The sequence below is a fragment of the Sander lucioperca genome, chromosome 12 (genome assembly GCF_008315115.2).
Source record: "Sander lucioperca isolate FBNREF2018 chromosome 12, SLUC_FBN_1.2, whole genome shotgun sequence".
Taxonomy (NCBI): domain Eukaryota; kingdom Metazoa; phylum Chordata; class Actinopteri; order Perciformes; family Percidae; genus Sander; species Sander lucioperca.
Window position 1 is genome coordinate 20,062,963 of NC_050184.1, and position 110,223 is coordinate 20,173,185.

A 110,223-nucleotide genomic window follows, 5' to 3' on the forward strand; every position below is an offset into this window, starting at 1 on the left:
TGCGTGTGACTTAAGTGCGACTCGAGTCCGAGTCTCAAGCTCGAGTCCCCATCTCTGGAAATCGATTAATCAAGAAAATATCTACAGGTGAATCGACAATAAAAACAATCGTTAGTTGCAGCCCTAGTATTTTGCAAGAAAGGTGGGGCCATTTCCAAAAGAGTTGATTAGTGAACAGGTGGCTCCTTTTTATAGCCAATTTCAATCCGAAACTCTGAACATAACCTCCTCCAGAGCCAGTTGGGTGTGCAGCATAAGTTACCATGGTGATCTAGCCAGGTTAAAAGAGAAAAAACTCGGACTTTAGGCTCAACATACCCTGCTAAGCCACTCATCTTACTTCGTGGTACACCCCTCTGGAGCATAAAACATCTGAATGATCCGTTTCGAGTAATGACATTAGATTTTGACAAGGTGGGAAACATCGTTCTTCATCCATGTTTTGTACTGGCTGGTTTGTCACGCCAGATGAATTTGTAAAAGTCAGCACAGTGCAAAAGAAGCCTGTCCAAGTGTATGGAGAGCAGCGTTAGTGTTTGTGTCTGTTGTTTGCCAACTGTGCTTTGTAAGAACAACTGCAGCTACACGACTCTGTGTGTATGCTGGGTTTGTTGGGACCTGCTGCACTGAATCCTGACCAGCTCACAGTATCAAATTAGCAACACTCAACACAGACTTACTGTAACTTAACACCCACCAACTCTCTCACTTTTTTCCATCTCCATATCTCTCTCACACACACACAGACACACACACACACACTCTTCTTCCTCAAATTCAGCGTCTCACCATCTCACAGTTCTCCATCATCTTTCTCTCTCTTGCTGACTTTCGCAGCCAACTTCTCTCGAATGTTGTGTTGCTAGGTTACAAACTAGTTGAAGGAGTGGGCGTAGTGTGGTACCACACCCCTGTTAGAACATACAAGTGGGCGCATGCATGTAGGCCTACACACTCTATAACACAGAAACACAAATTATACCCTCAGCAGTTACTACAAATCTTTGATTGGCATAATTATATCAACTTGTTCTTTTAGTGTGTGTGTGTGTGTGTGTGTGTGTGTGTGTGTGTGTGTGTGTGTGTGTGTGTGTGTGTGTGTGTGTGTGTGTGGGCGTGCGTGCGTGAGTGCGTGCGTGAGTGCGTGTGAGAGAGAGAGTGTGTGTTTAAGTTTGTAAGTGAAAGGTACTATTAGATAGTTTACAGTCAACTCATTTATTAAGTAAATATACCATTTAGTAAGCAATTTCAAGATACGCTTCGGGGGGGTCCAACTAACGATTATTTCCATTATAGATTCATCTATTGATTATTTTTTTTACAATTAATGGTCAGAATGTTTGCCATTTTTCAGTCGATTGATTAATTGATCAATCATTTCAGTTATAGTTATTATTCCTTATTTGTCCTTTAAAGTACACTAATACACTACATTTTTCAAGCAGAAATTTGCTGGTTCCTGGTTGTCAAATGTGAGGATTTACAGCTTTATACGTTTGGCAGCTAAATCAACAATGAGAATAATCATAAATTGCAGTCCTAACATAATTCATTGATTAATTGAAAGAATAATGAAAATAGTTGCAGTGCTATACATGAATCCATAGTTACAGACACTGTGTCTGCAATATTTGAGATCCTCGTCAATCCTTGCATACTTTTACTCCATTCATCCATCCATCCATTTATGGATTTAAAATGTATTTATCATCGTTCCTTCATCCATTAGAGACCCATCATCCATTCACCAATCAATTTATCCAGGAATCCATCCCAGCCAGGATTACACTCCATGAATAAAATCAGTTTTTACTGTTTGATGTAAGTGCTTTCATTTCATTCTGTATCCTTCTGTCTGAAATGTGTTGTACTGCGGTGAAATTGATGCATTTTTTTAAATTCAGTCTACGTGCGTAGTGATAATGCATGAGGAAAATAAAATGAATGTTGTCTTGGTCAGTTTCTGTCATCAAAACATGCTGGTGATGCAACAAAGTTTGATCTTGTTATAGAATGATTGATGCCATTAATCTGTTTAAGCCAAATGATGATGGCGTAGAAATCAGACAGATGATTAGGACAGTTTGCAGCACCACCACTCATGCAGTTGTGTTAATGAGCTACCCCACCCAAGACTCAATATCATCTATCCTTCTACTTCTTCTTTTAATTCATCTCAGTGTACCAAATTCATCTCACTGTTAACCCATCTCCATTTCATCCACTCTACAAATTCTAGTGAAATCTCAATCATTCCCAATCTTGCAGAGACGGAGAGCGTAGGTATATGTAAGGAGATAACATGGACACAGGCTAATTATTGATCACTAAAATGCTAGTTAACATTAGTAATTAAACTTAAACAGCTAATGTGAGTCGAAACTGCCTGCACGCTTCTCCTGTACTATACGGTAATTTCTCTACTGTGCGACAGAAAGTCCCGTGGTTATGACACAATCGTTAGCCTATTTTTACAAAAACGTCTGCTACGGAGCCATAACGTGAGGTACAAGGTAATGGAGCCTTTTATACATTGTCATGTTTCTTTAGAAATAAACAATGGACAAATAGAGTCTTTAAACGCTTCAGATGTAAAGTTATTCGCTGTCAAAGTGACGTCAAAATGAATGGCAGTCAATGGGATGCTAACGGGAGGTGATGGCTTATTAGCATCAAAATGGCGCCATAGGAGGTTCGGGTTGTGAGGAGACGCTTACCCCCGCAGTTTTGGCAATTTCTTCACTGTTTTCTCTCTTTTTGCTGGCAGGTTTCTCTATAGAGCTCCCCCTACAGCTTCGGAATAGATATTTGGCAGCTCCTATGTTTACTTGTGTCTGAGTCCTCACTCGGTCAGTCTGCCGTTTCCTCTTTCTCTGTTCCTCCGACAATGCTTTCCTAGCTTTCTGCTTCTTTTTTGCCGGCTCAGCCATGACGATAGTGTGAAAAACTCCGTCGCTACCTTGTTCTTATAGCTAGCCGGTTCCTGTTATGTGTGCAGTGCCGTGAAGCAATTTGATACATCGCGAGACCTGATATCACGCAATACTTCCTGACACTGAGGCCGCCGGGTCGCCAGCCGAAAGTTGCAAGGGTGGTTTTTCCGCTCACAGGCGCTAGGGGGAAGCGAGGTGACCACCATTCAACCCAAAAAAAGTCATATAACCATTCCAATGACTCCGAAGCTGTTCAGTTAAGGTAAATTAAGCTAAAAAGAACTGCATAGTTCCCCTTTAAATGTGAATATTTTCTAGTTTCATCACTCCTCTGTGACAGTAAACTGAATATCTTTGAGTTGTGGACGAAACAAGACATTTGAGGACGTCATCTTTCTGTCATTTTATAGACTAAAACAACTAATCGATTAACCGAGAAAACTAATTAACAGATTAATCAACAAAGAAAATTATCAATACTAGCAGACATATTATTCACCCATTCATGTTCAGTACCAGTTCCAAGGTTTGGACACACTTTCCCAATCACTTAAATGAGAAAGTGTGTCCAAACTTGTGACTGGTACGTAGGGCTGCACGATATGGAGAAAATCAGATATCACGATAATCTTGACCAAATCATTGATACATCATCAAACATCGATATTGATATTGCGACGATATTGTAGGGTTGACAATTGGTGCTTTAGATAAGATAAGTGATAAGATTAGATTTTAGATAAATAATCATCAATAATGTTATAAACAGTTTCAAGTGAAATTATAGGAAAAAAAAAAAAAAAAAAGATCCAGCTATACACTGACTATGTTTACATGCTAGGCATGGGTTGGTATATACGATTCTGACGTTATGATAACCTTCAGCAAAAATATCACAGTTTCACGGTATTGCGGTATTACAATTACAGTTTTAAAATGTATTTTTTTTAAATGTCTGGGTAAAAAAAATTAAATTAATTTTTTTCCATTGAACACAATGTATACACTAGCAGGGAAACGGATTACTAAACTGCTGTTTCTGTCCTTGACCATTCATAAAAAACAGCTTATACCGCAGGAACGGCATGACACAAAATTTTAGTGGTTTTGAAACCTTTACTTTTTCAAACCGCGGTAAACCTGAAAACCGGTAACCGGCCCATGGCTATTACATGCATGCACAAAAAAAGTGTGATGGTAAAACAAATCTGCAATTCTTCAAATGATATTCCCTCAAAATGTTTCACAACAGATTTTCTGAGAAAATTGAGTTAGTATGTGCTTGTTATTATCAATTTAGACAACGTAATTCTATATCACAACATCTCGATATATGATTCCATTGAAAGACGATAAATGATCCTATTGAATTAATGCCCAGTCCTACTGGTACTGTATCTACTCAACCACCCAACCGTTCCTTTCATCAGTCTTTTCATACATGTGCTATCATCCATTCATCCATCTACTCCTCCATTATTCATATATCCACCACTCTACTTTTTCAACAGTTCAACCATTCGTCCACCCATGCCTGCTCACCATCACTCTTGCTGGTCTGTAGTCTCTGGCAGAGCCCATCTGCGTCTCCGTAGCTCTCCTGGATCTTCTGAATGGCATCGGCCCCTCGGAGCTCCATCAGCTCCGATAGCTCCGCCACCGTGACCCCAAAGTCTCCCCCTGCATGGCTACCGTCTGCCCTTCCTGCTCCGCCCACTCCTCTTGTCCCTTTGGGATAAAACTCCACCGCGCTGTTTGCCATTTCACCCATAGTGGCTGTTGTTGACATGTCAGTAAGGGTTTCTTTTCTGTTTTTTGGTCCTCCTTTCTCTCTGTAGTCTGTCCTCAACTCAGTTCCCCTTTCGCTTGGTTGGTGGAGGGTTGTTCATGTGCTCAGCAGCCAATATCTTGGTTCGGTCTTGATTTCTTTCTTAAAGAATCTGTAATTATAATGATACACCTAAACACTTTTTTTCATTTCATTTCAAAGACAATGAAGGGGCGATGGTTGATTATTTAGTTTTTCCTCCTCACTATCTTGGCCTAGCCTCCCACTGCTCCTTTAATTCTCCATAACAGGAGGAGGAGGAGGGTGAGGGGGATCAAGGACAGCAAGCCGGGGCACTTCAGAAGCTTGATGACTGAATGAATCCAGCTTTCTTTTCCTTCGTCTCCTCTGCGACTCCGCTCTTTCCTCTTTTCTGTCCCCCTCCCTCCAGGGTCACGGCCAGTCCATGGACAGATGGACGGACGGGCTGACAGACTTACAGAGACGGGGATGGGAGGATGATGGACGGATGGAGAGAGGGGCGAGCAAGGCAAAGGCGACTGATAAATCAGAGACGGGAAGTGGATCCAGTTCAGAGGTAGCTTCTACTGCACCACCAGGACCTGAGAAAGAGCAAGAAAGAGATACAACATTACCACTCTGTTCTATTGATCTCACTCACTATCATCATTATATTATTATTACACAAGAACGTGTGTCTTGAAGTGTACAGTCATGCTAGAAAATGGTTACAAATATGATACATGTGATTATCTAAAAAGGTAAGATCATTATTGGTCTAGCCCTGTAAGCAAACCTAAACCTTTGCTCAGTTTTTCCACACATTAAGCTTTGTAAAGCTAATGCTTTTATCCATTTGGGGGCAGCACAACAAGCTGTAAACACAACACTGACATGTTATTACTTTATAAAGTGGATATGGCTTATTTACACATCCAGCTGACACTGAGTAACATTAGGATTCATTTGGAGCTGCCTTTCTGGCCACATGACAAATGTAAGTCTAATATTCACTCCACCAACTCCTGAGAAAAATTATCTAGCTGCAAAATGCTCTACTATGTTCACCAGCTAGCCACTAACTTTGTCTGTCTGTTGTTTAGTGCTGTGTAGATAGCGTACATTTGTTTTTTAGATTTTTAGCTGGAAACAGCTGCCTCCTGAGTCTCATGAGAGCCATGAGACTGAACAAATACAGTGAAGTTGCATGCTAAAATGCTCCGAAGAGGTCAAAGCAGCTGCAGAGTTGGGTTCATCACTACGAGGGACACCTTACTTACTATACAACAGTAGTAGTCTAGTCATTTCATCCATTGTTCATATAAAAACACTTTAAATATTCTCAAAAAAGGAACAAATGGAGTGCAAACTTAAATCAGTGCAATAAAGCTGTAACATTTTTCATCCGATATTAACTGTAGGGGCTAAAGTGGGCCGGTACGATCCGGAATGGTGTTCCGGCACCTTCTATTAACAAGCAAATTAATCTAATTGGCAGATTCATCAGTGTTTTCCCGTTCTTTTGCAAGTGAATGTAGCATTGGTGTGTTTTTATGTGGACTGACTGCGTCTGACTCCGTTTAAAAATAGCTTTTGCAATGTGCTAACTTAGGAGTCAATTTGGCCTTGTATGCTCTGATTAATTTGGCATGCAGTTATCACACTAGTCATAATTATATTTTAAAGAAAACTCCACTCCTGGCTGTTTTGGAAGAAGGAAATAACGAGATTAACAGGTGAACTAGCTGTAAAAGTGAGTTTGCTTTAAGTGCTGTGTAGTGGATAGAGACTTTATTAAAGTAGTAGTATGTTAAATGCAAATTGAAAAATTGGAGAATGGAATTTTGGGGGCAATCGGAGGGTGAGTGAGTTTTGCTTCTGCGACGTTATCAGCGGTAACCTCTGCATGAGCGGCACTGCTCTTTCGCGTAGGTAGTGTGCCGTGCTGAGCGGCAGCAATTAAGGGAGGCAGGGGGAAGAAACAAGGAGTAGGGCTGCACAATATGAGGATTCAATATGACTCACAAAATTGGAGGGAAAGATCAATTTTGTATCATTATTCTCATTTTCATTGAAAAATATTCAAATTGAAACAATTCAAATGATTATAGTGTGATTTTTGCGAGGATCTATACCAAACTAAAAATGATTTAGACTGTAGAATACGATTTGTAGGCTGGGATGTCTCTGCAGTACCACAATACTTAATTTAGAATGGTTTGACACATATTTTGCCTTTTACAAATATTGCGCAATTTGGATGATGCACTAGTCTAAATTGCGATTTTGATAAAATTGCGATTAATTGGTTGGCCCTAACGGGGAGGGCCAACAGCTTCAAAGGGAGGCACTCAGATGCCTGCGCCGCCAGCCTGGCTTACCAAACCAGTAAAACAGAGAAGCTCAGATCCCAACACACACAGAGGGAGTTTGACTTCATTCTCTGCTCAGGACGCCATTATCTCACTACATCTTTACATAGCAAATAGTTGTTTGCTGCTATATTCGTGTTCTGAATATCATTTATAATTTAGTATTGTCGGTTTTGGTTTTTTCATGGGATTTCTTGATAATAATAACAAATAAAGATTTTTACCATCATGCTCCTTTATGTTAACCCAGGTACTGTAATGCTACCTCAAACCAGGTACATCCTTTGTCACAAATCATGCCATGCCTGGACACATCCACATCATGCCTTGCAGGTGCGATTACTTCACATTTAATTGGTTCAGTCTAATAAAAGGCTTGTGAGGCCCGAAAGAGGGAATTTTCCGGAAGTGAGCTGCTCTTGTTGAATCCCCTGAAAAAAACTATTTCCTAATCACTGATTTAACATTTCGGCCCATCGCTGGAACTGATTTAATTACAATAAATCTGACACCGATAGTGTTCAGTATCCGCCTAGTAGAACAGCAACTTCAACCACACTGAGTGAGACCAAGCAAGCTTCTTCCCACATGAGCAATTAGCGCTGCCTGTAACTAAATATTCTCAGCATCACACATGGCACATACTGTCAGGGTATTTTACATAAGGATAAGCATGAAAGAACTGAATCTCATCATTAATTCCTTTTCTCCTCCCTCCTGTCCACTCTTCACTCTCCCTTAGCTCTGTCTGCCTTTTGCATCTTCTCCCTCCCTTTATTTCCTCTCTGACCTACCATGCCTCTATCCTGACTGAGAGTGTTAGTTCATGACTGAGTCACCCTGCTCTGCCTTCCCCTGCTCTGCTTCCTCTTGCTCCATCTTTTCTTATTTACCTGGTCTCCCATCTATCTATCTATCTATCTTTTTTTTTTTTTTTACATGCCTTGGTTTGTGTTGTGTCATTGCTTGTTATTATTTTACGGTCTTCTTTTTCCTCTCTTCTGACTCCCTTATTTTGTCGCTATCCTTGTCTATCTGCTTCCTGCTACTGCAATCATTTATTTAATCAGCCAGCGTGCATTTTCTTCCCTGCCCGGTTTCTTACTCACAGATTCTGTCTGATTTTATAACGCTCATGCAGGAAAAAGCACTTCTGTTAAGCCTCCCAACTATTGCAACTAACTCTGACCGTGTCTTTCTGTTTGTCTTAGAGCTTTGATGTGCACAGTGCACATGTGTATGCGCACATGTGAGCCTGTGTTACATAATTGCACAAAAAACTTTGTTACTCAATTTGTTATGCCTTCCTAACTCACACACACACACACATGCACAGAAATACAGTCCCCTTTAGCCACAGCATACCATCATCATGAATGTATAGTACACAACACACTAACACTGATGCCCAGAGACATCACTGAAATAATCGCTGACATGACACACACAACATGAAAAGATTCAGACAAAAGGTCACCACAATCATCAGTGACCTGCCCAGTTATCCTGAATGCTAGCCCTGCTTCTCAGCACACCATCCCTCAGGGGGTCGATGCAATTTGATTGTTTTTTTGTTTAGTTTTTTTAAGAGAAAGTGCCCACTTTTTTCCCTCTGGGGTTTCCTCTTTATCGCAGAAGCAAGAAAGTTAACAAGGGTACAGAGAGAAGGTCCTCACGGGATTTGATTTTAGGCCAGCAGGGCCTCGTATGCTTTGTGACTGTGTGTGTGTGTGTGTGTGTGTGTGTGTGTGTGTGTGTGTGTGTGTGTGTGTGTGTGTGTAGTACATACATGCACACTTGAGCACATGTGACTTAACAAGTATGTGTGCATTCATGTGTTCCGGTCTGTACTTCTTGTGCACACAATTGTCATCATAGGTGAGTGTTCCTTTACTGCTCTGTGTGTGTGTGTGTGTGTGTGTGTGTGTGTGTGTGTGTGTGTGTGTGTGTGTGTGTGTGTGTGTGTGTGTGTGTGTGCATGTGTGCGTGCGTGTGTGCGTGCGTGCGTGTGTCAATAAGAGGGGGAAGAGTGTATAAATGTCTGTTTGTATACCATCATGTGTTTATTACCATGGACCAAAGGTGAACTCCGTTCTCCTCCCAGTAGTTTTATGGCTTAGTTGTGTCAGGTTCATTATACCTGTCCCTGTTGTCTACATGTTATCTAGTTAGCTTAACTTGTCAGTATTTCATCCCCCCGCCTACACTAGTTAGCCTGCGGTCCACCTGTGCACCTGCAGTCCTACTTTCGGCAGGCATCTGAAGGGTCACCTCTGGCAGGGCCCTTGTATCTGGGCTGCTGCCTGCCATCGCTGGCTTGGCGCCAGTAACACACTTCTGTAATGCCCAGCGGGAATAGCACACTTACAAGAGCCAACAGGGCACAGATATCTGCATTTACTGTGTAGAGCACATTAAAGCAACTGGATGATACTGAAGATGACGAGGATGATGATGGTTACAGTTTGGCAAAGGGAGGGGTATCAACTGGACTTAGAAACAAACAAACAAACAAACAAACAAACAAACAAAGAAAGAAAGAAAGAAAGAAAGAAAGGGAAAAAGTCAGAGTTAAGACTGACCACAGATATATCCATCTCTCTTCCATCTCACACACATGCACAGACACACACACACACTCTCACTATCACGGTGTCCCGTGTCTATCCCACATGAGCCACTATCCACCTCCACCCTAAGCAACACACACACACACACACACACACACACACACACACACACACACGCACGCACGCACGCACGCACGCACGCACGCGCACACACACACACACACACCCTTAATTCTTGCAATTGCCAGCAAGACTGTGCAGCACTTGTTTGCAGGAATGGCCCCATGAAACAGTGTTCTTCCCATACAAAACGACCTTTCCTGGTCACCTTCAGACGTGCCTGAGCTTCATCCCTCTGCTCATCCTCATCCTCATCACATATATGGCAACAACAGGAGGTCCTGATCAATGCCGAGAAACTACACTGTGGGCCACTAAAGATGCAAGGAGAAAGAGAGTGATGGTGCGCCACACATGCCTACCCTATGTCCCTCCGCAAGGTTACCGGCCCGACCACCGCCGGCCCGCTCTACCCAACTCAAACCGAGCCTGAACAGGACGACTTATGAAAGTCCCTCCGGCCATAGATCATTACCAGATCAAATCGACACCCCCGCAGCTCAGCGCTGCAGGTGCGACGTGCCGTAACCGAGACAAACAACGCAATTGATACCTAATACCTTATAGCCTGATACATAGCGCCCCGGCGCCCGGGAAAAGCAAGCGGTAAGCGGCACCGCATCATCAACTGACACAGGACACGAATAGATGGACGGACGGATGGATGGATATGTATCATTGGCTCAACGCAAGCACATCCACACGTACACGCGCGCACACGCATACACACATACACCTTCATAATGTCATAGCGCTGTTTGCCATGCAGGGAATTATGGTATGTCCTATACTGTATAGGCTCTTATTATAGCTGTGTAAGGCCTGTGATGAGAAATGCCACATTAGGGCCTGTGGTACATTCTGCAGTTAAACAAACATCAATGATACATGCTAGAAATGAATCACAGCGCATCTTCTCTAATAAAAACGACGCTCGGGCGCCCGGGGGTAAATAACAGTCACGCACGCGGGCACGCACGGACTCACCGACTCACCGTGCAGGCCGAGCTCAAGGACATCAGCATCAGCGCGCGAGCGGGGAGGCAGAATCCCCGTTAATCTGCGTGTGCGTGGAGCGGAGAATGTCCCAAACCGGATGAGAGCGTACAGGGGGGACCGGGGCTGCGGCAGCTCCGGTTGCCTGGAGTCTGAAAGGAGTGGAGGGATGAAAGACGACGACGGTGCTGATGAATATTCCGCTCCGCGCGGTCACCTGACGGTTTGTCGGCGAAGTTCTGCGGCGATTGAGGAGCGAGCGAGAGAGAGAGAGAGAGAGAGAGAGAGAGAGAGAGAGAGAGAGAGAGAGAGAGAGAGAGAGAGAGAGAGGATGCGCCGGGTAGAGGGTTTAAACACCTCCGTTGTAGGGAGGGGGTGCAGTCCGTGCGACTAGACGAGGGCTAGCTAGCTGCTCCCGGCGGCGAGAGTTGCTAATTTGACAGAATTAGGCTAACTGTTAAGGGCACTGGGAGAAAAAGAAAAGAAAAAAAGAAATGAGAAGCCGTGGTGAGAGGAGAAGCTCATGCGACATCTTTGGAGGAGGAGGAGGAGGGGTTGAGCCACTGCTGCGAGAGCCCGCGCGCACAGGAGCTCGGTCTCAGCATCCACGAGAAAAACCGAGTGAGGGAAGGGTGGGGGCGGTGGGGGCTGCTGTATAGCCTACGTCAACCCCCACCTACTCGGCAGCGTGATGACGACACCAGACACACCGCAGTGTACGATTTCTGTATGGAATTAGGCCTATCAGTTGGTGTTTTCGGTATTTTTAAAACACTAATAACACCGACATGCAAATGATCCCAAACAAGCCTTTTGTGCTGTAGCTCACTGTGATGTTATTTTAAATTGAAAAAAAAATGAATAGATAGATAGATAGATAGATAGATAGATAGATAGATAGATATAGACAAACAGACAGACAGACAGACAGACAGACAGACAGACAGATAGATAGATAGATAGATAGATAGATAGATAGATAGATATGAAAGAAATTCTTTCATATATATTCTTTCAAAGAATAAAAACGCATGGGAAAACTGCATTGTAAAACATCATAGAGGAATTTAGTGGAATCAACTAGGCCTAATCTTTTCCGATACACATGAGTTCACCTGACACCTGAGAAGACCTGACAGTCTTTTGACTTGAATGATGAGTTGAATGAATGTATCTTACTGCATTGAGTTCAATCATCTCACGAAATTAAGATTCGAAAGAAACATGATCAGCATATAGCAGACTTCCCAGCCTGCATTGTTTGAGAGTTTAAACTCCTTATTTTCTGCAGTTGAGATAAATGGCAAACACATCTGGAGAGACTGGGATTTTATAATGTAGATAGAGGAGGTGTGTTCGATAAGATCTGGAACTCTCTGAAACACTCTGGGTTGTTTCTGGTTTGTAAATCTTTACAATCATTCTATATATATATATATATATATATATACATACATTTTGGTACTTTTCTTTTCCTTTTAAGATGATTTTTTGGGCATTTTAGGCCTTTATTTGTATAGGGCAGCTGAAGACATGAAAGGAGAGAGAGAGGGGGAATGACATGCAGCAAAGGGCCGCAGGTTGGAGTCGAACCTGCAGCCGCTGAGTCGAGGAGTAAACCCTCTACAAATGGGTGCACGCTCTACCAGGTGAGCTACCCAGGGGCCCACTTTTGTACTTTTCCAAAAACAGTTGCTTTGTATTTAATTTAATTGTGATGACATATGATGGAAACGTGTGTCTTTAATGCATGTCATGGTTTTTTTGTTCTTCATAATAAAACATGGTGAATCATGATGACGGTTAGTATTGAATGTTGTCCCTAGCTCTGTATAATGAAACTTTCAAGCCCAGCTCCACAGGGTATTTAATAGGGGTGAGAGGCCTCACGATACAATATCATCACGATACTTATGTCACAATACAATATCATTGCGATTTAAAACAATTTGCAATATTCTGCGATAAATTGCAATTTATTACCTTTTTCTAACTTTAAAATTTTCATAGTTTCAGTTTATGTCCCCAAAAGGAATACATGTCATTTAGCTGACGCTTTCATCCAAAGCGACTTACAATTACCATACACAGTAGGTCAGAGGTCACACGCATCTGGAGCAACTAGAGGTTAAGTGTCTTGCTCAGGGACACATTGGTTGATGTATCGCAGTGGGAATCAAACCTGGGTCTCCCACACCAAAGGCATGTATCATATCCACTGCCCCATCTCACTTCTATTTTATTGCTGCAAAATGGGATTGTCAAGCAGACAAACTGACCAACACTTATATAATAAAAGATTGATACTTGCCGTCTGTATATCGATACAGTATTGCCACGGAAAATATCGCGATACTATGCTGTATCGATTTTTCCCCCACCCCTAGTATTTAGTATCAATGCCGGTACAAAGTAGCTCCCAAAAGAACAACTGACTCTTGAAACTGAGGAAACTTAATTAAGTTAAATTAACGCACATTTTTAAAGCAGTAAGGAAACAGCTTAGAGTAAAATGATTTAGAGTGTCCCACTGTTCAGTAGGTGGGTAATAAAATACTGTATAACCTCTAATTAAAACTTGTCATCTTTATAAACAAGGTGAAAGAACACCGAACATTTACTTAAAGGAGAAATCTGGCGCAAAATGAACCTAAGGGTTAATAACACGTGTACCGAGTTCGACCGTTCTCTGGGAGTTGTTTTCATGCTAATCGAATGTGACCAGTTTTAGCGCAAACTGCTAATTAGCTTATAATGCTAGTTGTCGGTAGCCTCGTGAGACCGTCCTGATTTCGCAAGCTCCAGTTTTCCACTAGCAGATCAGTCTGGCATCTTGAGATAGAGAAAATTTGGAGCCGTTCGCCAAACAATCTACCAATCAGCGTTGGTTTTGAGGCGGGTTTAGGTGTGACGCAACAAGAAGCGACTGTTCAGTCTAAACAACATGGCGGTTTCCACGGATGAGATGAGCATAACTATGGCGCAAGTTTGATCCGAATTAGAAAGTATTCCTTCATTGAAAGAAGAGCAAAAAACAGCACTGGAGGCTTTTCTCGGAGGAAAAGTTTTTGCTCTTCTCCCGACTGGTTTCGGCAAGAGTTTGATATATCAACTGGCTCCGCTAGTCGTGAAGAAGGTGGTGATAGACAGATGGTTTATCCAATCAGCTAACCAGTATTTTCGCCCCTTCCCAAAAGTTCTCCAACAGAAAGTTCCCAGATGGATATGCCGAGCAAATGCGAAGCAATCCATCTGGCGGAGTCAGGTTAAGTTGTCAGGGCACTGGTAAAGTAAAAAGAAATTGCTATTTCTATACCACTAACAAGGCTCAAAATAGCACCACACTTCAACGGTAGCATAATAAGGGTCCCTACATGTAAACAGAACCATTGAGAATTTTGTAAGTGTACAGACAGTTTATTAAAAAGATAGATTATAAAGACTGTACCGTTCATGTATACAGGCGGGCGCCATCTTGGGAAAACAGTCACGACCACAGGCTTGTATACAGGCCTGCCTGTATACACGAACGGTACAGTCTTTATAAACTATCTGTTTAATAAACAACCATGTAAAAATAATTATATGTTAAAGTCCCTCACCCAAAATCCTACTTGTAAAAAGTAGGCTATCAATGTATCAAAGGTACTGGTGATGCATTAAAGTGAAAGCAGCACGTGGAGAAGGAGGTGAAGTTAGTTTTTATTACTTTGTATACAGTTATGTAGCTCAGTATTTTCCAACCTGGGGGTTAAGCCCCCTTAAAGGGTCACAGAGTAAATCTAAGGGGTCTAGAGATGATTAATGTATGAATAAACAACCCGTTCTCACTCCGAACTCGTAAAATACGGACGTTTGGACAGTGGCTGTCAGCATCTCAAGCGACGAAAAAAGCGCCCTTCAGCGTGTTTGTAGAACGTACCGGGGAGAGCAGCATCTGCACGGGGTTTAGAGAGTAGTATGTAAGGGGGGAATTCCACGTAGGAAGGTTGGTCGGGGCGGTGGATGGGTCAAACACAGGACTTTCACCCAGGAGACCAGGGTTCGTGTCCCGCGTGTCTTTAACCGTCCCATTCTTTCCGCGAGTCACGGAAACGTAAGCCAACACACAAGCTTTTCCTTAACCTAACTGCATCAAAAGGGACGCCAATAGTCCCGACCAAGCGCGTTTAGTTAAAGCGCGTTATATGACGCTAAAGGAGACTTTTAGCGTCAATAACAGCGACAAAGGCACCTGACCAAGCGTCCGTATTTTACGAGATGGGAGTGAGAATGTGTTGGATTAAAAAACTTTATGTAATATATAAAAACTGCTACACAAATTTGCATTCATTATTTTAGGCTGTAGACTTTTTCTTAGACTTTTTTGTGAAATATTGAATAATTATATCTCTTTCGACCTCGACCAGTTGTTTCAATGAAACAATCTAAAAAGTTTAGAGGGGAAATGTTTCTTTGGTGAAACTGCTAACAACTCATAGACATCTGAAACTAGGACACTGATCTTCTATAAGGCCACTGGTTTAATCTTTCTTATCATATGTCTTTATGTAAAATGTTAAAAAGTAACTGAATGTATGAATTAAAAATTAAAATATTTCCCTCATAAATGTAGTAGAGTAGAAGTATAAAGAAGCACACATGAGTAAACTGTCCACCAATGTATGCCTTTGTGTTAACTTCTAGTAAGTCACAGTAAAATTCAAACCTGCAACATTTATATGTACATTATATATTGATTGAAGAACACATTTGTGATACAACATGTATCCAGTTAACAAAAGCTTTTCCATTTGTTGTTATGAGTTGTAGTTCTAGGAGAAGTCCTCTGGGGCACAAGAGGAGATGAGTTTTACATTTCTGGACACATTGTTTGGTTGACAAGTGAACTCTGTGAAGTGCAGTTCAAAAACGGCACATTTACTATACCTGGGGACCAGGGCCTGAAGTTTACTTTTTTTTTGGCCATCAGCCACTGTGGCAGGTGGGTTTTAAAATCCGCCTGCCACCGTGGCTTTTTACCAGCCAATTTTTTTTCCCCTCATAAAGGCTTTTTGATGACGTGGTCCTTAATTGCTCATCATTTTAAGTTTTCAGTCCCAATCATAAAAGGATTTAACTGTGCTTGCTCTGAGCTATACACATGACAGTCACTGCAGTACATTTGTTCTGTACTGCAGTTGTAAATCAGACACAAACCTTGTCGTTATCGCCAACTCAACTGTCCATTTGGTATTAAAACGTCTTCTTTTACTTTTCTTTGAATCATCCTCATCTTTTTGTTGGTTGCCAGTAATGTGCCGCCACATTTTTTTAGCTCAAATCCAAGGAAATGGCGGACTTGGTTGAAATGTGAAAGAACAACAGTGCCAAAAAATAACTAATGAATCATTCAATTCTCATTGGCTTCCCACCAACGTGGCAGGTAGATTGACAGTTTCACCTGCCAATGGCAAAATGTACTCGCATTGGCGCGTTCAGTTGTTAATTTCGGGTCCTGCTGGGGACACCGTGAAGCGTACTCAAGAGCACTGGAGGATTGGGTCCCCACTTTGGGAGGTAATTGTCTGCTCCACAGCTCATGGGTCTGGGGGAATTAGTCTCGCATTGCCAGATCTCCACAGCACTGTGGAGTAAGGTCTGGCTACACCACACATACATTCCAGCATATGAGAAAAAAAAACGCTCAGGGTTGTTTGCATTTCTTTAAACCAATCACAATCGTCTTGGGCGGCGCTGTGCTCCGGACGCGCCTGTGGCTCTGCAACATAGTCTCTGGAAGGAACTTGTTTTGGTGGAACATTTGCACCCTGCAAAAGAAAACGCCACATCCAATATTAAATGAAGTTAACTGTTGACGCAATACAGTCACATGAGTTATTTTAATTAGCTGGATACATGGTTAAACATAATTTGCTTCTAACATTGTATCACTGGGTGTATTTCGTCCACAGCAATCCCACCAATTGGTCAAAACATCCCAATAAGAGAGTAAATGCCGTAAACATATTCTTTGTAAATCTTTATAATCATTCCCTGAAAGAACCAAGCAGGCCTGCCTTGTTGCACGATCCAAATTTTCTTTAAAACTTGCCATTTTCAGCGTGTAGCTTGCTAGCTCGAAGTTTGTTGTTGTTTCCTGAAGCGAACAGGGATTGAGAACGACAACACACAGAGAGGGACGTCTGGCGTGTGAGCTACGCGCAGGATGTCAGGCAATAATTATCCTGGAAATGTACTTCCGTTGATGCAGACCAGGGAGAATAAACCCAGTGTTGACCAAAGTGTTTAGAAGCAGCAGACCCTTCCTTCTCTTCTCTGTACGACCAAACAAGCAGAGGCCCGAGGCGCTGTCCGCTGTGCTGAAAGCTAGCACACCCTAGTGCTTAAGAACAAATAATCATACGTTCATTTCTTGCAGGCCCCGCCAACGCACACACACACACACACACACACACACACACACACACACACACACACACACACACACCAGCCCCCCCGCCCCCCTCATCCGTATGCATGGCTTTACCCAACTCGCTACTGTCAAAGCTTGTTATGCAGTGAGCCAGTGTGAAGAGAGAGAGGAGAAATGTATTTAAAGATGAATCAGATGAACTTATTAATAGATATCCTCTACACGCAGGGAGATGGACCACAGACTTGCCTGTCCATGCAGGCACACACACACACACACACACACACACACACACACACACACATCTTGATCTTGATGAAAAGCTTTGTTGCTGATTTTATCTTTCCCTCCTCTTATCTTTACTTGTTTTACACCATCTCCCAGAGGAACATTAACGGAAAATCGTTCTTTGCAGATGAGCACTAATCTATTTTATTATTTCTACAAATATAGACAACAATGTCCTCCTTCTCCTTACAAACACCTCATCTGGAAAGAAGTAGAATCTTGAGTGTAGAAGTAGAGTGGCCAACTTATATATAAATGTGCTGAGTGAAGGGACATTACGTCTGTTTAAAACACTCTTAACTGGCATTTTAAACCAGTCTAACAAACTGAAACTGCTTTCACATTTCAAATCATTAACATCCATTCATATATATATATATATATATATATATATATATATATTTTTTTTTTTTTGCAGCTAAACATAACTACCACAAAACGAACGAAACATGATAAGAAACAGTCCGGTAATAACCTCATAACATAACCAGACTACATGACATGATCTATCCATTTTTTTTATTTTACCTTTATTTTACCAGGGAAAAGAATCACATTGAGATTACAATCTCTTTTACAAGTGAGCCCTGGCCAAGAAGGTAGCACATAAAGGATACACTTTAACAGACAACAAAAAACAGGCAAACAGGGATGGACTGCAAAAATAAATAAGAAATAAAAACAGAACACATTTTAAAAACAAGCGCAGACATGTTGATATATTTGATTTAAGTAGGACTTGAATTCAGTATGTGAAATAAAAACCTGCAGTATTTGCTGATTTTGCAAGTCATTCCATGAAGTTGGAGCACTGTAGCTAAAAGCATGCTAGATATCAAACACTAAAATAACTAAATAATTAATTACATTACTGTTTGGCATGTTAGCACGCTAAAATCTGCTAATTAGAGCTAAACATATCAACAAACAATACAGCTGAGGCTGATGGAAGTGTCATTAGTTTTGGTATTTGGTTATTTGGACAATTAATTGTATAGAACATTCTCTCTGAAGAAGCCAATCAGAGTGACTTTTTTTTTCATGGTTCCAATCCTACATTACTACCAACACCCTCACTGACATCACTGCAGTGTTCAGGGTGGAGGGAGCTCAGTGCTGGAGAAGTAATAATGGCAAAGGTTGATTTTGAGTCAATGACCCACCAGTCCTCTCATGCTACTACTGTATACCAGACTTCTAACTACAAGCAGTGGTGGAAGGAGTATTCAGATCCTTTACTTAAAGCGTAACTCTCGCCAAAATGCAACCTAGGGTCTTTTTGTGAATGTACCCAAGTCAAACTTTCGTTTAAAAGCATATTTAGGACGGAATCGCCACTTTTAAGATTTACCGTATTTTAGTTTTTCGGTCAAATGGCCTTTTGAATGGGAGTGCTAGGGGCACTTTTATGCTAGCCTCAAAATAGCTATTTTTAAAACACTAAGGAGGCTCGACACAACATGAAACTTTGCTTGAAGTATCACCAGGGGCTCTACACATGAACTCCAGCATTGAGAACATTGTTTGTTTACCCAGAGTTTACTAAAAAGAAAGGTTTTGAGCAACTCACGTTAGCAGTTGTTGTTTACGCTATCCGCCATTTTCTCAGTCAAAAATAGGCGATCTCCGAATGTGAATGAACGGACTCCATAGGAGGAAATGTCATTCTTATATGAGGCTCCTTTTTCAACTACAAGGTCAATATTGTGTTTCACCATCGACAAAACAACAAATTATCCGTGAATTTATATGGAACTAAGCTTTAGGAGCTTTCCATCTTTACTCTCCTCCCTCGACTATTTTTGACTGGCTCGATAGACGGTGACCAGAAGAACAACAGCTACAGTGAGTTGCTCAAAACCTTTCTTTTTAGTAAACTCTGTGTACACAAACAATGTTGTCAATGCTGGAGTTCATGTGTAGAGACCCTGGTCATACTTGGAGCAAAGTTTCATGTTGTGTCGAGCCTTCTTAGTGTTTTAAAAATAACTATTTTGAGGCTAGCATAAAAGTGCTATGTATGTATATGCAATGTTACTTAAGTAAAATTATGTAAGTATCATCAGAAAAATGTACTTAAAGTATAAAAAGTAAAAGTACTCAATGCAGAAATGTCCTCACATTTTAGAAACAGGAAACGAGCCAAACAGTTCTGTCAATCAAATCAGTGTTTAATCGGCTAATTATGTCAGCTGTACTTGTAGGCCGTTATATCGTTGGGTAGTTTAATTTATAATAAAACATCATATTTTAATAAACTACATGTGTTTTGTGTGCAAACATCTTAATTTGTAAAGTAACGAAAGCTGTCAGAGTAAAATAATGATAGTGGAGTAAAGAGTACAATATTTTGCTCTGAAATGTAGCGGAGTAGAATTAGAAAGTGGCATGAAAAGTACAAGTACCTCAAAATTGTAATTAAGTACAATACTTGAGTACATTTACTTAGTTACATTCTACCACTGACTACAAGCATGTGCTTTCAGTTCTTTACAACAGCATTCACTGTTAAAGACACTGACAGCAGCTGAGAGTCTTGTTTTTTGTCACCTTGCTGCAGTGGCGTAGCAGTGTACTTCAGAGTCTGTCAGTGCATTGTGACATCACTGCTGGGTGTGGTTACAGGACACTCCTGTATGAGGGGCCGTTAGGGACATTATTCAGAATTACCATGCATATACATGTACTTTTCCTCTCACACACACATAGGAAACCAAACTCATTCACATACTGTACTGAAAATCTCACACGCATACAAGTGAAATGCTTTTACATACACCACTGAAGTCTGGTTATTGGATATTTAGACAAACTTGTTTATGATGTTCATTTACAGTAGAGCTGATGTTACAGTTTTTTTTTCCAATATCTATGTATTGTCACAGCATAATCCACCTGTTGGTTTCTATTGGCCACCGGGCTGGGGTGGGTGTGGATTACCTGCATCATAGAGTCTGCAAAAGTGGAAATGAAGCAGATTCGAGAGCTCAGTGAGAGCAGTGTTGCCAACTCTTTTCCAATGAAAGTAGCTAGCACCAGCTCCAAAAGTCGCTAAAAGTAGCTAGATGATGTCATACACTCATTTGCATATTTATGACATCATTACGCAATCATTTGCATAAAGCTTAGTGGTTGTGTCAGCAAGGTACGTAGATAGAAAGAAATAGAAATCTTTAGCCAAATAATCACAAATTCAATACAGGAATTTATTTTACCTTATAATTATCATTTAGGTAGCCTATCTTTGAAGTAAAAAAAAGAGATTCTACAAACTAAGGGAGGGAAAAAGATTGATAAAGAATTCTCAAAGAAGGCTGGCTTGCCCAGGGCCAGGCCGCTGTCTCTCCTACCTACACCGGCCCCCGCACCCTGTCCCCCCTCCCCTTCTACCTGCCTGCACAGTGTGCGCAGTGCTGCTGCACATCAGGAGAGAGGGGAGGGGCTGCTCCTCTACTCCTCAGTCACAGAACAGAAGAGAGAGGAGAGTTTTGGCGGCCACAGGAGAGAAATACCTCGTGTGAATACTGGCGACTTTTCTACAGAAAGTCGCTGTCTTTTCTACAGAAAGTCGCCAGATTTGTCGCTAGTCGCTTTTGTGAAAAAAAAGTCGCTAAGGGGGTCTGAAAAGTCGCTAAATCTAGCAACAAAGTCGCAAAGTTGGCAACACTGAGTGAGATACTGCTCAAGAGGATGGTGTTTTCTGACTTGTTGTGACGTTTCCCCACGGAGTTTGAGTTAAGGTTATATTCGCATTTTGAATGTCAAACAAATGAACTGTCAACTGAACGTCAACGCTGTTTGACGTTGCGCCGAAGGACGGCAGGTAGGCCTCTGACCCTTACCTTCAGTTGGGCGGCTAAGCAGTTAGTTTTCCAGATTTCAAATACACCAGTAAAACCAAACTCTGATATAATCCTAGACGTAGTCTATATCCACGACGTTCCACTTCCGGGATTGCTCCGGTGCCGCAGGAAATTCCACCGGATTCATATCTTTTCACTGATGTCGTTTCCTTTCACCCGATTTATGAGGACTGTGGTTAACTGCTCCTCAGATCTCTGCAGGGTAAATCCAGACAGCTAGCTAGACTATCTGTCCAATCTGAGTTTTCTCTCGCACGACTAAAATAACTTTTAAAGTACACCTTCCACCAAAACAAGTTATTTCCCGAGGCTATTTTGAGATTAGCTCCGCCCATGACGACTGTGATTTGTTTAAAGAAATGTCAATAAACTAGAGGATGTTTTTCTCCCATCCCAGAATGCGGTGTGGTCTAGCCAGACCCTCCTCCGCAGCGCCTTGGAGGATGGTCTGGCAAAGCGAGACTATCTTAGACGTAACAAGAGTAATCAAGTTTAATTTCCATTTTTTATTTTAAGTAAATAATGCCTAATTTGATCCTATAGTGTGTTACTCTGCACTTGCTTTTTGATTATTACAAATAATAAAGCAACATTTTCATCTTAAAATATAAGATATACTGTCTCTCACATCATATAAATTATGAACAGATAAGTAAGTGGTCTTGTAGAGGATTCTGTTTTTTCTGTCTGGGTATTGACTGTCTCTCATTTGGACTTGGTCTTGACTTGGACTTGAACCTCTTTGGACTCGGTCTTGACTCAGTCTCGACTAGTTCTGGTCTTGGACTTGTCTTGGACTCAACAAAGGTGGACTTGACTACAGCCCTGCCGTGACAGTAGTTTTAAACATTTTAACAATATATATGAAATCGAGAACTCTCTATATTGTGTGAAACATAGTTTGTAATAATGATTGATGGTTTTTCTTACCCCAACGGTGATACATGATTACCTAATCATCATCAGATGTGACAAAGGTGTGGCCTATATAATGTCAGTGCATGAGTCCGTCCAGGCAGCGCTGCATGGAAGGCACTAGGTTTAGGCAAGGGTTAAGGTTAGGGTTAGGTGCCTTGAAGTCGACGGTCGCAGCGCTGCCTTTAAGTTGACGATGGGGGCTTAAAACACCATTGAGCTTAAATTGCATCCACGTTTCCTTCACTTGCTTCCCTACCTCGTATCCTAGGCCGTCACCGTCACCGAGGAAGCATGGGAGAGATGCAAGGAAATCATGGGAGAAGAGAGGAATCGAGGAAATGTGTTTTTAGAGGGATGAAATGTGCTTTCCTCTGAAGTGTCACGTGAATTTGTCAGCTTTATTGGCGGAGTTAACAACCGCATTCAGCTGCACAGCTTCCGTGAAGGTTGCTCTTGTGTATCCTCGCTCATAGCTCCTCGGAGATCCATCCTCAATGGTCGCTCCTTGGGGCAGGAATAAAGAGCTTTGAGACGGCCTTCGTGAAGGAGGGCCAGAACGACATCCGGTTCAAGCGAGGAAATATCAAATAAGAGACTTGGGAAACATCCTTAGTCTTGTTGAGTACGCTTCCTTTTGCGTGGTGATGGGATAAAAAGAAAATAGTTGCTACATTCAACTGCTAACAACCAGGTCTGGTCATTATCTTGAGTAAGCGGGTCATGATTTGGAAACAGGCATTGCTGTTGAATTCTTCAAATATATCTTTTTAGCTCTTTGAACACCACAAGATGAGTGCCATAGTTCCATTGTATTGGAGAGAAAGCAGACATATCTACGGCCGATATGTCCAACACTGGGCAACTCACACCAAAACAGTCTAGACTGTTTTGAGAGTTTGCCCAGTCTAGACTCTTGACTGATAAATAGCACTACAGGTAAGAGGATTTCTTTTTTGTTATTTTGGGGTGAACTGCCCCTTTAAGCTCTTAATTAATAATAACTAAATGTGTTTTTTTAACACCTCCAATGTAATCTCTAAAAGGAGATGTTTGTATTAATGTTGCCGGTTAAAAAAAAAGGTGCATTTTTAAAGATCTCAATAGACTTTTGACTGATGGTTTGATAGAGTTGTCTGTTGACCCATCCATCGATCCATCGCCCTGTTGACATGGAATATGAATGATGTAAACTGCTCTTTCTGCTCCATGCCTCTATACTAAAAGCACGCACACACACCCACAGACACACACACACGCTTTCCTAAATGTATTGTCTATGCATTAGCCATTTAGAGTGTTTAGGAGCGCTTGGTTGATATCTAATAGGTCTAAGGCTGAAGGCTGCAGAGCTTTTATCAGTTCAAGGGCACTCAGCTCCTAGACTGCAGGCATGATACAACATTAACATCCCAAACTGTCATTTTGATATAAACACATACGGAGACGTAAAAACACACACACACACACACACACACACACACACACACACATATACACACACACACACAGCTGGTCGTGTGTGTGACCTTCTGACTTCCCCTCAAGCCCAGAGTGAAGGCTGAAGTGATGCATAAGCAGACCAGAAGCAAACAGCGGAGAGGCGATCAGAGCAGTGCTGAAGTGTGATACAAAGATAAGCTCCCCTCCTTCACTTGCCATTTTTCCTCTTCACCAAATTGTTCTCCTCACCCCTGCGTCCATTCTCGCCTTACCCTCTCCACCTCTCATCCATCCATGTCACTCTCTTTTTGCCCCACTCCTTTCCTCCATACTCCTTCCCATCTGATTGTTAATTCATGAAGTCTGGCTGAACATGCACCTTCTCCATTATTAATATAACATTAGGGAGACAGAGGGAGGAGGAGAGAAAGGGAGAAGGGCGGAGACGAAGGAAGACAAGGAATTAGGGAGAGGGTGAGAAAGGGAGACAGGGAGATGGAAGGGAAAAGGAAATGCAGATGGAGACTGCAAGAAAAAAAAAAGGTGGCGAGAGGATGACAGGAATGGAGCCAATGAGCAGCGTAGAGGAAGACAGCCAGATTTTTCCCCAGCAGCTACATGAGGGAGAGAAAAAAAAAGAAAAAAAAAAACTGGAGTTAGAGGAGAGTGACAGATGAGATGGAGCGAATGTGTCAGGAAGAGGAATATTGTATGACACATGATGATATTGGGATGCACGCAATGTCTCTTGTCCCGTGAAGAGAGGCTGCATGAGGAGGAGAGAGGGAACGCAGAAAGAGACTCAGATGTGTCAGTGTTGATCATATGCGCACACGCACACGCACACACACACACGCACACGCACACGCACACACACACACACACACACACACACACACGAGATAGACTTGATTTTACAAGCTAAATAGAAACAGGTAACTGTACAGCAAAGAGAAGAAAATTAAAACAACCTTTTACAGTATTCTTCTTCGCAGGCAGACAAAAGTCAAACATTTTTTCATAAGCAGCAGGTATGGCTTTCACTACTCTGGCAGTGTTACATATCTTTGTTTCTTTACATTTCCCTAAAACATTCTATTAAAAAAAGCAGGACAAGGTGTACTATAACACTTTTGTTTTCACACTCCACTTCGACCAATTGTATTACAGTCGGGAATACCTCTCAGCTAACAGGGCTTTAAGCCCTCGGCTGTCACACTGTTACACACGGGTGTGTTCACAGACGGGCTAATCTTGAGTTGATTCTACATGTTTCTTATTGTCAACCCAAAACAAGACCACAACCAACAATGTGATTCTTTTTTTTTTTTTTTTTTACAACCATTGTATTCTGTTTTGTATCTATGTCAAAAACACGGTCAAAGGAGAAGAAAAAAAAAAAAAATGTATATATATATATATATATATATATATATATATATACAGTGGTGTGCATAAGTTTACACACCCATGCTAAAGTTGACTAAAAAGAGGAATACAAAAAAATCATCTTTTGGAAATTGATCTTAATGCCTTAATTAAAAAAATTAGGAAAAATCCGATCTTTAAGGACACCAATTTTCTTTGTGAATGAATAATGTATCGTAAATAAATAAATGTTCTTCCTTAAAATACAGGGGTCATAAGTATACATACCCCTATGTTAAATTCCCATAGAGGCAGGCAGATTTTTATTTTTAAAGGCCAGTTATTTCATGGATCCAGGATACTATCCATCCTGATAAAGTTCCCTTGGCCTTTGGAATTAAAATAGCCCCACATCATCACATCCCCTTCACCATACCTAGAGATTGGCATGGTTTTATTTCAGTTAGCCTAATAGCTGGTTTGATTTGCATTGAGAGATGATTTTATGGAAAGTACCCCATGCCAATCTCTAGGTATGGTGAAGGGTATGTGATGATGTGGGGCTATTTTAATTCCAAAGGCCAAGGGAACTTTATCAGGATGCATAGTATCCTGGATCCATGAAATAACTGGCCTTCCAAAATAAAAATCTGCCTGCCTCTATGGGAATTTAATATAGGGGTGTACTTACTTATGCCCCCTGTATTTTAAGGAAGAACATTTATTTATTTATTGATGATACATTATTCATTCACAAAGAAAATTGGTGTCCTTAAAGATTGGATTTTTTATGGGAAGTGAGGCTCTCCCGTGTGTGGAAAAGTACCGTAAGCGGCAGCTGCCGCTGACACAGTGATGCACATACTTTTCCATGGGTAGTGAATCTACAGTAGTCAGTGTTTTATGTTCGCTGCAAAGACAAACTAAATCACCTGATTAATGCAACATAATCACGACATATCCCGGCCATTTTTCACCGCAGAAAGCTGCTACCAGCCAGGCTAAAGCTAACATAGTTAGCCTAAAGAAACAAGGCGTCTGTCCCAACCATAGACTGTATATTATAGTCTAAGGTCCCAACTAACGTTATGGTTCGGAGCTGCGACGCTGGAAACGTAACACTAATCTACAACAGCAGTCTGTTTCTGATATAACGTCATTTACACTGATTTAAGTGCACTTGGATACACAGTTTGTTGCAAGAGTGTGACATGCAGGCTCTGCATGCACAGCAAACCAACAATCATGATCAATTTTAATCAGTTTATCAAACAACCAAAACAGGCCCCGCTAGTCGACCACAAGCTGAAATTTAGAGGAAGCAACATGCATGCATTATTAATATCATTCACTTTAGCCTGGATTGATATTATATGAATACAATGGTGTCATGTCAGTCAACCAGTGTATTTCTTCCTAATTTCCCTCTCCAAAATCACTTCAGAAGAGTAATCACAGCAATTAGTTGCTTTGGTTTTTGTAAAGCATTAAAGTTCAACAAAGACTGGTTCACATAAGAAAATTTCCTTTTTAATTTTTATTTTCTTTGTAGATGCACTCCCCTACAAAATCACCCCAGTAGATGAAAATTATTTAGTATTTCTAAATAGGGCTATTTATGTCCTCTTGTAAAAATTTGTCTTTTTTTTCATATTGCAATATATATCGCAGGGAAAAAAAATATCGCAATGTAAGTTTTTTCCAATATCGTGCAGGCCTAGTACATGTACAGTACAGTATGTTCATACATATGGAAAATTACAGAAAAAGAAGCACAAGCTAAATATAGAAAATTAGATACATGGTCATTAGGGCTGCACAATATATCGGGTTTTTTTAAATCATCATCGCAATATCAACTGGCGCAATAAACACATCACGAAAGGCTGCAACATATCGCGAAAGACACTCATTTTTTAAAGTTTTTTTATTTTTAAAGACAATTTTTTTTGAGCATTTTAGGCCTTTATTGACAGGACAGCTGAAGAAATGAAAGGGGAGAGAGAGGGGGGAACGACATGCAGCAAAGGGCCACAGGTCAGAGTCGAACCCGGGCCGCTGCGTAGAGGAGTAAACCTCTATATCCGGGCGCCCTCAGAGATTTTTTTTTTGTTAGTAGAAACAAAATATCAGCAGAAAACTGCACTTAAAATGAAACTGTCACTGTTTTTTTTTATTGGTGCCTTCTATATTCAATGTTTAATTTGTTAAATAAAAGAAAGCTGGAAATGATTTCCTTTTGTTTGTTTTAAATTCAACAGTTTGTTGTATTTAAACAGAATACTGAAAGCAGCAGAAATGCAGAACTGAGTACTTTAACATCGGTTTATTTAATTCAAGTAATATCGCTATTGTGATATTGAACAACGTTATCGCATATTTTCCTCATATTGTGCAGCCCTAATGGTCATTACTTTGTGCTTCAGAACAAAGAGTTCTTGTATTGAAGAATCCTCCTTCGGATTATTTTTCAGGAAGTCCATGAAAGATTCCCACACCGTTTAAAGACTTTGGACTTTCCCTTTATTGTCAATAATTTTTTTATCTCACTCCTTGAGTTACATACAATAGGAAATATACCAAGTAAACTTAAACTGTGACACAAAGGAAGACCATAGTCAACAATACAGGAACCACAAAATCATTTCTTACATACATCTTTGATAAAAACACAAACAATTAAAGTCTCTTTATCCTCTTCAAAGTCGTTGCACTGCTCTGGAGTGTTTGGATGAATTGATGTAACTTACATGGAGTAATACAGGTTCATTGGCCTCTAATAATATCATATCGTAAAACATTGAGCCTGGTTTAATGGCTAAAACTTGTGACCGTTTCCACGACAAATGTTTCCACTCTGCCTTATTATTTCTATTACTCCAAGCTCGAGTTCTACTGGACTGTGCGTTGACTTGTTGACGTGAGAAAGTAACAATGATTAAAGGACAGATATTTGGTGATTTCTAGGGGTGCACGATTCAGAAAATGTCACGATTCGATATAGATTTTTTAGGCTCAAGATTCGATTCAAAATCGATTTTCGATTCAAGAACGATTGTCGATTAAAAAAACGATTCACAGTATGTAAATATAGATACTTTTCCAATTTGACTGCAGTAGACATACAATTTAAAAGAAAAGAAACAACACATTAAATGTAGTTTTTTATTACTTTATATATGTCTTCAAACAAAAATAAAAACTTTTGCAGCTAAAAACTGCAAAATGCCAAGCTTTGGCTAGCCTTCAAATACATTTAATTCAAGTATAAAATAAAACTGTTAAATAAAAAGAGCTTTTCGTTCAGAGTTCGGTATAGACGACAATAGTATACACGCCATTACAAAACGAAAAAATATATGTATATATATATATATATATATATATATATACATACATACAGTGCTGCTCATAAGTATTCATACCCATGCTAAAGTTGACTAAAAAGAGGAATACAAAAAAATCATCTTTTGGAAATTGATCTTAATGCCTTAATTAAAAAAATTAGGAAAAATCCGACCTTTTAAGGACACCAATTTGTTTTGTAAATAAATAAATGTTCTTCCTTAAAATACAGGGGTCATAAGTATTCATACCACTATGTTAAATTCCCATAGAGGAAGGCAGATATTTATTTTTAAAGGCCAGTTATTTCATGGATCCAGGATACTATGCATCCTGATAAAGTTCCCTTGGCCTTTGGAATTAAAGTAGCCCCACATCATCACATACCCTTCATCATACCTAGAGATTGGCATGGTTTTATTTCAGTTAGCCTAATAGCTAACTGAGATAAGATCCATATCAATGCAAATCAAACCAGCTATTAGACTAAATGAAATAAAACCATGCCAATCTCTAGGTATGGTGAAGGGTATGTGATGATGTGGAGCTATTTTAATTCCAAAGGATCCATCCTGGATCCATGAAATAACTGGCCTTTAAAAATAAAAATCTGCCTTCCTCTATGGGAATTTAACATAGGGGTATGTATAATTATGGCCCCTGTATTTTAAGGAAGAACATTTATTTATTTACAATACATTATTAATTCACAAAAAAAATTGGTGTCCTTAAAAAGGTCGGATTTTTCCTCATTTTTTTAATTAAGGCATTAAGATCAATTTCCAAAAGATGATTTTTTTTATTCCTCTTTTTAGTCAACTTGACCATGGGTATGAATACTTATGAGCAGCACTGTATATATATGAATCGATTTTGAATCGGTAGAGCTTGAATCGCGATACGAATGTGAATCGATTTTTTTGCACACCCCTAGGGATTTCCATAAAATGGTCTTTCCTTTTTTTCCACAGGAGCGAGATGCTGTATTTTAGCTTGAACATTTCTTATGGGTTATTGTCTTCTTTAAAAGGTGCTCTAAGCGATGTTGGGTGACGTTAACTTCTTGTTGACGTTCAAAGTATTGTCAAACAAAACTGAGGCTAGCTCGCCCCTCCATCCTCCTCATCCCGTCCCCACCCCCACCCCCAAATCCTTCTTGTTGGTTATTGGCTGGAACGCTGGAACACTGTTTATGTTTGGTGGTGCAGGTTGGCGCAGTTTGTTTTTGTTGCTGTTTGTGGAGCCTGGGCTGTCTACAGAGACCGCGTTTTTTTACAGTGTATTCAGGGGACAGGCAGCTAGCGGATAGTGAGATGTTTGCTCTATGTGAGAAAAAATGTTGTAGCCTAAAAAACGCGGGACATCGCTTAGAGCACCTTTAAATATCTATCAACAGTGTGTTAGTCTTTCTCTCAATACTTACAAGATTTCCCCAGTCTTTCTGGAGCTTAACCAAGCCCATTGTTGTTGTTTTTGTTAATTTAAAACCAAGTCACAAGTATAGTTTCAAATTTTTTTTTTTTTAAAAAGCCTGAGTAATTTCGGAAAAAAAAACAATGGAACACTGGAGTTGTCTTTTCAGCAGCAGATTAATACACACTTCACTCTCTAAGATAAAATAGAACTTTATTAATCCTAGGGGATATTGTTGAAATTAGCGAGTATTTAGGGCAGCAGGACAGCGTTTTTGGAATTGAGTCCAAATAAACTACAGTGTATGTGTGTGTGTGTGTGTGTGTTAATGGCAATGAAGGAACATGTCAGCCAGAGCAACAGTGTGGCTCATTGATGTGTTTTTAACAACAACGGAGCTCTGTGACACAGAGGAAGAAAATACAACAGGCTTTCATACACAGACTATACTTCAATAAATATTGTCAATTCATTGTTGTTTTTATGGCAGTTATTGACAAGAAGATAATACAGAATATCACTGGGTATATCCTTGAAACAGGATAGCTCAGGGTGTTTAATTGTGAACAATACACAGTCCAAATTCATTGTAACCGCAGAAACATTATTCTAAAACAGGGATCAACAACCATTTATCATCAGAAGAGTCATTTTTGGCCTAAAAAATAACATAGGTCTATCTGGAGCCGCAACACATACAGTATGTGAGCCTTATAATGAAGGAAGCATAGTCTATCTAAATCTAAATTAGCCTAACAACATTACTAATGTATGGAAATGTCTATTACTTTTTTTGATGTTTGTCAATTTTGGGCTGCAGATCAAGCATGGCGGTAAGCAAATTAATCTTTCTACACACTATTCATTTCTTCATTTTCTTTTTTTTTGGGAGAATTTGTAATCCATAGCTAGTCTATGGAAACTCAAGACCTCCATTGAAGTTTGGCAAAATTTAGAGGATAAGGCACCAAAATGTTATGTAGCCTAAATGGAGAATGTAAGAATAACTTTAGGCATACAAAACAATAATAAATGAAAAAAAAACAAAAAAAAACATTATTCATTTTCATATCATTTTTGTCAGAGCCACAGGGAGCCACTGGAGAGGGGCTCCAGAGCCGCAGGTTGCAGACCCCTGATGTAAAACATACAGCAGATCACTTACCCACATATTCATCTGCTTGGTCCACCGCTAAAAAGTACAAACTGTCTCGTTACCTATTCATGAAAATATCTCTGGGAATGGCTGCTCTGTAAAAACACACAAGACAAGACTTAGTAAACCAAGAGGTGTCCCACTATAATCACCAGGAACACTTAAGATAAAGAGGTCATTTAGCCAATCAATGCATTCATGTGTGAATGCTTGAAATCTAGTACAGAGCAAGGTGGTCTGCATTCGTATCATACAATCAAGACTAAAACTGATCTAATTCTAGTATTCCGCTGACGCAGAAATGTGTTAGGACAACGCCACTCCATAATACATGTCTAATTGCAGTCCCCATTCGCACGCATGAGGAGTGTGAAGAGATTTCTGGTGTTGAGTGCTGGGATGTGTTTGTGCTGATGATATATCATAGAGCACATCAGTATTCTGCAGGGCTGGGTGATCAGAGACAAGACAGAGAGAAATATCTCCCCACGGTGGCAGGACTCGGTAGTGCAGGTTTTTTTTTTCTTGGTCACAGCTCGCAGACTAACTGGGCGATACAAAGTGTTCCTTTCTCTTACACAATCGCACCTGAACCCCCCCGACACTCGCATGCAGCGAATGACATACGCACAGGCGTATATATTCGTGCCGCACAAACACGTAAACACACACAGAGAGACAAAAACAACTCATGTGTCTCCCAATGTGCGGGCCTTGTAGGTGTGTCCTTCAGATGCACTTGGCCTCCATGTCGTAGAGTTGAAGAAGGTCAGAGATCACAGCGTCGATGTCCGCTTTGGTCACGTCCACACACAGCACCTAAACACGCACACACAGACACGCACACACGCACACACACACACACACACACACACACACACACACACACACACACACAGTTCAGCTCCACACCTGGCCTCAATAAACAGCAGACATCAAAGGTCCACACACCATTTCAAATGACCTAGATTTTATTGCCTGGAGGACTGAAGCAGAAAACCACAATAGATACTGACTTTTTTTCCATTAGCGTTTGGATATAGTGACTTCGATAAAATCAAAAATAAAATCAAAGCTGACACAAAAGAGTCCTCATTTGCAAAATTGTTTGACAATGGTAAAACTATAAATTGCCCCCACCCTTCAGCTAATATTTAACAATTACAAGAGCCACTTGTGCTTTGGAGACTGGCTGGAACTGGATGTTTGTCATGTCCTTGGTACAAAGCTGTACGGTTGCTGGAGCACCTGTGCAAAGCTACAGCTTCTGTTTGTGTTTGTCATACCGTGAAGTGCCCTTCTGGACCGATCTAAAACGCTGCACACGCGTTCACTTCCACTAAATGTGAGATAGGATTCCGACAGAATGGCGCATAGTGCATCCCAGAGGTTTCTTTAAGATGTCACAGGTGCCATTTCTTTTTACCAGTGGAAACTGTTTATTCGATTATCCAAAGTACAAACTACTTCTGTTTTTTTTTTCATACATTTTTTAAATAATTGCAAAAGGGTTCTCCAATGTTTTCTCAGGTAGCCTTTTAAAATGATATCAGATTAGTAAACAGAATGGGCCTTTGGAACATTGGATGAACGGTTGCTGATGATGGGTAATGTAGATATTGCATTAAAGATCAGACACTTCTTTCTACGACAGTCGAGAACCCTTTTGCAATTATGTAAACACATAATGTAATCTGAAAACTGCTGCCCTGATTAAAAAAACAATGCAACTGATCTCAGCTGGTATTCTGTCTATAATGGAGTGGAAAATTATAAGTGACCCCAAACTTTTGACCGGTAGTGTATATATCATTTTCAGTGCTTTGAGTAGCACAATTGAAGTTTTACTGGGGTGGAGGCAGAAATCTCTATCTATTAAAACTAAGAAAATAACTCACATATAAACATAAGTTGCTTTCACACCTGAGCTGTTTGGTCCGTTTAAAACGAGCTTGTTGGAACACAACCGAACTCTGGTCCGCTTAAAAAAATAAAAAAACGGGGTCTCAGTTCGCTTCCAAGCGCTCTAGAATTCAGTTCACGTTAGGTGAGAATGCGATCTGACCCGCATGTAGGAGGTGAACCCAAAAAACGGAGCATTTACTAGCCTGCAATTCAACCGTGCACACAATTTATGGACTTCTACATGATTTGAGGGATGATAACTTTCAAATCCATAACTCATTATGACCACATATCGCTGGCCGTCTGTGTGACAACACTCTCACTCTCTCTCTCTCTGTCTGTCAGCTGCTCAGATTGTTCTCCTTCTCCTAAAATACTACAAAACCAGAAAACCCCAAGATGCAATACATTTAGTGTTGCTCCATTATTTCTGAGACCAGAAGGGTCGGCGAGTTTCACTCAGATAATCTGTCCAATTAGTCTCGCATTGCCAGACCTTCCCCCACAGCGCTGTGGACGAGGGTCTGGCTAGTCCACACAATATTCTACGATGGGAGAAAAAGTGTGCTCTGGTTTATTGGCATTTCTTTAAAGAAATCCCAATCGTCTTGGGCGGTGCTAAGCACCGGACGGAGCAATGGTGCCTCAATAAAATAGCCTCGGGAAGGAACTTGTTTTGGTGGAACATGTGTACGTTCAAAAGTTGTTTTAGTCGTGCAACAGGAAACTCAGATTGGACAGATAGTCTAGCTAGCTGTCTGGATTTACCCTGCAGAGATCTGAGGAGCAGTTAACCATAGTCCTCAGAAATCCACCAGATCTTAAAATTACAACACAGAAAGCGGAAGGTAACGGACGTCCGGCCGAAAAGAGGGACATCTGGCGGAATTTCCGGCGACAGCGGAACAATCCCAGAAGTGGAACTTTGTGAATATAGACTACTGTATGACATTTGTTAACAATGTTTGGTGCGTTTGATAAAGTGCAGTGTGAACGCAAACTGAACCAAATGAAGAATGCAACAATTTTGCAACTCCATCCCCGAATTGCAGCGAGTCTACCGCACCACAGGTGTGAAAGCGACCATATAATAGCCTCTGTTGCTCACCCATATGCACACACACACACGTTTGACCACTTATCTCTCTTTAGTCTGTAATTATAAACACATTGCAGGGAACACGCACCTGCCACCACTCTTTCTCCCCGACAGGCAGCTCCACTCCGTAGCTGTTCAGAGCTAGGTGCAGCGTTGCTATGGCAATGTGTTGTGGTGTGTGGCGGATGCACATGGCTCCGTGGTAACAGTCCCTAAGCAACGCCCAGGAAGTCTCAGCGATAGGGGTTCGAGACCAAGCGTGGCGGTTCACGAGCGACTTCACAGACAGCAGGTAGTGGAGTAGATACTGGAGACAAGAAATACAACAGGATCCTGTACATTTAGCATTCTGTATTTAAGTTAAACAGCAATTACATTTGTTTGTTATCAGTGTTTCTCCTATAATTGTACAGCCCGCCAGGCTAACGGGAACCCCCCCCCCCGCCAGACCGGAAAAAGCAGGTTTTTTTTTTTTAATGGCAAAAATAACTTAAATATCCAATGTGTTTACCTGTATTCATTCGACAGGACGCACTGCCGTGAGTCCATGAACGAGACTGTGGTTAGTTCACGTTAGAGCTGGGCGATATGGAGAAAATCAAATATCCCGATTATTTTTGACCAAATACCTCGATAACGATATTGCGGCGATATTGTACAGTTCACAATTGGTGCTTTCACAAAATATGCACACAATGAGATTTTTGATAAATCATCATCAGTTATGTTGATATAATAACTATGTGGGTAAAGGCAAATAATGGAACAGCTACAACAGTCTGGAAAATTACATCACTCTACTGTAATGCAGCCTTTAAAACCAGGAAAAGACAACACTTGGGTCGTATCAGGATATTACGATATCCAAAATTTAAGACAATATCTAGCCTCATATGTCGATATCGACATAATATCGATATATTGCCCAGCCCTAGTTCACGTCTGCAACAGCAGGTAGTGAACGACATGCTAACGTGCTGACGGATTCTGTGTTTTTATGTTTTTAGCTGAGCTAGACCAGAGAATATTTGGCTAAAACAGTTGTTTTTAGCCCTCACTGTTCTCCATGAAGTTTGCTGCAGTCAACCTAGGGGGAACACTGGCTTTTTGATGATTTTTCTGTCATTTACACAAGACACCTGAGTGACTTACATTTACTTACAGTTTTGTACAGTACAAAAAAAAAACTAAATAAAGATATTACAGAAGCTTAAAATACATCAGATCAGCAGCTAATATTTGAGAACACTTCGTCGGCCCAGATGGTACAGCGACTGTACACGCAAACACATCTGGACAACCGTGACAACGTCAGACAGTAACAGAGACAGACAAGGAGGCTCAACACTAAATAGGGGGAGACAGGAATATAGTTGCACGTGCACAAACACACACATGCACGTACACCCACCTTGTGAGGGTGTTCAAAGGAGACGTGGAAGTTGAGCTGTCGGAGGATAAGGAGCTCACACTGCACCACGCTGTCCCTCAAATCCCAGAACTCCTTGTCACACTCTAGAGGAGCACTGCCACTGTTGAAATACCTGCGAGGGAGGAACGGAGGCAGAGAGGGAGGTGGAGAGTATTCAAGATGACCACTTCGAACAGTAATACAAAAAAAAAGTTTAGTTTTCTTCATTTATTGGCCAAATTTGACCTATTACGCTTACGTTAGTAATTGAGTAGTCTCGCATTGCCAGACCTTCCTCCACAGCGCTGCGGTGGAGGGTCTGGCTAGTCAACAACATTCTGGGATGGGAGAAAAACCTGCTCTGGTTTATTATTTATTATATTCATTTTTTTTTGGTAAACCAATCACAATCATCTTGGGCGGCGCTAAGCGCTGGACGGAGCAAAAATAGCCTCGGGGAGGAACTTGTTTTGGTGGAAAGTTCAAAAGTTGTTTTAGTCGTGCAACAGAAAACTCAGATTGGACAGATAGTCTAGCTAGCTGTCTGGATTTACCCTGCAGAGATCTGAGGAGCAGTTAACCATAGTCCTCAGAAATCCACCGGAGGTTAGAACGCCAACACAGAGAAAGAGGAAGGGGCAAATCAATAACGAAAATAATAATAATCCAAGGATTCTGCCTGTTAAAAGGAAGCGTTTCCTCGCCATTGTCGCACCAAATGCTTGGGGGGGGGGATAGTTGGGTCTTTGTAAATCATAGTGTGGTCTAGACCTACACTATCCGTTAAGGGTGCTGAGATAACTCGTTATGATTTGACACTATAAATAATATTGTATTGAAATTGAATTAATTAGCTAGTTCTATGTGATGAAAATTAATGATATTATTGGTTTTAATTAAATGTCCTCAGCGGTGACAACAGAGTTCAGAAAGTCAAGACAAAACTCTTTAGTTCTCAAGTCACATTCAACATCTAAAAGAGGACTTACTAGAGCTGGGCAATATATCGATGTTATATTGATATCGTAACATGAGACTAGATATCGTCTTAGATTTTGTGTGCTTTTCTGAACTTACCAGACTGTTCTAGCTGTTCTGTTATTTGCCTTTACCCACTTATGGCGTTTTTCCATTACATGGTACCTGCTCGACTCAGCTCGACTCTACTCGCCTTTTTTTGGTTTTCCATTATGAAAAAAATTCCCTGGTACCGGCTAACAGGTACGAACGAGCTGAGGAGATACCAAAAGGTGACATGAAAACCTGCAGACTACTGATTGGTCGGAGAGAATCGTCACTAATCACTGCATCATCACTGCTACCGACAGACGGGGGGGGGCATTTTTAAATAGTTTAGCCAGCTGTGCGTGTGTTTGCTGCCTCCAGCTTCTTTTGAAACAAAATATGTCTTCTGGCAAACAGCCACATGCCGAGAGTCAAAAACAACACACCTTCGACGTTCTGTGTGTGTGTCGCGGCAGTTTGCCGTGGCGTCGCTATGACGACCAGCCACGCTCGGAAAATGGAGGACGGGGTACCGCGGCCGAGTCGAGCCGAGTAGAGCTGGTACTAGCAGTGGGTAAGTGCCATTAGACATTATGTCCACATTACTGATGATTATTTATGTAAATTCTAAGTGGGAAAATATTTTGTTAAAGCACCAATTGTCAACCCTAGAATATCGCCGCAATATCGATATCGAGGTATTTGGTCAAGAATATCGTGATATCTGATTTGCTCCCTATCGCCCAGCCCTAGGACTAACTGTGTTTCCGTGTGAATTATGTGAAGTTAACAGTTTGAGTATTTTTGCTCAGAGCAGTAGGGTTTTAATGTGGCTGTACAGCAGTGTTTACTGCAGGCAGGACCGTGCATATTACCTATGGCTTACGTTGAGGATGTCACGGGTCCTGATGTGCTGCTCCTCCACTTTGCCAGCCAGGTACACACAGCTCATGGCCACCAGGTAGGGTTCATACGCATGCAGGCTGACACGTTCAAAGAAACGGTGGTACAACACACACGCCGTGGTCACAGGCACCGAGCGCATACCCAGCTTCACTCCTGAGCAAGGAAGGAGGAAGCAGCAGACAACTCTTTCAGGGTACACTCATTTCTAAATCAAATTTGGTGTTTCCATTGACTCTATTGTAATCTATTGCAGATATATACATTTATTTAGCAATTATAAGTCACATTAAATATGCCATGATAATTCTACAGAATTGCCATTTCATTTCACTTCACCTCACATTATTTATTTGAATCCCCAAAAACAAATCTGGGCAGCAGGCTAGTAAGATTCCTAACTTGCATAATATTATCACAAACAAACAAACAGTACTACACAATCAATTATGAATTTAACAGTAGACCTAAATGATTAAGAAAAGCCAGCATACATTAAATTGATACATTCTGTATTAGACAGAGAGGAATATTTCAGGGCTCGAACATTTTTTCTACATTGCTAGCAGAGCACCATGTATCTCACTGTTAAAGAAGTCCATTTCCTCCTGGACAAGAAAAAGCACATACGTCAACATTTTAATTTACTAAATTCAAATTATGAGATAGTAAGTCGTAATTTTGACAAAATAGGGTACGTCTGAATTACTTAAATAGCATTTTAGCATGATTGTTTTAAATTTTATTTTGTTATCATTCATCACTTTCAATGTTTCTTTCTTTTCCTGGCAGAAAAGCACTTCAACAGTAACGTTACACTATTTATTCTGAGGAAATGACTAACGTTACCTGTCTCCATAATGAAGCGACAGACACGAAAGTGCGTTTTTATGTCCCGGTCAGACTCTGCATCACCGCCAGACTCTCTCCTGCCAGCCAGCCACAGCGGTCGGTCCCGGGTGGCCGGAACACGAGAGGATGGACCCGCCATGGCTTATTTACCATCAGCAGGAGTATCTAACGTTGTAACGTTATAGTACAAAAAATACCTTCTGCGACGGTCGACAAAAAAGCTGCTAACGTTAGGCTAGTTAGCTAGTCAGTTATATGGCCTCAGAGTTTAACTGTAGCTAACTCAATGTAAACGTATCTACCAGCGACTGCAAAGTTATGCTACGATAATGTTGGTGTAGCTATGTTCATAATTTAGAAAACAACAATTTTGATGGACGTCTTAACTAGATTTGGTCTTGGTGTTGCTGTTGGTGCTGGCATCCATAGTAGAGAGGCACGTTAGTTAGCTACCGGAAGATAAATAAATGGACTTCCGGTAAACATTCCAAAATAAATTTAGATTGCGAAATGTATCTTTCCAGAAGAGAGGATACCGTTAGTTGAGAGGTTACTTCTTACGCAAAAACACATTCAAATGAAAGCTGTGTGTGTGTAAGAAAATTAAAGCATACTTAAATACAATATCTAAACACGATATTCTTTCTTTTGCAAAGTCGGTTCTTATCAAATTAACCTACCACAAAAAAAACTTCCGGTTACATCTTCCAAAGTAAAACTCTTATTAGAGGACGCTGGACCGTGCACTGGACAGGGAGCAAAACACGGCGGCAATGATAGCAATCGATCATTAATAATGGATGAAAAACACCAACTCAAATTGGCATTTAAATAAGCATGTAGCATGTAGCATACAAAGACACCACAACTCATTTATTACGTTAATTGTGTGTGTGTGTGTGTGTGTGTGTGTGTGTGTGTGTGTGTGTGTGTGTGTGTGTGTGTGTGTGTGTTTTTCAGGTCTCTTATACAGATTTTTTCGTGCGTATGCTATCCATCCACCCAGTTTCCCGCACATACTTGTTTTCCCAGTTACTACTACTTATTTCCAAGTTACTTCAGGAACAGAGTTACTTTTCCTGTCTAGCAAAAGTCTGTAAAGGAGAAGTCAGTTTGATGCGTTGCTACGCAACGACAAAAACAGACGCGGACCTGTAGTGTAGACGGATGCAGAAATGTTCAGTTATTCGGCAAACCAGGTAACCTAATGGGCCTTCTGGGGGATATAAATTGGGAACATTAGGCTACACATTCTGCTATACATGTTCTACTGTTTTACTCTGACATATTATTTTAACTCCCATCCGCAGTATGACAGTGCATTCAAGCCGCGTCGACTGCAGAACTGGTGTGAGACTAACGTTAAGCACTTTAAAGAGGTAGTTCGTCATATCAGCAGTATTTTGCTGTTGTATTATACTGGTTGTATTTCATATTGCCTGGTATTTTCAAGAGTAGTACTGGAAATTTGATTGAATTAGTCCAGCTCACAAGTGGATGTGTGTGTGTGTGTGTGTGTGTGTGTGTGTGTGTGTGTGTGTGTGTGTGTGTGTGTGTAGAGACCCACTGCACATGAGGGCCACACCACCTTTATTGCCGATGATAAAGGACATCTGCTCCCAGGAGTGGTAAAGGTTAGATCATATCAGACCTTTCTCTCTCTTTATCGCTGTTCTTGTGAATCATTGTTTGACTCCAACCTCCACCCCCCCCCCCCCCCCATATAGAAGGGCAGTGCATGGACAGACTTTAAGGGGACCTGGGATCTACCTGCTCGTATCCCAGCCCACCGCATAAACCCTACAGGCCGCTCTGTGGATGGTCTCAACATGCTGAAGTCCTGGGGCATTGACCCACAGCACACTGGCAAATCTCAGCCACGCAGAGGCAGCAAAGACACAGATCGGCTGCAGGCTGTTGGCCAGCAGGTGAGCTTTCTAACTACCTAGGAGGCAGCACACATAAACATAGCTACATTTTAGTCCTGATCTATCAAGATCTATTTCAAAAGCCCAATACTGTTTCCCACAGGGTGGCTGTTTCATGGCGGGCAGTCATCAAAGTTAAGGTGTAATGTTTGAGCAGACCTAGATTTTCTTTTTAAATTTTTTTAAAGTTTAATTTAGTCTATAATTTCTCTTGTATGATTTCTATTTTCACTTACTTTCACTATTCATATACTAGTTGTATTGTATAGACTTATTTTTTACTTCCCTATATCTGTACCTATTTATATCCTTGTGCTGCTGCCAACACCTGCATTTTCCCTCTGGGGATCAATAAAGGTTTATCTTGTCATTACTTTCAGACCAATGAGGATGTACAGCAGGACAGTGCTGCCCTGTGTTCTGCAGCTGAGCCAGTACTCGACAGCAGGCCCGATACTGGCAAGGTGAGACCAGCCAGCAATGTATCAGCAGAAGCAGCCAGCCAAGAAGGGCCGACGTCCTCTGAGCACGGGCACAAAGATGAACAGCAAGAGCAGTGAACTTCATTTCATTTGTGGTGGATGAAAAAAAAATACCTACAAAATTAAATGCCTGTTAACGGTCCTAGTTTTGAAAGTTTTTTTCTACTCCCTCCTCTTTGTGTGTGGCTTCTATGTGTTTTATGATTAAAATTTAACCAGTTATCCCTCTACAATATCAGCTGACCAGAGTAACCATAAGAGTTTCAGTGCCATTTAACAATGTAAAAGATTAAGCAATGGTTCTCTCCTCAGTAGAAGCAGGAGTTAACCGTAGATATCATGCATTTGTCAGTGGTTTGGCCTGGCGTCATCTCATACAGTACGCTGGGACAGGTTTAGCAACATTTTTGCAGCATGATGGCCCGTATATGAAAAAGAAACAAGTCTGAACCTTTATACTATCTGGCAGGAATAAAGGAGAACACATTGATTAAAACTGGGAAACTACAATTTTGTGTCTCTTCTCCAAGAACACACAGGCTATAACACAGGGGTGGCCAACCAGTTAGGTATAAAGAGCCACAAAAAAAAACGCACCATAGCAAAAAGCCACACAACACATACACGTCCACACTACAACAGCAACAGTGTCTTCCAGATCTAATGACAGTCATAATACATAGCAGGTTTCATAGTTTTTTTTCTCACTTAGATTGACTCAGTGGGAAACCTGACAGTCTTTGTTATCCACAATCCTTTTCAGGTCTTGCTTGAACTCGGTTGTGGCCACTCGAAGCAACTCTCTCACTCATTTGTCACTAAAGGGGCTTTCAAACAGTCGGATTCAGCAGTGAAAGGGTTAACGAGGAAGGTGATCTGTGGCTGCTGTTTTTCCTCAGGTTGCAGAATCTGTCCTCAAAACTCTGCTGCATTATTTTCCATTTTAAAATAATTGGCAAATGTATTGGCAGATGCATTCAAATGTGTTTTTTTTTACTTATCTGAAATATTGTATGTTTCAGAAAAGTTAAAAACAACAATCAACCAATGACACAGCCCCCAGCCACACAGTAAGAGCCTCACAGGAGCAGGCAAAGAGCCGCATACGGCTCAAGAGCCGCATACGGCTCAAGAGCCACATACGGCTCAAGAGCCACATACGGCTCAAGAGCCACATACGGCTCAAGAGCCACAGGTTCGCCACCCCTGCTATAACAAATTACAAATACTCGCGTTACTGTAATTGAGCAGTTTTTTTGGGGTACTTTTACTTTTAAGAGTAGTTTTTAAAATCTGTAAATTTTACTTTTACTTAAGTATGTTTTTTTTTTTTTAAGTATTGTATTTTGCTACATTTTAAATCAAATCTGTTACGGAGTTAAAAAAAAAAAAAAAGTATATCTGTCAACAAACTCATCAAAATGTTTTTTGTCACTTTTTTAAAACTTTTTTTGCCTCTGTGTCCTTAACAAATCAATAAAAGACTGTGATTTAATTAAATTAGTATTAATAAGATAAAATAGGCATAAATATAAAAAAGTATATCTCCACTTACTGTTAAAAGGTAACTAACATTTACTCTGAGTAGATTTTAAATGAACTACTTTTACTTGAGTAGATTTTTATACCGGTTAATTTCACTTGTACTTAAGTAAAAGTTCATCAAAGTAATCCTACTTTTACTTAAGTAAAATATTTTTGTACTCTTTCCATCTCTGACTTTAACATCAACATAAATTACCTAAATGTGCAGTTTTTAAAGAGCACATAATGCAATTGTAGTTTACCATCAAAGATAGGGCATGAACAAAGTCCTGAACACTGCAATGCTCTAGGCGTGGTCATAAGAACGGGTGTGTTCTGATGAGGGACATTTCGCCGTACAGTCCAACCCCTTCTTCCATACTTTGAGCAGCGTAATCTTTGGGAACACAGAATGGCCCTGACTCAATGACTTATGACTCACATGTTGTAAAACCACGAGTTCCAGTGAGTTAGCCTACTCACTCCTCTTCAAGTCAACATTTAAAAACAATGGACAATACGAACATCCTCCTCTAGTATGTGTGTTCATTGGCAATAAAAATCTCAGGCCTCAGGGGCCTTCAACAATGCTCATTAAATAACTAGAATAGAAAAATCACGCAATTAAAAGCAGAATCTGAATCTAAGACAACAAAAAACACAAAAGACATACATAATGCATTTTCTTAAATGTTTATGAATATATATCATTTACGCTTGGGATAAAGGAAGAACATAAGCTGGCGTAACCAGGCGTAGATGGCCATTTATTGTCAAAAGGACCACAGAAAACAAGCGACAAAATAGAAAACGAGTACAACATCACAGATCAATCAACTGAAGTTGGCACATAAGGAAAACAGCAGGGGATGGCGCTAGACCAGTAAACTAACACAACACTACGGAGTTAAATTCACAGTTGTTAAGCTGATGGAAAAACCCAAAGAAAATACAAGCCAAACAAATACCTGCCTATCTATATATTAACTAAAAAGGAGCACCGACGGTCGATTTAAGAACAAAAAAAAAGGAAAATGCAAACACACGAAAACAAACTAATCCCTGCCCAGTCCCAAAAACCACAAAACTAGTTCAAGCGAAAACACAAGGTTCAAGTACACAGCATCCCATTTAACAAAGTCTCTAAGAAGCACAGTGGTGAACGGTTCAATGAAAATCACAGCAGTCCCAGTTGGGAGTCCTGGATGTCATTTCAAATCTCCGTGATTGGACAAGACAGCCGCCGGATTGGTGGACTGGACCGGTGACGCCAGAGGTCGAAAATCGATTAGAGCCAGTCTGAAAACGCCCGACCAATCCGGACGGGGGAATCCTCCAGCGAAGGGAGTGGTTCTGCAGCTTGTTAGGACGGGAGAAGAACAGTGCAGCCCTGGCTAACGGCAGAGGCCGTAACACACAGGATGGACGTGACACAGCTTAACGTTGACTGAGATATTTCAGACCTGTCCGCCAGCTCCCTCTGAAATGTCCCCGTTGCAAGGAACCCCAGAGTTACCAAAACCTGAAGATTGATAGGAATTGCGTGGTTTCTCTGGGTCTGGCGTTCCAAAGCCGGACCCTTGAAGCCCTTGGATGCCTAAAGCAGAACGATCGCAAAATACTCGTTCTCATCTTATAGTCTCATTTGCAAGATCCTTCCCACGAAGCCAGAGCAGCTAGGGCTGGGCGATATGGAGAAAATCAAATATCCCGATATTTTTGACCAAATACCTCGATAACGATATTGCGGCGATATTGTAGTGTTGACAGTTGCCGCTTTCACAAAATATTTACACAATGAGATTTTTGATAAATAATCATGTTGATATAATAACTATGTGGGTAACATAGCAAATAACGGAACAGTCTGGTGTGTTCAGAAAATTACATCACTCTACTGTAATGCAGCTTTTAAAACCAGGAAACTGGTACAACACTTGTGTTGTATCAGGATATTATGATATCCAAAATTTAAGACAATAGCTAGCCTCATATGTCGATATAATATCGATATATTGCCCAGCCCTAAGGGCAGCCATCCTTACGCACAACCATTATGCACGGCTGCAGCTATTTATAGCACCCACAGTGTTGTTCACTATTCATCACCTATAAACTATCATCAGCAGTGATGTCTCAATTCTCACCAAAGGCCCATAAATAGCAATGATATAGCTAACAATGATTTAGGTTTACAGAATGTCTCACGATAGGTGATATAATTTAAAAAAAAAAAAAAAAAAAAAGGAAAAGTGTGTGTTGCTGCAAGCAAACAGGTAGGTGTGTGTGTGTTCTTTTTTTTTTTTACTTTCTATGTCTCACCTTATTTTTCATTTCCACTTCAACATATCCCACTTGGCTTGCTCTAAAAAAAATAAAATAAAAAAGAGTGTACACATGGTGGTATGGTACACAGGCAGTACACATATTTTTCCTTTATAAATATGTGTGGGAAAAGGAATGTGCGTGGTTTTGTGCGTACACGTCGTTATATCTGGCCCCCTGGAGCTGCTTGCCTATAGATGAATGAACTTTTATCATCGCAAATCCCCTCACGTTGAAAAGACATAACACGTTATCACACAGCTTAATCAGACATTTTCATCGACAGTAGCTCCACAGTGTCGCCAAGACCTGGATTGTTGTGTTGTCAATGAAACTGTTAAACAAGGCACTAAAGTCACGTGTTCAGCCTGCACGCAACGTCCCGCAGGGTTAGCTCAGTTGGTAGAGCAGGCGCACATTCAGTATATAGAGGTTTACTACTCGACGCAGTGGCCGCGGGTTTGACTCTGACCTGCGGCCTTTTGCTGCGTGTCATTCCCGCTCTCTCGCCCCTTTCATATCTTCAGCTGTCCTGTGAAAATAAAGGCCTAAAAATGCCCGAAAAAATAATAAAAAAAAAAAAAAAAAAAAAAAAGAAATTATTCATCGGCAGCAGGAAGAAAGATTTCACTCCTAGGCTTGGCGTGAAGGTGTACTCAGCTTTGTTGAGATCCTGATTTTCTTGATGATCACCCAATCCTTCTGTGCAGCTGTGACTTGTATCCTCAGACAGGAAGAGGCAGAGCCATACCGTTTGTCCACGTCCTGCATCTCAAACTTCCCATTCTCTAACGTCCCCACTGACTGGAACTCTTTACAACTCTTCTCCTCTTTCTCTGTGGTAATCACGTCGTGGCCTAGCTCCACCTGAGCCGACTCTAGGAGGTCTTTGCCCCCTGACCCCGTTTCTACATACACCCCCGTCACTACTGTCGGGTCTGTGAACACCACAGTCAGGTGATTTCCTTTTTCCGGGGAGCGCCCCCAGAAAAATCCCTCGCCAGGTTCCCAGGCCAGTTTGGGGAATTGGTTCTTGTAGGTCGACATATCAGAATAAACCTCAGCCAAAGGATTGGTATAGAGCCCCTCCTCAAAGTCCTTGTCCTTCAGCTTGTTGTACGTCCCTTGGAACGAGGAGAAAGTCCCCATGTGCTGGAACAGCGAGGGTTTGAAGATGATTGTCTCTTTCTGAGTCATCAACTCTCGGAAGCGCGTCATCAACCAGTCGCAGGGCATTTCCTGGTAGAAGAGGAAGAGAAAGCGGGCCAGGAGAGGAAGATGAGTTGATTTGTAGAGTTTGCCAATATAGCCGAGGGCCGAGAACTCCAGCATTGCCCAGGTGGTCTTCTTCGCCTCTTGCTCCTCAACGCGCCTCCTGATGGTGGAAAGGAAATTTTTTGCGGAGGAGACATCGTCCTCCAGCTGGAGGTAGTATCGACCAAGGCTGGCACTGTAGTGGATCAGGAAGGAGTAGTCCAGGTTCTGCTTGGAGCGGAACGATACCCTTTCTGGAGCATCGTTGTAGTTCCTCTTTAGACCTGCAGGAGAACCCGAGAGACGCGTATCAATATCACAGCATCGACAAAAAGCTCACGATGTGGACGTGAATGAATTTGCAATCTAGATGAAGCTAGGATTGGGTATGGCACCGGTTCCTAAATGGCCGATATCTATCGGACCGAATGACAACGCAGACTACGGCGCCTCATATCGGTTCAGACAGCGTTTAGGCACCAGCTCCGTTTTAGAAAGTAACGTTTTAGCACCTGTATCGAAAAAAAACCCAAACGATACCCAACCCTAGTATAAGCCTGTGTGCACTACACCTGTAACAGGAGGGTAAACATCCTGAGGAACGTGGAGGACCACCAGCTGGCCCTGTTCCAGCTCCGAGGCAAATGCAGTTTTGATCTCCCTCGCTGTAGTGACTCTCCAGCTGACATCGAAATCTGCTAGCAGCACTACCACCACCATGGAGGAGCGTTCTTCAGGAGAGGACTGGGAGAAGAGGGACTGCAAGGTGGGGATTAGATAGCTGCCCTTCTTCCTCTTCACCGAGGATAATCCAACTGATAAATACCCTGAAACATGTCAGGACAGAAAAGTAGAAATGTCATTCAACAACATCAATCTGTTAGATGACCATTCCTATGGAAGCCCAGTACTAATGTTAAAACATGTTCTGACCTTAAAGCTATAGTGCGTAGTTTCTGTCACCTCCATGAGGAATTCTAAGTAAGGACAACAAAACTGTCGCCGTCCAAATGATACAAGCCTTCCGCGATCGCGCACGCGTACCCACCCCTCCTCCACGCAGTTGCAAGGAGGACACGGAGGATTGACAGTGGAGGACTGACATTGATCAGTGACATTGGGATATATATATTGGAAAGTTTGGAGTTTGTAAGATATGCAATGTACAACCTGAAATTGAATCCAATACCGATTGAGCCTGGAGCAAGAAGTGCTATCATTTACTCGGACTAATGCATCTTTTTCATAAATCCCCATCTATGACTTTGCCGAGTTCGCTTTCCCAATCTCTTTTCATTTTAGCAAAAGTCAGTTATGCAAATTGGGCTAAGTAAGGAGTACACTTTTGAGAGGAGGCCTTTCTGATTCGTGGAAATGTCTGAAATTGATAAGTCAATAACTGAATTAGGAAGGGCATTGGGGAAGAACTGGTTTTTAAGTTCAGTTACGCACCTGGAAGTATGGAAATAGATGGGATTTTTGTAGGTTACATTTTTCACAAAGTTCACTAAAGCTGCAGAAGGCATTATTGTAAAGTACACTCAGTTTAACAAAAGGCCCGACCTCTGCCATAAGGAGAAGGCCATATCAGAGCTGGGGGGGAGAAAGAGATAAGTATTGTGGAGAGGGCTGTGGTGTCCAAAAAGCAAGTCTAAATTGAAACCAGATTCTTAAAGTTATAATCTGATCTATTTTAGGCCCTGCAGTGGGTACGAGTCATAAATCTATTGGGCCCTCTGACAGGTGACACCATTCTCTAACCCTTACCTAATGTGCCTTTAAGCTGTCCTTGGATCCTACTTTCAGCCAAGCAAAGAGTAAATACTCAACTACTTACTCAGGCAGGCCTTGTATCTACATTTCCTTATTCAAACCAAAATCAGCCCTGTGTTAAATCAACAGCGCTCTGCCAGAAGACATTGCATTGCAGCAGAACTTGAGCTATTCTCAAATGAATGAGAAGGCCGCGCGTCCCAGAACCACTCCCCTCTTTACCTTCACCCACATACTCAATACAGCAAGTCATATTCACTGCAACATTACCAGCTATCACCATAATCAGCTCACAACAAACAAAGCATACACACTGTCCATCACCAGCGTACACAATCAGCTACCAACATATTGTGTGTCTTAACCCCTAAGCTAGGGTGGCACCCCACCAGTTCAGGTAACAAGGAACAAATGCTGATGTACACATTATTCAACTTTCACCCTTATATAACAAAAAGGGACAGACAATGTGTGTCACTCACTCTGTTGAGTGGAGGGTGCTCCAGCAAGCAGCTGATAGGTCACATTGAGAGGCAGGTAATCTCCCTGTTCCACCCAGGACTCCTTGCTAACCAACCTCTCGGTTTGCCAAGTTAACTCATTTGGAATTGGTTCCTGTGGCCTTGCTGGGCCCTGCGAAGACAATAACATTGATTGTTTGATTAGAATATGCGTACATAAAGTGTTTAGTTATCAAAAAGTACAGTTTCAGACAGTTTGTCATGCACATGTTTAAAGAAAGTGAAACCTTTGTGCTTTGTAGAGAAAATGTTTTTTTTTTTGTGAAAGCAGTTCAGTTTGTGTTAGCCTGGTTTAAAATGCCAGTCAAGAGTGTTTTAAGCAGGCGTAACGTCCCTTCACCAAGCACAACGTTCATATGAGTTGGTCACTTTCCAGATGAAGCGTTTAAAAAGGAGGAGGACATTTTTGTGTATATTTGTGGAAACCGATTAGTGCTCATCAACAAAGAAAGTATGTCAGATTTGTTGTTAATGTTCCTCTGAGAGATGGCGTAAAACAGTGAAAAGATAAGAGGAAGGAAAAAATAAAGTCAGCAAACAAAGCTTTACATCAAGATGTGTGCGAGTGTGTACTCACAGCAATAAGGAAGTTTGAATGGCTAATGAAATATAATCCTCCGATGATAAGCAGCACTGCCAAAACAACATTCTTCTTTGAATGACGTCGCATTTCCTAACACACACACACACACACACACACACACACACACACACACACACACACACACACACACACACACACACACACACACACACACACACACACACACACACACACACACACACACAACATTATGCTGTTGTGTAACTCAGTCAGCACAACAGTAAATAATTCAGCAAATAGTTAATGAATGTTTCAGGATGCTCAGACACAGCAACAAGTTTGTGGATTGTGTGTTGAAAAGGGTTGCAGCGAGGGTGAGCTGGGTATCATTAAAAAAATAAAATGCAATATCAAGTACCAATAACAGTATCCTTAATAAAAGGGATACTGATATCAACAGAGTACTTGGCTTGATACCTTTCTTTCTACTTCTACTTCGGTACCCATTATGTTAATGGAAGCATCTCAGCACGCTGAGCTGCCAAATACGCCGCGCTCCACTTCACCACACCACAGACTAGGGCTGTGCAATTAATCACATTTTGATCGCAATTTCAGGTTCGGCTCCTAACAACCACAAAAACAATCGTTTTGCACATGACATTAGGCAAGTAAACTCTTAATTTGTCTTCCAACAAGAAAAGTATTAAGGCAAACGTCACAGTTCAAGGTGTTTTCACTGTTGATTTGATTGAACTGTTTTTTTAAGTTCAATAGACATCTTTCCAAAAGTCAATGACTAATCGTGTTAAATAATCGGGATTTCAATATTGACCAAAATAATTGTGATTATGAATGTTTCCATAATCAACAGCCCTGCGCAGACTGTAAGGGTTGTAGCTGCTGCAGCAGTGGGCCAATCACACATCGCGTTAAATTGAAGAACACTTACAGTGATGGGGGGCAACAAATAGCAATTTTATTTTCTTCTAGATTTTGGTACAAAAAGGATTGAATGCAGGTATCGTTTGACTGGAGAAGTTTCCATAGTACTTGGTATCGAGTATTGATACCCAGCCCTAGTTGCAGCAGTACACCAGTTTATACCATGGTGGGAAAATTGACGGTTATCATACTATGTACATTAATTTGCTTATCTCAAATACTGAATATAAATGCACCCGGGGGCTGACATTAGTGTGTGTGTGTGTGTGTGTGTGTGTGTGTGTGTTAAAAAGGCACATACAGGAGCAGTCAAGGTCCTGCACTTCTTTCTCTCCCATTTATGCTGTTCTAAAGAGCCTGCTGCTTTCTCTCCTTCTAATACTTTTGTTCAAAAGGGAGACAATAATTGTTTAATACCATGTACTGTGACATTTTCTTATCTCACAGTGAAGATCTGATGTTGAAAACCTAGTGGTGAAGGGCCTAATTTGGTATTTAAATATGCAGCTCTCTGTGCTGCCTAGGGAAATACTTTTACATGCTCATACTCACATTATGTATCAGATACTGTAGATATAGTAAGGTCCAACAGAGTTTGGCATGGGGGTACTTTCCATAAAATCATCTCTCAATGCAAATCAAACCAGCTATCAGGCTAACTGAAATAAAACCATGCCAATCTCTAGGTATGGTGAAGGGGATGTGATGATGTTGGGCTAATGATATTTTAATTCCAAAGGCCAAGGGAACTTTATCAGGATGGATAGTATCCTGGATCCATGAAATAACTGGCCTTTAAAAATAAAAATCTGTCTGCCCCTATGGGAATTTAACATAGGGGTGTACTTACTTATGCCCCCTGTATTTTAAGGAAGAACATTTATTTATTTACGATACATTATTCATTCACAAACAAAATTGCTGCCCTTAAAAGGTTGGATTTTTCCTCATTTATTTAAGACATTAAGATCAATTTGCAAAAGCTTTTTTATTCCTCTTTTTAGTCAACTTTAGCATGGGTATCCTAATTTTTTCACATGACTGTACAACCAATCAGCTTGCCTGCACTTGGTCCCATTAGAGTAGATTTAAAAATGTAAAATAAATGTACACCGTTATAATGTAATCCCAGCATACGGTTGAGTTTTTAATTTATTTTTAAACTCAATATTAGATATCATCTGTCAGAGGCAACTTACTAAAATATTGTTATTATTACTAATAAGTGGCCAACTATGCGTGTTTTCTTTCTTCTCTAGCTTCCCTGGGATTATATGGCTCTGTTGCCAAAAATAATCTTAAACGGACAAGAGCTAGGGCGTTTACAGTGAATTCAAAAGGCGAAGTAATGTGTAAACAGTGAACAAACGGAATTAAATGGAGGCTCGCTTTGATCTAGCTCTATTTAGGGTGCGGAGGGAGTGGCAGCACCACCTATCGACAGCTTCCCTTTACTAAACTAAACAGTCGGCTTACACCAGATAAAATGAGCCCTAGATAGTTTAGATAGATAGATAGTTTTAGTCTCGTCAAACTATTCCTCCTCCGGTGTAGCGGATCAGGACAGGCTTAATAAGATTTTCAAAGTACACTGTCTTTGTTTTGTCAACAAGTATACTGAGCCTTCATTGCTGACAACAATAATTACTGTTAACCGCGTGTCTGTTGAAGGTTATAGCCAAGGCGAGTTTTATACAGCAACACATAGCTACAGTATATCCACACTAAAAGCTAACGTTAACGTTGCCACAAGAAAACTGTAGCTAGTCCAATAGTGACGTCTTTAAGCGAGAGATAACCACCGACTGTTAAAGATAACGCTACACAAAGTTATCAACTAGTTGTTGGTTATTACGGAGAACCAGTATCTATAGGCTATTAACAATATGAATTATAATAATTATTACCGTAAACGTTAGGTAATAATACTGAAGTTATCTAACGTTAGTGATTTTGTTCAAATTGAAGCACGGTTCCGACTGCCGACTTAACGTTATTAACCGTCGTTTGTTAAATACGAACCAAACTAACAGTTACCGTTAGTTATTGCTAGTTAACGTTTCGTTTAACGCTACCGTTTATACCAAAAGCAGCCTGCCTAGCGATAGTATAAAACAGACTAACGTTAATAACGGAGTAGAATTAGAAAATTACTAGCTACATGGACAGATACTGATAGAACGTAGCTAGGTAACGTTACGCCTCCGCCAAAAAGTAACCAAATAAAAAACTTAAGTTAGCTAAATGTATCGTACGTCATATCGTTACTGTTAAAATAGAAACTTATTTCCAGCACACTCACCTCCCTCAGCCAGTTCGCTTCAGCACGGCGTCTGGCCGTGACCGTCAGCGGGTTATGCTCCTTGAATTGTGCTTACAGTATAAGCAACGGAATATCATAAAATCATAAAAAGGCATCCCCGGAAAGGAAAAGATGACGCTGACAGTACCATGTCTAGTGTTGCCACATCCCCTCCGTACGGATCTTCCACAAGTCTGCACGCCGAATGGGCGTGAATACACGCCACCAGGTGGCCGTGGCTTTTTAAACGAACCAGGTGCGTCGTCACTGTTGAATGGTTTCCCACCGCCTTGAGAAACCGAGAAACCAACCTAGTCATTGCATTTAGTAAAGGAACTCATTGGCCTATATAACAACGTACGGACCTATGACTTATTGAAACAGACAAACACTCACAACAATGCGGGAGGAATCCAAATGTTTTATTATTTTAAGTCAGTTCATGCGTTTGTATTTGCATTTACCTTCAGCCTGCTATTAACATGACAACCTCTACACAAAAACCTGTAGGGTAAGGCTAGACATCTGCATGGGAGCCTCTGACAATAGCTCACTGTTGTAAAAAATAAAATCCACAGTAAGTTTTCAGCCGGAGCCCTTGCTCAGCTCTACAGCCTGTGAATGTGTAAGGTGGTTACTTCCATCAGGGCATGTTTGTCTGTAAACATTATTTTACCTCAGTCCCAAGAGGAAACAAGAGAAGTTGACTTTGCTTCAATGAGTGACCCCATCAGGCCAAACGCTTACCTAACCCAAACTATTCTTTAATCCACTTACTAGGACTGTGAGAAAACAGCAAACTGAAGAGATTAATGGCCCTCGGCTGAAGTTAACCAACTGAATGTGGTCTTGATAAATCATGTTTTACTCCAGTAAAGACTCCACTCTTGCATCATTTATTTCAGCCGATACTTAAAATGTGCAAGGTGAAAAGCGAAAGTGGTTTTGAAGTTCTCAAGTCCAACTTAAACCTGATAATTCAGAGTGAGAAGCCTTTGCAAAGGGAGGGCATTTTTGCCTATTTTACAGTTATGGTTAGGGAATGAGTGTGCTCAGTGGGCATCTTCTTAAAGAAACACAGTAAGTACATTGATGTGTGTGTGTGTGTGTGTGTGTGTGTGTGTGTGTGTGTGTGTGTGTGTGTGTGTAATGCATATTTAATTTCTCTCTGAGGACAATGTGTGCAGTACAGTCTTTAGGATGGAGAGAAACCCCTTGAGAGCTTTGTAATCTCTTGGTTGCTGCTTAAGAGTCACTTTTATTATCTTCTCTCCATATTTTCTCACAGACTCACTCCCGCTCAGCCCATCAGCTGTGGCTTCCTCTCCCTGTTTCACCTGCTCCTCTTCCCTGCCCTCCACCACGTCTCCATCATCCATGCCTTTGTTTACTACTCCTACCCTCTGATTGGCCTCTCCAGTGTACAGCAGCTCCCCGACTATGAGCGTGCTGCGGGGTGTGTCCCCAGAGTGTGCATGCTGGGTGTGTGTGTACAGGTAGACTCTCCAGGGAAGTGTGTGCGGTGGCGTGAAGGCCAGTGTCTGGATGTTGAGCAGCTGCATCGCAGCCTGAAGGCTTTGTGGTGAACAGTGAGGTATCGCAGGGCATTGGATGTGTTCTTCCAAGCACATATGATCCTCCTTTTCTTCCAGTTTGTCAGCACCTAGCCGCAACAAAACAAGGAGCAAAGTCCGAGAAACGGATTTCAAGTCAGACATAATCAAGTAGAAGTATAGACTGGCATTAACAGAGGGGGAAGATTTTGGCAGGAGACAATCCCCTTCCATTTAATCACCTTGCTCAGCATGCAAAGGCTGTCGCTGCAGCCAAAGACGCTCAAACTCCTCCGGGCTGAGAGTCGGCAACAGGGACAAACTGAGGGGGGCGGCAACGCTCGAAGCCAAGACATCAGCAGAGGAGTCTGTACCCCCGCTGTCTGAGCCTGGAGAAGACAAGGAAGGAAGAAGAGAGGAGGAACGGGAAGACGCAGGGAGGGAGGAAAGGAAAGAAGGAGAAAAAAGAAAAAGAGGATAAGAATGCGGCAGCAGGGAGCCAAATGGTGGACAGAGAGAAGGATATGGTTGAAGTGGGAGGGGGGGTAGGGAGTTAGGAGGAGTGCCAGAGGAAGAGATTTAGATTTGTGGTTATAAATGGCACTGCAATCCCAGAAACGGACATTAGCCTTGGGGAAAAACATTTTCTCAGTCCAAGTGGACCAAAATACCACAACTGTGCAACGTAACCCTGTCAGTTCCTACAATTTATAATAATAATAATAATAATAATAATAATGTGTATGATGGGGGATGCAAGCTCTGATTGATTGATCCTATATTTGGTGTGCAGGAGGTTCACATACGTGTGAAAAAACAGAATGAATATAAGTGAATAAGTAAATTATGAAATGGGACATTCTGCAAAATGATTGCTTTTACTTTTGATACACCAAGTATATTTTGATGCTCATACTTTTGTACTTTTATTTAAGTACAGTTTTGAATGCAGGACTTTAACTTGTAACCAGGCATGAAAACGGGTCAGGGGTGAAAAAGGTGAGAAGGATATTACCTCTCTATGCTCCCCCCAGAAGGAAATGTTAAATATTCCATATTTCAGAGCATCAATCTGATGCATTTTGAGATGCATTTTTTTGCCAACCTGGGGAGAGCTGGAGAAACTTAACTTCAGCCATGAGCAGGGCTTAAAGTAAAAAAAATCCTGTTAAGTTAATTTGACTGGCAAACCAGTTAAAGTCCTTCTGACATTACACAATAATAAGTCATAATTTTTAAAAACTAAAAAGTTTTGGATCAATTTTTACTGAACTTTTTAGATGTGTTGTTACTTTGGCCAGGTCATCATCAAAAAAGAGAATTAGTACATTCATATGTGTCCATGTTATGGGGTGCCGAATGTAAAAGTTCGGTTACAATTTTTTAGCTGATGAATTTTCAACATTTAGCTCACTTTCCTCACATTTAGCGCATTTTCCTCACATTTGAGACAGAAATTATATATATATATATATATATATTATATCTAAATGTTAAATGTTAAATCTAAATATTATATCTAAATCTAAATGTTATATCTAAATGTTAAATCTAAATCTAAATCTTAAATATATATCTAAATGTTAAATGTTAAATCTAAATGTTATATCTAAATCTAAATGTTAAATTTATATCTAAATGTTATATCTAAATCTAAATGTTAAATTTATATCTAAATATTAAATGTTAAATCTAAATATTATATCTAAATCTAAATCTTAAATATATATCTAAATGTTAAATCTAAATCTTAAATATACATCTAAATATATCTAAATCTAAATCTTAAATATATATCTAAATGTTAAATCTAAATGTTATATCTAAATGTGTCGCCAAGTGTAAAGCTAAATATTTAGAAAATATTCAAATCCCCAAGGAAACCACGCCCACTGCAGTGGCTTCAAATCGCGCTGCACAAAAGGTCAATTCTGATTGGCTGTTTGTCTCCAATTAGATCGCAAGTAGCAGGAAACGCATCTACAGGGAAACAGTCTTTGACACAACACCTGCCATGATGCCCCAGCAAGGGGTATCTCTGCTGTAGCCAGTGGATACTTGGAAAGATTGTGGAGCAGCTTAACTAATCAAAAATAATAATTGAATTATGATTGATTTAAAACAATATATCAGCTAAAACAGCTCAACACATATGTTAAAACATATAGCGAAGTAATCAATGGTAGAAAAAAATAGCTAAAAGTGGCCTACTGACTTAGCTAACAGTTAAAAGTAATGGATGACTTTTGAAACATTAACCACACTTCAAGTAGACCTTTTATGTGGGTTTGGTCAGAATTTCTGACCAAACCAACCTAAATGTTTACAGTTCAATTGCATGAAAATGTAACAATATTCACTTTAATATGATAAATAGTGTGACCACATTGGGAATTGATAGGGCGGGGTATGTGAGTATATATGACAGGGCTGTGGAGGGAAACTCAGACCAGAAGGGTTGGAAAGCACTGATCTACAGTATTTTATATTATTGACCGACCGGTATATTACAGACATGCCTTAATAGTTGTGTTAATCACAATACCGTTGTTTGAATTACATATCTCCGTGTGTGACCAACGTAATCCTTCCCAAGCAATCTAACATTAGCCCAGCATGGATAAAGTCCAGCTATGCATCCAACATATTCATCTGAACAAAACTAAAATGTCACAATCCAGCCACTTGTAAGAAGTTTGTAATACTGGTTACATAGTTATCGTGTTTTATTAACCTTAATTCTGTTTGCCAAGGCTATATTTTATTGGCTTGCAAAGTAGCTATCCGTTGCTAACGCTAACGTTAGCTAGCTAATTTATGTCAAAAAGGAGTAGCTAACTAATGTTACTGCCAAGATATGGTTTCATTGTAAGACAGTGTCAACACATGACAACACTTGATGAGTCTTACAACACCTCTCTGGTCTCTAGTGAAATCATATCTTGGCAGTAGTTAGCTAACGTTTCTGCTTTTTAAGATAAATTAGCGTTAGCCGCGTTACCACATTATATACATAGTCTATGGTTACCACGGAGACCACACCGGCACCGCACTCCCGCATTTCGGCAAAGACCCGCCCTGCTTTGCATCTGGTTGGCTAGAAGTCGTTTCATTGGTAGGTGGAATTTCGATGATTGGTTAAATCCTGCACTCGCGCTCCCTTCTGGCACGAGAACTTGTTCGCAGTTCACCCCCCAAAAAAAAAACAAAAAACACATAGGTCACCTATTTTGGTTTCAAAACGGCGAATTTCGCCGAAAGGTGAGTGATTTTCATGTATGTGTAACAGAGGATTAGCACACTGTGGGTTTGGTACTTGGAATTTAGTAAAAGATCAGTGGGTAGAGCAGGCGCACATATACGTGGAGGTTTATGCCTCGACGCAGAGGTCCAGGGTTCGAATCCGACCTGTGACGATTTCCTGCATGTCTTCCCCCTCTCTCTCTCCCCTTTCTCACCTAGCTGTCCTGTCATAATTAAAGGCAGAAAAAAAATAATAATATCCATAACATCCTCTCACAGAGGGATCACTGGAGGACGGAAGTAGAGCAGATTTTACAGCTGTGGTCGGCTGAGCCCCAGAGAGTGGTTTGTTCATGTATTTATTAGACTGAAAGAGCTAATGGGGAATGAGCTGACCTGCAGCAACGACACTGACGCTATGTGCTCTAACATTACTAATAACTACTAGTTTTGATTTAGTACGGGGGGAGGGGTTGCGTTCAAGATGACTCAGACACAGTGTGTCATTGAACCATAATTTGATGACCGCCCAAAAGATTCTGGACACACGTCTGTCTAACTCCACAGTTCAGTACTACACAGTTTACAGTCTTTTCACATGTTTTCAACGAGTGTTTTCTAACACGTACAACGTGTTTACATGTTAGAAAATCCTTTTACGTGCATGTATAATGCGTTTAGTCATGCACGAAAGAACGAGATCGGGGGTGCAAGCGGCTGAAATGGGTTTCCTCAGGAGGGTGGCTGGCGTCTCCCTTAGAGACAGGGTGAGAAGCTCAGTCATCCGCGAGGAACTCGGAGTAGAGCCGCTGCTCCTTTGCGTCGAAAGAAGCCAGCTGATGTGGTTCGGGCATCTGGTAAGGATGCCCCCTGTTCCAAGCACGTCTAGCTGGGAGGAGGCCTCGGCAGTGGTGGAAAAAGTATTCAGATCCTTTACTTAAAGGTGCAGTAGACCAGAGTCTCAAACGGGGCTCTGTGCCTGTCAGGCGGTCTGAGATCTACCGTATCAGCAGAGTAATCACGTACACTCTTGAACAAAATCTTAAGACCGGGGGAAACATTGCAAGTTTTCCGCATTTCGCGCTAGTGGATCATAACCGGGTTGTAAGTACTGCTTCAAAATGCCAAAAGAAGAAACAGGAGCAAGAGACAAAAAATAGAGAGTAGGCAATTTATTGAAAACTGCAGTTAAACTTAAACAGGCTGTTCATCAGCTGATCAAAAGTTTAAGACCATAGGCATAAAAAGGTAAAATCTGCACAAAAATATGGCTTTCGTGTCATTGTTCTTCAGGCAGTCACACTGTCATGATCTCCTGATGGCAAAGGCAAAAAGGCTTTATCTCTTTGAACGTAGCAGGATTGTTGAGCTGCACAAGCAAGGCCTCTCAATGTTACTGGCATGAGAAGGAGATCCCACCGGAGATGTTTTCTACGCAGCACAGTGGAGGAGGCTCCATCATGATTTGGGGTGCTTTTTCCTTCAATGGGAAAATGGAGCTTCAGGTTGTCCAGGGGCATCAAACGGCAACTGGCTATGTGGACATGTTGCAGCGGGCATCCCTCTTGACTGAGGGCCCCCGTCTGTGCGGTAATGACTGGGTCTTTCAACAGGACAACGCTGCAATTCACACCGCCCGCCTGATGAAGGACTTCTTCCAGGAGAATAGCGTTGCTCTTTTGGACCATCCTGCGTGTTCCCCTGATCTTAATCCCATTGAGAACATTTGGGGATGGATGGCAAGGGAAGTTTACAAAAACGGACGTCAGTTCCAGACCGTGGATGCCCTTCGTGAAGCCATCTTCACCACATGGAGCAACGTTCCCAGCAGCCTCCTGGGAACAGTTGCATCAAGCATGCCGAAACCAGTGTTTGAAGTGATCAACAAGAACGGTGGGGCTACTCACTACTGAGTCCTTTTTTGACACTTTTAGTTCTGTTGTGGGTTTATTTTTGGGCTATGGTCTTAAACTTTTGATCAGCTGATGAACAGCCTCTTTAAGTTTAAATGCAGTTTTCAATAAATTGCCTACTCTCTATTTTTTGTCTCTTGCTCCTGTTTCTTCTTTTGGCATTTTGAAGCAGTACTTACAACACGGTTATGATCCACTAGCGCGAAATGCGGAAAACTTGCAATATTTACCCCGGTCTTAAGATTTTGTTCAAGAGTGTAATGCACAGCAGACTATGGTGCAGGTAGATTATTTTCTGAAATATTGTGACTTTATTCTTGAATTAGCCTATTATCACTTTATTTTTCTCAAAATATCATGACTCCTCCAAATCTCAGAGAACACAGATGAGATATATTTTAAATGTGCACAAAGTTTTGAACATGAGTAGAAAAACTGCGTGTCAATCACTGCAAATACTGTTTTGGGCTTTAGCAGAAATGGGGGGAGGGACTGAGAAGTTGTTGATTTTTTGGCTAAGTCCTGGATCTTTGCAATCCTACCTAAAAGTGCTAATACCACACAGTACAAATACTCAATACAAGTAAAAGTCCTGCATTGAAAATGTTACTTATGTAAAAGGATGTAAGTATCATCCGTAAAATGTACTTAAAGTATTAAAGGTAAAAGTACTCCGTGCGAAAAAAAATCCTACATTACAACATACATTTTAGAAACTGGAAACTATCCAAACAGTTCTGGTTTTAATCGGCTAATCATTTCAGCCATACTTGTAGGCAGGGCCGGCGATTGCTATAAGCGAACTAAATGATTGCCTAGGGCATCAAATGTGTTGGGGGTGTCGTGTTGCCCTTAGGTCTACTTCCCATTAATAATAGAATTAGAATGACAAGCGAAATAAAACATGTTTATTAAACATGATCATCCTAGGGCGCCCTCTCAGCCACACGTTTGCTTGTCAACCTGATTATTAGATTGAATTGATAATTATTGTCGATAATTTCCTAATTGGGGGAAAACTTCAAACTAATGATTTAGTTTGAAGTTCCCGTGACGTTTCCAGTCTATGGGTCAGACTCAAACACACGGAGCTCTGAAGCAGACCTGTGCGTCGCTTAGTGTCCTCTCTCGCTGTAAAAACAGAGACGAGCAGCAGCTCAGACCACGGAGCTGCTGCAGCGCGTCTTCCGTGGTCTGTGCAGCTTCAGGTTTATAAAGGACGCGCTCTGCTGTCGACATGCTGCAGCAGATGTGTCCCGTTTGTGCTTCGTGTATTTCTGCTATAGTTTCGGGTTTCCACCTCCGATGTAGAGCAGCTTACAGCCACTTCCCTAAACTTTGTCTCATTCAGAGACCAGAGTCTCAAACGGGGCTCTGTGCCTGTCAGGAGGTCTGAGATCTACCGTATCAGCAGAGCAATCACGTAATGCACAGCAGGCTATGGTGCAGGTAGATTATTTTCTGAAATAATGTGACTTTATTCTTGTAATAGCCTATTATCACTTTATTTTTCTCAAAATATCAAGACTCCTCCAAATCTCAGAGAACACAGATGGGATATATTTTAAATGTGCACAAAGTTTTGAACATGCTCAAACATCTGAAATATTAAAGTCCAGGGGTTTATTAATTAATTAAAATGAATTCATGTATCATTGAGGTGAATAATTGTCATATGCACATTTAAGGAGGTTACTTCCTCAACAAAAGAAGCAAAAGAGGAGGGAGGAGTAAATGATGCCTCTAGGCTACATGTGTGCTGACTCGGATATAATTAGAAAAGTTGATCCAAAGGAGAATAAATAGTTGAAAGCAATACAGAATGCTTAACAGCCTTACTGCTAAGTATTCCATTATGTTTTTATATTTGGATTGTAATCTATGTTTCCCTTTACATACAGATATTCCCAGCATAAATTGATTCAGAAAAAGGTAGAAATAGGTGCATAAAAATTCACCTGAATGCAGGAAATGAAGTGTTAAATGGTCAAACATAACTGGGGGCGCATAACTCAATCTCGCCTAGGGCAACCAAAGGGCTTAGAGCCGGCCCTGCTTGTAGGCTTGTATATTGTTGGGTACTTTATAATAAAACATTGTATTTTATAAACTACATGTGTTTTGTGCGCAAAAATAATTAATTTGTAAAGTAACTAAAGCTGTCTGAGTAGTGGAGTAAAACGTACTGTACTTCTCTCTGAAATGTAGCGGAGTAGAAGTAGAAAGTGGCATGATAAAGAAAGCCTCAAGTAATGTACAAGTACCTGAAATCTGTACCTGTAGTGAAGGTGCAGGGCTTGCCTCGGTTTAAAATAATCGACAGAAAGATTGTAATGTCTTCACTCACCTGAAAGAACCGTCTCAGTTTGGCTACAGTCCAGTGTGTCTGAGAGGTCAGTGTTAGGCTTGGGGTCAAAGGTCACATGTTCAGGGCTTCCTCTGCTGGCTGACTCGGTCTCCACGCTGCCCTGCCTCAGAGGCTTCAGAGTGTTAAAGCTGCATGCCCACTGGCTGATGGGCTCCGCGGGGCGGCCAATCAGAACACCGAGGGAAGGGTCTGACCTCCGACCCTGGAGGACCTTTTGTGTCTCTTCTATCCCACAATGCAACAGGCGGTAGTAGAGAAGCGCCTGGTCACGCACGCACATGTCCGTCTCCTCCTCTGGAAAATACAAGAGTGTTAACAACGTCATCTCTTTTTCTCTTTCACATACACGCCAAATGCACGCACACACGCACACGCACCTATGCAGTAGTGCAGCAGTCTTCCAAGCATGTCTTGTGTCTCAGCAGGCCGGCACAAAAACAGCCTCATGGTGGTCGTCAGCAGCTCCATCTTGACGCCCAGAGAGGCCTCGCTCCTCACTCCGTCAATGAACACCTCCAACGTGTAGGGGGCGCTGGAGATTCGCTCCCCATAAACGGCCAGCAACCACAGCAAGGCTTGCCTGCCCTAATGGAGGATAATGAGAATGAGACTACATTTACACGTGGCCGGCTATTTTCATAAACGGACATTTAGAACCTCTACGTTTTCAGAAAAGTGTTCGTTTACATGTACCCGTGTATATATGCTGTCAATGTCGTCAAGAGCATGCCACACCTGTAGGTGGCATTGTAACGAGAAGCTCAAGCCCATGTTAGCCAATCACAATCCCGAAAATAGCAACAACAGCAACGAATCACTTCCTCTTTCTCTCTCTCGGCTGCCTAAACCTCCGTTTGTCTCAGTTTACATGCAAACGAAGTTTTCCAAAATCTCCACTTTGGCCGGAGTTTTTAGAAATAATCGTTTTCTGTGATAAAAACGGGGTTTTCGTGTAAATGAGAGGCCAAACCACAGGAAAATATCTGCGTCTTCCCTTCGTGTAAACGGGGCCTGAGCAGAGGATTACTACGTATATAAAAGGCCCAGGACATCCATTGAGATGTTTGGTGTTACTCTGAGAGTGACGGTGATTAGCTTGGGAGCGAGTACCGACTCTAGAGTCATAGTGAGAGAAACAAAGTGTCTCCCCTGTTCTTTCTGATCACGGTGGGAAATCTGGAGCAGGACAAGTTAACCCTCTCCTTGATTTCATGTTGTTTATGGAGAAGGAGAACCAGGAAATGAGTCGGGGGAAATGCAACGCTACCAAGCCACGGCCGAGTGACATGCGTCGCCGACGTGTAGTTACATTTATATATACAGTGCTGCTCATAAGTATTCATACCAATGCTAAAATTGACTAAAAAAAGGAATAAAATAAAATTCTCTGCAATGGCCATAGACCAAGCTCATGAACAGGCCAATGCTGTCATCAAGTGTGGGGGTGCAATAGGTCTGACTGAAGACCCATCAGATCCATATATATATATATATATATATATATATATATATATATATATATATATATATATATATACACAATGCTGCTCATAAGTATTCATACCCATGGTCAAGTTGACTAAAAAGAGGAATAAAAAAATCATCTTTTGGAAATTGATCTTAATGTCTTAATTAAAAAAATGAGGAAAATCCGACCTTTTAAGGACACCAATTTGTTTTGTGAATGAATAATGTATTATCAATAAATAAATGTTCTTCCTTAAAATACAGGGGCCATAATTATACATACCCCTATGTTAAATTCCCATAGAGGAAGGCAGATTTTTATTTTTAAAGGCCAGTTATTTAATGGATCCAGGATACTATGCATCCTGATAAAGTTCCCTTGGCCTTTGGAATTAAAATAGCCCCACATCATCACATCCCCTTCACCATACCTAGAGATTGGCATGGTTTTATTACAGTTAGTCTAATAGCTGGTTTGATTTGCATTGATATGGATCTTATCTCAGTTAGCCTAATAGCTAACTGAGATAAGATCCATATCAATGCAAATCAAACCAGATTTTTGTGCACAACACATTTTCTGTCTAGAAGCCTTCATTTATGTTGTGTGTGGTATCATTGTAATCGTTGACCATCAAAACACAAGGGTAGACATCATCCTTTATGCAGTTGAATGTTTTGTTCAAGAGATATCATGCAAAATACAAAATTTGGCTATGATGGAAAATCTCTGCCAATGTTTTAAGAGAAAGGCAATGCATTCAACACTTTTATTAGGCCTCATGTATATGTATATGTGTGTGTGTGTGTGTGTGTGTGTGTGTGTGTGTGTGTTTTGGTGAAAACCGCTGAATGTAAAAACTCCACAGGACACGTTCAAATTGGGCAGAGCTATGCAGGCAGATACCTGAGGTCACCAAACTTAACACAGGCACAAACACACTGACCGCAGTGAGTCGGGTTAAGGCACCAGCTGCCATTCATTTTCTTCTATGAGCAAGAAATCCATCGTGAAAAGTAATCATTCACACCTGGAATCAATTGTACATTTATTATAAATGGCAACCTGTTATTTTGACAAAAACTCCACTCATACACAGATTATGGAAAGCTTAAGTGAGTTTTCTATGTGCAAATAGGAAGCAAAACAGACTTCCATACTTGTACTTCCATTGCTATCTAATCCTTTGACACACCTTGATCTGGTTTCTCTTAGTTTTGCATATGAAAATGTGTCTCAAAGGTCATGGTTAAACTAAACTAAATGTAAGTGGTGTTTCCGTATATACTGTACATATCAGAAGCAAGGCTAGTGGTGGAGGAGGAAACAATACAGCTTCCGTGTTTGTTGATCTGTTCATAACAAAGTATAACCATCAATTAAATATCTATCTTTTCTTTACATGTAATCCTATTCCAAGCTGCCCTGCAGTGTATAAAGTAATCAAAATTAGCCCCACCTTATCAGCTGCAACATTAAAGTGATGAACACCCTAATGCTTCAATAATTATATTCTAATATGTAGTATTCTAACATTCTGCATTAAGAGCAGATATTTTAATACTTTTGTATTTTTCCTTCTTACAGAGTATTGGAGCGTTAAGCTTGATTTATGGTTCTGCGGAGACTCCACGCAGAGCTTTCGCCGTAGCCTACGTAAGTGGTCTGAAGTTTATACTTGTGCGTCGATCTAATAGCAGGGCCGGCATGTGTGTGTGTGTGTATGTGTGTGTGTAATACAGTGTGGTAGAGCGAGTGAGAGTGTGACGGTGATTAGCTTCGGAGCGAGTACCGACTCTAGAGTCATAGTGAGAGAAACAAAGTGTCTCCCCTGTTCTTTCTGACCACGGTGGGAAATCTGGAGCAGGAAAAGTTAACCCTCTCCTTGATTTCATGTTGTTTATGGAGAAGGAGAACCAGGAAAAAAAAAAAACCTCAAGCGTGAATACTGAAGTTCAAGTGCAAACAACAGCAGCACTGTGTTGGGGTATTACCTGCAAAATGCAGATTGTGAGCGAACGGTCATTATAATATAATATAATAATATATATATATATATATATATAATATATATATATATATATATATATATATATATATATATATATATATATATATATATATATATATATATATATATATAATATAATATAATTAACGGCGTGATAAAAAAAAATTACTGAAGTGAAGCTTTCAACCAACCAGCAGCACTGTGTTGTGGTTAACCTGCAAAATGTCACTGAAAGAGACTGCAAGTGGCACAGGGCTTCTAACGCCAAACAAAAGATGTGCTGAATTCAAATTCATTACATATATTGTACTGTTCCTTAATATTGCTATATATTACTTAATGTGTGGAAATATGGGGAAACACATACAAAACAATTACTAATCCTATATTTACATTACAAAAGAGAGCAATGAGACTCATTAAGAGAGCAGAATATCATGAACCAACAAACGGATTATTTAAAAACTCACACACACTTCAATTTAGAGACTTGGTGGAGTCCAAAACAATGCAAATAATGTATAAAGTCAAAAAATAGGATGGTTCCAGAGAGATGTATATCAGCAAAATCCGTAAACATGTGGAATCTTTTAGGTGAGGAAATGAAAATGTGTAACAAGCTACAAAGATTTCAAAAAAATATAATATTAAAAAAAGAAGATACTAAAAAAATATAAAACTGAGGCATGTATGGCAATGTGTATATGAATGGCAATATATTTTGTTTTGTTTATTTTGTTTTGTCTCATATGTTCTGCACGTAATGTGTGTTAATAGTTATTTGTATACAGTCGTGGCCAAAAGTTTTGAGAATGACACAAATATTAGTTTTCACAAAGTTTGCTGCTAAACTACTTTTAGATCTTTTTTTCAGTTGTTTCTGTGATGTACTGAAATATAATTACAAGCACTTTATACGTTTCAAAGGCTTTTATTGACAATTACATGACATTTATGCAAAGAGTCAGTATTTGCAGTGTTGGCCCTTCTTTTTCAGGACCTCTGCAATTCGACTGGGCATGCTCTCAATCAACTTCTGGGCCAAATCCTGACTGATAGCAACCCATTCTTTCATAATCACTTCTTGGAGTTTGTCAGAATTAGTGGGTTTTTGTTTGTCCACCCGCCTCTTGAGGATTGACCACAAGTTCTCAATGGGATTAAGATCTGGGGAGTTTCCAGGCCATGGACCCAAAATTTCAACGTTTTGGTCCTCGAGCCACTTAGTTATCACTTTTGCCTTATGACACGGTGCTCCATCGTGCTGGAAAATGCATTGTTCTTCACCAAACTGTTGTTGGATTGTTGGAAGAAGTTGCTGTTGGAGGGTGTTTTGGTACCATTCTTTATTCATGGCTGTGTTTTTGGGCAAAATTGTAAGTGAGCCCACTCCCTTGGATGAGAAGCAACCCCACACATGAATGGTCTCAGGATGCTTTACTGTTGGCATGATACAGGACTGATGGTAGCGCTCACCTTTTCTTCTCCGGACAAGCCTTTTTCCAGATGCCCCAAACAATAGGAAACAGGCTTCATTGGAGAATATGACTTTGCCCCAGTCCTCAGCAGTCCATTCACCATACTTTCTGCAGAAGATCAATCTGTCCCTGATGTTTTTTTTGGAGAGAAGTGGCTTCTTTGCTGCCCTTCTTGACACCAGGCCATCTTCCAAAAGTCTTCGCCTCACTGTGCGTGCAGATGCGCTCACACCTGCCTGCTGCCATTCCTGAGCAAGCTCTGCACTGGTGGCACTCCAATCCCGCAGCTGAATCCTCTTTAGGAGACGATCCTGGCGCTTGCTGGACTTTCTTGGACGCCCTGAAGCCTTCTTAACAAGAATTGAACCTCTTTCCTTGAAGTTCTTGATAATCCTATAAATTGTTGATTTAGGTACAATCTTAGTAGCCACAATATCCTTGCCTGTGAAGCCATTTTTATGCAACGCAATGATGGCTGCACGCGTTTCTTTGCAGGTCACCATGGTTAACAATGGAAGAACAATGATTTCAAGCATCACCCTCCTTTTAACATGTCAAGTCTGCCATTCTAACCCAATCAGCCTGACATAATGATCTCCAGCCTTGTGCTCGTCAACATTCTCACCTGAGTTAACAAGACGATTACTGAAATGATCTCAGCAGGTCCTTTAATGACAGCAATGAAATGCAGTGGAATTTTCATGGCAAAGAAGGACTATGCAATTCATCTGATCACTGTTCATAACATTCTGGAGTATATGCAAATTGCTATTATAAAAACTTAAGCAGCAACTTTTCCAATTTCCAATATTTATGTAATTCTCAAAACTTTTGGCCACGACTGTATAACATACGGAAATTAATACCACTACATTTAATAAGATAAGATTCTGAGGGACCTAAGAACAAAATATGAATCAAATAGAATGTAAAAAGGGTAAGTGTAATAAGCACACCTTTTTCGGTCAGTATTGATTAGAAACAAGTTAAGATGACACTGTATGAATTAAGGTGCCACTTTGTTTTTTTACCATTTATGTTATGTATGTGATGTGTATCTATGTGATCGAAATAAACCAAAACTAAACTAAAAAAGGAATGAGCGTTCCCTCTCACCATCTGGTCATTACAGCGCGTTAGAAGCCCTGTGCCACTTGCAGTCTCTTTCAGTGACATTTTGCAGGTTAACCACAACACAGTGCTGCTGTTGGCTGAAACCTGCATTTTCAGTATTTTGTTTTCACACTACGAGGCGAAAAGAGGATGTGTAGTGAGCACCCTCTCACAATCTACTCATATACGCAACTCAGTACTTATTTCTAAATATTGAGTTGTATATATTTATATTCATGCATGCACACATACTGAGTAAGAAATGCTAAAATGATACCAAAGGAAGGCAGGAACGCGTCAACTCCACACAGACAACGTTTACTGCAATATGCAAATGGCGAGCCGAAAGCGGTCACTCAACGTCGCGGTTGCACTTCCTCTGAGACACACAAAACAGTTCTCTATGCTCGGTGACAGGCTGACAGGCTGAGGTTGTAGAGACGGGTTTGGGAGGTAGGGAGGGGTTTTATTTTGTCTGGTGTGTAAAATGTTCTAAATAAATAACAAAATGTAAATAGGATTAATAGGTTTGGACTTATTTTTACTACTGAAATTCATTTTTTGTTATTACAGAGAGAAAGTAGGCTGAATTCCAGGTTCTGGTAGCGGTAATGGTACAAAAGTTGACCAGAAAAACAGAGTACTCGACTTGAATGTATGCTACTTGGGGGTGGCAGTAGCTCCGTACTCCCGTAGGGAGTTGGGTTGGGAACCGGAGGATCGCCCGTTCAAGTCCCAGTACGGACCAAAGTACAGAGTGTTGATTGGTAGCTGGAGAGATGCCAGTTCACCTCCTCTACCGCTCCCTACCTACCCCCCCCAACCGCGCAGGTCCAGCACTGGCAGCCCACTCACTCTGACATCTCTCCATTTGTGCATGAATAGGTCCTGAGCATGTGTGTGTGTATTTCAGGCCTGTGTGTAGTGATTTAAAATTGTAATTTGTAAATTGTAATTTCCACACTGGGGATCAATAAACAGTATTAAATTAGTTATAAGTGATGAAATGTTATTTTGGGTATTGCCAATCGTTCCGGTTCTCTGACCCTGAAACCCCTGCCATTGAACATTCTTTTATTATCTTGTTTGAAAGTCACTCATAATCAAAACAGAACATAAATAACACACTTTAAAGTCAGGGTTAAATTATCGGATCGGTGTATAGGGTATTTCACACTGGTCCTTAAGGTCTCCTAATAGGGTATGTAACATTGGTTGGGCTGAAAATTGCCCGAATGCTATTTTATTAGGCCCTTAACTACCCTGTGAATATGGCTCTATTTGGAACAAGAGCTTTTCTTTCAAATATGGTATGCTCATGAATATTTAGATGAGCTGCACGCTGATTGGTTTGAGCGAACCCCATAAAAACACATTGGAGACGAGACAGCAGGTCTCATATTTCAGACACTGCAAAGTTATACTTGTTTGTCGGGCTATTTCATTATTAAATTCACTTCTGATACGTTTTTATGCGAGAAATCAACTATAACCCCGAGTTGCGAGGTAAATAGAACTTCTTTATTCTGTTCTATTTACCTTGCTGTACCTCGCTGTACCCATAGATATCTATGGCTGTACCTCCCTGTATCAACAGTTGTGAAAGCTGCAGTAACATAAGGTTATAAGAACTTATGTCTTATTTGTGTCTCACTAAATCAGTCGTTCACACAGGTATGTCCAACTTCTATCTGTGGACATGTTGTTACGTTGTTTGCATGCACAAAAAACGGCGTAATGCGTTGTTATCAACTGGTTGCTAACAATAGCTAACCGGGCTAGAGCTAATGAAAACAATGAAAATCCGACTTTTAAATAGAACGCATTCAACTCGGGTACGACGTCATTCCCAGTTGCGGCTTCCGAGTTCCGAGGTAAATAGAACGCGGCATTACTCCGTTCTCTTAATACATCCATGCATTACCCCCATAGACTGTATAATATACAGTCTGTCGGTACACGATCCGTTCTGCCTGCACGATCCGTTCTGCACATGCGCAAGATAATACTGTTTTACGTATCCATACGACCTGCACGATCTGTTCCACGCTAGCCTATGGCTAGCCTCCACCGGGAAGCTAACGTTAGTTTAGCTAACAGCTAATTCAGCTAACCGCTAGCTGACAGCTAGATTCAGTCTAAAATAACGTTAACTCAAACGTAATGGGAAAAGCAGGCTACAGCTAAATTAAGACTTCACAGTAATAACAATAAAGACAAGTATTGAGTGATTGATTTTAAATGAGCACAAGTAAAGTAGAACTGACGTAACAGCTGTTATATATGTTAGGTGTTTGTTATATATGTCAACGTTTATTTTCAAGTTTTATTTTGAGGGTCTTTTAAAGTTATTACATGCTGTCTCAGCTAGCAGTTAGCCGAATTAGCTGTTAGCTAAACTAACGTTAGCTTGCCTGTGGAGGCTAACGGCAGACCGCTACAATCAGCTAGCGGTTAGCCGAATTAGCTGTTAGCTAAACTAACGTTAACTTGCCTGTGGAGGCTAACGGCAGACCGCTACAATCAGCTAGCGGTTAGCCGAATGAGCCGTTAGCTAAACTAACGTTAGCTTGCCTGTGGAGGCTGTCGGTACACGATCCGTTCTGCCTGCACGATCCGTTCTGCCTGCACGATCCGTTCTGCACATGCGCAAGATAATACTGTTTTACCAAGGATACGACCTGCACGATCTGTTCCACGCTAGCCTATGGCTAGCCTCCACCGGGAAGCTAACGTTAGTTTAGCTAACAGCTAATTCGGCTAAAATAACGTTAACTCATACGTAATGGGAAAAGCAGGCTACAGCTAAATTAAGACTTCACAGTAATAACAATAAAGACAAGTATTGAGTGATTGTATTTTAAATGAGCACAAGTAAAGTAGAACTGACATAACAGCTGTTATATATGTTAGGTGTTTGTTATATATGTCAACGTTTATTTTCAAGTTTTATTTTGAGGGTCTTTTAAAGTTATTACATGCTGTCTCAGCTAGCAGTTAGCCGAATTAGCTGTTAGCTAAACTAAAGTTAGCTTACCTGTGGAGGCTAACGGCAGACCACTACAATCAGCTAGCGGTTAGCCGAATTAGCTGTTAGCTAAACTAACGTTAGCTTGGCTGTCGACCGGAAGCTTGGAACAGATCGTGCAGTGTCGTAAATCCTCGTACAACCGCGCATGCGCGAACATTTTGCGCATGTGCAGAACGGATCGTGCAGGCAGAACGGATCCTGTACCGACAGCGTCTATGATTACCCCCTTGGGCTCGACACACAAATGCCTTTTTTTAAACAGGGAATCATCTACAACCAATCAGATATCTCCCTTGTTTTAGCCAATCACAAGAACGCACCCCACGTGGGGGATTGTTTACTTATAAGCCAATCACATGAACGCGTTCACACAGTGCTATATGAATGTGGTGCGGGCGCGGGCCAATACATCCATGGCGCGGGCTAGGTGGTGGAGTCATCCATTCTCATAGTAATTCACGTAATGTTTTGCTCAACTTTAGGAGCTCCATACAGTCTGACGAGAAAGAGGCAAACTCCATACCCAGTGAAAGTCACCGTTTCTCGGTTATTGGACGACTGGGGCTCCGCGGAGCTCCGGAGCTGGCTGGCTGCCAGCTGCCAGCATACCTTTCGTATATTTACAGTTTGAATTTCGTCACGTCACTTATAAAATAGCTACCCCAAGGTCTTATAAAGCTAACTATCGTGTCCAATTTCAATTTAATGCATTTTTGTGAACATTAGGGGTTTCGTTTCAGAGGTCTAAGAGGAGGCTAGCTAGCTCTCATTGATAGAAGTCCATCCAGCCGCAGGCTCTATCAATGAGACTCGCGGGCAAGAGGCGTTTATTTCCATGATCGTTTGTTTAAATAACTCAACACACATATCCATTATGAGATTAACTGGAACCTGTGGTAAGAGATTGCGGGCGTAACAAGCTCGCTGACCGCGCTCTCACTCACACACAGCGGCCATTTAGCAGGAAGAGGGCAGCTGCAGGCCCTGGAGCTCTGTCAGGGCAGCGGCGTTTGGTAGTCCATTAACCCAAAAAAACGGTGACTTTGCGCGGGTATGGAGTACCGTGGGCTGCCAGCCGTGACAGAGCTCCATATACCTCCCAGCAGGGCGGGGTCTGTGAAGGAAGGCAGGCCGGGCGGCGAGGCAGCAACACAGGCAGCACCCGCCGCTGAACTCCCGACACACAATCGGACAAAATTTGCAATTAGCCATCAATTTTCGTAAAACGGCCCATATTTGACCTCTACGTAGTTGATTTCTCGCCTAAAATGTTGTCAGAAGTGAATTTAATGATGAATAAGATGATGAAAATTGTTAAAAATGTCCCGTTGTTGGTTGTTGCTCCGTCTGCAAGTTCCGAGTTGGCAGTGGGCGTGACTTATAAGTTCGACCAATCAAGTACACCTAGGAAAAGGGAAGTGCTCTGAAGTAGGAGCTAAAAGAGTACGCTACTGAGGCCAAAAATATCCCCAAATTTTTCCTGTCGGCTCTAAGAACTGCAAAAATCCCTCCGGTCGGAAAGCCCCTCATGACTCCACCGCTAGCCCGCGCCACATTCATATAGCGCTGTGTGAACGCGTTCATGTGATTGGCTTATAAGTAAACAATCCCCCACGTGGGGTGCGTTCTTGTGGTTGGCTAAAACAAGAGAGATATCTGATTGGTTGCAGATCATTCCCTGTTTAAAAAAAGGCATTTGTGTGTCGAGCCCGTTCTCTTAATACATCCATGGTCGAGCCAAGTCAGGGCAGTCTCAAAATTCACACACAAATGCAGTGAAGTTCACAGACCGCAAGCAGTTTGTAAATCAAGATATATTTGTGTGTGCATCAGAAAAACATTTCTGAATCTTGTCCTGTGCATTTCTGAATCTTGTGTGCATTTGTAAATGTTGTTTGCATTTCTGAATTGTGTGTTCATTTCTGAATTTTGTATGCATTTCTGAATCTTCTGTGCTTTTTAAATTGTGTGTGTGTATTTGTGAATTTTGTGCGCATTTGTGTATCCTGTGTGTATTTATGAATCATGTGTGTGCATGTATGAATCCTGTGTGTGCATATGTGAATGTAGTGTGTGTATTTATCTTTATTGAGACTCTTTTAGCTCCATACCTATTGTCTTAGTGTTTACAATCCTTACAGAGCAGTTTGTTTCCATGTGTGTGTGTATTTATGTGTATATGTATATTTTATATAAAAATGTATGTCTGTACATAGTATCAAAATGTTTAAGTTTACCTTGTTCAGCTTTGTTGTCCTTGTTTTTAGCCGTATATGTCTTTTTCTGTGTGTATACTTTGAGAGCGACAAAAAGCCAGAATCAAATTCCCTGTATGTGTTCACACTTACGTCATTAAAGTGGATTCTAATTCAGATTTAGATCCAGAATTTTTACTGTAAAGGACAGGGTTCATACGCATTTTAACCAATACTTTTCGGCAAATTTCCATGACTATGTTTTCCTGAAAATGTCAGTCGACATTATACAATAAGAATAAAAATCTTTGTTAAAGTTTTCCCCTTAGAGGTTTAACAATAAAATGAATGACAATTTATGTTGTTCATAGTGGGATTCGTAATATCGCGCCCCGAATAGAACATTGAGGTTAAGACGACGTGAAATACATTTATTAATCACATATTATAATGCTGTGTTAAAAATAAAAAATTCCATGACTTTTCCAAAACTTTCTGGGTCTTTTTATGTTTCCAAAACCTTTCCAGGCCTGGAATTTGCATTTTTCAGTATTTATTTATTTATATATTTTTTTTACATCTTAGGGGTACTACTACTTTCACTTAAGTAAAGAATGTGACTATTTTAAAGACATGGTAACATTTCTACATCCAAGCAGTATGTGGACGGTGTAGAGGCTTCGGTCTGACCTGGCTATCCTGCAGCGTCTCCTCGCAGCCCTCGAGAGCCAAACACACAGTGTCGCTACACTGAGGACACACCCAGACCAGGTCACGCATTGTTTGCACCACCGCTGAGGGTAGTGGAGGGGGAGGTGGGGGAGAGGGAGACAGAGAGTCAGAGGGATGGTTGTTGTGGAGAAAGAATGTGGAAAAACAGGTGCCAACTGACTATCAAAACAAATGCAGCTGCACACTGGCATGTAGTAAGTACATGTATGCAAAGTGTTCAGGGAAACAAGTTTTACCAGAAGTGATGTGCTCCTGTTTGAGCCCGAGCAGCCCAGTAAGGATCTCCAGACATCGGTCGCTGTAGCTCCGTCCAATACGACCTGCACCCAACCCACACAGGAGAACACACACATGAGTAAGACATAGAAAGTGATAAGGTCTTAAAAATGTAATTTCTTTAGCACTCTAAACGTAACACGTATTCATATTCTGCCTTAAAACCCCTATGTTTTTAGAATCCCAAAGACTTGTTCTAAATTCAAATTAAAGCTGCAAGCGGCGATGAACGGGCCCTCCCAGCACGTCGTTGGGGGCAATAGCGGGAAGCCGGTTGACGGTAACACTTCCTGTTTCGTTGTGTCACTAGAGAACACACACTAATTATATGTCATGTTGCTGTTCATCATGTGTAGACCACACCATGTAAATTTCATGTGAATTGGATGATGTTTGTCACTTAAGGCTGACTTCCTGTTTTCAGTAGGTGGCGCTATGACCATGAGTCAATAGAGAGCCAAAGTCACGCCCTTCTACTTTCGGCCAATGGGACCTGTCTTTCGAAAAAAAATATGAATGGGAGTCAATGGAGAGATAATAATTATTAGTTCTGTTAGTTAAACGCATTATTAACGGCGTTAACGCAAACCCATTTTAGCGCCGTCAATTTTTTTATCGCGAGATTAATGTTCTTTTTGGCCTAGCAAACTTTGTAGTTTTTTTCACATGCTGTTGAAACAACTAGTAACGTTAGAAAAACTACAACACCACACCGGATCTAGCTAGACCGGAAACAAAACACCAGACACACTTGTTTGGGCTTGCGGGCCGGCCAAAGAGTAGTACATACCTTTCGCTTTTCGGCAAAAATTGCCGTTTTGAATGGGAAAATGTCATCCACGTGAATCGTGTAGATCCGAAGAGTTTTTATTTGGGGGGGGGGGGGGGGAGGGTTTGGGAGGAAGTGCTAATACGGCACCGGTGCTTTAAAGACCGCTATCTACCGGACCGAATAGCAACGCAGATTTTGGTGCCTTATTTAGGTGCCACTTAAATGTCTGCGCTTCTCTCTGACGCTCCGAAAACGGACGTTAGAGAGAACTGAAACATCGCCGCACGGGACGCTAGTCAACACTACACTTAGCAGCAGCTAACGTTAGCCTACTGTTAGCTAGCAGCTAGAGTAAATACGGTTAAAATGCTGACAGCTAAACGGTGTAAAGTGTGACTGTATTTCACTGTAGAGGATTCTAACTCCAGACTGTAGCTGCCGTTGTCTGAAAACACAGACTCAGCCTCGCCAGCCTCGAGGTGCATTCAAAGTTATTGTAAAATACCCTTTTCCCATCCAGTGGTTGTTTTCGCCGTTTTGTGCTCCTTTTTTTTTTTTACAAATACAGTTGAACAAGGTGCTCATTTTTTTATATATATATATATAAATTATATATATATATATATATATATATATATATATAATATATATATATATATATATATATATATATAATGTTATATATATATATATATATATATATATATATATATATATATATATATATATATAAATGTTATATATGGGAAAATAATGGGACAAAAAGAAATCAAGGGACATTTAGAATAGAGAAAAATGTGCGATTAATTGCGACATTAATGCGATTAATCGCGATTAAATATTTTAATCGTTTGACAGCACTAATAATAATTTTTTTTAATCCCGTTTGAATTGAGCCATGGATTACAAATATGATGTTCGTCAATTTAAAAGATAATTTAATTTAATAATTTTTCAACCGAAGCTAGGTGATGTAAATTGTGTGAGACGAGAGATGTAGTTCACTGAGCGGTTTCACACTAAACTAAGTGGTGATATGACAAACCTACGGCTAACTGAGACTTTCTTCGGTTGAAAAGTTATCTTTTAAATTGACGAACATCATATTTGTAATCCATGGCTCAATTCAAACGGGATCAAAAAATTATTTGCCTCTCCCCGTTCACTACCGTTCATATTTTTTCCGAATTAAGGTCCCATGAGGTCCACCGGAAGGGGCGGGACTTCGGCTCTCTATACGAACCTGTAGATGTCTCCAGGCCTGGACTCTTATGATGCATGTGAAGTTTCAGTCAGAATGAACAACGTAAAGTGAAGTTACAAGAGTTTCCTGTGTGAATTTTACACCTCTCATTGTCACTGCTTTAGCTGAATTATCTTTTTTTATCCCTTCAATCCTTTCTAGCTCAGTGTTAATAATAATTATGCTTGTTTGTGTGTTTTATTTATTGCTCTTGCTCGTTGACACAGTAAATTAGGGCATCCTCAGTTGAAATAAAGGTCATGATACGGAAACATGCAAATTTCCCGCCTCGCCACGTCAATGCTGTTTCACGAAAACACAAACACTTTGCAATTTGGCATCGTAGAAGTCCTACAATGGCGTGTTTTCACATGATTTATGACATCATCGTTCAAGCTATTGACTACTCATTTGCAATTGAAAATACCAGACTGTGTCACATCTGAGGGTGCTGACTGTTTTCCTTATCATCCTCTAGTTATGGTTATGAATCGACAAGCACCATTTGGAGGGAACAGAGCCAGATCATATTGCCGTAGAAACATGTAGTCTGACTCATAATCTGCCTGAGCTTTACTGGTGTTAAACACAGGGGAGGATAAAAATGAGTCATCCTATTAGTACAAAACATGATATTACAGTAGATGTTTGGGAGTATAAGGGTGTGTTACTGTGAGCTAGAAGAAAAACAGCATATAAAAAAAGTGACTGCCTGGAAGTGTTTGTCTGGCAAACAAGACACTGACCCATGACGTTATGATTGTGTGTGTGTGTGTTTACCTATAGCTGAGATTGCAGCCTGGGCAGTGTCAGCGTTGACATCAGTGCAGTATCCTTTCAGCTCATCCAGTAGCATTGCTACATTCTCATCATTCACCAGCTCCACCAGCACCTGCAAACACAACAGTACTGGCTTTACTATTATTAAAGTAGCTTCTGGCAGTACAGGGTTGAATCTGTGCAAATATCATTGCATGCTAAAGGGGGTACACCAGCCACTTAGAATTGCACTGCAGTTCCAGTTAGGAAAATGTCATTGCCGAACAAGTGGCCTAACAGGATGTACAGGACCACCCCTGTGTTAGAAGTTTGAGTATGCATTTGTGAGGGTGCATTCTGGAAAGGGGAGAAATAAAATAAAAATAAAACAACAACGTATGACAACAATTGATTAAACACAGTCATAAAAGGGTGCTAAATGAAAAGTATTCCTGGATTGAATATTGCTATAGAGCAGAGATGGGAAGTAACGAAGTACAAATACTTCGTTACTGTACTCAAGTAGATTTTTCAGATATTTTTACTTTACTATATTTTTTTGTGGCGACTTTTTACTTTTACTCCTTACATTTTAACATGTATATCGGTACTTTCTACTCCTTACATTTTACAAAATTGGCTCGTTACTTTAGTTTTGTACAAGAGGTCGTCATGTCGGAGAATAGCACAGACACGCGCCTCACCGTGTGTGTGCCTCCTTAAGAACTGTAAGTCGTAAAACTTATGTTGTCAGTTCATTTAAGCCTGTTGTTGTATTGGTCTATAGTTCTTGCAAATTTAAAGTAAGTTAGCTAGTGATTTTGTTGTTTGTGTTCTTCACCTGTTACCTAGGTTGCACGTTGCTTGATCTTAATAAAGCATCAAAATAGAGAAGTTGTCTCCGTCCGTGTTTTAACAGACACACCTGGGGCGAAGTTGGAAACCAGACACAGCTTTAAATACAGTCCTAATTTAGTCCTTACTAACAAGTTTCAAATAATTTCACTGGAGTTACCGTTATTTTCGCATCATCAATACCACATTAATCTAATTGGATGGGAATATACTGTACGTTGCACTTGACGCACCACTACAAGACGACACGACAGATTCGGTGGCATTCTGCATTCATTCGCGGCAAATCATTGCGGCTTGATGGTGGTAACGTTAGCACATAGTAGTATGGATGGCGACATGATTGAAAATGAAGAAATCAGCAGACAAGCAGCAAGACATCCTTGGCCTTATCTGAGAGAGATGTTTGAGATAGTGGGCACCAAGAATGACTCCTGGCCAATGTGCTGCGCAACTCTTAAAGTATGGGGAACTTCTTAATTAATGTCTGTTTAGTAATTCATATTTTATCCTTTATTTTCTTTCCAGAAGCCATATTTGAGCACACACACGTACATGTAGATTCCTTTAAATGTTAAGGGGAAGATTAGAAAAGAGAAACTGGATCTGTGAATTCTCACAGAATCACAACTGAATTCATAAATAGCTACTCAGTCAGAATCTTATTAACCTGGAGTCCCAGTCTCTGTCACAATAATCATATATGTGATGTTTTAGGCATATTGGCAGACATCCATTTAAAATGTAGGCAATGGCATATAAAGAGCCTTTTTTCCATGTCCACTGAAGTTTCTCAGCTTGCACTCTAGTAACATTTGTGTGGTCCAGGTAGCTTTGCATAAAAAATGGTTGTCATTCGCAAAGCTACTTTTACTTTTATACTTTTAAGTAAATTTCCAAGCCTGTACTTTGTTACTTTTACTTGAGTAAATAAGTTAAATCAGTACTTCTACTTTTACCAGAGTATTTTTTAACACAAGTATCTCTACTTCTACTTGAGTACGGGAGGAGTACTTTTGCCATCTCTGCTATAGAGACAGAGCGCATTTAAGTCCCGCCCCCACCGTCTGCTAGCAAAGAACAGAAACGTGCCTAAAAGCTGCTGTGAGGTGATAACAGACTGTGTGCAATAATGACTGTGCATACGTTTTGCAATCACTGGTCCCTACATTTCTATTTTTTTATTATTTAAGTATTTGTTTATATCATGGGTAATATGTATAGTATGGGTCATGCCTGGTCACCATTATTTGAGCTGACCGCGATTATTTAATTCCACAATCAAGGGAATTTAAAGCCAATGTTATGACATTGTACATGTATGGCAACAAATAAGAGTCCATTTGATGTGTTTCCAGCTGGGTAAATAAAGTGTCTACTTCAGCAGCCCAGGGTTTCACTGTCAGAAAAAAAATCATGGAAACAAAGAGCTGTTGGGCAGGTTCTCTTTGTTTCAGCTCGTGGGAGGCCACATTTGTTGCTCACTATGCAACATGATGACAGAGAGGTGCCGATAACAGCTCTCTGGATTTGTAGCGCGAGTCTCCTCTACAGATGCAGCAGTGTGTTTGACAGTACAGAATTAATTATAACCTAAACAAAAATATTGATTTGATTTGAAAAAGATAAACTCCCTAATGTGTAAATAGTACTAATAAAAATTAATTTAATTCTACATATCAATGATATATAACTGAGTAATAATCATCTACATTAATCTGCACATTGATTTGAATTTAAGCAATGCAATGAATTAAATCTAAATATTCTTTCTTAGGAATAACTAGTCTATGGCCCAGAAAGTACAGAACTTAACAAATACTCAAATAAGAATTTTATTAGCAATTCACTTTTGTGCTTTCGACTCATTGTAGTAGTGCTGGGCAGTATACGGGTATTAATTTCCCACATGATATGAATTTTCCATATACCGTAATACCGCAGAGAACGCTACAGCCGAATTGATCTGCGAGTGACTTAAGAACGGGAGCCGTGTTAACTTCGTACCCTTCTCACTCATGGTTGTAAATTTACAACGACAATTAATAACCCACAACTAACTCTCTTTAATAGGATAAAACACCATAGCACACAACTATTTGTGACTTTAAAAATTTCTAACACTAATAATTTTACATTTAGCCTACAAATTTACACAGCCGAACAGCATGCTGGGTAACATTATAGCTGCTAGCTAACTAGGTTGACAGGAAGTGCTTTTCAATTAAAATTAGCCTGATTACATTGATTTGAATTAACTCAATATTCTCTCTATTTGGGATTAGATAAATATAATGCTTATGTTTTATTTAACTACAATGGTTGGATTTTATTCCAAACATTTTTATTTGAAATTTAATTAAATATTTGCCTCAAAATCAAAAACACAATCATATTGAATATATTTTACTTAATACATTAATTCAAATCTACATGACCACAGACTCATTTAACATTTTTATAGTGTATGTGCAGCAGAGCGAGAGGTGAAACATGGTTTCAGCAAACTATTTGAAGATTAATTGACACTCTCTGCTAACAATTGCATCTTTTCGATGGTCAGCCATGAACTAACGACATGAATTTAGGTCTAGTTGCAAAGCCAAACACAACAGCACCGCTGTGTGGCATCAAATGATCAGAAATGGACAAATGAAATCGTTAATCACAATAATTTGTATGGAAGTTAATCATAAAATGTCATGACCGTGACAGCCCTAACTGTAAGCTACATTCTGTCTGCCAAACAGAAATCAATCTAGTTTCCCTCTGCTTTAAGCTTTTTTGTTGCATTTCAAATGAGGATGTGGTTACGTACGGTCTGGTAAACAGGGGAGCATCATTTGTTTCAACTGTAGTCTGTCAACATAACTTTTTTTTTATTTATTTATTTATTTTTTTACAAATTTACAAAATCAGCAAACTGTAGCCTGTGCAGCTGTGGTGAGAGTAGAAAAAAAAACACATGCGCTATTTTGGAAGACAAAAAGAACTTGAGTGTAGAAAAGCAACATTCAGTCAAACAGGACAATCACCTGCATCTTCCTTTGCTTGATGTAGGCCGGCTCAGCATAGCCACAGAAGAAGCGCTTGTAGTGCGCCCCCATCAGGCCAGGGAGAGAACGCAACAGCAACTAGAGAAAGACAAAGACACCATCTCATTTCTCAAAATATATTCACACATCCATCTGACAAGAGATTCCCACTGACAAAGAAACAAATGGACAAAAGTGATACAGGAACACACACACACACACACACACACACACACACACACACACACACACACACACACACACACACACACACTTCATCCACATTTAACCCCCACAACTAATACAAATACACTTGATTTAGTTGTGATGAAGGAAAGGAAACTAGCACCTTGGTATAACTCCCAAACTCGCAAATTAAAACAAATCTCACGAAAACTTGAAAGTAAATGGCGTTCCACCAAACTGGAAGAATCTCGTGTGGATTGGCAAGATAGTCTAAACAATTATAGGAGGGCCCTCAGAAATGCCAGATCAGACTATTACTCAACACTAATAGAAGAAAATAAGAACAACCCAAGGTTTCTTTTCAGCACTGTAGCCAGGCTGACAGATAGTCACAGCTCTATTGAGCCATCTATTCCTATAGCTCTGAGCAGTGATGACTTCATGACCTTTTTTAATGATAAAATTATAACAATTAGAGAAAAAATTCATCACCTTCTGCCCACAGCTTCCAACGACTCACCATTGGGCGCAGGAGGGCTAGAGAGAACGATAAGACCTGATACTTATTTAGACGGCTTTTATCCTTTAGACCTCCAACAATTAATGTTAAGGGTCTCTTCAGCTAAGCCAACTACCTGTCTCTTAGACCCCATTCCAACGAAGCTACTTAAAGAAGCACTACCCGTGGTCAACACCACATTACTAGATACGATCAATATGTCCTTATTAACGGGTCACGTACCGCAGTCTTTTAAAGTAGCTGTGATAAAACCTATTCTGAAAAAACCCACCCTCGACCCTGAGGTCTTAGCCAACTATAGACCTATATCTAACCTCCCGTTTCTCTCCAAAATCCTTGAGAAGGTAGTCGCTAATCAATTGTGTGACTTTCTGCATAGAAATAGTCTATTTGAAGACTTTCAGTCAGGATTTAGAATGCATCATAGCACAGAGACGGCACTGGTGAAAATCACTAACGACCTTCTAACTGCTGCTGACAAAGGACTTGTCTCCGTACTTGTCTTATTAGATCTTAGTGCTGCATTCGACACTATTGACCATACCATCCTCTTACAGAGACTGGAACATTTAGTTGGCATTAAAGGAATCGCACTAAGCTGGTTTAAGTCCTATTTTTCTGAGCGATCCCAATTTGTTAATATTAACGATAAACCATCCAAATACGCTAAAGTTAGCCATGGCGTTCCTCAAGGCTCAGTGCTTGGACCAATTCTATTCTCTTTATATATGCTTCCTCTAGGCAATATTATTAGGAAACACTCAATTAACTTTCACTGTTACGCAGACGACACCCAATTATATCTGTCAATCAAGCCAGACGAAAGCGGTCAGTTTGCTAAACTTCAAGCGTGCATTAAAGATATAAAATCCTGGATGACCCACAATTTTCTGATGTTGAACTCAAACAAAACGGAAGTTATTGTGCTGGGACCCAAGCACCACCGAACTTCATTATCTAAATATATAGCTACCCTAGATGGTATTGCCCTGGCCTCCAGCACTACTGTCAGAAATCTAGGAGTCATTTTTGACCAGGATCTATCCTTTAACGCCCACTTAAAACAAACCTCAAGAACAGCCTTTTTCCATCTTCGTAACATTGCCAAAATCAGGAACATCCTGTCTCAAAACGATGCTGAAAAACTAGTCCATGCATTCGTAACTTCCCGGCTGGACTACTGTAATTCTTTACTATCAGGCTGCTCAAATAAGTCCCTCAAGACCCTCCAGCTGATCCAGAATGCTGCAGCACGTGTTCTGACAAGAACTAACAAAAGAGATCACATTTCTCCTGTATTAGCTTCTCTGCATTGGCTTCCTGTAAAATCCAGGATTGAATTTAAAATCCTTCTCCTGACCTACAAAGCACTAAATGGTCAAGCACCATCATACATAGAAGAGCTTTTAGTACCTTATTGTCCCACTAGAGCACTGCGCTCCCAGAACTCAGAGCTACTTGTGGTTCCTAGAGTCTCTAAAAGTAGAATCGGAGCCAGAGCCTTCAGCTACCAGGCTCCTCTCCTGTGGAACCAGCTCCCAACTTGGGTTCGGGGGGCTGACACCGTCGCCACATTTAAGAATAAACTGAAAACCATCATCTTTGATAAAGCTTATAGTTAGGGAGTGAGGAGTTGCAGCATAGTAGAGTAGAGTAGAGGGAGGCAGGAAGTACAAGCCCGTTCCGGCAGGGGAGAGTACGAGCCCGGTCCAGGGCCCCTCTCTTTAGCCTGCCTCTCTTAGTTATGCTATTATAACTCTAGACTGCTGTGGGAAGCTCCTTCCAAGGACACAATGAGCCGCTCCCTCTTCTCTCTTTTCACTTGTCTCCTTTTGTGTGCATCTTAGTCCCAGAAATGCCTGTTACTAACCTAGCTCTGGGGAGTTTTCTCCCCGGAGTCCCTTTGCTTCTTCTTCACCCAGAACATCGCCTTGGAATTGGGTGGCACCTACACCGGGGTCCTGGGTGCAGCTGACACTATGGACTTACTACACCCTGCTACGCTCTGCGTTTCCCCGCAGTGTCCGACTGCGTCCTGCCGCGTCCAACCGCGTCCACCCAGGCTGCTGTGCCACACTACACCCCGTAACGCCCTGCTGTGCCCTACTATGACATGAACTACTATGACTACCATTGTGATCACTGCTTCACTATCTTTATTATGACTATTATTGCCACCATTCACCACTCCCCCAACTGGTGCCGTCAGACACCGCCTACCAAGAGTCTGGGTCTGTCCGAGGTTTCTTCCTAACAAAAAAAGGGAGTTTTTCCTTGCCACTGTCGCAATAGCTACTGCTAATGCTTGCTCTTGAGGCAACCACTGTAATAGTTGGGGCTTCGTAAAGTACAGAGTTTGGTCTAGACCTACTCTATCTGTAAAGTGTCTCGAGATATCTCTTGTTATGATTTGATACTATAAATAAAATTGAATTGAATTGAATTGAATTGATTCATATATCATTTTCCAAAATAAGGTTTTACTGTTGTCTATCAAAGAATGAAAAAGAGCATTCATGATAAATAATAATAACTGATACAATTTACAGTAATTGTTTCCGGCTACAAGTGTACCAGGGGTGGAACCAATAAGAAATGCTTATGTCTAGGGTTGGGCATCGTTTGGATTTTAACGATTCTGATTCCAATTCCGATTCTTCCTTTCTATTCCGGTTCTCATCGATTCTCGATTCCGATTCTTTGAGGGGTGGAGTTGAAACAGGTCACATGCTTATTTTCACAAATAAGAGGAAAGTTTAATTTTGATTCAATGGTGGTTTGAAGTTTTACAGGGCTTTTTTCAATGTAAAATAATAAAGCCACACTAGAGCACTCCAAGGCTGCAACACAACAAGCGCCTGGCCGCTTCAGAAACCAAAATATGCACATGTTAAGTTGGAAAGCGATGATCGGTTTTGAAACCAAATCCTCTAAACGAGTCCAAACGATTCCAATAAAGAAACTATTCTACTATAATTTTTTAAACGATTCCAAGTAGGAATCGGTTCTCGATGCCCAATCCTACTTACGTTAGGTTTTCAGACAGACTAATATGAAGTTAGTCGCTGGAAAAGTCTTCCTGAGGATCTACAAAGATGTGCTCAGACTTATATTTTCTAAAGCAGCCTTAAACTATTTTATGTTGTCTTTCAGGGACGTTCCAGTAACGCCGATACTTTTGCCAGTAACTAGTACTCTAACGCCGTGGGCGTCGCAAGATCATTTCAGGGAGTCACGAGATGACATTTGTTGATTTCCTATTCCGTTCTGGCAGGTCAGGGGGAGAGAAAAAGTCCCGGAACACATCAAAAACCCACATCACACTGGACGGCGCCTAGGTGCTAGCTGTTAAAACTACATTCAACAAAACACATTTACATTGTTTCCCCTGTATTTCCTGTTTTAACCTGTATTTAAAGGTCCAGTGTGTAACGTGTTTAGTTGTTCATTATCAAAATCTGTGTTGCCCGTTCACAAACTTGTCCTTTTTCATGAATATTTACCACCGCCATCAATTCTAAGTATTCCTTTTGACTTGAAATTTTACATTTGCATTCACATGAACTGGGGTAGACGCTCCGTATTCATGAGCAATCTTGAAATATGTTAGCCGGTAAGGGACATACAGGACATACTGCTCCGCCTTTCGCGTTTTCGCGTGCTGCTAATGGGTATCGTCGCTTCCCGGCCCCGGCAAGTTTGAAGAAGGAAACATGCACACGTATTCAAAATCCAAATTTCAGGAACAGGAGTCTTCTTCTTCGCCCCAGAAAAAGAAAAAGGATATTGAAAAGAGCAAGAGACCGGCTTTTTGAAGCGTGAAAGCTACCGTAGCTGTAATACGTACTTTGAACTGCGTGGCGCGAGAGACTTGACTGCGATATACAGTATGATCGCAACGCTAGATGGGAGAAATTCCTACACATTGGACCTTTAATGGGTTTCAACTTGTTTCTATTTAAATCTTCTTATATTTGTGGACGGGCAGGCTCAGTGGGTAGAGCAGGCGCATGTTAGAGGAAAAAATAACTATAACAACAACTCTTCTTTTCTTCCTCTGTCTGTTAAATTAAACTATTTGCACAGTAAGAAACCATAACACTACTTGCCCCCACAAGACAACATGGAGTCATTGGCTATCTTGTCTGGGAACCGAGGACAGAACATGCGTCTCTCTAACCAGATAAAGGGGACGCCATCGAGTCTGACCAGATAGAGGAGACGACATCTAAACTGACAAGATAGACAACTGACGACATCAAATTCTGTTATGAGTGTATTTCACACATAAATAAGCTACTGTTTGAGGCTTACGTGAGTCACTTCTGTACTCATGCTGTGAGTACTGTAACTGTCTCCTTGTTATGTTCACAAGTAAAAATGAACTTTGACTATTTCAGTGGTTCTGTCTATTCTTGATAATATAATTATTCTAACAGCGCACATATATTTAGAGGTTTATGCCTCGACGCAGAGGTCCAGGGTTCGACTCCGACCTGTGACGATTTCCTGCATGTCTTCCCCCTCTCTCTCTCTCTCTCTCTCCCGTCCTGTCCATTAAAGGCGGAAAAGCCCCAAAAAATTATCTTTACAAAAAAAATCTTCTTATATTTCAACCACATCTACTGTATTTATATATGCATATCTATGTGTGTTATGCTTGTTTACATATGGTTTTTTTTTGGCTTTTGGGAAGCACTTTGGTGCAAACTTGCTTGCTTTTAAAGTGCAATATAAATGAAATAAACCTGAAACTTGAAATACTTCAAAATCAGCGGGGGAGGTGCGTTTACGCCAGTTTGCATCTCTAGTTGACCGTCCCATCACTTCCCTTTTGTCTTTGGATTGGTACAATAGGATTAAATGGAAAATGTAATTGGGGTGGAGAGTTTGTTTTACAACCACGAAATGCAGGCCGGCTAAGAAACCGTGACGTGTTCTGTCTGTCGACCCTTCCTTCTTTGTCTGAACCTTGAGACAGTAGAAGTCTACAGTATCAAAAGCTGCATTACCATCACATTCTCTAATACTTTTCAGGGTTCAACGTTACGTGTTTTTTTTTTTGTTTTTTTCCTATGTCCGGTCTGGCAAGTGAAAAAAAATTCTACTTGCCCAAAGTCACAGTTCAGTTTTACTGGCATCTATACAAAATTGTTTTTTTTTGAAGAAGAAAAAACTTCGAAAAAGAACGTTTGATAAAAGGTTTTTAAAAAACGTAGAAAAACCCCCCCATCAAAAAGTAAAAAAGAAAATTGAAAAAAATGTCAAAATTTGAAAAAACAACATCATCAAAAGCATCGGAAAAAGTCATAAAAAGGATTGAAGCGCAAAAAAAAAAATCAGACAAAAAAAAAAGACAAAAACATTAATAGCATCTAAAGTGTAAAAAAAAATATAAAAAACCCGTCAAAAGCGTCAAGCACATGGCCGGTTAACACAGTTGGTAGAGCGGGCGCACATATGCAGAGGTTTATTCCTTGACGCAGAAGGTCCAGGGTTCGAGTCCGACCTGTGACAGTTTTCCTGCATGTCCTCCCCCTCTCTCTCCCCTTTCATATCTCAGCTTTCCTATCTAATAAAGGCAGAAATGCCCCGAAAAAAACGTCAAGCACCAACTCAATTCTTGATTGGCCAACAGCACATTCAAATCCATCGGGCAACCCTTATTGTTGAACCCTGGCTTTTATTTCACAGCCTCTACCTCCTAACCTGAATCATTCACACCGACCTGTATGTGGCAGAGGGCGGTGAACCTCATCTCCCTGGATACGCTGCCGCAGGCGGCCAGCAGGGGCGCGCGCACTCGCTCCAGCGCCGCCAGATTGACAGCAGGCAGGCCGGAGCAGAGGCTGAGGAAGAGGCTGAGGGTAGCCGCCATGACCGGGGGGTGGGGGCTGACCAGGGAGGCATCCAGCAAGGACAGGATGTCAAACAGCTCGTCCTCTGACTGAGGCCGGTAGCGCTGGAGGATCCTCAGCACCTCACACTGACCCCAAACATCAGACTCCTTCAACCTGGGAAGACACACACACACACACACACATATAAAATAGCAAGCCTAACAAATCACAAAGGTACAAGATCATAGCTCCTGCAATTTGGCAGAAATTTGGGTCTGTGCTAGTCTCGCATTGCCAGACCTTCCTCCACAGCGCTGCGGAGGAGGGTCTGGCTAGTCCACGCAGCAAGGTGCTCTGGATTATTGGCATTTCTTTAAACCAATCACAATCGACGCAATAACGGCGCCTCTGCAAAATAGCCTCGGGAAGGAACTTGTTTTGGTGGAACATGTGTACTTTTAAAAAGTTGGCGTGCGACAGAAAAGTCAGATTGGACAGATAGTCTAGCTAGCTGTCTGGATTTACCCTGCAGAGATCTGAGGAGCAGTTAACCATAGTACTCATAAATCCACGGCAGTTTAGAATAATACCAACACAAAGAAAGTGGAAGGTGATGGACATCCGGCCGAAAATGAGGGACATCCGGAGGATCTTCCGGCGGCACCGGAGCAATCCCCTAACTGAATCGTCGTCGATATGGACTAGATCTGTGCTAAAATTAAAAAGAGCCAAAAAAATGGCTTCAGCTGCCTCTGTCAGTTACGCGAATGCCGCCATGCATCCTTTCTCTCAAATTCAACGCTGTCCAGACAAATAACTCAACTTAAACAGACTTTGTTGTTTAAACAGATTCCATTGTGTGACGTGGTGCTCTGATGCTCTAACCGTTTGAGGAGGTGATGGGTGATGGGTTTATTAATAGCGACTCCTCCCTCCTCCTTCAGGATCTCCTCCAGAGCTCGGAGGCAGTTCACCATCACCACCGGGTCTGGGTCCCTCAGGAGGGTGTACAGCTCGTTCACCACTGCAGCATCTGGAACAATCATGGCCAAGAGCTTTGTGGACATGGTGTGGATGCATATACACAAAGAGCCTGAAACCATATTCAGGCATGTTCACTTCAACATTGACTGAACTGGGCGCCCGGATAGCTCAGTTGGTGGAGCGGGCGCCCATGTGTGGAGGTTTGCTCCTCGATGCAGCAGGCCCAGGTTCGACTCCGACTTGCGGGCCTTTGCTGTGTGTCGTTCCCCCTCTCTCTCCCCTTTCATGTCTTCAGCTGTCCTGTCAAATAAAGGCCTAAAATGCCCGAAAAAATTATCTTAAAAAAAAAATCATTGCACTCATGACATGGTCGGACTCACATTGGTTCAATTTTTAAAAAGGGATCAAAATCAATGCAGCGTTTTTTTGTTGCATTTGTTTTCGTGGTTTGTGTGCTTTTCTTTTTGCATCGTTTCTGTATTTGCAGCGCGTTTGTGTATTTGGTTGTGTTGTGTGTATCTGCAGTGCGTTTGCTAAATGCTGCGTGTGTGTAGCCAAATTAATTAAGATATCTTCTTGATTTGCTTGTGTTTTGTCTATTTGCATGTGTTTTTTTTTTTTTTAAGAGTTCCTGTGCGTTTGCCCGTGTCGGCCACCGTACAAAACTGTCTGAATGACGATGGGTAAGATAAACAAAAAAACAAGAAAGTCCTCCATCCACCATACCTATCTCAGAGTTGGGTTGGAGATTGTGTAGTTTGGCCCAGCCGAGTACAGCCACTCGTCGTACACAAGCTGCTCTGTCCTTCAGTCCTGCTGTCAGAGGCTGCTCCACATACTCCACCAGACTGGGTAACCTGGGGCGCGCACACACACACACAGTTAAAAAAACCAAACCATTCCAGCAGTCACAAGGTGGATAAGACGGCTTGTACCGAGTACCAGATGTGGGGGACTCAGGTCGCACGACTTGACTCGAGTCTGACTCAAGTCGCCAATTTGAGGACTTGAGACTTGCTTGACTAACATTGAGAAATGACTCGACTTGACTATGACTTCAGCCAGGCCGTATTCCTTTTTTCAAGGTGTCGAGAAGTTACGTTTTGTTTTTGGAACATCTTTGTGCTACACGCGCCACCTTGCAATGTTGCTAGTAGGGGTGCACGATTCAGAAAATGTCACGATTCGATTCCGATTTTTAGGCTCAAGATACAATTCTGTATCGATTTTCGATTCAAAAACGATTCAGTATGTAAATGTAATTACTTTTCCCATGTATGTATGTATGTATGTATGTATGTATATATATATATATATATATCTTATACATCCCTTAGTACATTCATATGGATTTTTTATTTAGTTTATTTAGTATCTTTTATTGTCCATATTATTCATGTGGATTTGTTTGTTATTTGTTATTTTAACATCCTGTTTATAATGTATGTGTATGTTGTGTGTGATGTCTGTAAGCTACTGGAACTCGAATTTTTTGCACACCCCTAGTTGCTAGGCAACCTTCCAGAGCGCGGCAGACCAGCAGAGGCAAACGTAGGAGGCAGCTGTCATGGAAGGGATTATGCCCCAAACAGTGAAAATCGGATTTAATGAGTTTGTAGTCGATGCTCGATGAAAAAAAAAAAAAGAATAGCTGTGTGCAAGGATTGCAACTCCAAAATTACGGACACGATAAACACAACATGCAACTTTATCTGTCATTTCAAGCAACACAAACAAAGGTAACGTCACGTGAATGCGTCTTTTAGCCAACGTTGACGGCGATTTTTTGTATGACTTGACTTGTGACTTGCTTGATTTATAGCAGTGACTCGACTTGATTTGCTTGATTCTCACCACAGTGACTTGAGACTTGCTTGCGACTTGAAGGTTAAGACTTCAGACTTGCACATGTGTGACTTACTCCCACCTCTGGATTTTACATTAGCCCTGAACATCTGCATTTATTATAAAATAATGCAGATAATGTTCAGGGCTAATTTAAAATCACTTCCATACTTTTTTAGGCATATATAAGCTTTTGCTTCAGCCTGATCCTTTCAGTCACTGTTTACATTGTGATATGTATACAATTTTTTTTTTTTCTTTTTTAATGATGACTGAATAAACTACTACTACTAGGTTGATGTGTGGAGCACTTCACCTGAGGTTGGTCATGTTCCTCAGGGCCAGGCTGCGGACCATGGGGTTCGGATCCTGACAGTCTTTCCTCAGCGTGTTGATGACCAGCAGAGACAGCTCGGGGTTTAAAGTGGCATAGGAACACAAGAAGACATAGACCAGTTTCTTCTGGACTACGTCTACTGTGGCACATGCTTTGACCATCTCACTGAACAGGCCGGATACATCCACACCCTGGGACATCGCCCTGAGAGAGAGAGAGAGAGGAGGGGGGAGGGGGAGAGAGAGAGAGAGAGAGAGAGAGAGAGACACAGAGAGAGAGAGAGAGAGAGAGAGAGAGAGAGAGAGATAGAGATAGAGGGAGAGATAGAGAGAGAGAGAGAGAGAGAGAGCAATGTGGTCTGGAAGTCAAGATCTTATTATCTTTATGAAAAGAGGAGAGGAAGCAGACTAATCTAATATAACATAGACTAAGAGTCTGTATTGGTGGGTGGTGCATACAGTACATAAACGTGTATATCAGCATGGTTTTGTAATCTCTCTGCTCAGCTCAAATCTAAACGTGCTTGTTTGCCATGAAGGTGATGGGGAGGACTGAAAACCCCTCTTCCTTCAGCCAACCTACGAGCAGTCTGTACACAGACAGCCACAGGGAGTTTGGCTAAACCGGTTTAAAAACTCATTTGTGCCTACATCAATCAAAATGTTAAACGATAATGCTTCCTGAGGCCGACGGGCTGTGCAATAATATCATAGTGGTCCGTTTATGTGGCCTGTGGCTCTCATTGATTCAATTCACACTTTGCTTAATTGTGGATTACTGTTGTTTTCATTCTTCTCTATGTATTGACTCTGTTTAATTGGTCCTATTTATTAATCTGTGTCTTATTGTTTCTATTTATTGATCTTTATTGTTATTGTAAGAGCAGCTAAAGTTGTCAGCGCAGGACTCCAAGAAAAGTTTGAAATAAACAATAAAAAGAAACAATGACATAAATAAACAAATATGTATAACGGCGGAAGGCGGTGTGGTTTAGTGCAGGATGTGCACAGATGTTGAGGAAGGTGCAAAAGTTCAGGATATGTAGTTTGTGCAATATACAGGTATAAAGTCCAGGATGTGCGTTAAGGCGCTGACACACCAACCCAATAATTGGCCGTCGGACCGTCTGGCGAGGTCAGTGACTCGAGTCTGTTCGGTGTGTTCCGTGCCGTCATCAGTCGGAGGAGCCGTCGGCCTTTATTTTGGCCGATTTGACTTGTTGAATCGGCCAGTGGGCAGTCGGACTCAATGACCAATCTGATTGGTGGAGCGCTAACCCGGGAATGACGAGCGGGATGAGCGTGACGAACGCCTCTCAACATCTGACGAAAATCTTTTAAACTGACCTTTGTCGATCTCAAATGAAGACAGATTCAGCAACTGCACCTATTTTCGTAAAATATGAGATCGTATTCCGAACGAAGCTGCCATTAAGGTCGGTTTTGAAATTCGGGAGAAGCCAGACCCACGTGACGCGTTGGTCCAATCAGCTGCCGGTTTAAATTTTTTGGCCGACAATACAGATTGGCGCCGCCAGCTGTTATGGAGATGTATTGCGTCTCACGCACGTGCAGAATGTACGCTCAAGTCGGCGTTGCTTCGGTGTGATCCGAGGCACTTTTTTGACCAACTCGGGAAGACTGTCAGTCCCTTTTCTGCCAAAGGTCGGCTGTCGGGTTGGTGTGTCAGACCCTTTAATGTAACGTGTAGTGTCTAGGGGTGGGGGTGGAAGAAGTATTCAGATCCTTCACTTAAGTAAAAGTACTAATACCACACTGTAAAAATACTGTTACAAGTAAAAGTCCTGCATTAAAAATGTTACTTAAGTAAAAGTATGTAAGTATCATCAGGAAAACGACTTAACTTAAAGTATTAAAAGTACTCAATGCAGAAAAAAACTCCCATTTTAGAAAAAGGAAACGATCCAAAAGTGATTAACTGCTAATCATGTCATCTGGACTTGTAGGCCGTTATATTGTTGGGTAGTTTAATTTGTAATAGTGTTTTGTGTGCAAAAGTAACTAAAGCTGTCAGATGAATGTAGTGGAGTAAAAAGTAGAATATTTCTCTCTGAAATGTAGCAAAGTAGAAAGTGGCATGAAAAGAAAAGTAAAGTACAATTACCTCAAAGTTGTACTTAAGTACAGTACTTGAGTAAATGTACTTAGTTACATTCCACCACTGGTCTAGGGCTGGGGTTAAGAGTCCGTGTCAGTGGGGATCCTGGGCCTTGTGTTAATTAGGCTGACAGCACATATTTAGCTTCTTTTTTTTACCCCTAATGGACTTTTTCACAGCAGATATTTTGACTTGTCATAGTAGGAGAAGCGCAGCTGAATTGATAACCTTAAAAGGTCCCATGTCATGAAAATGTCACTTTATGAGGTTTTTTTAACATTAATATGAGTTCCCCCAGCCTGCCTATGGTCCCCCAGTGGCTAGAAATGGTGATAGGTGTAAACCGAGTCCTGGGTATCCTGCTCTGCCTTTGAGAAAATGAAAGCTCAGATGGCCGATCTGGAATCTTCCCTTTATGAGGTCATAAGGGGAAAGGTTACCTCCCCTTTCTCTGCTTTGCCCGCCCAGAGAATTTGGCCCACCCATGAGAAAGAGAGAGACATCATGGCTTTCAAACCATGGATGTATTAAGAGAACTGGATACAGCGTTCGGCGGGAAGCCCCGTACGTTCCAATGAGAGTTGCTCAAACGCGCATAAAGCAAACACGGAGCTCGGCTCTTCCGCATTGTTGGCCCATAACGCTGGTTGGCTCACGATGGGCATGCGCACTAGCAACAATTTGTTTGTGTTGTCGTAGCAACCGGTAGCAACATGCTCGTTCATGAGCTTCTCTGTCGTGTCTCTTACAAGTGGCGAACTCATGAACTCACCGTTTTCATTGTCTAAAATATTCACTAACGTTAAACATTGTGTTTTCGTTGTTCCCGATCGTTTACATGCTTAGCTAAATAAACGATAGATGTATTTAGCTAGACAACCACGGAGATTTAATAATTAGGTTGTGCTACTAGCTAGCTAGCTAGCTACTAACTAGCGCTAGCTAGCAGTTAGCTTGCAGTTTCGTGAACAGAGCTCATCCATGGCTTCAGCTCTCATCTACGTTACAAGCTTTACAGCATACAGCACTCGGATGTATCATAAGAGAGAACCAAGGCGATGTAATCACTATGTCTGTAGTAACGTTATGTAGGCATATAACTAGCTATGTAGCTATAGATCTTAATACAGCCATGCTAGCTACCCCTGATGTTAGCAACTAGCTAGCTAGCCGATAGCCTGCAGTTTGGGAAACGCTAATGACGTTACATCCACGTAGCTAACAGGCTTTACAGCAGCTCAGATGTATCACAACTTCATAAGATAATACCATGGATGTATTCATAGAACACATGGTGAATTACAACCATTAGCTATATCCATTATTACAGCTAGCTACATGAGCTAGGGAGAACAGTCATGTGAGCGGGCGGGCGCAGTCCCGCGGCTCTGCTCACGTCCATTATGCCAAATTTAATAATTCTGCATTCGCTTCTAGTGAATGTTAAAAATGTTAAAAACGTGACGTTTTAAACAAGGACCCTTTCAGTGTTCGGGCTGGTAAGTTAATATACCCAGAAACAAATTATCCGCTGAAATATAGACGTTTCTTTCGCCATGCAAAGTCTATGTGAAAAGTCTTTCTGGGCCATGGGGTGCAGTACCACCGTTATCCACTAAGCCCATGGTGGCTTTTAGACATGGCGCTCTTCCTGGGGGCTTGTTTCAAACATCAAAGTGGCAGTTGGTCAAGGCCACACCCCCACCCTCTCTCCTCCTCAATAGCATTTAAAGCTACAGACACAGAAATGGCACATCCTAAGGAAAGCTCATTGTGGGACTGGCTCTAGTGGCTGTAATTCTGCACCAAGGCTGAATTTCGGGAAAGAGACTTCAGATACAGTATTAGGGGACCACTAAGGTCTATATAAAAGTATCCAAAGAGCACCATGTTATGGGACCTTTAACGATGGCTCAGTTCCATCAAGTGTCCCAGTAAGCTATTTCAGTGAGTCAGCATACACAATACCAGGGCCTCTCCTAAGTGGAAAGCAGCCATCATTAATGGTTGAATACACCTGTGCTTTTCCTACTATGACATGTCAACATGTCTGCCGTGAAAAAGGTCTATAGATGAATCTGGTCATACAGATAAGCAGTGTGCCTGACGGACAGGCCGAGGAAGGCCAGCCTGACTGTAACCTAGGTTACCTGATGACTTTGAGGATGGTGTTCCTGTAGCGCAGCTGGTCAGACTGGACGTTGGGGTTGGACAGAGCTCTCCTCAGCTCCCTCACCGCGTCCTCGCTGCCCAGATACGGCATGCTGGCTATACACAGCCCGCACCTGCTCACTTTAAAACATTACTTGCGACATTGCACCACTGTTAACACGTCGACTTGTTGATTTGTTTTCAAAAACGTTACCCTTTAACACTTCAAATGGGGGGGGGTTTCATTCCTAACACTACTCGATGACTCGATTGTTTACACCGTGCACACTTCCGCAGTACTTCTTCTGCTTTCTTTCTCTTCTTTTAATCGTATGCTGCTCTCTGCTGGTTGGGGTAGGAATAACATTCTACCTTAACACTTAACCCTCATGTTGTCTTGGGTCAAATTTGACCCGTTCTCAAAACTTCTATATCAGAAATATGGGTTTCTTTTTTAACCAAATTACCCCAAAACGTTAAGTACAATTCCAAGTACTTGATCACTACTTTCATTGAATTTTTGGGTATTAAATTTTATAGCATTTGAAAAAATTGAAATGGATTTAAACCTGACTAAACTTTGAGATACACGTCTGTGATTATCCATCAACATAGGTTCCTCTAATATTAGTCAAAATAATTCATCATTTCAAAGTTAGGTATAATTTCCTATAAATGAACTGTATTGACCATGTATTCCAAAAATAAGTGTAAAACTAGTTGTAATAAGTTGGTGTTAGTGACAAAATGGCATCGAAAACGTCGAAAAAAGTGACAAAAACATTGAAAAAAAAGGGCTTTCAAAAAGGGACAAAAACGTCAGAAAATGTGTTAAAATATATATATATATATATATATATATATATATAAAAAAAAATAAAGAGTTAATTTTGACCCAGAAGGACAACAAGACGGTTTAGAGCAGGGGTGTAAAACTCAATTTCAGAAATTGCAAGAAAAAACTAAAGTCAAGCTTTTTTCAAATTCTAAATCAAATCTGCCTTCAATCCTCACTTCCCAGGGTACCAACATTGGATGTGTTTCTAAGTACAGATATCTTGGCATTTTAATTGATGAATCTCTTTCTTTTACCCTTCATATTCAGCAGCTAGTAAAAAGATTAAAACTTAAACTAGGGTTTTATTTCAGAATCAAATCCTGCCTTTCGTTCGGATCTAGAAAGTGGCTGGTCGCTGCCACTTTTCTGTCTGTACTTGACTATGGTGATGTTTTATACATGCATGCTTCATCTCAAAGTTTACATGCACTGGACACTGTATACCATGGATCTCTGAGGTTCATCACTGGTATGAAAACCCTCACTCACCATTGTGAACTGTATGAACATGTTGGATGGCCTTCTCTATCAACAGAGACTTCAACACTGGCATATCTTCATACACAAGGCTATTTTAGGTATCCTTCCATCCTACCTTCTGACCTATATCAGTGTAAATAGTACCAGGACTTACAATCTTCGTTCCCAGGATCTTTTCCTTCTGTCTGTTCCAAAGGTTAGAACTGAGCTGGGGAAAAAGGCGTTTAAGAGGATGATGATTGACTTGGAGGCAGCCACATCTGGCTGTAGATGTTTTGCCTGATGTGTTTAGGATTGTGGTTGACTTTGAAAGATTTGCTGTTTCAGTTGTTTTATGTTTTGAGTGTTTTTGTGTATTTTGTGGTTGTATGTACTGTATGTGTCGTTGTACTGCTGCCTGTCTTGGCCAGGACACTCTTGAAAAAGAGATTTTTAATCTCAATGAGTCTCTTCCTGGTTAAATAAAGGTTAAAAAAAAAAACGACACTGAAAAATGAAAATCACATCAAGGGCTAGACGTATACAGTCTTCTCACTTACAGTTAGGTCCACATAAAGCCCTTAAAAATGTCAGCACAAAAGTTCCTTAGCCATCATAGAATTTGAATTTTGATCCGATATGTCTCACGTTGTGGGACTACTACAGGTATGGTTATGGCAGATTAGGGCCCGAGAGATTATAAAATTGCATGGGATAGTGACCTCAATATCAGCCAAAACAACCTAAACAAATGTGTATAAAATGCTCAAATTTCCTATTATGATTTATACAGCTAAAAAAGCCTGGGGTCAAAATGACCCCAAGGAACACAGATGCGTACAGGACACTTGTTCTGCTGTGTGGCAACTTACAATGTCTGCTGTGAAATTATTTTGTCTGGGTGACAATAGAAGTGGTCAGACAAAATATAATCTTTTTAAATTCTTTAGCCAGGCTCCAACATATAATCGACATTTGTTCACACTATTTTCACATAACACCCAAACAGGAGTCAGTGGGAGTTGATGATAATGGTTTATTGATTGTGAAAAGCAGAACATCTACAAAGAACAGACAGCTTTAGACCTCCAGCAGTCTTAGTCCGACCCCAATCCAAAGGCAAACATCCGCTCCACCTGCCCCCGTTGACTGGGGTTTAAAAGGCAGAGCTTCATAAAAAGGAAGGGTGGGAGGGACTTGTTGCTGGACAGCCAATCAGCTGACACTGACGGACATTCTGAACACCACCCAGCTGGTCCAAAGAAAGCTGCTCAAGCCTTCCTCCGAGCCGTGTGGGCAGAGCCAGGTGCCAGGACCGATAAACCGTGTTTTCGTTTCCACATGATACATTCACTGACATTAACATCATCCACTTCCAAAAGAAAAAAAAAAAATCACCAAAAAACCCTCTGGTCCACTTCCACACAGCAAAGCACCCCAGGCGAATGATAAAATACTCAAACACACGCAGATTTACACTCAATTTTCCTTATTTACTACCAAGAATTGGAATGTTTTCTCTTTAGAATTGAAAGTCCTTTTTACATTCAGATCAATTATATAAATCAGTCGTCTATATGGATTGTGAAAGGGAAAAAGGAAAGGCAGGGAATGCAGATCTAATTAAGAAGAGGCGGGGTAGTACAGTATACTACTTTCAGTCAAAGAATTGATTTAAAAAAAAACCCTTAATGGTTTATAGAGCACTGAATGGCATTCCTGATCTTCTGCTACATTATGAACGTTTGGGACAGGTCTGCTTTTGTCCCCAAAACTAAACATGAAGAAACAGGGTTTAGTTTTTTTTTTTTTTGCACAATATATATCTTGCATTTCTTTTGGACTTTGTCTCAATGTTTTGGTGTTTTACGTACAGCTCTTTGAATTGCCTTGTTGCTAAAAATGTGCCATATAAATAAACTTGCCTTACCCTGAATTTACATTTCATTCCAAGACGGTGAAAGGTAGGCCTCCTTTCAGCAGCTCTTTCCAAAGATGGATAAATAAAAGTGGATTGCTGTCCATCCCCTCTCCCGCTGGAAAAGATGACAATGATTTTCGTCTGTGTGCTCTCAGCATTTTGACTGAAAAGGGAGATGAGATGGACAGCACCACACACTCAACACACACACACACACACACACACACACACAAGACCAGTGTCAGAGGGGCAGCAAGTGTCTATGACAAATTGGCGCTGGGAGCAGGGCTGGTGGAGTTGTTGTCCTGATTCGCTGCCTGGGTTCCTCGTGGTGGAACCTCGATGATACGTGGCTTGTCGATGATTCGAGCGCGGCGGTCGCCTTTTTCTACGATTCCGATTATCCACGCTCCGCCCGCCGCCCCCTGACCTCCAGCTCCGGAGCTCTGGCTCTTCATCTCCGAGCAAAACTTGGCCGCCTGCTCTCTGGGCAGACACATCAGCAGCCCACCTGGCGGGAAGGGGAGGAAGATGGATTTTAGGTCAACGTACAATATATATTCTCAAACAGTAATCATCTCACCTAATTATGGCTAGACCCATGTTGCACTATCACCTTCTTCAGAGCTCCACCAAAAAGCTGAATATTTACATTTTTGGATGATATCACTTTCAATCCCAACATTTATCGGCAACCACCCCTTGCTGCGTGTTTACATTCTGCATTCTAGGGCTGCACCAAATACCATTTGTTGCTTCGGTACTAATTAACAGCGAATATTTTAAGCTTCCGATCAGGATTCAGCCGGCCAGTGCCAGACCTCAGCAGAGCGCCGTGGGATTACGCACGGCCGTACTATTTCTACCTTCATGAAATCGGCTGAAAGATACCAGGCTGCTGCAGTACAACCGCTCAGATCTCTACGCCTCAGACTGCTCGGCTATAACGTCCTCAGCTGAGCTGGACCGAATAGCGTTGCATAAATTAACCAGCGGCTCGCGGACATTTAGCTGCTTAATCCTGACAAAAACCATGGTGAATTTCAGCCTGCATGTACATTTTTTTTAGGGTTTCAGATATTACAGTATTGAACCAATCGAAAAACCTACCCAACGAACGGATATCCAAAACAGTCAACTATTCGGGTCCAGCCCTACTGCGTTTATTTACAGACACACAGACAAGAAAACATTTATTGTGGGGTAATCTCAGTTTCCGTACCAGAAGTCTCTGCTGACTTGCCCTGAACCAGGTTGAATATGTTCCCACAGGCCTTGCTGATGGCAGCCATCTTGGCTATGATTGGCAGGTTGTGGATGACGAAGGCCACCTCGTTTCGTTGCTGTGCCGCCAGGTTGTTGGCGTGTCCCAACAACCCAAAACCAGTCACGTCTGTGGCAGCGTGAGCCTGGAACTTGTGCATTAGGCCTGCCGCTGGAGACATACATTAACTTCATGAACTTTAAATCACAACTACAAAAAGTCACGGAAAGATTTCTACTTTAACTGGGCCAAAATCATCTAAAGAGTAGGCCAGTTAATGCTCAGTCAATATGTCTTCCCCCCCCCCACACAAGTAAATTAAAGACCGTAAGGCTGAGAGTAAATTCAGATCACTGGTGTGTGTGTGTGTGTGTGTTTGTGTGTGTGTGAGACACTGTCTTTATTTTTATAATTTGAAGCACTTTGTGTTAAATGGCTTGTGTATGAGACGTGCTATACAAATTAAGATTGAGTGATTGCAGAACTTCAGAGCATAATGACACAGGTGTAGTTTACCAGTGCGGTTTAGCGTTGCCATGGAGAACATGGCTTCCTGATAGGCCTCTTTTACTTCCTCTTTGGTGACGACTAGCTTGATCTTGTTCCACCTTTCAGTCTGGTGAGATAGAAACAGAGAGACAGTAAGGGGAACATAATGGGGGTGGGGTGGGGGAGAAGTGCAAGCACAGAAACATGTCAATAATAATAATAATGTTCATGTGAGAGCGGAGTCGAGTGGCCGACCTGATCGAGCCATTGGTGAGCATTCACAGCCACCTGCGTCCCCAGAGGTTTAGTCAGAACCAAGACGTCCCCTGGAACGGCACCATCCGGCCTGGAGAAACAAACCAACCACACGCATTTCATTAGCCTGACAAGCTAGTCCCACCTCAAGATGTTGGGTCTGGGAACTCCCCATTGGCAGGCCTCAATCCGAGGGGCGGGATAAACGGTTGTCTTTCAAATTCTCTCTGCACGCAATAGGATAGTGCTACAACCAACCAGAGCAACGAAGAAGGTAGTGGAGCTAGTTGAGAGATTAAATGTTTGCCGTATCCGGTCGGCAAAACTCTGAACACATCTTCCTTTTTTAAGAATGACTTCAGTGCCGTTCTTTGTTCTTTTCTCAAAGAAAAGCTCAACTCCAAGTCTTGCAGAGTCGCGGCCAAAGCCGATTCGAAAGACCGCTGTTCACCAGCAGCAGCAGCAGCCATAAGCCCGTCCACCGACTCTATACACCATGTGATTGGCCTGACCAGAATTTGGTTTTTCCAGCTCACAAGCCACCTTGCTAGACCCCCTGGCTGCAAATTACATCTGCTGCCACTAGGGTGCGTCTAGATTTCTAGGCTAGCATATCATTACTGTCCAGTGAAAATCATGATTTGCATGATTTTTTGTGTTCCCTTTTTTTGATAGTGACAGTGGATAGACAGGAAAGGTGGGAGAGAGCTGGGGGATGACACGCAGCAAAGGGCCGTGGGTCGGACCTGAACCCGGGCCGCTGCAAAGGACTACATGGGGCGCACGCTCCCACTGGGTGAGCTTGAGGTCACCCCGTGATTTGCAATTTTACATATAAACTATGTTTAAATGTTCCTTTATGAGATGGAGCATATTACATATGCACTTAGGCTCCAAAAGCCTAAATTAATCAAAGAGGTGGAGTCCTGTAAAAGGCCGTGGTGATGCAAGAACACCTTTTCTTTGGATATGTTTTGGGCATTTTTGCCTTTATCAGATCTTTATCAGTCATAGTAGACACACAGACAGGAAATGTAAGGGACAGGGGGTTGACATGCAACAAAGGTCCCCGGCCAGAATCGAACAGGGATGTGGCGATGATTATTAGTTATGGCTATACATTTTTATTTTTATTTTATGACTTTTGGGGTTACTTTATTGCAGTGTTTCCTCTATGTTGATCAAAATATCTGCCACCACGGTATCAGAAATAGGGCAGACGCACAATGTAGTTGCATACATATACATATAACACAATAAAGGAAAAGGAAAAAGCCAAAAAGCATAATATGAGCACTTTAACAGTTTAACTGACTCACATGATGAACTCATTGGGCTGGCAGACAACTGATGCTACTCCTCCTACGATGATCCAGGGGTTGATCACCGTCTGGCCACCTGTCACAGAAGTCCCTCCCTCCTCTGCTGCATCGCGAAACCCTTGAATAATCAACGGCATCACCCGCTCACGGTCCTGTGTCATACACGCACATACAAAAGGATAATGAATCATAAAAGAAGACCTTACCTGACCTTAAAGAAATCAACGTATACATGTGTAAAATCCTCAAGTCAAAATGATATACTGCGTTCATTGTAACATGCACACATTAGTAGTAGAGGATACACAACAGTGACATCAATAAATAAAAGCAAGTCAACTCAACACCCTGGCATCCGCCCACAAACACACATAATGCTACCTTGTCATTCATCTTCTGGCTGACACTCAGTAGCATCAGCATGTTGTCGCACTCTGTGATGCCCATGGCGTAGAGATCACTGAGGACGTTGGCGCACGCTATCCTGCCCTGAGAGAGAAACAGACAGAGAGCATGAGAGAGAGCGAAAACTAGTCAATTACATGGATTAGACTAATATTTCATGATTTAGGTGAGCGAGTTTAGTGAACAACCTTCGCCATCTATCCAAAATGCAGTTTATCAACTTTTGATGAATCCGTTTTATTTGTAAAACACAAAGTAGGGTACCTCAGCCCCAGCACTGGTAATCCTCCTCAGTGGTGGAGGGGTACAAATAGGCAGCATCATGATCACATACTGTACAGATCCACACTGGAAGTAATTACAGAGACTACATACAAGAAGAAGCTGTCACCTTGCTTTTAAGTAATGATGTGTACCTTTCTTTAAACAGGGAAGTTGATACTTCCTGAGGTTATTTCTGTTGTTGAGTCAATATCAGTCCAGTGCTTAGCCTACGGAGGCCTATAAAACTGGATATTTCTGGTCTAATAATGCCTGTTTGTTAGGGCTGTGCAATTAATGGAATTTTATCGCAATTATGATGACAAAAACAATGTAACCGAGAAAAAAATATTATTTTGCAAATTACGTTTTGCAAGTTAACGCTTATTTTGTCTTGTGTTCTGAATGAAAAAAAGAGGAAAGTATTAAGGGAAATTTCACAGTTTAAGGTGTTTTCACTGGTAATGTGTTTCACTGTTTTTAAGTTCAGTAGATGCAACATCTTTCCAAAAGTCAATGAGTAATCACGTTAAAAGGTGCTGTAGGTAGGATTGAGAAGATCCAGGACTTAGCCAAAAAATTTGAACATCAACAACTTCTCAGTCCCTCCCCCCTTTCTGCTAAAGCCCAAAAACGGTCTCCTAAGCCCCTCCCCCCACAAGGGAGAATGAATGCATGTGCATGAGCAGTGATTGACACGCAGTTAGACAAAGAGTCAATGACAAGGCACAGGTTAGCCTACATGAGCATTTGGTGATAGTACAACTTAAGGATTCTAACAGTAAATGCATCCTAAAATATGTATTGCTGTGGCCGGGTTGGCTCAGTTGGTAGAGCAGGCGCACATAAACATAGAGGTTTACGCCTCGACGCAGAGGTCCAGGGTAGTGCTGCCGCGATTAGTCGACTTAGTCAACGTAATCGACCATTAAAATAAGTCAATGCCAATTTTTTAGTCGACGTCGTCGTATGATGTTGCTAAGAACTTGCAATGTATAACTATTATCAGACCGGCCCTCGCGGCCTCAAAACACTACCGGCCCACCGGGAAAAGTCCAGACTCTGCCTCCGAACGTAAGTATATGATTATTAATGAAACGTTATGTGAACGATGCACATTAAACAATACGCGTGTGGCTGTCTGTTGTTATATTTTTGCTTCCCCCCGCGTTTAACATAAGCAGATGAATATGTTTCTATGCACCACAAAGTGGCTATATGTAACTTTCAGTTTGTGTTGATTTCAGCGGCCCCTTTGGACAATAGCGGTAGGGGTTTTACCACACTTGCTGTCGTAAAGGTCTAGGAGTTAGAGTAGGGGAGGTCATATAGTTGCGATGAATGTTTTGCACAGACAGAAAATCATTCATATACAATAAGAGTAGGGCTGCACGATATGAGGAAAATATTTAATTGCGATTATTTTGACTGATATTGCGACTTCCATAGGATTCACGATATTGAAGGGAATGATTATGTTTGTATCATTATTCTCATTTTCATTGACTAATATTAAATCTTAAAAAATGTAAATGATTATAGTGTGATTTTTGCAAGGATCTGTACCAAACAAAGATATTTCCTTTGCGCTAGTCCATATTGTGATTTCGATAAAATTGCAATTAATTGTGCAGCCCTAAATAAATCATCAAATACATTTTTCTATTAAAGCCATAGAGGATATTTAATTCATAGCTTTTCAAGCTTCAAAAACAAAACATTCTGCAGTGCTCGAATACTAAATAAATAGGATACATAAAACTACAGCACTGAGCACATGGCACTTCCTGAATGTGCAAAACATAACAGAATATGTAAACAGAAATGTTGTTAGGCCTATATTAAATTGTAAACAGAAATAATTGATTATGGCCCGGCCGATTATCGATGCAGCATCATCCATGTCCACGATTCGATGCATCGATTTGATTAATTTCAACACCTTTAAAAAATATATAAATATATATATATAAAAATAAATATATATATATAAAAATAAATATATATATATATATATATATATATATAAAAATATATATATATAAATAAAAAAATATATATAAAAAAATATATATATATATAAAAAAAAAGCCTTACTTCCTGAATAGGGTGCCCATGTATGCAAGTGCTTCACAGACACCTGCCAGAAACTCACCATCATGTAAGGATCCTCCACCAGAGGGTAGAAGAAGTCTGTGGTCTGGACCAGTGAGAGCCCACCATGCCTCAGGGGAATCACACAGCAGTCCATCCCTACACCTGGAAACACACAACAGTGAGGAGGGAAAGGAACTTGAATGTTTTGTAATAAAAATGCAATAGCCTTGTAATAATTAACTTCTTCAAAGCGTTCAGTTTTTGTTTAGAGTGAGAATACTACTTTAATAGTTTATTTGTGAGTGGGTGTGTTTGTGTACTTATGGCGGGTAGTATTTATTACAGGACTGTCATATGAAATTGCATTACAATGTATGAACAGTGAAGTTACAGGGGTTTCTATGTTTATGGACATTCAGTGTAACTACATAGAGTGCTTTCGACATTCTGTTACACCTCTAAAAGCAAGTAACTTCCACCACTTCCACTCAGCGTTGCGTAACACCTTTACTAGAAGAAATATTTGACTAAAAGCATGAACGTTGAACTCAACGAATCAAAAATATTTCTGCTGAATCATACTTACGTATGGTAATTTGACTACTCCCGGAATTTGAGTGTTAGCTTGCTAACGTTAGGTTATCTATATAATGTTAACGTTATATGCATTTACGATGTAACATAGTGATAACTTATGACTGTAAGTAGGTGATACATGTTAACAAATTCGATAGCTTAGGACTATTAAAAACAAACAGTTTTTATCGCCTGTAACGTTAGTTGTCCATCTGTCAAACGAGTTGCCATATGAGTTAACAACACAAGCTAGCATTGTTAGCAACAGTTACGCTAGATAACTGACGTTAGCCACCAGGGGTTTCTGACTAGATGAACGGGACATGAAAGCTAGATCTGCTAATTCCGAATTTGTTTCTTACCGAGTCGGGGGCCGGGCAACTGTTGGCCGAACTCCGATGCTTGGTCATCGGCCTTCCCCGTCCCGTCGGCCCGGTCCGTCTCCAGTCCCGCCAGGAGTTTGAGCAGAGCCTCCTGCGGGACCTTGCAGCCTCATCCTTTCAGGTCCGAAAATGCTGTGAGACGAAACCCGCGCTCCAGGCCGTGCTCCTCGGGTTTGAAAGGCTTGTATCCGGGGGGAAAACACCCGTCGGGTCCTACAGCCTCTGCCGCAGGAGGCGGGGAAGTTGAGCCTGACATGCCTGTCTGAAGACTACTACAAACACACGACGCCAGTCGCGCACACTCGCAAATAAAGACGCAGGGATGAATGGGGCGTCGAGCGTGTGTCCGGCGAGCGCTGCTTGAAACAAGAGACGAGTGTAATATAAAATCCTTCCGATGCGACTTCCTGTCGGAACTTTCGCCGTAAAAAATTTGTGTGGAAAGTATATGCTAAATCCACGAATCCTAAACCACACACGTATAACAAATCCATTTAGCATTGGACTTGGATTACCACAATATTAGAAAAAGGTCATTTAAACCAATAGCGAAGGCACAGTCAGATATATAGGCGCACATGTCTTATTTTGAAGGCGGCGTATACAATTTCCGGTCCCTTTCTGTTGCTCAATGGGCTCAATGTTCAACTCGGTATCATACATCGATCCATGATGAGTATCTGCCTACTACAAATTTCTCTGTAACCCAGAATCCATTTGAACTTTATTCCAAAAATATATATTTTTTCTAAATTAGGTGGTCTTCCTTTTCTGCTAATGTCCAACTACAATATTGAAAATGACCATTTAAATGAGCTAATTTCCACAAATGCTGATTTTCATCAAATCGTCGTAAATGGTCTACAATAACCACACACACGCACACGCGCGCGCACACACACACACACACACACACACACACAAACAAGGATTCATGAATTACTGATTTATTTAGTAAATCTTTAACAGTTTGAAACAATATTCTTTGCACCAAATGATCTATAATTACAGACAATATTCACACAAACTGTGAAGGACCCTCAATGTGCTTACCTTCAGACTAGCTAGGTGCTACAGGTAAAGATAAGACAGAATTAGGGGCACAAACAGAGCTATGCTGGGTTAAGGGTCATGTCTAGCATCAGAGATGGTGCAGTCAATGTGTACACAGGCACAGAACACAGAGAATGGCTACTTTTTTTCAATAAGAGTAAATCCATCTCTAATACTTAATAATATATGTTTGAGGTAATATAGAGAGCAACATTTATGACCAAAACATATTTGAATATTCTATGTTATTTAAAGCTCACTAGGTTATTCACATCGTCATGTGTTTTCTCCGTTAAAGGGGAAAAGTACCCCTCTGACTTTTTTTCACCTTATGTATCAGACCATGTGCATCAGTGTGGCATATAATGGAGAAGGCATGGGCAGGGGGAAGAGGGGGATTTAAAAAAAAAGGTGCCAGGTGCCAGGATAAAAAAAAAGTGACGTGAAAAGGATGGGTTGCAGAATGGAAAAGCTACAGCAGAATTTGAATTCTTTGAGCATTTCTAGGAACATACCATGCTGATTATCTTTATGTTATTCTTTTCTTTCAATTGTTCATACTGTCATCTGATTGCCACTTGTCTCGATTCCAACATATTACATTTTTAAAATGGTACGATCCACAGTATGTATTCAGTTTGTGTATGTGTGTTTACATGGCAGAGAGAGTAAGGTGCAACAACCATAACTTTTTCCAGGCTGTGCCCAGAGACTGGGAGTGGACACAAGGTACATCAAAAATGTAAATATGCTGTATGTATATGTCTGTATGTATGTGCTGAACTATGCCCATGTTACTGTATACAGTCCATGACATGTATCTGCAGAGTGTCCATATCTGGAGCCTGGTACTGACACTTAGGACAACATAAATCTGGCAGCTCCTCAGCTCCGACTGCCCCTTGATCACCGACTGGTATCAAACCCTGATTGCGGAACGAGGGGGCAGGGGGCACCGTGTTGAAAGCTGCACCGGGGGAAAGAAAGCATGTTAAAACAACTTCTTACCAGAAAAAAAAAAAAACATCTTGTCAGTATCATCATTACAGTAGCCCACTACTAAAGCCATTTTCTTGTTTATGCATCGGTTTCATAGGTAAAGCTGAAAGTAACCAAGCCAGCATATTTCCACATGTAAATTGGTGAACTGCTGGTTTCTTTCCACCAAACCAGAGTGGTGATTGTTGGATAAGTGGAAAGACACAACGATGATAGAATTACTGTTTATTTAAATGGAGTCTGGTGGGTTTGGCGATGGCGACATCGAGGCAGTTTCATGTTAAACAAAAAGGATCTTACTATCTAACAAAAAGGTCTATCTCTGTAGGGATCCAGATTGTCGTCAGACACTTAAAATAATAATCTGAGCATGTCAGTGGCAAAACATTTTTTTTTTAGTGGACGTAAATTAAAAAGGTACGCAATTACCCATAAACGTTACATTGCAGCTTGTTGCCAATGCTGACTGCAGCTGTCTTGCTTAATGCTGGACCAATTTCAAAGATTGATGTTCCCATCAGTCCCAAAAAAAAAAACATGGGGAAAATAGGGTCCAGGTTGAAAAATACCAAAGTTACCCTTTAATTAGAGCTTGAGAGCATAGAGAGGTCTGTGGGATAGTGGAGTAGATATCCTCTGACTCGAGTGAGAAAAAGAAGCAGCAGCAAGTCCTGATCCTTGTTTTTACCGTAGTAACAATAGAACCTTTGTTAAAATTATTATTATATATATACATACATATTTTTGTGATTGTGTGCATTTGTGTGTTGGCTGTAATGTACCTTGTGGAGGGGGATTGTATGGGGCCCGTGTTGGAAAGTCTTCCAGGTGCCTCAGCTTCATTTGCTCCATACGTGCGCTGAAACAGAGGACAAAGACAACTCACATGTTTAATCACACTTTAAAAAGATGTCTAGAAATATCAATATTTCTTAATATGCGGAGGAAAAATCGTCGATACACCTCTGACTTCAGAAATGAAGTGTCAGTGTTGACAATGTGCCAACAGCCCTGCCTTTGATGACAGCTGCAGCAAAGCTGTAAATTAAGTGTAAAGTCAACTCGAGATGCTGATGCATCATCTGATTAGAGGGCAGAGTTCAGCACACAAGGACTATGTAACCCTGTATCACAAATGACATGAACAGAGATTGGAAGTTCCCTCAAAATGGCCTATCGGAGCTCACAGCTAGATAAAGTAAGCTATCGACTGTGTCCACATGATCACATTCAGGACACAAATAATTATCAGAATGAAAATGGGTCTGCGTTGTGTTTTACCCCCCTTTCAGATATAACTTTTTTTTTATTTTACCGAGATGTGGCTTCCTGTTTGAGCCTGTCAATCTCAGTCAGGGCCTGAGTCAGCTGATCCTGCAGCTCCTCCTTCTTCTGGTTCAGCTTCTCTCGCGCTTCTCGCTCTGCTAGGAAATCTGCCTTGTAGATCTCAGCCTGAGCAAACACACAGACAGGGAGAGAGGGAGGGAGATAGAACGTTATTCAACAACAGCTATTTTCTTTCATTTACATGTACCTGGATTATACAAACATGTTCAAATGTGGGTGTGGCTGATACAGGCGGATTTGTGCATAGCTGACAAGTGACTCATAGGATGGGCTAAATTTACTGCCATGATGTTCAGAATTTGGTTTTTATTCAAGTGTTTCAGTAGCTTAAAGACAATTTATATTGGTTATGTGACTTTTATCTGGGGGCCATTTTAAATTCTGTTTTGGGACCCCAAAAGGTTCAGGACTAGTGTGATTTCAGGATTGGTAGACACCCTGCTAGAGTAGGGAATTACTACATGACACTGAATCCTCAAGCTGAAAAATCAGATCCTGTTACGTCTCCGCCTGCTATGGGCACGCGTTCTTGGCATTACATTTAGGCATTGCTCAGGTGATAACTGTTAGCCTTCTACTGCAGGTGAGGCCTTTCTATTGATTTAATGGAAGTGACATTTAAAAGGTTGTTATGTGTAAATACGAAAGACACTTGAGCTCTCAGGGTCAGCGTAGAAGAGGCCGAACTACCAATGTCCACAGCATGCAGCTGTATCGCGTTCCGCCTCCATTGCGGCTGCCTGAGAAAATCTGCTGCCATTCCAGCCGGTGTGTGTGTGTGTGTGTACACAACTGTTCCGTGTTCGAAAGGGTCTCGCTTCGCTAGTATCTTTACACGCTGGGTTGATTTTAGCCAGAGCAGCTTGTCTCTGAAACCGGAAATCTACGTGTGAATGTATATAAATGCCTTTTTTTAATGATGGTTTTATTTTGCTTTTGACTTTGTCTTCACACAGACACAGCAAATCATTTGTCATCATGTTTGTAGTTAATGAGAGAGAGAGAGAGAGAGAGAGAGAGAGAGAGAGAGAGAGAGAGAGAGAGAGAAGCGAGTGAGAGAGTGGAGAAAAGCGAGGGAGGGAGACAGCCTGTTAAACCTATTTTTGTCCCCTCCTGCTCTCTGTAATCTCTAATCACTAAAGCCTAGCTGTTGTCATTTACATATGTTGTCCATTTTCAGAAAATCATATTTTGATCAGGACATTGTCAGACAAAAACAAAAGTAGAGGTTGATGACAGCGTCTGTGCTGTGAGATCAGCTACACCGACATCTTGACATTAGTGATGACACAAAGTTAGAAGCAGCAAACGGTTGTCATGAAGCCTCAAAGCATCAGTTAAAACTGCAGCAACGACTTTGAACAGCATTATAAATGTCGCTGCTGAAGAACAGACACTTGCTTCTGAAGCGTTTCCAGTGGACGCTGAAACTGCGACAGAGCCGCGACTGAGCCGGAGTGCAGCCGTTACGCCATGCAGCTGGATGCTGTGTGCATAACTGTCAGCTCAGCAGTGATATTCAGTAGGTTAATTAGTGGGAATGCTGTTCAGCAGCATTCCAACTATTGTTATTAGTGGGAATGCTGTTCAGCAGCATTCCAACTATTGTTGTTCCTGTCGGCCATTTTGTTTATTTATTTTTCTTTTTATTCCCTCTTCCGTACGTTTTTTGGCTCTCTGTAACTTCTGCATATGTTCAGCTATTAAAACCATTCAACTTTTAAAATGTTCAGCTCTTTCAGCTAATGATGGGACTTCTTCAACTTTTTTTCTACTATTTATACTTTTTTAAATATTAAGCTTTTTATGACTTTTTTTTAACATTGAAGTGAATGAGAGCATGCTTCAAATCCTTCAAATCTTCTTCCGCTCCCAAAATTTTCAGCTCCTTCATACTTTCACCTACAGACGCCAAACAAACTTTAAAATGTTCACAAAATATTCAGGTATTAAACTATGGCTTTTCAGTTTGATATCTTTTACATTTTTTGTGAAAAAGCTGTTTAAGTTTAGTGATCATTTCAGGATTTTTCTGCGTTTCTATGGAGTGTGTATTGCGTGTCCTAGAGTGGATGATGTCATCGTTAGAGTGCAGAAGCTTAGGAATTAAATCTTTGTCCCCTCTCTATAAATTGCTCTCACGCCCACAATATCTACTTGTCATACACAATTTATACATCAAAACGTAGGTATTTTTGTCTAGTTTCAGACAATGTGCTCACTTTTGCGATACGTCTTATACTGTTGGCTCGATGAGCTTCCAAATGACAACAGTTCCACATTTTCCTCCATCCACTGCCATATTAAAAGTCTTCCACATTTCCCAGCGAAACGCAGAGCGAACCACTTTTTTAAATCGCTGATATGCCCACATTTTTAAGTTTATCAACATAAATTTTACATGAATACGTTCACAAAGGTCTTGTGGTTCTCACGATTACATCATTTCACCGATAGCCCTTATCGTTTTAGCAGTCTGAGGCTTTATTTGAGAGCTTGCTCTGTGTCTTTGAACAGCTCCAGTGTGGCCAGCTGACAGTTTCAGCAGGTGACACGGTCGTTAACCTGATTAAAGATCAAAGAGATCTCATCACAGACTTCAAAGGGGGTTTTCACTGGTCATACGTTACCATGACAACCCTTTCACAGACAGTTGACTTGAATACTACAGACAGTAATATGAACATTAGTCTACATCTTTAGTGTTCCACTTCTGTCTGACTGTCTCTGTCTCTCTTTGTCTGTCTCTGTCTCTCTTTCTCTCTGTCT

The 110,223-nt window shown here is 41.1% G+C and overlaps 6 protein-coding genes and 2 long non-coding RNA genes across 16 annotated transcripts in view; 2 read left to right on the forward strand and 6 right to left on the reverse strand.

The window, feature by feature from the left end:
- The window catches only part of atp2b3b (ATPase plasma membrane Ca2+ transporting 3b), a 55,412-nt gene extending 44,022 nt beyond the window's left edge, over positions 1-11,390 (reverse strand). For 2 of the 6 annotated variants that reach the window (XM_031310722.2, XM_031310680.2), the window contains exons 1-2: positions 10,780-11,390; positions 4,476-5,324 (exon numbers count right to left, since the gene is read on the reverse strand). In XM_031310722.2, the coding sequence (XP_031166582.2) occupies positions 4,476-4,722 (247 nt within the window). In that variant the 5' untranslated portion in view covers positions 4,723-5,324; positions 10,780-11,390. Of the gene's footprint in view, positions 1-4,475; positions 5,325-10,771 lie in introns of all 6 variants that reach the window. The other 4 variants (XM_031310708.2, XM_036007891.1, XM_031310689.2 and 1 more) reach the window with 3 other exon arrangements.
- Positions 11,391-30,026: 18,636 nt separating this feature from the next.
- ccnq (cyclin Q) lies at positions 30,027-38,931 on the reverse strand. Its single transcript, XM_031310630.2, has 5 exons — positions 38,159-38,931; positions 37,282-37,465; positions 35,402-35,534; positions 34,079-34,297; positions 30,027-31,805 (listed from the first exon to the last, which is right to left on the reverse strand). The coding sequence occupies exons 1-5, from the start codon at positions 38,298-38,300 to the stop codon at positions 31,716-31,718; spliced, it is 768 nt and encodes a 255-aa protein (XP_031166490.1). The 5' UTR covers positions 38,301-38,931; the 3' UTR covers positions 30,027-31,715.
- Positions 38,932-39,212: 281 nt separating this feature from the next.
- cfap126 (cilia and flagella associated protein 126) lies at positions 39,213-40,713 on the forward strand. Its single transcript, XM_031310642.2, has 5 exons — positions 39,213-39,360; positions 39,472-39,540; positions 39,721-39,795; positions 39,889-40,089; positions 40,470-40,713. The coding sequence occupies exons 1-5, from the start codon at positions 39,337-39,339 to the stop codon at positions 40,647-40,649; spliced, it is 549 nt and encodes a 182-aa protein (XP_031166502.1). The 5' UTR covers positions 39,213-39,336; the 3' UTR covers positions 40,650-40,713.
- Positions 40,714-42,800: 2,087 nt separating this feature from the next.
- Positions 42,801-42,989, forward strand: LOC116058028. Its single transcript, XR_004106934.1, has 2 exons — positions 42,801-42,867; positions 42,911-42,989. It is a non-coding gene; the product is annotated as an uncharacterized LOC116058028 (long non-coding RNA).
- A 1,574-nt stretch (positions 42,990-44,563) lies between these two features.
- Positions 44,564-51,991, reverse strand: LOC116058000 (alpha-1,3-mannosyl-glycoprotein 4-beta-N-acetylglucosaminyltransferase C-like). Of its 2 annotated transcripts, XM_031310612.2 has the most exons (6): positions 51,760-51,991; positions 48,546-48,641; positions 47,930-48,080; positions 46,247-46,501; positions 45,004-45,958; positions 44,564-44,808 (listed from the first exon to the last, which is right to left on the reverse strand). In XM_031310612.2, the coding sequence occupies exons 2-5, from the start codon at positions 48,636-48,638 to the stop codon at positions 45,054-45,056; spliced, it is 1,404 nt and encodes a 467-aa protein (XP_031166472.1). In that variant the 5' UTR covers positions 48,639-48,641; positions 51,760-51,991; the 3' UTR covers positions 44,564-44,808; positions 45,004-45,053. The 2 variants fall into 2 exon arrangements, with proteins under 2 accessions (XP_031166472.1, XP_031166480.1); XM_031310620.2 differs by lacking the exon at positions 46,247-46,501.
- Positions 51,992-52,164: 173 nt separating this feature from the next.
- On the reverse strand, positions 52,165-94,095 carry ap4b1 (adaptor related protein complex 4 subunit beta 1). 3 transcript variants are annotated; one of them, XM_036007994.1, is made up of 14 exons: positions 93,785-94,095; positions 89,496-89,720; positions 88,061-88,191; positions 87,236-87,383; positions 86,239-86,524; positions 79,805-79,903; positions 75,936-76,047; positions 73,101-73,184; positions 72,823-72,926; positions 61,214-61,421; positions 60,816-61,130; positions 53,555-53,701; positions 52,909-53,422; positions 52,165-52,874 (listed from the first exon to the last, which is right to left on the reverse strand). In XM_036007994.1, the coding sequence occupies exons 1-13, from the start codon at positions 93,895-93,897 to the stop codon at positions 52,917-52,919; spliced, it is 2,478 nt and encodes an 825-aa protein (XP_035863887.1). In that variant the 5' UTR covers positions 93,898-94,095; the 3' UTR covers positions 52,165-52,874; positions 52,909-52,916. The 3 variants fall into 3 exon arrangements, with proteins under 3 accessions (XP_035863887.1, XP_031166461.1, XP_031166456.1); XM_031310601.2 differs by having other exon boundaries at positions 52,165-52,878; XM_031310596.2 differs by having other exon boundaries at positions 52,165-53,422.
- A 2,006-nt stretch (positions 94,096-96,101) lies between these two features.
- sephs3 (selenophosphate synthetase 3) lies at positions 96,102-104,437 on the reverse strand. The gene is made up of 8 exons (XM_031310585.2): positions 104,035-104,437; positions 103,155-103,258; positions 100,715-100,822; positions 100,331-100,485; positions 99,012-99,102; positions 98,784-98,883; positions 98,226-98,438; positions 96,102-97,514 (listed from the first exon to the last, which is right to left on the reverse strand). The coding sequence occupies exons 1-8, from the start codon at positions 104,309-104,311 to the stop codon at positions 97,264-97,266; spliced, it is 1,299 nt and encodes a 432-aa protein (XP_031166445.1). The 5' UTR covers positions 104,312-104,437; the 3' UTR covers positions 96,102-97,263.
- A 1,100-nt stretch (positions 104,438-105,537) lies between these two features.
- Positions 105,538-107,610, reverse strand: LOC116057971. Its single transcript, XR_004106920.2, has 3 exons — positions 107,423-107,610; positions 106,890-106,966; positions 105,538-106,075 (listed from the first exon to the last, which is right to left on the reverse strand). It is a non-coding gene; the product is annotated as an uncharacterized LOC116057971 (long non-coding RNA).
- Between the last annotated feature and the right edge of the window lie 2,613 nt (positions 107,611-110,223).

Excerpts from the sequence above, each read along its gene's own strand:
- cfap126 (XM_031310642.2), top strand. The coding sequence starts at position 39,337 with ATGTTCAGTTATTCGGCAAACCAG. Across the intron at positions 39,361-39,471 it reads TCAGTTATTCGGCAAACCAG|TATGACAGTGCATTCAAGCC; the intron begins GTAACCTAATGG and ends TCCCATCCGCAG. Across the intron at positions 39,796-39,888 it reads TGCTCCCAGGAGTGGTAAAG|AAGGGCAGTGCATGGACAGA; the intron begins GTTAGATCATAT and ends CCCCCCATATAG.
- LOC116058000 (XM_031310612.2), bottom strand. The coding sequence starts at position 48,638 with ATGCGACGTCATTCAAAGAAGAATGTTGTTTTGGCAGTGCTGCTTATC. Across the intron at positions 48,081-48,545 it reads ATTCAAACTTCCTTATTGCT|GGCCCAGCAAGGCCACAGGA; the intron begins GTGAGTACACAC and ends TTGTCTTCGCAG. Across the intron at positions 46,502-47,929 it reads AGCACCCTCCACTCAACAGA|GGTATTTATCAGTTGGATTA; the intron begins GTGAGTGACACA and ends GACATGTTTCAG.
- ccnq (XM_031310630.2), bottom strand. The coding sequence starts at position 38,300 with ATGGCGGGTCCATCCTCTCGTGTTCCGGCCACCCGGGACCGACCGCTG. Across the intron at positions 35,535-37,281 it reads ATCCTCAACGTAAGCCATAG|GTATTTCAACAGTGGCAGTG; the intron begins GTAATATGCACG and ends CCTCCCTCGCAG. Across the intron at positions 34,298-35,401 it reads CCTTTGAACACCCTCACAAG|TATCTACTCCACTACCTGCT; the intron begins GTGGGTGTACGT and ends TCTTGTCTCCAG.
- ap4b1 (XM_036007994.1), bottom strand. The coding sequence starts at position 93,897 with ATGCCGTATCTGGGCAGCGAGGACGCGGTGAGGGAGCTGAGGAGAGCT. Across the intron at positions 73,185-75,935 it reads GGCTGCAATCTCAGCTATAG|GTCGTATTGGACGGAGCTAC; the intron begins GTAAACACACAC and ends GGTTGGGTGCAG. Across the intron at positions 61,131-61,213 it reads ACTGCTGCACTACTGCATAG|AGGAGGAGACGGACATGTGC; the intron begins GTGCGTGTGCGT and ends TGTATTTTCCAG.